Source organism: Indicator indicator, chromosome 6 (genome assembly GCF_027791375.1).
Source record: "Indicator indicator isolate 239-I01 chromosome 6, UM_Iind_1.1, whole genome shotgun sequence".
NCBI classification, from domain to species: domain Eukaryota; kingdom Metazoa; phylum Chordata; class Aves; order Piciformes; family Indicatoridae; genus Indicator; species Indicator indicator.
In genome coordinates this window covers 26,090,604-26,234,782 of record NC_072015.1, presented here as the reverse complement: position 1 = coordinate 26,234,782, position 144,179 = coordinate 26,090,604, and the positions used below count along the sequence as shown (strand labels likewise).

The 144,179-nt window shown below is 37.5% G+C and overlaps 1 protein-coding gene across 1 annotated transcript; it reads left to right on the top strand.

Annotated features, from left to right (window-relative positions):
• Window positions 1–36,877: 36,877 nt before the first annotated feature.
• CDH7 (cadherin 7) lies at window positions 36,878–110,194 on the top strand. Its single transcript, XM_054381734.1, has 11 exons — window positions 36,878–37,087; window positions 70,022–70,316; window positions 76,235–76,354; window positions 78,891–79,058; window positions 80,752–80,939; window positions 89,762–90,015; window positions 95,382–95,518; window positions 97,456–97,577; window positions 99,331–99,448; window positions 102,692–102,943; window positions 109,701–110,194. The coding sequence occupies exons 1-11, from the start codon at window positions 36,878–36,880 to the stop codon at window positions 110,192–110,194; spliced, it is 2,358 nt and encodes a 785-aa protein (XP_054237709.1).
• Window positions 110,195–144,179: the final 33,985 nt, after the last annotated feature.

Sequence of the window (144,179 nt, the reverse complement as noted above, 5' to 3'; positions counted from 1 at the left end):
AATTAGCTAGAGATCTACAGGCTTGGTATTTTTCTCAGAAAAAGAACACAATCCACAAAAGAAAGCAGGAAAAAAGCAATTATTTTTTTGTGAGCATAAACTATAAACTCTCAAATTTGCTACTTTGGACACTAGCTTCACTCTGAAGCTTACCCAGCCTTTTATAATTTAACAAGTAGCCCTGATAATCTGCTACATTGTGCACAATCACTGTGCCATTTCTAATTAAAATTGACAAACCCCCTGAAACTTCCCCTAGACAAATGTGGTGAGTTTAGAATAGCTTGAACTGGTTTAACTCTTTGGGACTGTGTTTTTAAACAGGCACTTTTTAGAAGAGAAGAAGCCATGTATAGAAAACTATAAAAAGTCTGTACAAATGCCCAGAAAAATCATCATAGACTTCTTGTGAGGCTGTGCAAACAAAACCTTTACCATATGAGAAAATATGGCGTAAGTATCATTTTCTTTCTAGGCATGTTAAAGATACTTTGTGCTTATGTGGAAGAGGAGTCTCTGAGAAAAAAATATTGTGTCATATATAGTGTGTTCAGGACTGCTTTCTGGAAGGCTGCTTGTCTGTTGAACTTCAGGCTCCCACTGAAAAATACACTCTGTGCTAGAGCTCTTATAAACGACCTACTTAATCTTGGTAGAGGCAGTGTTGGACCACTTAATGCAAAGGCGTTGTTTGATACCTCCTCTCTCTCAATGAAATGGTGTCCTTGTAGTGCAATAAAAGAGTGACTGAAGTGTGGCATACAACGATTCATGGATCAGGAAGCCAGAATCCTCCAGTTCTCATCTGTACATCATGGCACAGAATTAATACATCTCTCTTTTCTGTACCTAACTCTGATTAAAGCAGGTAGAGTAATTCAACATATTTATAGCAAAAAATATCTTTCTCTGCTTCCATGGGAGTAGCACAGGCTTTAATGACCAGTGCTTTGATGAAGGGAATGAAACAGTGGGGAAAATGTGGCTAAGGTATACATGTGCTGTATAGAGTCATGCAGGGTGTATGCTTTTTCCATATTTCAGGAGATGAATTTTGCTTGCAGCAATGCAGTCCATTTCTGGAAGGTACTGAGTAAATTCCTGAACTGGGAAGGGAGAAGTGGGGCAAGGGAGAGAATGGGTAAGAAATTGCACTAAAGTGCATATCTGCATATACGTTAGAAGACTTCTGGAAATTGATGTTGTTAACATCCTTACAGAATAGTGAGGTAGCTTTTGTAGAGACATTTCATTCTGGAAGGAAAGTACATTTTTATTGACAGTGGCTCTCTTTTGCTCTATGAATACAGAAGAGATGAGAGTGCAGCCCTAGTCTTGGCTAAGGCATTCAGCTATGTTGTAATAGACATACAATGCACATGCTCAGTAAGCATCTGGTTTATATCAAGAATGGAACTGTATGCTTTGCATGTATGTCTTGCAAGTAGGAGATTGGTTGAAATATATGTGTTTATATTCCTACCTCTAAAAAGAGTGTAAAAAAAGAACTAAAAGAATTGGCCAAAATGCTTGTGGTTTCTGAAAAGATTTACTTGTCTCTGAAAAGATTTACTGGTCTCTATTTTGTCCTCATGCCTTCAAAAATGACCATGAGGCCCAGGAAGAGAGTTCCTTTTTCTTGAGAATTTAATGACAGGGAAACTGGTTCAGGGTGAGGAAGATAGAGTTCTACATAAAAGTTGTGTGATTTAGAGAGAAGAAAATAATTAAAATGAGAAAAGAGTCCTTTATCTGTCTTTATTGCCCCTCTTTGTGTGTGTCTGTGTTGGCTTTTTTCTGTTACAAATGAGTGAAGGCAGGAATTTTGAGAAGAAAAAAAACCCCAACAACTTCTATTTATTACTTTAATTGAAACCAATTTTTCTAAGTTACTTGTAAAAAAAAAAAGATATAAAAGTCCATAAAAAGTTATGGACTCTTAGATTTCCTAGCACAATAAAAGGAGCCTATTTTTTTTTTTTAATCTATTCCTTTAGATTGAGTGATGCACCTGACCTAGCCTATGCTTCCCTCTTTCTGTCTTGTTGACGAGACACAAGTACAGCACGTATTTCCTGTCTGCCCTTTCCTTCTCTTTCCTCTCTCTTTGCAAATGCTTGGATTCATATATAGCATATTTTGGTTTCATGCATCTTCCTGCATGATGAAGCATCTGCCTGTGGTGCCAAAGATACTGGCAGTGCCTGTGTTTGCCCCAGAGCACATTACAGATGGCAGTGTCAGTGCGGATAATGATAGCCTAATATACTAGTGGTAGCAACAGGGGACAGATGCTGCTTTTGTTCAGTTTTCAGTGGCAGATCCACCCTGCACACTAGGGCCGAGAGGGGAAAACTCCATCGAAAACTAAGCAGAGCTGTCAATTTAGGCGGTGGCCACTGGGTGGGGCAAAAGCGTGCATCATTAAAGAAACCCAACACCACAATAATCAAGCACCAAAAAAACCCTAAAAACATGGGATTTGTCGGGAAAAAAAAAAAAACCAGGGCAATCAAAAGCATGACTCCTTAGACTGCCGAGGAGATTCTCAAATATGGGAAATAAGAGGGTTTTATACGTGAATCAACAGATATTTTTCATTACTTTTATTATTTCCACAATAATCTACATCAGATTACACAGGATACCATTTTAAGGCATTGTGTCTCTCAGGGTATGGATGTGAGTAAATCACACCCTATAATCTTTCATCATCCTCAGTGCTTCAGTGCTTTTACAGGGGGGATTTACACTCACACATAAAATAAACACTTAACCCCCTACTGCAGAACAGTAAAAGACCTTTATTTTTTTTCCTCCAAAGACTACATGCATCTAAATTACATGGATGTTTATCATTTGCCTTTGTGCAGCATAGTCAGATGAGGAAAGCGTTGCCAGATCATTGTGTTAAGTAGGAATTTAACTTTATCACTATTTTTAGAGTATAATGGTTTCACAAATTGTGTTTGTCCTATTTCTCAGTTTAATAGCTTGAGATCCTAAAAGAAAATTCACATTTTTAATGATTAACATGATTTTAGCGCAAACCAGTGTTTGGGTTTTTATTTTCCCTCTGTAGATGAAATGAGAGCATGGACCTTGAACTATATCTTAAATTATATCTTATCCATGTTTAGTGTATCAGAAACACAGGAGAAAAGTCAGCAGCTGAGTGAAAAAAAATCACCCTGTGCATTAACTTAACTTCTTGTATATCATTTTACCCATGATCAGATATGCAGACTGTTTTCTGTCACAATGTGATTGCACTTCTTGATGTCCTTGAAGAGATCTCTTCACATAGAACTGCTTTATGTTTTGTATTTACATAGAAACTATAATCATAGAATGTATAGAGTTGCAAGGCTCACAGGATGTTAGGGGTTGGAAGGGACGCCAAAGATTATTGAGTCTAAGCCCCCTGCCAGAAGGGTCCTTTAAAGATCATCTAGTCCAACTTCTTTGCTCAGTGTCTTGTCCAAGCTGATCTGGAATGTTTCCAGTGATGGGGCATCTATCACCTCTCTGGGCAACCTGTGTGAGTCTTTAACTACCCTCACAGCAAAGAACTACTTCCTTGCATTTCATCTAAGCCTACCATCTTTTAGTCTAAAACCATCACCCCTCGTCCTGTTACAACAAGCCCTGCTAAAAAGTCTGTCTCCATCTTTCTGATAAGCCCTTTAAGTACTGGAACACCACAGTAAGGTCTGCCCAGAGCCTACTCTTATCCAGGCTGAACACCAGCTCTCAGCCTGTCCTCATAGCAGATGGGTTCCAGCTCTCTGATAATTTTTGTGGCCTCCTCTGGGGTCAATTCAGCAGCTCCATGTCTTTCATGTGCCAAGGACTGGCACACTACTGGACACAGTACTCCAGAGCAGAGGAGCAGAGCAGAGGAGCAGAGCAAAGCTTCCTGGGCTGTGAGTGCACATTACCAGCTCATGTCCAGCTTTTTATCCATCAGTACCCCCAAGTGGTACTAATTTTCTATGGGAAGGAAAGCAGTTGGCCTGATTTCAGCAAATCCTTAAAAAAGAAAAATGTATGGAAGGTGAGAGGAAGTATTACAGACATTTCTAACAATTTTCCCCAGACTTATTCATAAGAATGGTCAAGAAACAAAAAATAAACAAAAGAATCCCCATTATATTTATAACACAACAAATGATCTGTGTGCAGTTGTCTGAGCACTAAATCCAAGACAGAGTATTGTCCTTTCTCTTTTGAGTGAGCCTTAAAAATGTATTCATTTCTTTTTCCTCTTCATCTTCCTCCTTCTTCATGACTGTACCCATCTCACATTTATGAACTCAGCAACTATTATCACTTGTGTCATAGGGTCAGTGGACAGGACAGCTTATATTACAGTATCATTTTCTAGAGGGAATAAAGAATGTCCTATCTTGTTTTTACCAGAATGACTAAAGCAAGGTGATAAAAGCCACTATACTTCCTCAGACATTCAACTCCATGTCTGGCACCATTTCTCACTGACCTCACAAGTAGCTCATTTCTACAAACATCCCAATTCTTCTGAGTAAAGCAGCTATCTGGCAACGCTTGTGAATCCTTCTGCCCCTGGAGAGGACAACTTTACCTCACTCTTTTTAGAGGGACTAACTGCCTGGACATATTTCTACTTGCAGTGCTTGGCCTACAAAATCGATTGCTGATTTCATCCCCTTCCCTGTTCATCAAGCATATCAATCAGCAAAAACAATTAGAACAGATGTTGCTATCTGTTAGTAACTTTTCCAGATGTTCTAATGTACACCACTTCCTTAATGCTTCTAGTCCATGGCTAGATCAACTTCATTCTCCACTGTTGCTGGATTTTCATTTTTCAAAATGTTAGAAACTAATGTGAGGGAAAGCCAGCACAGTCACAGATAACAGCGCTTGGACTGCATGGAGCACTCCAGAGGATAGATCTTCTCCCTGGAGACATTCAAGGTTCTGAGCAACCTGATATGGTTAAGAATGTCCCTGCTTACTGCTGGTGGGGTTCAACTAGATGACCTCTAGGGGCCCCTTCCAACCCAGTATATTCCAAGATTCTGAGATAACAGCACAGTAAACAGAACCTTATGTCTTAGAGAACCTTCTAACCATCCTGTTGTGGTGATGCTAGACGTAGACAGATAAAATGTTAATCTCAACAGTATAGGTAGCTTTACAGAAAGGACACTTATCAAAATGCAGAGAGACTACTCCTGGAAGGTCAAAGAAGTGTGTAATAAGGCTGAATATTGGATACCAAGCTCATAACTTCTGTCCCGTAACTCCAAGATCATCTCTCCACTTTCTGTTGCACTGCAAAGCTAAGATAATAATGCTTTTTAATAATGTCATTACTGATAGTACTTATTACTTAAAAGATTACCCAGTGTTGTAGTACAACTGCCAGTCAAATTGTGTCTGATCATAACAGAGCTGAATCTGTTTTGTGAAGCATTACAGAATCTGAAGCACTTCAAACACGTAGGTAAGCATGACTGTAGACAACAGAGTAGACTGAAACACAAGTTTAGAATTTTCCTCTAGGTAACTCTTTCTACCAATAGAGAACAAAGCAAAGTCTTTCAAATTAACTCAGTTTTGGGGACTAGTATTGGCCTGAGTGCACTCAAGGTATACTTATACAAATAGGTCTTGCAGTGTATCCTATTAGAAGTGTTGGAAGTTTGTGAGTTGTGATGTCCTTCTAAACTAGTTGTAGCCTTCCAGCCTACACAGTGAGTACACTGCAGGCTTCCATTTCAATTTATCCCTCCTGACTTCCCATCCTAGTCTTTGACCTCTGAAAAACTCTGGGTTTTTTTCATAATTATGTTGGGAATTCAAAGTGTGTTCCATAGTCAATAAACAATTTTCAATAACAACTTGAAATATTCATTTAGGGCCTAAAGTAAATGTAATAAAAATTGCATAGGAGTTAATTACCATAAAACAGCTAAATGTAAAATGAATTAAATAAATGAAAATAAAGTTCATGTTTTAATCAGCAAAGCCTTGTTGCTTAACAGCTCCTCCAGGCTTAATGTTCAGCTTAGTTTCTGGATCACACTCTTTCAAATTGCTCCACAGAGACATAAATCTGACTATAGCTACTGTATACTCTTGTGAGAGTGAGTACATGTGTACCCTTCTGAGTGAGGAATGTGAAATGCAGTGTGCTGGTGCATTGCATATGAATTAATCTTTCCTGTGGTAGGGAAAAAAAGCAAATGACATTGTAATATTTTCCTTTTAGAGAACACTGTCAAACATTTTCAACTTTCTTATCTCCAGGGTGATGCTGTATGAAAATAGACTAAATTTACTGACTTCACTGCAATTTTCCTGAATGGATACCAATATGTTTGAAATCTAATGCTAGCCATAAAGTTCCCTCCTTTGGAATGTCTTCACTGTAATGTTTCTCTTTCTTGAGATGAAATTAAAAGAAAACATTTTACAACCTGTTAATACATCAATCTAAGACAGAAATATTTCAAAATAATATTAAAACTTACACTTAAAACACATAACCAGAAAAAATTATCTGGGCTATGCTACATGCATTAGCCTGCCCAAACTTATCTGTTACACCTCATCATGCAGTCCTCTGAACACTGTGAATGCAATGACTGAAAATGCAGTTTGAGATTACAGAATCATAGAATTGCCCAGGCTGGAAAAGACCTTTAAGAATACAAAGTCCAAACATTAACCCAACACCACTAAGTCCATTGCTTAATCATGTCCCTTCGCACCACATGATTTTAAACTGGAGCAGGATAGATTTAAGTTAGACATAAGGAAGAAATTACTCTTCACAGTGAGAGTGGTGAAATACTGGAACAGCTTGTCCTGAGGTGTGGTGGAAGCCCCATCCCTGGAAACATTCAAGATCAGACTTCTTGTGGCCCTGTGAATCCTGATCTAGTTGGAAGTGTCCTTGCTCACTGTAGGAGGGTTGCACAAGATGACCTTTGAGGGTCCTTTCCAACCCAATGTAATCTGTGAATTGATGATGAAACATCCACACGTCTTTTAAATACCTCCAGGGATGATGATTCAACCACATCCCTGGGCAGCCTGTTTCAGGGCTTGACAATGTGCAGATTTTCTTCCTTAAACTCAAAGTTGTCTTTTCTCCCTTCAGTTTCTTACTGAAGTTCAGAAAAACTTGGCCACGACATCCTCTAAACAACAAAGTTGTTGTTTGACAAGCTACAATAACTAAGCAATAAATGTACTGGCTACCCACTTCTTGGATCTAAAGTGAGTGAGCTCAACTCCCAGTAGATATCCAACTGCCACACTGGGACTATGTCCTGGCAGCTGTGTTTCTGTATGGGAAGAGGAAGAGAGAAATGTTGGGTAGCATCAGCTGTAACACTGGGTCCAGGGTGTATCAGACAGGTATTTTCAAATGTGCTCAAAGGTATTTCTGAATTTTCCCAACAAAGGTAAAGAAACACAAGCAAACACCCTTTAAACATTGTTAACACCTGCATGGAAATCTGCTTGTATTTTCACCTAGTTTACACACACATATTAATAACCTACTTTATTCTTCAGTTTGTATTTCTGCTAAGGACTTCTATCATATATGTTATGTGAAGCTTTTTGTTTGTTTGTTTTTTCCTCAGATTTTCCCTGTGAGATCATAATGGTGTTATTCTGTATCATAAAGATTGTGAAACAAAAGTGTCAGGAAACTCTTTCTGAGCCTCAGGTGGAAACTTCCACACAAGTGACAAGTGTCTTTTTATTTCCTGAAGTCTATAAATTAATCTGCAGCTCAGAGCAAGCTAGTGGAAGAAAACAAAACAAAACAAAACAACACACAATTCTCTGAGGCAAAATGGTTCACATGGTCCTACTTAAGCAGCTAATTTCTGTCATGGAAGTTATATGCTTCAAGTGCAGCTAATTGAATTCTAGAAATTTTTATGCAGGAGCAATTACTGAATGAAATAATTGCTAATATTCATAATTAATATCGAGCACAATTTGTTGCTTTTCTTAAGCAATGCTGATTTCAAGTATCTCATTAAGTAACTGTAGATCACCATTAAAGAAGGTCCTTGAACAAACTTGTAGCCATCAGTATTGTACCTGAAAAAGCAAAGCTTGTGGAAAAAGGGCCAGCCATTCTTTTGCTGTTGATATGACTTAGTCACTCCAAGAGGGTTTCTGGGGTTAATCACATATTCAGCAGAAAAGATTTCTAAGGGAGAAACATAACAACGTGTTTGACAGTCAGGAGAAGACAACCCCTTAGGTACGTGCTTGACTCTAAAAAATGTTGCTAAGATACAAGCTTTTGATGACTGACATTTAATGTTTGAAATGCTTTACCTGGGACCCACTGCACATCAATATTTTACTGCTAGACCCACCTGGTAAAACTGATTTGATTTTGATGATGCAGAGGAAGGTTCTCAGCCTTCTTTAGACATGATTTGCTACAACTTGTCTGTGGTGAAACTTTCTAAAAGAATGAGAGCTAGTGTTTTCCTAAACTGGTTTAAAGGCATCACAAGATAGAGGAGCATCATGCAATGCATAAACAGCTATTGAAGCACAGGTGGACTTTCCTCACCTTATACCCAATGATGCAACATCAATTGTTCCCATGGAATCTCTTTTGATGGTATGGTCAAAACCAAGGCAAACAGCATTCTGCCCAATATTATATCTCCTCAGAAACTGATGTTTCTATTTATATTTCCCATGAGCAAAAGTAGTCCTGGTTAAGGCACCCAAGAAACTGTGGCAAAACTTGAAGTTTATTTCAGAACAGATTACGTGCACTTAGTGCATGTAGGTATCATGTAGGTATCAACCTGGGACCTATGTTTTGTGCAGTCTCTCTACTGTAGAGCTGAGATACAGAACATGCTGAAGAAGAAATAAAAAAAAAAAAGAAAAAAAGTGTCACTGCAAATTTGCCAGCAGAATGTCCCCAAATTGACACGAAAATAGAGGTCACAACAAAAGTGGAGGGCAAATCAGTTATTGAGCAATGTCTAAAGAAAACCAGAACCAGGTTAAATGCAGTTTATGCAATCCTTTTTAAAGAGGAGATTCAATAAATTTATGGAGCTGCTATCCTGATTCTCAGTTTCAAGCAAATGAGAGCCGAGTGGAGAATACATTTTCTTCATATCAATCTTAGCTGTTATGTCACAGGGAACTGACCCTGTGGATGGTTTGAAAGACACTTCTATCAGTCATTGGATCCTTCGGTAGCTGTGTTTCCTTACCTGGGATCTGTGCCCAGCACAACATTTTATGTTTGGAGAGATTGCTCATCAATTATAAGGACAAACATTCAGAGTGAAGTGGAGGATCTCTTCAGACAGGAGAGGCTCATGTACCAAAATATAACAAAATTTAAAGCATCCAGTGTTTACTTTTAGATGTTCTACAATTAAAAAGAGTATAGTATGATTTATTTGCAAAGCTGCTTCAATATACAAACTGCAGATCATTCATTCATTTGAGAAGCTATATGTGCAGAGTAATTAATGCATTTTCTTATCCACAGTGTATTCGAATTTAACCCTTTAACAATCATCTTCATAGGAGTTGTATTGATTCAGCAGCTACAGCAATTCTAAATAGTCTGGGTTTATTGATTTAACTTTTAATGGCCCAGCAGATCAGTTTGGTGCATTTTTTCCTCCAAACTAAGTGAGTCAACTTGAAAAGTGAATTTACATTTTGGTTTCTGATTACATCTCTACTGGTCAATGTTAGGTGAGCCAAGCAACCTCGTTTGTGATATCCTTACACTGCTCAATTTCAGAGCATATTTGCATTCCAGCAAATATTGATAGCAATGTTTATAACATATCTCCCAGATAAATAGAATACTTTAGGACCCAGAGACAGAATCACAGAATCATCGAATGTCAGCGGTGGGAAGGGACCTCAAAAGATCATCCAGTCCAACCTGCCCACCGGAACAGGATCACCCATACCAGATCACACAGGATCACAGATGGATCAGGGTGTTCTATTTTAATAAATGAAGTGTTTTCTGCATCTTTACAACCCTGAAAATCTTGTAGTGTTGATACTCTTATTGTCAACTAGCTCATTGGAGTATGGATGGCTTTGCTAGAGACAGAGTATATTCTTGTTTACAAGCCAGCTCAATGTTCCAAATAGTTAAAACTAGTTTTAGTAATGATGATCATTGCAGAAGAATTTCAGGTTTGTGCTATAATGCTCTTTCCAGCCAGCCATGAGGCTGGGAGATGTAATGTCTTCCCAGTTTACACTGATTATTATTTTATAACCAGGGAATTAAAATTTTACAGTGGATATTAAGGGGGCTTATTTCTACATAATAAAACAAACAAACAAACAAACCCCAAATAACAGCAAAACCAAAAACAAATAAAAAAAATCCCAACCAACCAAACGCAAACAAACAAAACCATAAAATATCCCCAAATGTTCAATCAGATTTTCTTCTGTTTCTTCTACTTTTTTTAATCTGCATTTTCAGTTCTTGTAAACAGAGATTTCTGTTGGCTATTTGTATACTGCATTAAAATATTCTTGTATCTGTTAAAAATACTACTAAGCATTTTTAATCATGGTTTCTGCATTCCACATGACAGCAAAACAGATGAGTGCACTGAATTGTTTTCTATAGATTTCGGTGCCTGATGGATGACAATGATTTTTAAAAGTATACAGGACATTTGATATCCAGTGGAATTCCTTCATGTCTCTAGCAAAGCAGTAACCTCATCAGACATCAGTTGTATAGGCTCTTTCTTCTATTCATTTGAGAAGAAATGCCCTTTTAAATGTATTTGCTTTTGAAGGGGCTTGTAGCAAGCAGTACAGGAATGCCCTTTGCCATAACCTCTCTAATTAGAGAACATGCTTGAGACAAAGCCATCCTCTGTGTTCCTGGTTATTTCTGAAGAATAAACGTAGTTTGTGTGCTATTTGTGAGCATTTCTATGTAAAGACAGATGTATTTACTGAATATCAAACAACTGCAAAAATATTGTTGATGTTCTTTAAGGCTGAATTTTTCATTAGCAGAAAATAAGAATTCAAGTTAAAATACTCTTGAAACATTTTGCACCTTCCTCTACTTCATACAAAAGAGATCTTAATCTATCTCTACAGCCGCTCAGAAATATTTCTTGGATAACCAAAACCAAATTCAGAATTCAAGTTCAGGAAAAGAAACTTGAAACTTATTTTAAATGTATTTAATTGGCTATGCAAGGTTTGGTGTCTCCTTTTCTTACATTTTAAGACTTTTAAGAGATTGTAGAATACTTTAACTATGACTTACGCCTGCTCCTTTTTTTGATAGGTTTTTCCTCTTCACATAATTTTTCTTTTTTTTTTTTTTTTGGTTTGCTTGTATGGTTTGGGGTTTTTTGTTTGTTTGTTTTAAGATAAGGACTGCTGTTAGACCCCATAATTGGACTACTGAGGATCTGTGTATCCCTCAGTTGTTCTACATTGGAGAAAACTGAATAAAATTAATTTTGTTACATCAGAGCAGCTGATATATTAATTAAGATCATATTTTATATGCCATGCATTCTAGTTTTTCTTTTGAATGAAGAATTTATTTATAAATTTGTGATTTGAAAAGACCTTCAAATGTACCAAGTAAGAGCACAAAAAATGGGTTGGAGGCTTCTAAATCACTTAAGCAGTTATATCACTTTTGTAACTGTCTCCAAATGGAAATGCATCATGATTATGCTTGAAGTCTAGACAAAGTGATTTACTCTGAACTGAAAATAACAGAAGTAGTCCCAAATTTCAAGTATTTTAAGAAGTGTGCTCTCTGAGGATGGTTTAGTTTCAAGTTATCCTACAGCCTGGATTTTGTATGATCCATTATTTGTTTTGAATAACAATAAAAATGTACCAGGTAAGCTATGGAGGGAAGTAAAAATATACTGAATGCAATTTAAAGTATTAATGAAACCTTCTGGAGTGGAAATGAGCTTATTCTTGTGTGTTTGGGTTTTTTTTGGTTTTGGTTTTTTGAGGGTTTTTTGGGTGATATTCAACCCAGTGGCATATCTTCAAGCTTAAGTAGCCTAAAGGAGTTGAGGAATATTACTTTATGGAACATTTTATCTCAGAGAGTCATCTGTATCTTAAATCTTCACTTTATGGCTAGTACATTTCTTCTTGTCTTCAGTGAGAATTTTCTCTGAATAAGTAGTGAAGGAACTATTCACATAAATATATATGTATATGCACACAGAGATACATAAACATACCTATATAAATATGGAACAGACAAATCTCAAAATATTATAAATGAAAAAGAAAAAGAAGAATAAAGAAACAAAATAAAAATAATATGAGTGTCATATTTTAGAACTAGTGAGAGTACCATTTCAGCTGCCAGGTAAGAACTGCATTTAAATTCCACAACAGTGAAGTACTTTTATTTCAAGATGTCAGTGATATTATTCCATCGAAAAGGCAGTTGAAGACATTAAATGAGGTTTTACAAGGAATTTTTAGCACTCTTTTTTTTTTCCTTGTTCAAGTGAAAGAGTTAAGAGTAATTCACAAGTGAAAAATAGTGTTCATGTATACTCTGATGAGTAAATCTTAATTAGCTCATGCTCATAAAGTGCTTGAGGAAGCACATGGTCACATAGAAGGAGACATATTTTTGCCATAATACCATGCAACTCCTCTAGCTATTTCTCATTTTCACAGTATATCATTTAAAACTGTTCAGTAATTGATATAGCCTTCTTTCTTGGCCAAATTTTGTGAAAGAGCTCATTACTGGATTGTTCTAGAAAGGTAAAGAGATGACATTATGTTCACATTATATACACTTAGAAATATTGCTGCAAAATTACCACTAGTCCTGTGATAGCCTCATTCTATTATTGCACAGTAACTGCAATAGGGATTCAGATCCAAAGTCTATCCGGAGCAGACTTCATGGGGAAGTGATGGAGTCAGATGCTTTAAAACCATGGAGCCTTTTGCGTAGTCACTCTACATCGTATGTCTGTCCCCACTTTTGACATTTTTGGTTGCAAGCAGAAATTCAACCCTAAGCATGAAGTACTTCAATGTCTCTGTAAAAAAAGGGAAAAAAAAAAAAAAAAAGAATTCTATTAGTGGATATCTTGTGTCCAGAAAGAAAAGTTCCCCAGGTAGAGGTGGATGAAGTTTTTGGTATTGTAAACAGCAGTAACTGATCAAACCAGTGGGCAGCCATTAATCTCATAATTAGGTGAAGGATGCTTAGAGAATAGCAAAGTGTGAAAGCAGACTCCACCTCTTAGTTGCTTTTCATTCCCTAAAACCATTATCATGTCCATTATCCATCATCTCATTTTCAGTCAACTAATTTACATCCTTGTTCTGATTTGACTTCCCTGATGTGTTATTGCACTATCTGGAGATTATAGCAGTGTTACTTTCTGTATGTGTTAATCCTCTCACTCATAAATAATTTCTTTATTCTGGGCTTAAAAGTAAACCAAGATCAAAACACTTCACAATCTTTTGGTCTGTGTTAATTTTGGATTTTTTTTTAATAGATCTTATAGATACTGTCCAAAGACTAAAAGGATACTGCATAAGTGGGAATGAGTGAAGTTTCTTATCTGTGAAAATATGACTGAAGTTGATACTCAACACTTATGATTCTTTTTTTTTTTTTTGACATTTCAGCTTACATTCACTGCATCTCTTATTTAAAAAAAAAAAAAGGGGGGGGGGGGGTACAGACAGAGGACAGTAGATTCCTATGCAATAGAAGGCTTTTTGCTTTCTAGAGAAGTTAGTTACCTTCAGCTCCTGACTTCATTAAGAGACTAGCTGCAGTCAGTGGCCTCAAGGGCCCAACAGAGTGAGGCTTGTGAACTCATCTGAGATAATGAGTTCTCGTGGGGGTGTGCTCTGCAGCCAGCACAGTGTTATGAGTATGATTCATCCCTTCACCATGGCCATATGCAAATCAGTGCCAGAACTTCTGAATACTAAATAATTATTACTGAAGGGAACCCCATGAAGTGTTAGGAACAGATGGAATGAGCCCAGTTTGCCCTAAATCGTTTCCACAGATCCACAGAGAATTGAACTAAAATCTCTGAATTGCTGTCCAGTCCTCTTGAAGGTCCCTGAATTGCCTGATATTATTAAGCTACCAAATGTAGGCATCTCAATGTATACGTTGATCACACAGGTGGCCATCCTGCATGCCAGCTACAACCAGTGACAACTGTGGCCTCCACAGAGAAAGAAAGTGCTTCAGAGCTGAACACTCTCCTTTGGTTTCCATCAACTTGCTTTGAGTAGAAAGAGAAAGACTGCTAATGTTGTAATTTCCTTATAATTTCCTTCTTCCAGGTAAATAGCCAAGGACCAAACCATAACTTGTGGTATCCTTCAAACCAGAACATCACTGTATACCCAGTCCCAGTGAAAAAGAAAAAAAGATTTGAGGTTGTGTTTTGATTTGTTTTTCCTTTAATTTCTAAGGACAGTGGAGAGCAATGAACGCATTTTGGTGCACATAAGGTTTGCTCTGGCACTGCTGTGTGAAGACACTTCAGGGTTGTGAGGTGGAATACATTCCTACTCCATTTTGAGTGTCCAAACTAGCTTTTAATCTATAACATGACTGCACATCATCCCCTCTCATTGCTTCATATTCTCAAAACAAGACATTTTTCAAAAGGCTTTTTAAATTCTTAATCAGTTTTATTGCCTACTTCTACTATGTATTTTGTTAACTATTCCAAGTAGTACTAACTCTATAATAATGTAAGAATCTCTGTAACAATAGGCTTTGTAGGGTTGTTTTTTTCCTTTCATGTTGTCCTCATCAAAGATTCTTACAAACCTTTGGTCAGTGATACCAGTTAGGAGCTGTACGCATATGGAAGAGCAGACTTAGCCCCATGCAGTTTTATTGCCTGTTGCTATGAGTAATGAAAGTGTCCAGAGTGCAATTAATGTGATATGGATAGTACCTTTATTAAAACATGGCATAACAATGTTATAACATGAATTCTCTCTAATGGTGAGGGTTTAAAAGTTTCTTTTCTTTAGTAGCCTATCTGCTTATATTTTAAGGGACAGAGTATTTGTGTTTAAGGCAATATTCTGTGATTTTGCTAGAGCCTATACACATGTATGTATATATATATGACTTTTTAACATAGCACCAAAAGATTCTATGCAGAAAGGATAAACACAAGCTATTGCACACTCAATATTATTTTATTTTTTTATGCAGATATTGTTTAGGAGCCTAAATGAATGAAGCTCCATTCATTTAGGAAGCATGAATTCAGTCCATTTCTGCTCCCTGGTGCTTGGCTTATTAAAATGCATATCACCTCAGACTGACAACTGGCAAATGCCCATACCCTTTCTACTGTTCTCCTCAACAGTGTTTGACACTGTCAGTCATACATTCTTGCTTACATGCTGTATAAATCTGGCAAGTGTAGGCAGAAGCATGCTAAAGTGACACTGATCTTTCTTGTCAGATTAATTCCAGAAGGACCCTTTTCCATCTCCAGAACTTGCCATTGAAGAACTTTGTAAGGTTCAGTTCTTCCCCCTTTCTCATTCAATATCTATATTTCAGGAAACTATGACCTGACAGAAGTTCTGCAAAATACCGACAAGGAGAATATGTATCCCACTAGGAGCATGACATAAAAACAGATAATACACCAGCAGATATGTGCAAATAACTTTTATATCGAGCTTCCTAAAGAGGTAGGTATAAAGTTTTTGAAGAAAACTTAAAGCATGAGTTTAATTTGCTTGCTTCTGCCCTCTTGTCCCTGTTTTCTTGTTTTGGTTGTTTTTTTTTTTTTTTTTCCTGCATCATTAGATACAGACTTGTCCTGTAAAGTTGATGAGGGAAACGTTCTGTATTAAATAAAAGACACTGGAAACTTCTCATTTCTATTACTTGATTCAGGTTGAATCATTGAACCTATCTATTTCACAGTGTAGGCTCACACACACAATGTCACCCTAGATGATAAGAGAGTATTCAGTAGCCCCAGGGGTAGGAAGTAAGGAAAGGAGGAATGTCACAACTGGCTTTGTTGCCAGTGGCACCAAAACACACAATCCCTCCCCCTGCCTGGTTGAAACAAATGGCAGTGAGTTTCAGACACAGCCCTTCAACAGTCATGCACTTCATATATCCAGTGAGTTAAAGAAGGCTTTAAGAAGCACTATGAAGGAGGTTTCATGACACACATGTATATTTACTTATTGTTTTAAGGAAAAGTGAATAACTCTCTTGAAAGTAAAATCTCTTCCTAGTCTTGTTTTGAAACTTTTCTACGAATATGTATCTGTTCTCCCCCCCATTTTCTATGTGGAAACAGGAGAAACTAGCAGGTTGAAATGCCAACAAAGGAAGATCAAGATATACCTCAGTTTTATATCTGTAATTCAAAGAGTTATGGGTTTTGTTTTGTGAAGTCATGTACTAGATATTCCAGCATATCCTTTGGACACTTCCTTTTCTATAGTCAATGGGCAGATTTTTACATGTCTTCTTCCTTAGCTTCAGTTTCTATATCTGCTAATTGAGTAAATGGTAAGGCCTTTTCCCTTTCTTCTCCAGCTTACTAAGCTACCTCATAGATAACTGTACTTCAAAGGCTACATGTTATACCAAGCCATTCCATCAAAATGCAGAGCCAGATCAAATGCGGTAATTCCTAATTTCCCCTGATCTTAAATCCGTGGTTTTATGAATTAACATAAACAGCTTTTTTTTTTTTTTTTTTTTGACCAGTGTGGTAAAATTACCTATATATCCATAGAGATTTTGCTTTCCTTTCAGAGGCATCAAAGGGTGCTTCCTTTTGAAGTGTAAGTGCTTGGTATCGTGGCTTAATGCAGTACTGTATTGTTTTGTTTGGCTTCAGCCTCAGAAAGCTGTTGGTCTGATCCTTCATACAGCAGAAAATACAATGATCTGATATCTGGGACTGAACCAAGTAATTGCAGGAGCTTGGCTGCACCAGGAAAAGGGGGAGGGTTATGCCTTCATCTTTCCCTGCTAATGCCTGCTGTGTGCTCTTATCTCATTTGCTAGATTAGAATTTAAAAAGAGGTAAGTACCAAATCTTTGTTGGGATGATTTTTTTTTTCCTTTCTGCCTTTCTTTCTTATTTATTTATTTATTTTCCCCTCTGGATAACTTATGTAGTAGCTTCCAATAACTGAAACATGTTGATAACATGGTAGGATATGGTGATGGTGATTATTTCTCTCTTAAATTGATCAAAAAATAGTTTGAAGAACTTGCAGACAGTGTTTCAAACTATATTGAAGAGGTAAGGGTACATAACTGACCTTGAATCACACTTACAGCAAGAGCAGTCTGCGAAGGGTTAAAGCAAAGTGATCTCAAGCCTGAGCTGTCAGTGTTACTATTTTAAATGTTCCTCAATTAAATAATTAGGTGTAACTTAATAAATGTTTGAACACCATTTTCTCCCCTCTTCTTTCAGTACAACTGTCTTGTAGTTGATGTCACTATGGCCTACTTTTCAGCAAGAGCATGTCTTAATATTGAGTGTATCAAATCTAATCCTACGGTTTATTGTGGGCAGCCCCAGTTGGTCCTGTTCTAAGGCTTTCCCTCCCTTTCTGGTGAAAAGCACTTGTACCGTGGCCCTGCTGGTGGCCTGAATCACCTCAATTTGTTCTAGCAATCAGAGGCAGCTGCTCCATGTGAAAGGAGTGTGGACCACTGAACAGAGCATTAGGACTGACCTCAGGCTGAATGCAAAAGGCTCAGCCTTTTCTGCGAAGCCAGTCGAGCATGTGCAAACAGATTTGCTGAAGTACAAAATGGTCCAGTGATTTAAAGCGAGTTTTCTTCTCTCTTTCTCTCTTTTTCCCTTTCAGGAATGAAACAGGCTAGAGGATAGCCTGGGTACAATCTTAGCAACATCTGTTGCCTTTCACTAGGGTCTTGGCCAAGGACAATATCTATTCAAAGAGGTACTGACATTTTATTGAATGGGAAGAAAGCCTTAAAGAGAGAAGCGTTTGGACATGTTTCCCAACACACAGTTGGGTATTTTATGGGTCAGAATGCTTTTGGAGAAATATTTTTCTCCCCTCTCTCTCTTTCCCTTTTCTGGTGAAAGTATCAGAAAACAAACCTTCAGCAAATTACAGAGCTCAACGGGCTCACGATACTGAAGAACAGTTAAATTTTTCCCTCGTTTGCTTTTATTCTCTGAACCAAAGGCTGTTTGACAACCGAAAACTTAACCACACTTAGTAAGAAGTGTGAAGGAATTTATGCTTAAGATTGTTTCACATTTGCTGCTTTCTAATTACTACAGGAATTTGTCTTTTAAAACAACTAACAATAGCAGTGGAGCAACTGCAGCATTTTAGCACTATTGCGATGACTGATAGTGTATGAAGATATATTTTGTAAAGTTATTTGTTGTGTTTGTTTTTCCTGTGTGCTCACCCTCCCTGCCATAAACATTAATTTCATCCAGCACTTAGGAAGAGGCAGTTACCTGTTTCCCTCTCTCTTTTTCCCTCACATAGCTTTTCACAGGCAATTTTGCTCTGTCCAACCATGACATGCCTTCATAAAAATGACAGATGAAGCAGCTGAGTAACTGGTGGATATGTTATCCTCTTGCAGGCATCTGATGCTTGAAAGGCACCTATTCTTTTGTTGGCCTTGAGACTGAGGATGTATATTGCACCCCATACATGTAACCACAGTAAATTAAATAAAAGCTGCTCAAAAGAGTTATAGTAGAGTTATTCGGTTTAAGTAAGTACTTTGTGTATAACAAAGCTTTATATAAGTGTACATTTTTAGACACAGAAGATAGTGTTAGAGTCCTCAAGAGGGAATTTTGCAGTGTCTCCAGTTTTACTGAATTTTGGTTGATTGGGCCATGACCACTAAGTCCAAAGCAACACAGAATCATAGAATCAATCGTAGAATCAATCATAGAATCATAGAATCATAGAATCATAGAATCATAGAATCATAGAATCATAAAATGGTCTGGGTTGGAAGGGACTGCCAAACATCATCTAGTCCAACCCCCTCTGCAGTCAGCAGGGGCATCCTCAACTAGATCAGGTTGCTCAGAACCCTGTCAAGCCTCACTCCAGGGATGGGGTCCCAACCACCTCTCTAGGCAACCTGTTCAAGTGTTCCACTACCCTCATGGTAAAGAACTTGTTCCTAACATCCAATCTAAATCTACTCTTCTCTAGTTTGAAGCCATTGCGTCTCATCCTATCACTACAGGCCTCTTCAAAGAGTTTCTAGTCTCTGATGTCTCCAAAGCCCAGACTGAAAGAAAAATACTAAAAGAGCAGAGGAGATTGAATGGCTTTAATTTCTGGTTCTAGGTCACTATACGACTGGCCTGCTAAGTGTGAGATGAAGAAGGTTTCAGAGAATTTCTATTCTCTTTCACCTGCTCTCAGCCCTTTTCTTTCTCTTATATGCACAGACATGGAGGAAAGAGGAAATGATTAGCCTTTGTTTATATTCTTGCAGCACAGTCATTGGTGTAGCACCTTGGGACATTCATCTTCATATCAATGTGCAAAGATTTCCAGCACCTGCTGTAGGAGTGGAACAAAGTACTATACTCCATACTTTGAGACAGTTTTCTAACCAACAACGTCTTAGGCCTTTCACGAAACTTACTCTTCTCTCATTGAGTCAAAAGATGTTTTTTCCCACTGATTTTAATGAATGCAGAGTCTAACCAAGAACAGGTAGAAGATGGATAGGATTAAGGGATTTATAAGGTTTTTAACATTTTAAGTACAAAAGTAATGTCTGAGTTGTCATTCCTAAGGAATTTAAAAAAATGATGGATACATTAGCTGGGTGGAAAATTGACATATCAAATTATGTCTCCTTCAGCACTGACACCAAGTAACTATGAGAGTGGGCAGTTCAAAATGATGAAGACAGTCATATTTTTTCTCTAGCTCACTTAGAAGATATTTCCATCTGCTTCCTATACAACTCCTTACATACCATTTCAGAGATCTTTCTCCATAAATATTCAGGCATAAGAATTTAGCATTTAAGTTAACGTTCAGACAAGAAAAGTTTGATTGCCTGAAGGTGAAAAAAGAAGGGTCACAAGCATGCTCTTTGCTTGTAGTGTTTCTTGTGTTCATAATGCTTAGATTGCACATTTCATAAACGTTTAGGGCTTGGGGGTTTCGAGGCTTTATTTTGTCTCAGTTTTGGTTTTGGTTTGCAGTTGTATTTTTTGAAAGAGAGAGAGAGAGTTTGTCTAATTATTGCTGTGGTCAGGGGAAGAAAAGATGCAGATAAATAAAATTTGCCTACTTAAACTGATCTGATGTGTTCATACAGGGAAGATTATGAACATCTTGAATACCAGTCATGATGCAGAAATATATGTAATTTGGGCCAATTATTCTGAAAAGTCATTTAAAATTGCAGATGTAATCTTTGATTTTGTTCATGCAAGTATTCAGGCTTGTATGGATAAGCTGCACTGGAACACTGAAATCTGGTTTGGGTTTAGAGGTCAGTGGTGGAGTTATTCATATCAGTTTCATACAGTTGATGCAAACTATAGACTCTGACCTGAAATGATGCATCCTGCCATGTATGGGCAGCTACTGATTTATTTGTGTCTCTATTGGCATTTTTCACAAGTAACTTAGCTGCAGATTTTCAGATGACTGCTACACAATAGCAGTTCCCTGAAGCATGCAAAACTCCCTGAAGTCAGTTGGACTTCCTATGTATAACTTTTCATAGGATCAGAAAAATGTTCTCAGTCTGGATTGCAATTCCTGTGAAAAATTGACCTTAGCTGTTCCACAGTGTGAATGCCCTGCAGAACTAAGCTTAATATCCAACAGAAACTTATCTAACCTAATTGTTTTCTACATATATCAGAAAAGAGTGTAGTGCAGATAATAAAAGTGGTGATGCTTCTTCTCCAGCAGAAAGATCATACTGGTATGAAACATTTATCCAGGACTCAAGGGTTTGTGGATTTATTTATTTATTATTTGAACCACTGTGCTGATAGAATTGCATAATAATAGAATCATAGAATGCTTTGGGTTGGAAAGGACCCTCGAAGGTAATTTAATCCAATCTCCTTACAATGAGCTGGGACATCTTCAACTAGATCATGTTGCTCAGAGCACCGTCCAACCCGACCAGTTTTCAGTGATGAGGCTCCTACTGCTTTTCTGGGCAACCTTAGCCAGTGTTTCACCACCCTCATCATAAAAAAAAATGTTTTTCTCTAGTCTAAATCTCTGTTTTAGTTCAAAACCATCACCCCTTGACCTGTTGCAACAGACCCTGGTAAAAAGATTTTTCTCATTGTTCTCTTAGGTCCTCTTTAAGTATAGAAAAGCTTCACTAAGGTCTCCCTGGAGTCTTCTCCTCCAGGATGAAAAATCCTGGCTCTCTCAGTCTTTCTTCATAGGAGAGCAACAAGAGATGCTCAATAAACCTATATGAGGTTTGTTACAGAGCTACTGTTCAACCTAGTACCACTGCAATGTTAGTGCAGGTCTAAGGATGCACAAGTAGTTGGCACTCAGCTTTCAGTCCTCAGAAACAGAATTTTCTTCTCCCCCTGCCCTGGGTACATTTTTTCTAGTATTTTTACTTGAATAATCTCATTGAATGAAATGGATAAAAGGCTCTTGGCAACCTGATCCCCCCTACTAACTGCAGAGGGTGTTGAACTAGATGCCCTTTGGAGGTCCCTTCCAACCCAGACCAATCTATGACTACGATTTTAAGAATAGGTATATGAGTTAAGAAATGAGATACTAAAAGACAATTAAAAGGGCTGAAGAATGACCTGATTAAATGTTCTTCATCCCTTTTAATTGTCTTTTAGTATCTCATTTCCTAACTCTTACACCTAATTCTTAAAATAAAAAAATAAATAATCAATCTAATTTAAAAAAAATAATTTTAATATTTTAATTCTCAGCACCATTCTTTGTCTGCTTCTGAGTTAGTGTTAGGTATTGTTTTGTTTTGTTTTTTTAATTTTTTTCTTCCCCCCTGTCCCCATTGGTAATCCATACTTCTTGCAGAGCACTCTGGGCACAACACTGCCATTTTTATCCTGCCATATTCAATCTCAGTGCTGGCCAGCTTGGTACATCCACTTACAATATGATGAATAACATCTGGAGCCTGGCCATGCAGTCTACATTCCGATCCTAGGGGGATTTTAAGCCTTGCTTGTACAAATAGCCTGTTCCTGTGTGGCCATAATGAAACCCTCCATTTCTCTTTTCAGTCTTCTGACAACCTACCTGCTGTTTGCCACCATCTTGTGAGAGTTTCAAAATTCTCTCCATGCAGCTGTTTATCAATCGATTTCTCCTTGTGCTGTTCTTACTGCTGGGTAACTAATAAATTACCCTTAATGGCAGAATCTCTTAATTTTGGAGCCTCTTTATGATTAAACAAGCCTGTTTTCTGTCTACAGATCTTAATGTTACAGATTACTTTCCTGCAACTCCCTCTATTGCCTTTCCCTGTTCTTCCTGACAACATAAACTCCATTTTTATCTGCATTCACATTTATTACCTTACGCAACCGTAACTTCTTATTACTTTCACAGTTACATTGCCTTAGATTAACTAGATTTACTTCTGAAACAGAATATCATTCTGGCAAACTATCAGTTACTAGGATCTTTCAGTGTCTGTGGGACAAATACGTCAGGAAAAGACTGTGCAAACTCAAGAGGGGATACAGAGAAACTACAGAGGAACAGGCTGAGACATGATGGTAGTGCTGAATTGTTAAGGTAACACTTTCTAAGTGGAGTGGTTGGTTGTTGATACATAGAGACCTCACAAACTGACCAACTGAACCACCATTAATGTTATTTGCTATAATTTAATTGATATTATTGTGTCTTTTTGCAGTCATATTTTTAGAGAATGTTCTTCAAAACATCTTCTACAGGAAGAAGTTGCTCAATTTTTAGGGGTTATTAGGAACGTTCCCCATAATTGGGGAAGGTACCCCATAATCTTGAGTAAAGAAAACTACTGGAATACAGATGGCAATGTGCTTGCTTCCAAAAATCTGTTTAAATAGGGTATTCAGCCATAACTGGGAGGACATGGAAAGGCAGAGACATCACTATGTTAACTGCCTTGTTAAAGGCAGTGTCTTCAATTTCAATAGGCCTTTTGTTTTTCCTTCTGCTATTTGTAGAAATGAGAACAAAGGAAGACTGAAGATAAGTAATGCTTGGGTTTAGATTCGAATCAGACCTAGTGTAAGCATAGAAATGGTCAATGATATAAAAAATAAGAAAGTCACATCAAAATTATGGCCACCCACAAGTAATAAAGTCCTTATCCAAGAGTCAGTTCTAAAGGCATTAGTACTCATACAGGACAACCGTGTGCAAATGGTGTAAGCAGTGTTTTTCTTTTAAAAAGATTTAAAAATACATACACGTTCTCTTATTTACCTCATAGAAGTCTAATATTCATACAAATCCTTAGAAAAATTTAGGAAAAGTTATTATTTTGTCCCTAGAGCGTAAGACATTCTCATCTTGAAGGAACTTTGAAAGTGGTTGTAGGGTGCACAATAGAAGTTATTTCTGCCCATACAGTGAGTTACCAGCATCCAGGTAGCCGTTACCAGAAACTGTTTTTCTTCAGAACATGTATTATGAGTGTAAAGGTAGATTTTCTTTGTTTTCTTTTTTTTTGTTTTGGTTAGAAGAGACCTTTAAGATTATTAAGTCCAACTGTGCCTAGCACTGCCAAGCCCACTATTAAACCATGCCCCGGAGCACCACATCTACATGACTTAAATACCTGGAAGGATGGTGACTCTACCACTTGCCTGGGCAGCCTATTCCAGGGCTTGAAAACCCTTTCAATGAGGAAATTCTGCCTAATACCCAACCTAATCCACCCCTGATGCAACTCTTGGCCTATTGCTTGTTACTTGGGAGAAGAGACTGACTTCCACCTCACTGCAACCTCTTCTCAGGTAGGTATAGGGAGTGAGAAGATCTCCTCTCAGCATCCTTTTCTCCAAGCTAAATAACCCCATTTCCCTCAGACACCCTTCATATGATTTGTGCTCTAGAAATGTTAATGTTGAGTTCTGGGAACTGACACAACTGTAACACTTCTCTATTTTCTGCCTCAGGTCAAAATCCTCCCTAAGCAGTGGCCATCAGAGCTCTCATTGTCTCAAATGCATTTGAGAACATGTTTTAGAACAGGTTTTGTGGTCCTTAACCTACCTATGGAACCACAGTAAAGAACAAACAGCAGCACAACTTGTTCTGTGAAGAGGTATCCTTGACATTTTTAGGAGTTGAAAGATGGAGAAGGTTCTAGTACCAATGCACCCTTTGATGCCTGCAGTCAGTCTTTAAAGGGCCTATGTTTAAAGTCTAGCATGATCCAATCTTTGTTCTTACACCCTGTAGACTTTCCTCCAGAAATGGAATGTCCATCCCTCTCAAGATAACTAAATACACTACAAAACACATTAGAAAGGAATACAGCAGCACAGCAAGTATGGATTACAGCCAAAATGATCCAGTCAATGTATTGGAATGGACTGACTCGTTGGCAAAAACACACAATCAAGACAGTCAAGAACAAATTGTATTAAAAAAGAAAATATATATACATTTGCTTATGTTACTAAAAATGGTAGATTGCCAAAACTGACTAAGAATAATTGCTTCTTTATATTTTACCCTGCCTGTGCAATGAAATTAAATTGGTCTGCTTAGTCACACTTTTTGCTTGGAGTCACTGAGCTGTTTAGCTCCCATGAAAGTCAAAGGGTTTAATACATTTTGTTCTGATATGACAGTATAAGCATTTAGAAAAAAAATAATCAGACAAAAATATCTTATCCTGTTTTCAATATAATAAAAACAAGTTCAAATGTTTTCACAGACATAGAGTTTAATGAAAGGTTTTACTTGAGAGAATAGAGATTTTGTTGGACATAAAGCACATCCTTGAGAGAGGTCTGTTAAATTAGTAAGAACATCTTGAAATAGTCTATGAAGGTCTACACATAAAACCTTCTTAACTGGGTGGTAATTGTCTAGTCCAGTTCTTCATTAGTAACGTCTGGATCAGAATCAAAATTAATGAGAAGTAATCCTTCCTTTCTAAAGTCCCTATTCTAAGCCTGAAGAGCAAATAAAAAGCTTGAAGATGTTAGGTAAAGTCTATGAAGCTTGCCACCCCATGTAGGTTGCGTTTGTGGGTGTTTGAGGGAGTGTGTTTGTATTCTTTTATTCCCAAACAGTGATTTTTAAATTTTTCTTACCCTTTTTAAGCAGTTCTATTTTCACCACTGAAGACAAAGCTACTGAATTAAATAGGAAAAGATAAGGTTTCTAAGTATTGGTTACATCTCAGAATGAATTTGAAAGGAGATAAAGCAGAGGTGTTTGTGATATTTAGTGATGAAAAAAAGATAATCTGTCCTTGAACCTTGTCCTCTAAGGATCAGTGCAAAGAGTCTTATTTTGATTAACTTGTGAAAGATGAATTGAGGATTGGGGGAAGGAGGACAAAGGGAAGAGGAATCCTTAATTACAATCTGAAGCAACTGTGTGCAATCATGTTTCAGGATTTTCTTGCCTGAATACATCTTATTAAGTTGCAACCATTCACTCAGACACTCCATAACTTGGAGAATGAAGATTGCTTCTAGTTGCTCTCTTCAAACCACTTCTTCAGTTCACAAATGCCATGGTGCTGAATTGCCTCTCCCTGATTAGAAGGGTGACATTGGAAATCACGTCTGAAAATGAAGCTAAAAGGCAAGAAGCACATAGCAGTTGCATATTGCATTTATTAAAACGCTCATGAATGTTTGTATTTGTGCATTCAAAGGCTACAAAAATAAGTTCAGAAATGTAAATTATTTTAAAAAATCCTTCACGATCTAAACTAATTATTTTACTGCTTTTTTTTCCTAACAAATGACTTTATCCTCACATTACTTTAGTACTGTTGACTCCACACTTCACTGTATAATGTGTAATAGGAATGAAAATTAATTATAAATGCACATTACTAGCTTGCTCATAGTATTTTGAGAATGCTTTTCTGGTAAAGTTATAAATTGAAAGATGTTGGCAAAGGCTCATTTCTTACAGTTGCCCTTGGTACAATCCATTGTTCTAAAAACAGCACGTGTTAAAAATATTTTTGTCCGTGGAAAATGTCAGTTCAGCAGCTCCACCAACACTTGGAACCTCTGCCTTTTTTTTTTTTTTTTCAAGGAGGCGTCCTGACTCCTGGCTGATCACGTTTCATATGTAGATCTGTGTCATTCTCCAGACCCAAAAGGCTTCGGCAGTGCTGAAATGAGGCAGAAAGTTTGTGCTGCTGCCACTTTCCCAGCCGGACCAAGTCCAAACAAAGCAGGTATTCAGTTCCCAAAGCGGCTTCCCCGGGCAACTCTGTGGTAGCTAGCTGTGCGTGGATGCTGCCAGGCACCAGCCCCAGCGTGACACTGCGCCTTCTCCTCCCACCGCTGCGCAGAGCTCCAACACGGGCACCGTCTCCACGCTCTGAAAGCACCTGATGTATTTATCCCCTGTATTTACTATTTTTTTTTTTTTTAGTGTTCTTCTCCCCGTCTCATACTGCTTCCTCGTGGTTTAAGCAGGGGTCTGGGAAGAGGGACAGCAGCACTAGGGAGATAGAGGGCAGCAAGGGTGCAGGGTTTTTACGTTTCTTGAGCAGGTCGGTGCCTTGCCCTAGGAAAGCCCTGTCGTGGCCCTGGGACCAGGGGAGGGCAACCCAGGCCGGCCAGCTCCCTGCCCTCCCCGGCTCCCAGCTACCCCACCGGCAGACGGACCGGGGGAGGTGGGGTGGCTTGCCCGTGGAAATAGGGGAGGATGCGGAGATTGGGAAGGGCAAAACGGTAAAGCAAGAACCCTGCAAGTTCGGATTAGTTTTGCGACTTTGCCTTCACGCCTCAGGAGCTCAACTGATCGCGGCTTCTATGGCAAGTTGGGAGGGGGCGGATTAAAAAATAAAATTATCCTAAACTCTGTCCTTTATCTCCTCGTTTCAAATGCAAATTGGGAGGTATATTGGCTCCCGCCCCTATCCCGGCTTCTGATTTTTATCCAAAGGACTCCATCTGTATATCCTGTCAAGGAGGAGAGGCGGGGGAGGGGGGTGAGTGGGGCCGGGCAGGCTGCTTGCTCCCTGGATCCCTTTTCAATAGCAGCCGCTGGGTCTTCAGGAGGTACAAAGAGTCCTGGTGCCTATCCTTAGCACGCCCTCGGACGGAGCTGGCAGCCGGAGCAGTGATATCCCCTGCCCAGAGCAGCATCCCCACCTCCTTTGCCTTCTTCCCTCCCTCCCTCCTCCTTTTCTCCCTCCTCTTCCTCCTCCTCCCGCAGCCACGATCCGCACCCAGTTAGAGCTGGGCTTGGCACCGGCACCCACTTCTCCCACCGTGTGCCCAGCAGCCGGCCGTGCAGTGCCGCCGAGGAGGAGGAGCGGAGCAGCGCCGGCGATCCTGCCTCCGCGGCTGCGGGCGGGTGCGCGGGTGGGCTCGCAGTTTTCGTGCCAGGCGGGCGCAGCCCGGCCCCCGCCTGGGAGCATCCCGCCAGCACTTCGGCGCGGAGACACAGTCGGCCTTTAGGATTAAAACACTCAGCGCTCCGGGCAGCCCGGGGAGAGGGGCAGCAGGTAAGTGCCGGCTGCACCTGAGCCTTCCGTTGCTTTCTTCTCCCGCCTCCCCTCCCGTGCAGGTAGAGTGAGAACGGAGGAGTTGTAGGAAGGCGGTGTTGTGTGCGGTGCGTTTCCCGCTTTCTCCGACCCCAGTTGCCCCTAAACTGGTCCTGCTGGGCTGCGATGCTGCGTCTTGGGGGCGGCGGGGACGGGAAGGGGCCGGCGGGGCGGCCCGGGCAGCGCGGCCGGGAGAGGCGGCACCAGAGGCAGGGAACCCGTGGGGTGGAAGAGAACTGATGCTGTCCGCGGGTGTGCACCTTCTGAGGAATAAGAGAACAATAGCATCTCTGACTCTTTGGAGAAGTCTCTCGGAGAAGCGGGGAGGTGGAGTGGGGGAAGGGAGCACCATAGACTTCTGCAAAATACTGGCAGCACTAAGTCCTGACTATCTCGGTCCTGTCTGCTACGCCAAAACCGCTGATTACTTAGAGTCCGGCACCGATGATACAGAGCAAAAGATTACCGAGGTCAGGAAATTTCCCCAGTTATTTCCCGGAGCTTTCCTCTTTTTATGTCAATGATGTTCTAGAGTTTGCAAATGTTGAAATGATGGGAGCTTATTCCTTTGATTAGTATGCAGTTGGTAAGACTAGCTCTGCAGTGCTTGGCTGTTTGATACTGACTCTTCCCCCTCTGCCCCGTCCCCTTCATCTATCCATGCATCCACACAGGAGCATGTCCTGATTTCCTCAGCAAGGTTATGTGCACCATTAGCAAGTGGTTTGTGATCTGGATCGTCAGACTTCTCGTGGCTAAAAGGAAGGGGGGAAAAATAGCCCTTTTTGTGATAAGATTTACCCTTCATATTCGTGCTTTCAAAGGGTGAGGTATTTCAGGTGAGTCAGGATTCTGCAAACGATGTCATCCACTTGAAATCAGGGGATTTAGACAGGGATAGGAGATGAAGACTTGTGAGGCACCCTGATTCTGGAACCTGAAATGTTGATACTTTAATCTTTTCCCATTTCAAGGATAAAATCTTGTGTTCTGATAGATAACTTCTCAAGTCAGAGCAGAGACTTGAAAGGGCAGTGTATACTTTAGTGTCTCCCTAACAAGACATACTGCCTTGCCATTTTTCAGTTAGAACATAGGTGATTGTACAGCTTTGCAGAAAATAAATTGCTTTTCCAGGACAAATAAGTAAATACATAATGGAGCCAAACTCTTGAGATTGCTGGTTTCTGAAACAGTCTCTCCCTGGCAGTGATGTGTGACTTGACTTTTCCATCCTTATTACACTTACTAATTGTTCCTCTGTTGCATTATTTGGAGTTTGCAGGGAATTGTTACTGGTCAATGCCAGGCACTTACCTGTTTCTGAAAAAGACAGGTTTACATAGTCTCATGTGATGACTGATTTGGATGGGTAATAACACAAAACTTGCTCTAGCAAATTAAGTTTGCTTAGCCTAATTAATATAGCTTCTGAAGTTCCAACAGGTCAACAGATGAAGATCAGATGGGAAATGATTTACTTTTAGCGACATAATAAGTTTTAAAGAAGCAAAAATGAAGTGAGGATGTTTAGAAATAATACAACAGTGCCTCAATTAGAGCTGATTCAGTGCAATGGGTGTCTTATCATCTTTGGAGGGGGAAAGAACAAAAACTGCACTAAACAAAAGCCAAAGAACTATCTAGGGACCAAATGTGACATCCTGTTTAAAGTCCTTGTACATCTTTTCTAGCTCTCCAGCTTGCAACTATCAGGGGATCTAATCTAGGCACACTTCTTTTTTAGGGTCACGAAGAAAGGCTAAGTAAGATTTAAAAAACAATTGTGATAAAATCCACAACAAGGGGAGAAGAGCAAGGAGCTAAAAGCTCATTCTAACAACTTTTAATACTAAGTTTGTGAAATATCTTTGGTTCTATTACTTAATATAGGTTAAAAACTGCCTGGAATATTAGGGAAATATTAAAAGTAATTATCTGAGCTATCACTGCATGTTAGAAGTCTGTGTCAGTTAGTGTGGATAAAAACATAAACATCAGTATTTTCTTGCAGAGGAAATACTTGATTTTTCTTGAAAAAAAACAACATTAAAGATTGCAGATTTAATCAGAGGACACTTCACCCTTATAATGGGAGACTTTACTGTAATTAAAGGCTGATGTAGGTCATTAGAATTGTGTTAAGAGTCAGATGACAGCCTCACAAGTCTCTTAAGTCTTCATTCATTGATTTAGCAGCAAAGCACTCCTGATTATTTGCTATGGGTTTAATAGCAAAGCATTCTTATCTTTCTGTATAAAAGGGTTGCTGTGAAGCATTTGTGTAGCTGCAGATTATCCATGAATTAACTGATTAGAAAAATGGATACAGCATCCATGTAGATTTTCATCTATCCTTCTCATGGATAATTGTGCATGTGTTGTGTCCATATCTTTCTGTTTCTTCAGCAAAGACTTTACTGAAGAAAAACAACAATTAATGCAAACCCTTAGGCTGTTCTACTCTAAGTTAAGTTCCTACTTCGCTGTAAACCTGGTTAAGCCTTTCCTCAAAGGTATTCAATTCCCAAATTGATTCCAATGTGTAATAAAAACAGATAATATGTTTAACTTCAAATGGGTCACAGGTGAATATATTTCTTGGGAGCCTGGCTAGTAAGTTTCTGTGTACGTTTTTGGGTATTGGCTTCAATATTTGGTGTGTGCAGTGGTTTTTCAATGAAGGCCTTTCATGAGCCATTCTGTTTCATTTAGTTTATCATACCATTTTTTTTTCCCTTTATGAAGTATGCTTTCATGCTACTACTGGGCATTGTTTTCTTGTGGCAATAAAAATCATTAAATTCTAGCTGAGGAAGGCAGCATAAAACAGATGATGGCTACTTCGGTTCTTCCTGTCAAACAGGGCTTAGCTGTAAGCAGTAATGCAGGAGTGCCTCCTCTGGGAATTCGGAGGATCTGCAGGAAAGTCATCCCTGGGTATTATATGAAGTTCTTCAGCTTAAATGAGGCTGCAGAAATTGAGCTTGTGGAAATTTAAATATTGGACTTGATCAGTCACAGTCATACAAATACTGCTGGCATTTCTTTTCAATACCTGATCAAATTAGCATAATCCTTTTCAGCAGCTTGGATCTCTAAAATGTACCATAGCAAGGTGAAGAAAAAAAAAACAACCAACAAACCAAAACACAACTCAGAACTTTCACATGGAGAAAGTGATACTAAAAAATAAAATTTATATATAAACCAAATCTTTTGTTATTTTTTCTTGGGGAAAATAAAGAAACATATCAACAACCCAAACATCTTAGTACTCTAGCTACACACAATCTTATGTTCAACTGCAGAGCAGTATGAAAGACCAAAAGCTGTTGCCTGGTTTTCTTTCTGCATTTTTTGAAGCCCTATCATTTATTGAAGTGTGCCTAGTGTTTTCCTGTTGTCTCATCAGGTTCTTTCACCTGACTCAGAGGGTATTTGAGCTGGTTTAGTGTAACAGTGCCATATGTTTGGAGAAGTGATAGTTTTTTTTGCTTGGTAACCAGATGCAGGCTGCAGGATGTGCACTACATTTACAGCTCTCCCATGTGAATATTTAGGCCAGTTAGCAGCAGGAGGTTGTGGTCTGTAGTTGTAATGTCATCTGGCACTGGGAGTTAATAGGTTTCATTGCACTGCCCTGACTCACAGAGCTTCCTTCCATGGAAGGGCCCCCACCTCAATTGCTCCAAGGCACCCTCAATTTTTTTTCCTTTTTTTCCCTTAACTTAAATTTTTTCCTTGAAAAAAAGTGATAACCTGACTTTGCAACCTACAGCAATTAGATATATAATCTTCTCTAAACCCTTTTGTCTCAAGGATCAGAGCTCCTGTGCTGGTGAAAGAGTCTCCCAAGATATTTAGGATGTTTGACATAGAGGAGCTGCAGGTTCATAAAAAAAAGGAAATTTTTTCTGTCACAGAAAATGACACCCTTTCCCACAAGCACTGTAAAACTCAATGTCAATATATAAATATTTCAGTGAGGGTAGTTCAGATGTCAGGGGGCTCACCTGCTGATTCTACTACGGTTAAGGGATTCAAGATCCAGTGGCAACAGTTATTCAACCTCACAATTATGTCAACACACAGGGGTTTATTTTATTGAATGACTTAAAGTAAAGAAAAAAGCCCCAGATGTGGGAGAACTGTGCACTAGTGGCCAAATTAAAGCAAAATTTACTGGCAGGTGTTGTCTGGGTTGGACTTTTAGGGACATCGAGGTCCAGGTTAAAACAGTGAATTTTTCAATGGTATCAAAAATTGAAGCTATCTGATGAAAGAATAGTAATTAGGGTGGAGAGAAAAGGCAACAGGAGTGGAAAACTCTTCAGCCGCACCTTCAACGAATGTCCTGACCTGACAGCTAGTTTTCACAGACAAGAAATGTACCCCAGAGTGGCTGAGTTTTAAAAAGAAGCAGGTTTTGTATTTTCACTTCTTCCTGAAGAATTTAGCACACTGGAAACAATTTACGACCATATATGGTGAAGGACAAAAATCCCTGTTGGGTTGAAGAACTTGACAGGGAAATGATATGGTTCATAGGTGAAGCTTCCACTGTGACACTGGGTAGTGACATGCGAGTGGAAGCCTGAAAGAATTTGCACTTCAGCTGCAGAGGTTAGGTGGTACCAAGATCATCTTGAAAGCCTTCTGCAGGCGGCCCTAGAAGGTGGAAGAAATGTCAGGGATGGGAAAAAAGGCCTTCGTGATGATACCTAGGAGACAGAAGACATTTCTCCCATGTTTACTGAGGCTCATGGCTACACACAAACAGTGAGAGCCAGTCTTCATGTGCTGTTTTAGAAATTATGGAGTGAAGCAAAATATTCAGAGAGATTTTCAGTGGGTGTAAATTACCCTTAATTGCTTGCAGTGTGGAGAACTATTTCTTAAAGCTGAGGATCTTCTTCATGATCTGAATGTTTTCAATAAATCAAGATTGCTTCCCAGAGAGAGTGTATAGCAGTGTCTTTTTGACACGAGCAGATTGTTTGGGCAAAGTAGAGTAGTAACATTTTACAGATTAGCAGTATTCACCAGAATATTTCTGCTACTAGATAGTTCCTTAAATATACTTCAATTTCTCCATAGCAGATGGGAGAAGATATAAGTTTTATGGCATATATTGAATAAGGATGCTATTATTTTTTTTCAAATGTACATTCTCCACTTTGATATTTTCTATATCAAGCAACTATTTAAGAACAGAAATATGAGAGACTAGATATCTAGTGAATATTTTTCATGTTGATGGTTTGATTTGGTTTGGGTTTTGTTTGTTTGATGTGTTTGTTTGTTTGTTTTTTATAGTTACTTACATAGACAGGATGTTACTGCTCTGGTGAGACAAACTACATGCATAGTCCAAATCCCAAAACCTACTCTTTGAATTACACATCAGTTCTTATACTTGTTCATATTTGTGATTGTCAGGACTATATACAAAGTAAACCGGCAATACCAGCTTAGTTGTGAAAGGTAGAGCCTAGTCCTTTAAGTACACCAGAGAACAAATTGATATTATTTTTAAAGCCTAAGTGACTTTTTATATAGGCAAAGTGTGAGTGAGGAGATGTGATTGCATTTTATCCCTATATGGGGAGAAGAGTAGAATTTTGGAGATTCAGAAACAGGGTGTAAAAGTGCACTCATGTCCAAGGGTAACTAATGACATCAATTTCAAGTGCAAATATTTCTCAGTTCTGTGTCTTGTTCTCTTCTCTGAGGCGTGTTTGTGCAGAAAGTGATACCACTTCATAAAAGAGCATCTTTAAACCCAAAATAGAAAATGGTTGCAGGTCAGTTTCACCTTCACTTCATATCCATGCCTGTAAATGAATATGACAGACAAAGCACTGGAATCAGAGCACTGATTCCCTCTATTGCTGTCAGTGTTACTCATAACCACTGCTGCAAATGTAACCCTGAATATTGAAATTGTGCCTGATGAAGAAAAAAATAAGGCAACAGCACCTTCTCAGTTTTATGAACGCTCTGAAGTTGCTTTGTGTGGACTTGTGAACTTCCTACTTAAAAGCTTCATACAAGTGATATTGAAGTGTTAGTTATGCTTGGACAGAAATACTATTTTCTTTTAAAATCTGTTTCAATATCCATATCATTTAACATATTATTTAATAAATGATCATCCCAAAACAGAAAAGATTTTGAAGTATCAGACACTTTTACTTCTGCTTTGAGAAGTATCACACTCAAAGGGCAATGTGCTGAAAAAAATACAAATAAAATCCTAAAAAAAAAAAAAGGCTGTAAGAGAATTAGGAAGACTTCTGAAGAAAAAGAGAGGGAGAGAAGATTGTTTTTGAGCAGAAAGTGCTGCCATACAGTTGAATAAAAATAATTGGCATTCTGGAGACTGTGTGGTGAAAGTATTTGAGAACGAGTAAACGACAACATTTTTTTTTTCCCAGAGGGTGTGAGTATTCTGCTTTTCATCAGATTGTGCTGTCTAGCATATGGACTGTTTTTCAGTTGGTATTTTGGGTGTGTTTTTCAATTCTGTGCTGTGGTGTGTGGCTGGGAGACCATGTCAGCCCATATGGTGGCTTTCATACTTTTCCTGCAGGTGTAAAAGAAAGGATATAAGAGAACACGGTTGAAGATAAAAGGTTAGAGCACTTCTAGGTTTGAAATGTCTGTTCAGAGCAAGAACAAGACATTTCAAACTGCTTGGAGGAAAGACTCTAACATATTGTAAACGTTTTACTGACATTTCTTAAGAAAATCCATTTTGTATTTTTATCTCTGTTAAATAACAATCTGCTGCCTCTTTGAAATAAACTGACAGTTTATCAATATCAGATGTCTTTAACCTGATGTAACTTAGAAACAGAGAGGGAAAGTAACGGGTGCATAAAGCACCTCTACTACAAACAACGTTTGGCTGATTTGAACTGAGTAGTAGGAAGTGAAGGTATCACTGAGGAAGCACAGCTACTCTCCTTAGCACTCACGGCAGCCCATGAGTAATCACTGTGTCATATGGTCATGATTTTACCAAAGAGCCAGATCAAAACTGAGCTGTAGCTAGTTGAGATGGATCATTTTAAAGTCTCCCTGCTGGTGAGGATGACATTTGCATGTTAATCCTGCTGCGAAAAGAATCTTGGTCCATGTCGGAGAGATGCCTTTTCTAACTGCCACATCATGTTTTGGAAATTAGGGTCTTTAGGTAAGATGTTGCCTATTCTGTCTGTTTTGCCTGTGGGAACACACTCAATTTTCACATGTGGAAGCTTTCAAATTGCTGCTGCTTAGCAAACACGTTCAATGGGTTTGTGGTTTATCCCACCAGTCTCTAAGCAAAGCCTTGCTGGTGCAGGGCAGTACCACAGAAGGGATTACTATATAAAGGCTTTAAATACATTCTGTAATCAGAAGAGCTTTTTATTTGTTTCATGTTTCTGCCCTCTAGGTATCTTTGGCAGCCCATTGCATAGAAGTTTTGTAGCTAAAAGAGCCTGACATACTGAAAAGGGATAGCAGAGATCACATTTCACTCAGTTTTAATAGCAGTGGGTAGGGATGTAATGATAATCTATCTAGAGCATTTGATGTGTATGTGATGTAATGCTTAGCCTTTTTAGGTTAATTAAATGTAAAAGGATGAAATCTTTCTTCTATGGCTTCCTAAGTAGCAAGTAAGAGGTTCGTGCCAAATTAATGGTTTATTACCTGGTTTGGTTTCACCTTGCTTTTCACCTTGTGTTTGACACTTCTTAAACTCTTCTCACCTGCCTCATAGGCAACTCAGATAAGAAGGATGCCTATTTTGGAGGGAGCTACCTGAGCTTAATGCAGGTGATGCTCCTGAAAGGCAAAACTACATTTGGTTCTAACTGACAGATCTTATACTTTTAAATCATTATGCTAAGTACATAATTTTTCTTGGCCAGAGAAGGTTGACAATTGCAAGAAGCAGAAAAAAGACTTATTTAGGTATTGAAGGTATTGGGATTTTGTATGTTAATTTATTTTGTAGTGAGTTCTAGCAGTTATTAAATGAAAAAGCTTCTAAAATAAAACCAGACAAGTTCACAAAAAAAGAAAAAAATACTACGTGTATTAGTGCTGAAAAATCAATTGTCATTAAATGAAGGTTTCACTGAAAACACAAAAGTTCATTATCCTCTGATATTTCTGAACACATTTATGTATAAATATGTAAACTAATGTTACATGCTTCTTACTGTGCCTGACATTTGCTTTAGGAATGTAGTAAAAATGAGTGGGGAGACTCCAAAGGCTTTTTTAGTAGGTCGGATTCAAATCAGAACAAATCATAACATCTGGTGTACTGTGACTAAGAATAAATCAAATTGCTCCAATTCATCTTATACTCCTTTATTTTACTTTTGGAGTTAGCTGGAAGAGAGTTGAACTAGCATATGTCCTTGCCATTAATATAGCTTCCTGCCTGTAGCTGGTTTGCAATTATATCATGGTAATGGCAAGTGAAGCAGACTGTAACAGACAGAGGAGGAGAAAAATCAAACCAAATCACTGTGAGCACTTGTTTTGATTATTTTAAAAAGGCTTTTTTTTTTTTTTTTTTTTTTTTTAAACTGGAGTGACCAATGTTTTAAGAGGACAATCTTGGGAAAAGTTTATAGCAATAAACACAGAGGTGTCAACAGTAGTGATGTTATCCAGCTCTCAGAGAATTACTGTGTAAACTGAACTGTGTTGATGATGAGTGAAATCATAAAGAAACATTTTGGATGCATTATGTGAAAGCTCAGAAGAACATCCATTTTTTAAAGCAAAAAAAAAAAAAGTATATAAATTCTCACAACAGTTCTTGTCTTTTTTTCTTTTTTTTTCTGGATAGGTACCTATTATACCATAACTTTGGAGGTGATTCAGCAGTGGTGACTTCTTCCAATCAGCCACAAATTATTCTCACTGGACTTCCAGTTGACACCGTGCTGTGGAGGTTAGAGCTACTGAGACAACTGGAATTGTGCCTGCTCTCGTCAAGGTTTTTTTCACACAGGAGAAAAAAAGAAAGAAAGAAACAAAACACACACAAAAAAGATGAAGTTGGGCAAAGTGGAGTTCTGCCATTTTCTGCAGATATTAGCTCTTTTCCTGTGTCTTTCTGGGATGAATCAAGCAGAGATCTCGAGGTCCAGGTCAAAGCCCTACTTTCAATCAGGGAGGACGAGAACCAAGCGCAGCTGGGTGTGGAATCAATTCTTTGTGCTGGAAGAATACATGGGTACAGACCCACTCTATGTAGGAAAGGTAGGGAATTTAACAAACTTTGGAGGGTGCAGATGTTTGTTTTCTAATGTGTTTATATGATGCAACCTGAAAACTGCAGTTCTGTCTACATTGCTGGTGTAAGCCAGGGTGGGACAACATTTTGTAGTTTGAAAACCAAAACTTTTTAGCTCTTCAAAGCAGCAAGAATTTTCTTTAAGAGCTATATATATTAGCTATGCTTCTTTAAAGGAATATGGTAATGTGAGTGTTTTTCCAGTGTTGACACAAAGAAAATATTTTATTACTAAATATGTTATTACTAATATTAGATGTTCTTTTTTTTTATATTGGGATAGAGAAAAATAAATGATGAATATTCTTTTAGAAGAGTTATCAGGCAGTCCCAGGAAACAGAAGTTCTGTGTTGTGTTGTTTGCTCCCTAAAGATCAGCACTACTGAAGGCAAGAGAGAAAGAATCAGGCATCTGGGGGTGTGACAAGTGAAAAAAGGAGGGCATGTCTGCCTTACTGCTTTGCTTTGACGTTGCCTGGCTGGCAGATTGGCACCTCGGGGGCCTCACTGCCCTCCATGCATAACAGAGCCTTGTAGCTTTACCTTCCCTCTGATGGGCACCAGGCCAGTGCAGAGCAAGCCTTTGCAGCAGGGCATGCCCAATGGCTGCTTCTGCATACCATCGCTGCACGTGGAGTGCACTGAGCACAACTGGGAATCTGGGCTGTGGCTCATTCGTTGCCTTCTTCTGGTGGGTAATATGCTTCCTTCAGAAGTTCTGAAGGAAAAAAGAACCTAGAGAAAAAGAAAAAAAAAAACAAACCACAAAAAAACCCAGCAATAAACCCTCCTGTATTTCTATGCAACATTTATGTGTAATCATCTTATTGAGAGAAAGCCCCAGTTTCCTATGCAATATCTGAACCAATACCTAGAATTTCTCATTAAAATAAAAGAAATGCATAGAAAACAAGGGAGTGACAGCTTTGGGTAAAATGGCATGCTTACAGAAAAGGAGATGAAGTAATCTGAAATCCAGCCCCTCACACATGCAAGTGCAATGAATTCCAGCTTACTTAATTCGTCCTACTGAGACAAAAGCCTTCATGTTTGTGTTAACACAGTTAAGCACTTAGGGTTTAATCATGCCAACTGAACAATCAAGTTAAATGGGGAGCTGTTCTCGTGATTACAGCTATGGTAGTGTTTAGGTGCTTTTCTGAAAGCTGGGACCTTGCACAACTGAGCCCTTAAGAAAGACATGCTAGAATCACAAACGCCATCTCTTATGACAGTAGTCCTGAAAGTTTTTGTTAAGTTTTAGGTTGTGTAGCAGTTTCCATTCCAATGCCATGCAGCTGCTGCTTGGCGTAGTAAGTTTTGTCATTTAGGCAAATTTGTTCTCAGGTTGGAGCTTCTTTTTTGCCTCTGGAAGTGGCATATTTGGCATTCTTGCTGGGTGATTAAAAAGGCAAGTGTGGCTTACAAATTCATGTTCCTCTCCTGGAAAAGAAGTGTCTTTAAATACTCGACTGAAGACTGCTTTTGATCTGTAGCAATTTTCATATTCATTTGCTTGCTATAGTATGGCCAAAGATGCTGTGGTAGTGCTGGAGTACATGATATTTGCATGTATGTGGTTATTTTTAGCTTCACAGTCTGCTCTTTACTGTCCTTTAGAGGAGTCCTAGCATTCATAAGCAGATCTCTTCTGAAAAGCAAACCTTTTTTTTTTTTTTTCTGAAACAGTCTGTGCCCAGTCTGCTTTTGCATCAGCAGTATGAATTGTTGGCTCAAGAACTCACATTTGTACCAGCAATTCATTTTGTAGGAAAAGCAGATAAAAATTTGCACTTGCAAAAGGAAGCCTCTGTTCCTGGAAACAGAGTCCTTGCTGAGCATCTTATATGATAAGAAGTGCCAAGTTCCTAACCTCCTCACTGGAGAAGCTCTTTACTATGTGCTGCCTGAGGTGCAATCATGACCGAAGCCACATTCCCACGCAGGGGAGCAGAGAGGTGAAGAAGTGATTTTCTTTCTGTATGTTAACATAATATATGTAGCGTCACTCTGAAGTTAGCAGCAGTCACCTTCCTCCTCCTCTGCTCCCCTTAAAAATATTGCCCTTCTTGTTTTAAATCCTTTCAGGCAGATAGGGACTGAGAAGACAGAGATTTGGATAGGAGAGCTGGAACTTTTTTTCCTTCTGTTTTTTCATTCTTTTTTTTTTTCCCCTTTGGTGAAGAAACTACAGCAAGGAAAGAGCTGGCATAACTCACTTATCTCATCAAGTGAAGTGGAAGCAGCAGCCAGACTCTGCCTCATGTTCTGCAGAGTGCTCTGCTCCTGGGGAGGTCACTCCTGTACTGCTTTACCTTCACGATGCTTTGCAGGGTGCCAATCTAACTGCACATCCAGGAACCAGAAACCTTCCTCTGGATTTTAAAGGCTGTGAGACAAAAGTGCTTCAGAAACACTCAGGCAAATGGAGTTGCAAGAGGGAATATTTTTCTCCCTGCCACTATTCAATTTTACAAAGCCCCAGGCGATTGTGTTTGGAAGGCAGCATTTGAAGAAAATGAGGGTTACACAGCAAACCATTCAGGAGTCATAAAATACACCAATGTTACTTCCATGTTCAGCCTTAACTCTGTCCTCCTGGGTGTGTGCATTCTGATACTTTACGTGCTCATGCAGGGTAAAATCCCATTCCTTTTAAATAATATCTGAGGATTACACCTCAGTAAGGAGTGCTTTTCACTTAAAATGATTTTTCAGTGTTTTCATGTGTGTTTAACAAGAAAATAGATCCGTATCTGAGGTATACTGCACCCTTCCTGGTATCCTTGGCCTCCATTTATTGGTAGAATGTTTTTTCTGTTTGCTGGTTGTTTTTTATTTTAAATGTATTTCTTTTCTGAAGGCAGTGGGGGGCCTGGACACAGCTCTGGAGGAGTTTCATTAGTTTTACACTACTAGGAGTCAGAGGTGAATGAAGGTTTTTTTGCACACACACACACACACACACCCCTTTTTTTTAAATATGGGTCTTTCCTCTCTGTGATATGGATTTTAATCATCTGGAATTCAATCCTGAGTGCCTTTTGGGAGGTGCTTAACATGTAATCAGTTTGTGGACTGAACCATATACACCATGTACAATTTTTTTCTGTCCATCAGTGGAGCATATGCTGTGTTCTCTTAAAGGGCTGAAGCATTTAACTACTTAGCACATTCATAGATTCATAGAGTAGATTGGGTTGGAAGGCACCTTAAAGATCATCTAGTTCCAACTCCCCTGCCATGGGCAAGGACATCCTCCTGCTCAGACAGGCACCATTATCTTCCAGACATGCCATGCAGGTGATGATGCAGTGACTGTGATGCTAATTAAACTACAAGCATAGGTGGCTTCTGTTTGCCAGAAAATGTTTACTATTGCTTGGTACCATGTTTTGTGAAATGCCTTACTCTGTATTTTCCATATAAATGACTTTAATGGAATCTATTTGGGCATAAAAATAATAGTAAAGAACATTTTACAGTGATTCAATGCATAAATACCTAAAATTAGGAAAGAGTGTATGTTATTATACTGAATGTTTGAAAAGCTGTGTACAATCTTGTAATTAAAGTCTAAATGTCTACATACTGGCAAAAAGAGGTGCAGTTAAAGTAGAATTTTAAATATTTGTTGATATCTTTTTGTTGTTCATTTTATTACATAACTATCAGACTTACAGAGTTTGCTTTGGGTTGAGTGGTTTTTGTTTTGTTTTGCTTTGTTTTGTTTTTGTCATTGTTGCTGTTTGGTTTAATTTTGGTTTTATTTCATTTTAAGTGTTCTGCTGCAAGAGTCACAGCCTCCTCAAAAGTATTATAATGCCACAAAGTCTCAGTCAGTAATCTTTTCATTTTTATTATTAGAAAAATAAAATAATCAAAAGAAACCACAAATAAACCTGCAGCACTGAAACAAGGCTATGATCTCTACATGAGATGCTGATTGATGATCAGCTTCACTGTTTTCTTATGGATCCAAACCAAAGCTCCTTTTCCAATGGCTCTAAATGTAGCTGCTGTTAAAAACAGGGGCAGTTTCAAGCTCTTTACTGACTTCAACTCTTTTTGTTTTCCTCTGAAACCTCCCTAAGATATGAAGGAATGAAAATAGAAAGAGGATGATAAAGTCTTGATTGACCACAAACCCAAGAGGTTGACATCTGACTCTAAGAGGCTCACTGATACCTCTCAAAAATAACACTTGCAACTTCTAAGGTGCCTTACATGTCATTGTTATTTATGATGTGTGGGGAAGGAAAACATAATTCCTAATCTGCATTTTCTAGATGGTAAAATCAAGGGGAAAAAAAAGGTTAAAGGAGTTAAGCATGTGATGTGTTAGAGCTCACAGTCATTACTTTCCTGTTCAATTTTTACCTGCTTCTTTATTTTTCTTATAACAAGTTTCAGATAAAAAGGCTTGTTGTATTCAATTTTCTAATATTTTCTGGATTGCTACAGTATAAGTGAAGCATTAAAGGGGAAAAAAAAAAAAAGAAAAGCAAAAAGCAGTGAACTTAAACATGTTTTAAAGTGCATTTGGAGGTTTCTGCCAAGGCAGGACGGGGAAAGGACCTTTTTCGAGCAGCAAAATAACAGCAAGTGCACATCATTGTCATCAAAGAGAGTGAGTTGTTCAATTTTGGAGAAAAGGAGGCTGGACAGGGGAGGATACTGGGTTTTTGTGGTTGGTTTTTTTTTATTTTCATGGGTGTTGGTGAAAGTGTCAGTAGGGTGAGAGAATCATTCATGGGATATTTATCTGTGGTGTGATCTTATATCAAGCCAAACAGAAGTAGTCAGAAGTAGAGCTCTTTTTCTAGATCATCACCTGACACTTTCAGATGCAGCTGATGTTTTTTTTTTTAACTGATTTGCATAATAAGTGTCTTTACTAAAAGACTTTAAAGTGGTGAGTACTGCAGAAGGGCTGGCTGCTCTGTCAAACACATATCATTATGCAAGAGTATCAGCTGCTGAGAAACTGGGTGAGCTTCATCTTTGATGAAAGAACTGAGGATCTCTGAATATAAATCAGATTTATGAATAGTCCTCAGCACAAGAAAGACATGAACCTTGTAGGATTAGGTCCAGACAAAGGCCACAAAAACGATGAGAGGGCTGGAGCACCTCTCCTATAAGAACATGCTGAGAGAGTTGAGATTGCTCAACTTGGAGAAGAGAAGGCTCTGGGGAGACCTTATTGCAGCTTTTCAGTACTTTAAGAGGGCCTCTTCAGTACTTAAAGATGGGGACAGACTTTTTAGCAGGCCTTGTTGCAACAGGACAAGGAGGAGTAGTTGTAAACTATAAAAAGGCTTGATGTAGACTAAATATAAGAAATAATTTTTTTAATATGAAGGAGATGAAGCACTGGCCCAGATTGCCCAGAGAGGTGGTGGAAGGACCATGCCTGGAAACATTCAAGATCAGGTTTTGTGGAGCTCTGAGCAACCTCATTTAGTGAAGATGTCTCTGCTTCCTGCAGCGGGGTTGGACTAGATGATCTTTAAAGGTCCCTTTCAGTTCAAAACATTCTGTGGTTCTATGATTCTATGGTACTATGATTCCATGAAATTAGCCCAAATAGTTTTTAGTCTCTCTAGAAACTATACAACAGGAGTTTTGGCAAGTGGAGAGGAGGTAGGGTGAAATCACAAAGGCTAAATGCAGGTAGAAGATTCTGCCTCATTTGCAGATAACAGAGCTAGGGGTGGGTCAGGTAGAATTCCCTGAAGGGTTGTGCTTCTCCTGCTGCCTCAGGAGTCAACCCATGGGGACCTGCCCTCTGCATATCCTCAACCTGAGGTCTCACCGCTTTGAGCATCCTGCACAAGATAAATGTTTGTGCCTGCTTTGCAAATAAGCTCCCAGCTGAGAGTAGCTACAGCTCTTCACAGATTTCTTGTTTGTTTGTTTTGGTTTGTTCTCCTTTTCTTCTTCTTCCTTTTTTTTTTTTTTCCCAAGTACTTTTGGGGAAAAAAATCAAGAAACAAACATAGCAAACCGAAACCAACTTTTCTTCATCTGTATTTGTGGACATATTGTGGAAAACAGAGATGGCACAATAACCTAGAGAGAAACTTCTGCTCTCTACATTTTTTGCTCCTTTTCTATTTATGTTATCTTTACTTTTAGCATAATTTTTGAATCACTGTTGTTTTATATGCTTCCAAAAGGCCATTCATGAAGGTGAAAAAGGAAATCTGCTATATTTCTGATATTTATCCACCTCAGGAACTCTTTGTTGTTTTGTGCTATGAAAATTGATAACAGTTGCCCTTTGAAGAAAAAGGGGTTGTGTTATTCCTGTCAATGTTTTTTTACCATAAGTGCTGCAAATGAAAGAAATGAATAGACAAAATAGTCAAGTCCTGCTTTACTTGCTTTGTGGATTGAGTAGGTTTAGGTGAAGGGATGCTTCAACTGTTCAGCAGAGAAGTAGAAGTCATCCTTGGAATCTTTCAAGGTCAGGTTGGACAGGACTCTGAGGAACCTGATGTAGTTGACCTGTCCCTGCTCACTACAAGGGAGTTGGACTAGATGAATTCTAGAGGTCCCTTCCCAGACCAAATATTCTATGATTCTCAGCTTGTACTACACAGTCACTAGCAGTCTCTTCTTTTTACTGGGCAGTCACTGTGGGCTTTGTGTTTTTCCATCCTTTATTTGGATTACCCTGAATAACAGAAAGCTGACTGACAATCTGAATGTTTCCTACTTAACATGCAGGGCTAAAGCATCTCTGGGGAAAACAGTGAGATTAAAGCACATTGGAAGAATTATCCAAAAGGATAACCTAAAATCTACTGGTTTTTATCTGGTTGATTTCATTAGCCTGCACAGCTATAGTGTAATTTCCTCTTTCCCTCTTTATAGGAAGTCATCCTCTCACATAGCTGAACGAATACCGAAATGGGTTTTATGCTGGGGATTTAAAGCGATGACAATTTCACATGCTCCAGCACTAAAAGACAATTTGTGTGTAATTTCATTATTAGAAGCCATAATAGAGTCAAGAGACTTATGGTTGGAAACTGAACCAGAACATGCAGCTTTCTGATCTCTCAGTATAATATAGAACATTGATCCTTAACATGTGGCATTACAGAAGAGGAAGGTTAGTGAAGGTGATGACAGCATCTGTAAATTAAGTATCCCTCATCGCAGCTTCTTATTCAATGTCACAGCCATTCTATTTATGTAATCCTGTTACACCAGTTCTGTATTGCACTAGACTAATAGGTTCTACCTGCAGTGCTTTGCTTTGGATTTCTTTTGGACATTATTTAAAACTAGGTTTTATGGGTCTCTGACAAAATAGAAAAGCAAGAGTAAAAGCTAATTTTGCAGTGATACGTAGATGCAAGTTTCTTGTGTGCTTGGCTGCTTAGCAGAAAAAGCCTTCATTTCATGACAGCATGAGGCTTACAGTTTTGATGGCAGTCAAGCTCATACTTCCTCAGCTACCTTTTTTAAACCATGTTCTAATGTTCTTTCTTTCTGCTGAGCTTGTTCTCAGTCCTCATTTGATGTTGTTGGCTGTCATTTGACATTCAGTTTTACCTCCATCCTCTACTCTCACAGTTGTGTATTAATGAGGATGGAAATACAACTTCCTAAAACTAGAGTTACCAAAAAAAGTGGGTATTTTCTTTTTTTGTTTGTTTGTATATTTGTTTGTTTTCCAAGGGCTAAGAAAGTCCATTTCTGAAAAAAAAAATCATAAAATCATGGAATACTTTGACTTTTAAGGGACCTTTACAGGTCATTGAGTTCAACCTCCTGAAGAGAGCAAGGACACCTTGCAGATTTGCACCCTCAGCAAATTTGCAGATGATATCAAGCTGAGCAGTGTGGTTGATAAGGCTGAAGGATGGGCTGCCATTCAGAGAGACCTGGACAGGCTGGGAGATGTTGGCTGAGCAGAATCTCATGAGGTTCAATACGGTAAAAATGCAAGGTCCTGCACCTAGGTCAGGACAATCCCCAATATCGATACAGGCTGGGGGATGATGAGATTGAGAGCAGCCTTGTAGAAAAGGATGGGGGGTACTGGTGCATGAGAAGCTGTACAATGAACACTTGCAACCCAGCAGGCCAATGGCATCTTGGGCTTCATCAAAAGAAGCACGGCCAGTAGGCTGAGAGAGGTGATTCTGAATTGAGGCTGTTCAGCCAGAAGAGGCAAAGGCTCTGCAGAGACCTTAGAACTACATTTTCATATCTGAAGGGGACCTCCAGGAAGGCTGGGGAAGGACTGTTTAGAACGTCTTGTAGTGATAGGACTAGGGGCAATGGTTTGAAACTGGTGCAGGGTAGAATTAGGTTGGATGTAAGGAAGAATTTCTTTACAATGAGTGGTAAAATACTGGAACAGGCTGCCCAGGGAATTGGTTGCGGCCCTGTCCCTGGGACGTTAAAGATCAGAGTTGATGTGGCTCTGGGCAGCCTGTTCTAGTTGCAGGTGTCCCTGCTGACTGCAGTGAGGTTGGACAAGATAACCTTAGAGGGTCCCTTTCAACGTAATGAAATCTGTGACTCTAATATACCAGGTTGCTGAGAGCTCCATGTAGGGAACTTGAATATTTCTGGGAATGGGACATCTTTTACCTCTCTGGCCACCATGTAACTAGGCATAGTGCAAGCAAATACAATCCCTGCCCTCAGGCCATGTTCTCATAAGACAAGAAGCAATAGTACATTAAGAAGCAACAAAAGAATCCAGAGAAATATGGAAACATTAGTCAACATCCCCAAAACAGCTTGAGAACAATAGCTTACTACAAAGACAGATTATTATTTGTTCTGAAAGTGAGAATCATGCAACATTTTTAAACACTACAGATAACAGAGAGTTCTTTCCTGCATTTATTTACCATCCTTCATAGAAGACAAGTTAGTTGAAATTCATTAGTGCAGATCTGTTTGATATCTATGTTAGTAAGAAGCTACTTTTTTTCAGACCAGTGAAGATAAAGGATATTTTTTTCCACTGCTTTCAAAAGATCAAACTTCATATGCTTCAAAGTTTTACAACATCTTGTAGCCTGGTATCACACTGTCTTTTCCACATTGTTTTATTTTTCTGATATCTGTACTGTTAGACATAATTGTCTCTCTTCAGACTCATTGGATATTCATTCCATGTATTTAGTATTTTCCATGTGTCACAGTCTAAATGCACTGCCAGGACTATTGCTGCCTTCTCACAATTCTGCTAAATCTCTTCTTTATTCCGCACTATTGATTTTATTTATTTATTCTATTGATTTTATTTTTTTTTCATTATTTTTTAAATTTGTTTGTGGTGTGGATTTTTTTATATGCATTACCCTTCATTTCTCAGTTTCTTGTCTTTTTGTTCTTTTTAATACCCTCTACATAAAATAATACACATGTACAGATGTCATTCTTTCAGTGCTAATCTTTACCAGTTGAGTGTTCTGACAGTATATTATTTAGAGATCCAGGAAAAAAAAAATCAGAGAATGGTTCCCTCATATGCAATAATTTGGCTTCTGCATAAATATGCTGGTGATATGTCCTGTAAAATCTCTGCAGTGCAAACTGTTTTCTTTCAGCGTTATGCATTTCCCTGCAAGGGGTGACTGAGCTAAGTGTTAATGGTGAATTGCTGTAAGAGGAAAGAAGTTGTGGCCTTCCAGTATCTGAAGGGGGCCTACAAGAAAGCTGGTGAGGGACTTTTTAGGGTGTCAAGTAATGACAGGACTAGAGGGAACGGAGCAAAACTAGAAGTGGGTAGATTCAGATTGGATGTTAGGAAGAAGCTCTTCACCATTACAGTGGTGAGACACTGGAACAGGTTGCCCAGGGAGGTGGTGGAAGCCTCATCCCTGGATGTATTTCAGGCCAGGCTGGACGTGGCTCTGAGCAACCTGCTCTAAGTGTGAGGTGTCCCTGCCCATGGCAGGTGGGTTGCATCTAGGTGATCCTTGAGGTCCCTTCCAACCCTGATTCTAAGGGAATACACGAGGTTGCTCACTTCTCTCATAATAACTATTAGCTACCTTATGCTACCATAGAATCATAGAATCAGTCAGGGTTGGAAGGGACCACAAGGATCATCTAGTTCCAAGCCCTGTGCCATGGGCAGGGACACCTCACACTAGATCAGGCTGGCCAGAGCCTCATCCAGCCTGGCCTTCAACACCTCCAGGGATGGGGCCCCAACATCTTCTCTGTCACTTCCACACTGGAAGAGACACTTACTGTCACATAAATGAGAGATAAGCGTCTCTTAGAAAAAGCAGCAGCATTTATTCTGTTAGGCGAAGCCTAGTTCTGTCTCACTGTCCAAGCCATGATATGATATGCTAGTCCATGAGCAGAAGTTTGAGGAGATCATAATACTTCATCTCTCATAGTCTCAAGGCTGTAAGAAGGAGGATCAGCCAGTTAAAAATAGAAGGGCTTGTTTACATGATACTAAAAACATGTTGTCAACACCTATCTATAGATCACTTGGCCTCAGTCTATATTTGGGAACCACCTTAACCTTCCCAGGCTAAGTATAAAGTTAGCCAAAGGAGAAACTCTTTTGACAACAAAAGAACACACCATGAAAACATGATGCTAACCAAAAGAATAATAAAAAAGCTCATAAAATTATACAATATATTTAGGATGAATTCTTGCACAGGTTTCTGACTCAGCTAAAAATAATTGCTAATATTATTTGTTCCTTCCATGTTCCAGTATTTGCTGGGGCTTCAGCCATTTGCTGTTGTAAAAGCAATACTGTTATTTAAGTGGGTGTAAAGCATGCAGTATGGCAGTAGAAGTCTATAAATAATAAACACTATAGTGAAGAATAAATATTATTTTATCTTTCAGATAAGTAGGAATACCAATATAATTATAGCTCTTTTGTATATCGTAGTTTATGTGCAATTATTCATGTACCAGAAAATACAAAATATGCTTTACAGGCTCACTCTCAGGCTATCTTTCTCAGATTGCTCTCCTGGGAGAAGAAGGTAGTTCTAACCAATCTAGAAGGAAGAAGTTGTTTGTTTTTTGTTTTTTTTTTTTTTTTTTTTTTTAATAAGTGTTATTTATTAAGTTGTGCTGTTCATAAAGCAGTTGAAGATTTAAGCCACAATCTTGAGATCAGTTTTATCGATCCTAGTAGACCGTTTGAGAATATTAATTTTGGAATACAACTCTTTGGCTATTTTACAAACTGGATTTTTGGACTGATATTTTTATTCTCTAGGTTAGTGAAAGAAAGACACTGAGGAATGATTGATGGCAGGTAGCAACATATTCCACCTTTTGACAGTCAAAAAATAGTGTTTTCCTTTCATTTAGTGTTCTTAGAGCACTGCATTATGGCGTGCTGTACAGGTGAATAGGGGATATGTTGAGAACAGCTAGGGGTGGTCTGATGGAATGTTCTACCTACATCACAGGAAATTCTTTGAGTGGAAAGAAACAAATTTAATGTCTTTTTCTATGTGATATAATGAGATTTTGCTGCATGAATTCCACAAAATGTTACCATAGTAATACTGTCCCTTTTAGTTTTCCTTTCTCTGTAAATCATGAGGAATTACCTTGAGGACTATAGAGACATGTAATTTTGTTGCTGTGAAGTGTGTGTGAAAAGAATTGAGTCCCCACAATTATTTTCCATTTGAAATGCTTCCAAAATATAGAAAATCTTATACTTGGATCCATGCGTAAGGATGATAAGATGCTTAAACATTTTATACCGAGGTACCAAATTGTAACCTTGCTGACTAGGCAATCAAGCAATTCATTTGCCTTACAAGGTAGGCAGGTGCTGGTATTGGGCAGAATTTAGCTTGTTATTTAACGATGAAAAGTTTTCAGACACAGCTGGAAAAAGCAGATGGTCATTTCTTAAGTTTCCATAATCGTGGTATAAGTGCAATGCCATAAATTAGCAAAACACTTAACTTGTCTTTCTGCTATAATTTACACATTTCTATGGGCAGAATAGGCGTTTGGGAAAGTTATTGGCATAGTTTATGTTTCTTTTTTAACTTGCAGGGCTATAATAGCGCTGGTGAGGCTCTAATACTGGGCTTGGTTTTTGGCCCCTCACTACAAGAAAAAACATTAAGTTGCTGGAGCGTGGTCAGAGAAGGACAACAAAGCTAGTGAAGGCTTGAGAGAACAGGTTTTAGGAGTAACTGAAGGAACTGGGGTTGTTTAGTCTGGAGAAGAGGAGCCTGAGGGGAGACCTCATTGCTCTCTACAACTACCTGAAAAGAGGTCGTAGTGAGGCAGGGAGTCGATCTCTTCTCTCTAGTATCAGGTGGTAGAATGAGAGGAAATGGCCTGAAATTGTGTCAGAGGAGGTTTATATTAGATATTAGTAAAAAATTCTTTACTGTGAAAGATTGGTCAGGCATTGGAACAGACTGCCCAGGGAGGTGGTCTGTTTTTTCACTGTGAGGGGGACAGAACACTGGAACAGGCTGCCATGGCGGGGTGTGGAGTCTCCTTCTCTGGAGATATTCAAAACCTGCCTGATGTGTTCCTGTGTGGTCTGGTATAGGTGATCCTGATCTGGCAGGGGGGTTGGAATAGATGATCGTTCAAGGTCCCTTCCAACACCTAACATTCTGTGATTCTGTGGTAGAGTCACCATGCCTGGAGATGTTAAAAAAACATGTGGGCATGGCACTTGAGGACATGGTTTAATGGCCATGGTGGTGTTAGGTTGATGGTTGGACTCCATGATCTTAGAGATCTTTTCCAACAGAAATAATTCTATGATTCTACAGAGCTTATGTTAAAAACTGTTAGATAATTCCTTTTGTTCCTGGATGTTGGCAATCTTCATGCATATGTAGACTATTGTCCTCCCCACCCATCTTTTAGCTTTTACCACTGAACTCTAGTTTAGCTAGGCAATATATATTTCACACATTTAAGAAGTTTTCCTCATTGGTCAGCATTACAGTCCTGTGTTTATCTTTACTGTTTTTTTGTTTATTCCCTTTTTTTTTTTTTTTTGAAATGTCTTCCTGACAATAAAAAGCCATGAACACAAACACTTTGTTGTATTTTCAGTTACAAAGGAAGTAAGCCAAGTGAAACTGTGATTTCCTGACTCATTGTATGATCCAAATTGCACACTTCATTTTGGTTTCTTTCTTTACAAGCTCACACCTACTACTGCTCTGAGGATCTTAAAGCCTTATTGCTTTTCTACTTCATTCTTTCTGCTGAATGAAGTGTACTCGAAGAGTGTGTATCAATCCCTCTTGAAAAACTTGGGGAGTAAAGGAAATACTAGCTTATCAAAAAGTTGATTCTGTTTATCTGTATGTATGATCAACTGAATGAAGCCATGTCACAGGAAATTTTATGGAGGAAACCAACAGAAAGTGGAATGATAGCAGTGATGGAGCATAAATGTGTGAATATGTGCACAACATAAGGGAAATGTTTGAGGTAGCTTACCTTGAGGAATACTCCCACTTGTACTGACATATTTAGTTAATTCATAGAATCACAGAATGGTTTAAATTGGGTAAGACTGTTAACCTAGAGCTGTCCACCACTAAAACATGTCCTTAAGCACCACATCCACAGATTTATTACATACTTCTAGGGATGGTGACTCTACCACTTCCTTGGGCAGCCTGTTCTAATGCTTCACAACGCTCTTGCTGAAGAAAGCCTTACTAAGTTCCAATCTAAACATCCCCTGGTGCAGCTTGAGGGAGTTTCATTTTGTCCCATTTCTTGTTAATTCATAGAAATGACCAACACCCACCTTTAAGTTTATCTTAAGACTGAAAGAAAATGTAAAGATTCTAGTTTTAACAATTCTAGTACAGGAAAAATAAGATTGAAAAAGTTCAGGAGAAGAAAAAGCATCCCAAAGAGTAAGTGTGAGGATGCATAGACCACGACCAAGCAACTTGCTATGTTTCTCTTATCCCAGAGCCTGGTGTAAAGATGAAAAAAGAACCACACCAAAGCAAATCATATCAAAGCAAACAACAAAAAGGTCGATTCATATTAAGGTGTAGCAATCATATGTACAGGTCCTGATTCTCTTTGCTAAGGATGCTATACACATCTATAGGTGGTTTACATTGGTATAAGTCACATCACTCCCCCACACAGCGTTTCTAGAAAGAAAGCCTTGTAGGTACCAATGGCAGCTGACTTTGTTATATTAACACAGATGGGAAAGGAGGGCAGCTAGCCAGAGATCCATTAACACCCAGGTTTGAGAAACGTGCAGGAGACTAGGGTCTGTAAACTACTGGATGTAGTGGAAAGGGGAAAAAAAACCCTAAACATTATTTGTAACCAAAAGAGGAAGATGAATTGTGCAAAAAGGTAATCTGTTACACAAGACAGCAGCAAAACCCAAATATCATCAATATGAAATCTAGCAGAAAAGTGATTTCATGTTTCTTTTCTGGGAATAGGAAAGCTAAGGATAGAAAATGAGAGATGCAAGTATTTCGCATAAAACATTACTGGAGAGGGCTAGAGAATTTGGAATTTGGTCAAAAATAGCCTAAAATATGAGCAACATGGCAACAAAAACGCAGGCTAAGAAAAAAGCCTTCCCTTTATAGAAATTCTACAAATTATTGAGTCAGGATAGAGTGTGGATAACCAGAAAAGCAACACACAGAGCTGGAGGAGTCTAAGCACGTCTGAGCTCTCAGCAGATGGATGGAAGGATGTGAATATATGCAGCTGTCAGGGCAGCAACTGGGCCATGTACAGACTGTTTCCAAATTAAGAGCTGAAAATCAAAAGGATTAATGCTTTCGTTTACCACTAAGGAAGGCAGCTCTTGTCTTATCAAGTAAATTTGTGTTTAGAGTGAAGGGGATGAAATGACAGTCATGGATTTTCAAGGTATTTTAGAACCTCAGTAGACACCTTTCCTTCTAGATTGTGACTACGACATTCATCATTTCATTCAGCTGTATTTCCTTCTATCTATTTGCAGAGAGAATATCTATTTTCTATCTACAAGAGATTTTTTTTTAACCTGCAGATTAATTTCAATATCCTGTCAAAATTAGATTTTGTATCATACTTTGTAAGCCACAGTATCACATTCAACAGTTTCCCTTCATCTGTTATTTTAATAAGTACAAATGGGTAGGAGATTCAGGGCCTTTCTGTTAGTCTGATGGCAAAATCATCTGTCTGGAAAACTCCTTTGGCCAATTTTAGTTCCAGTAGCAGAAAATTAAATCGATGACTAGTTCTTATGTGAGATGATACAGACCAAGGGCTCGGCTCAGGTGTTATTCTTGTCCACCAAGCAGGCAATTAAGTTATGAGGAAGACAGAAAGATTAAGACATCCGCTTTGATGACAGATCCCTCTGATACCCTTAGAGATATAAGGGTCTGTACATGCAGACTAAAAAAGTCAAGTAATTTACCTTTGTTTCTGGAATAACTTTATCTACTGTCTTAGCTAGAGTGGCCCACCTTCCAGTTTTAACCATTTCATATATACTTCAAGCTATGTTTAAACTGCAAATATAAATTTGGAATATAGTTTTGAACTGCAGCAGGATCAGCTAAAAGGTTGTGGATCAGATTAAATTCTCCAGAAAATTACTTTGTAAGATAATTAGCAAGCTACAGGGAAAACATGCTGCAGTTTGACCATCAAGGTCAGAAGAGTTAAGTTTATTATAGTGAGCAGAGTGATGAGAAATACAGCAAATTTTCCTAGAGTCAAAGAATCTTGCACCTGTAAATAACCTTTACTGATAACAGAACTTTGAGAGAACCAGTATGAGTGCTATTGGAGAGAGTAACGGGGTGAAACTAGATCTTTTCTCCCCATAGTTACTTAGATTTTTTTGGAAAAAAGATCATTGCATTTGATGCTTTCCTAATTTATTCTCAAAATCAAAGTACACTTTCGTTGTTTTGGTGGAAACAGAAGTAAGAAAATAAAATGCAATGGATTTTCAAAAACTCTAAAATCTTGAAATACTATTTAATATTGTTTTGTAGAGGACAACATTATTTTCTGAATGATGTTTTGGAATCACAGGATCATAGAATTGTCAGGATTGGAAAGGACCTCAAGGATCATCTAGTTCCAACCCCCCTGCCATGGGCAGGGACACCTCACACTACAGCAGGTTGCTCAGAGCCACATCCAGCCTGGCCTAAAAAACATCCAGGGACGGGGCTGCCACCACCTCCCTGGGCAACCTGTTCCAGTATCTTACCACCCTCATGGTGAAGAACTTCTTCCTAACATCCAATCTGAATCTACCTGCTTCTAGTTTTGCTCCATTCCCCCTAGTCCTGTCATTACTTGACACCCTAAAAAGTCCCTCCCCAGCTTTCTTGTGCGCCCCCTACAGATACTGGAAGGCCACAATATGGTCTGCTCAGAGCCTTCTCTTCATACAACCCCAACTCTCTCAGCCTGTCTCCATAGGAGAGGTGCTCCAGCCCTCTGATCATCCTCATGGCCCTTCTATGGACACATTCCAGCACATCTAGATCTTTCTTGTCATGGGGACTACAGAACTGGACACAGTACTCAAGGTAGAGTCTCAACAGAGAGGACTAGAGGGGGAGAATCACCTCCTTTAACCTGCTGTCTCTTGATGTGAGTAAGAGTTGTCCTGTTCTTTATGCTCCTGAAGTCGTGTGTCTCATTAATCAATAGTCCCTTCCTGAATTTTTATTGTAAGGTTGAGCTCAAGGAAAACATTCCATACTGTTACTTTTTTTTTTTTTTTTTTTTTTTTTTTTTACTTCAGCTGAAGATTCAAATGCCTTCAGGGTGGAGTGTGTGGGACTGTGGGAAGAAGCAGCAGGTTGTCACATGTAAAAGGCAGCCTAAGGCCATGAGTCTTCCTACTGACCAAGTCAAAACCCTGCGTGTTTTCAGTAAATGTAGTGGTCTAATATGTGCCTGGTTGTTTACAGACAAGCAGCAAATTTGTTCTTAAAAGTGACTGCATAAAGTTAGACTTTGTTACTCAATAGATGAATTCTATGTGTGAGTCATACCTGCCTGTTCTGGAGTTAGCTTCCTCTCTATTTTTTATTGTTTTTAGTCCTGCTGAGCTAAGGCAGCTGAGAGACAGCAAACTGCATCCTATTATTTCTTGAGTGCCATCTACGCATGTGTTTGCTATGTTCCACTGACTTACACCTGCACAACTCAGTTGTGAGCAGTGGAACCACACATTTCTACAATGAGAACAGAATCTGAAGATAGCAGGGGTTTTACTTACTTATGTAACCAGAGGCATGCTTCATGTCCTGAAAAGAAAAAGTTTGTCTTCACAAGGCTGAGACAAGGTTACAATACGAACAGCTTAGATGTGAGTTGTCCAATAAGCCTATTTGAAATGCAAGTCATTGTTGGTTTTATACTACCACCTTTCAGCATGCAGCACTTTAATAAAAAGTATGTTTACTGCCTTAATGCCTTTTTTATGATCAAATTGGTTTACTTGGTTAATTCAGTTTGTTCTTTGCTAGTTAACATTGAATGTGCTAGATCTGTAATTGAACGACTACTATCCATCCATTGGTACTGCTGGTTTTGTGTGTGCAGGAGTACCAGAACATAACTCTTACTGAACTTCTTTGCTTTCTCATTGATAAAAATTGAAGAGTTTAATGGTGCATTCTGCTTCTATTATTCTCTTATATATCCATTGCATTTGCCTTCCTACCTCATCAATGTTTATAAATATGTAAAGGGTGAGTGCCAAGAGGATGGAGCCAGGCTCTTCTCAGTGATGTCCAATGACAAAGCAAGAGGCAATGGGTGGAAGCTGAGGCATAGAAAGTTCCATGGAAACATGAGGAGAATTTTTTTCACTGTGAGGGTGACAGAACACTGGAACAGGCTGCCATGGGTGGGTTGTAGAATCTCCCTTTCTGGAGATATTTAAAACCTGCCTGGATGCATTCCTGTATGATCTGTTCTAGGTGATCCTGCTGTGGCATAGGGGTTGGACTGGATGATTTTTCGAGATCTCTTCCAACCCCTAGCAGTCTGTGATTCTGTGATTCTAGTCTTCCACCTGTTTTAAAAATAGGTACAGAACAGACTGAAGGATATTCCTTATCTTGCACTGTCATGAGCAATGAACACCAGTGTTTGATCACTTCTGTGAACAGCATGTTCATGTGCTAAAGCACAAATTAAAAATTCCCCAGACTATCTTTTTTGTCTCCTCATAAATTGTATTGAGCAAATGTGAATAGGAATTAATGGAGAAAACAAAAGAGGAAGAAGTAACAAACAGGAACACAGGAAAAAAAATAAGACAATACAAGCCATTCACAAACTCCCAGAAGAGTAGAAGATCTTTGGGACCATTAGGAGGAAAAATGATTCACCAGTTAGGCATGAGAGGAACAGAGCTAGTGAAGAAACAGAGAGTTGTTGAAGTAGTATATGAACTAGAGGTAGGCGAATTACAAATGAAATTGTTATGCAGAATTTCCTATTCACTTCAGAAAGTTTGATTTCATTGACATTTGAAATTTATACATCCTTGTTCTCCATCAGTTGGACTGATCTGCTTGTGACTTTTCTTTGCAGAAGCTTTTACTTATTTCTGTTTTCACAAGCTGGATTTCATCTGTCCATAAGTAACATAACTTTTTACTAAACTGTCATTGTATTTAAACAACAATTTACACAATTTTGAAGGGAAACAGCATAAATATGAGATTTGTTTCATATACTGAAACAGTTACTATTTAAGAAATTTAAAACCATATCTTCCTTTTAAAATATATTAAAAAATTGCAGTGTCTATTATTAAATTATATAGCTTAGAACTTTATGAATAGATATATAATTAATTATTTGCTTTCTGTTAAAAATGTAGGAGCAGATCCTCAATGAATGGAAATTACTCTTTCCTTCCTGTGCTCATTTACACAAGGCTGTACAAAACATCCCTCAGGGTGGATATTTAGCACAATTTGTTAAATTAAGTCATCATTTTAATGGACCACACAGGAGGTGTGAGACCAAAGTGAAAATGGCTTTGAGTATAAAGTTCTGCACATTACAATCAGTGACAGAAGGCCTATCAATGAGACAGTAATCCTGTAAAAATAGAGAAAGATCAGAATGTTTGTTGAATTAGAATTGCTTTAATATGGATGTGTGTAAGGGGATAGCAAAGGAGCTGGAAACTTTCCATCTGCTTTGTATACAAAATGATTAGATTGTGATCACTTAGTCCAAGAGGATAGAAACGATGCACAATTCTGCCAGGATGAGACATGCAAATTGGATCAATTAAGCTTTGAGAGTGCTCAGACAATCTGGTAGAGAAGTTTACATGCTGTGTCAAGTGAAACTTAGCAAAGATCAGTCTTGAATGCTGGGGGCAAGTATTACAGAGATTTGAATTCCAATCTCCAAGAGTAATTCATTGTTTTCAGATTAGGTTATAAACCCAATCAGATACTACAATAAAATAGAAACTATAATAGAAGATCTCTTTAGGACATCTCTTTAGTAACAGTCATCTGAGTTGAAACATTTGAGGTAGATGACAGTAAGTTCAGATGACAGATCTTGTTTCGAGTTAATGGAATATGCAGTACTAATAGCTCCTGTACCTTCACATTGACCACAATGCTTCAGAAGCAAGGAATGTCCTCAGAAGGAACTCATTGTGTGTTCTATTTCTATTGAGCTGGAGCTCACACTGAAGGTGAACAATGTGGAAATGATCATTAGATAAGGGTGCTGCAATTTCATCAGGGACCATTTAAGAATTTGAGTTATGTACCCTAAGCAACATATTTTACAGAAGTGAAAGGACCCATTTTTTGAGATAACCAGAGTGATTCTCACTGTATGTGAAGTACTGGAACCTTCAGAAATTAGTTTCTGAAGGAAGACTTTGAACATTTTCAGTAGACTCCAGATGGTTTTCAGAATTAGAAACAGGTCTGCACAGTTAGAATTTTAATGTAGATTCAGCGAATATGTATGACCAATGTAAAATGACACCTGCTGTATCAGTATTTTCTCATCATTTGTTTATCAGACACATAAATTGATTGTCTTGCCAGAATTTAATGGCAGTAAGAAACACAGCCAGAATGTGTTCTGGTGAAAACATGAATAGCAAGCAAAAAAAGTACTGTCAACAACAGCATTGCACATGGCAAAGAAAAAGCTTATTTTGAAAAATGAGTGAATATCAATTTTCACAGAATCACAGAGTATTAGGGGCTCGAAGGGACCTCAAAAGATCATTGAGTCCAACCCCCATTGTCAGAGCAGGATCACCTAGGGCAGATCACACAGGAACTCATCCAGGTGAGTTTTGAATATCTCCAGAGAGGGAGACTCCACAATCCCCCTGGGCAGCCTGTTCCAGTGTTCTGTCACCCTCACAGTGAAAAAAAAATTTCCTCATGTTTCCATGGAACTTTCTATGCCTCCATTTCCACCCGTTGCCCCATGTCCTGTCACTGGACATCACCAAGCAAAGTCTGACTCCATCATCTTGGCACTCACCCTTTACATATTTATAAACATTAATGAAGTCACCCCTCAGTCTTCTCCATACTTTTCCACAAATATCTTCTCTCATCATTTGAAATGCCAAAATATGAATTAAGGAAAGAAGGTGTAATATTGCACAGGAATTTGTTGAGAGTGCCTTCATTAAATATCATACTCACTAGAATGGGAAAACGCACCAGGAGAGCTCTGCCCTTTCCATACAGCTGTTAAAATCCTTCTGAGCTGGATGGCTTTACAATTAACCTAGTATTGTTCATGTTAAGACAGTTTGTTATGGTTTTCAAATACTAATGCATTATCCACCCCCTCCAATGTTTTCGGAAAACCAGCACAAAACATGGGCATTAAAAGCATTTCTTTCCCAGACTTTAATCCCATGGGGAAAAAAAAATGCCTATCAAAATCTGAATTACTATCTTGAGATCAGTCTGGCTCTATCTGAAAGTTCTATCTGAAAGCCCTGGCAGGCCAGCAAATTGAAATGGTTTTTATAAAATAATAATAATTAAAAAAAATATGTCAGGAAGAAATTTAACCTTTAAAGTATTTATTCACAAAGGATCAGTTTAAACGATCTGAACAGTTTAAGGCAGACTCTCAAGTGTCCACATTTACTGCACATACCCTGCTTCAGCTCGTTCTGAATACTGCACAGCTACAGTGTGAATATATGTAACAGAATCACTTAAGCTTTCAATTCTGCTTCTTACAATTAGTCTATGTGATGCATATTGCTGTTCATTAAAGCACCCTTCCTTTGCACAGGGATTAAGGCTCTATTTCAGAAAGGCGCTTAGGCATATGCTTAGTACCAACTTTCAGGAGCGTTAAGCAAGTCTTGGCGTGCTGTGTATGGATAAGGATGATTTCCTAACTCAGGGAATTCTAAACCAGAGATTTAATATCATGTAGCACGGGGTTAAATTTCCCTGCACTTCAGAGTAGGTTTTGAGCAATGGGCTGTTAATCAACTAGCCAGTATATACAGATGGATGGACAGGTATTATAGAAACACTTCTGGGCAAAAATCATTGTGATAAATTATCTTCATAAAAATACATAAGAGTAGAGGAGGGAAAAGAAAGGAAAAGAAATAAAAAATTGTCCTATAGCTACTGGAAAAAAAGGAACAACTGATTTGTCACTCAGTGTTTTATCTTTACTGAACTGCAGTGTTAGTAATTGGTCACAGTAATTAATAGAAAGAACTACAGAAATGTTAGGGTACTTAATCAAGCCAGGCTGAAAGAGATTCTAAATGAAATGTAAACACATTGACAGCAGTAACTTGTGTTTTAAGGTAATAAATTAACCGTTCTTCTGCTCTTTGGAAGTGAACTCATTTCAAGACACAAGAAAAGTGTCCACAAAAAGATGTCTAATGCTGACTTTATCTAGCCATGCCTTGGTTTTTCACGTGATATTGTCATCTCAGCAATGACTGCAATGCTTTGCCATGTAGTTTCATTGCTTCCCTTTTCACAAGAAATAATTGAAATATTAAAATGCTATAGTAAAATTTCACATTCAAAATTCTCTGTTCTCCCTTTATTTGCTTAACCCACTGTCAACTAAGCAGTTTTAACTCTCTCCCCATCATACCTTCCTAAGGGCTAATTGTGTGATATGAGCATTATGTCAAACTCTTAATTTTGCCTTTTAAGTCTAGGAGTAGTCCCGTTGATCTTAGTGGGAATACTTATGGGATTAGTTTCATGGAAATTCTTTGAGAAGTATCTAGGTGATGTGAAACATTGTGTGTCATGTAACCAATACGATGATAGGAAGAAATGCCAATTTCAAATTGGAGACAAAACTTCCACAGGGAAGTCAGCATTAAGTCTTATCCAAACATATAAAACTTTATAAAGAAAGATAACAGGAATTTAACTTTTAAGAAGCAAAACATAGTAGCAAACCTGATGCTCTGACCTGTATTTTATCATTTATACTTGTTAAAAATAGAGATGGAGACCAACATGGTCATTCTGCTTTAACATCTATTTTATTTAACAAGTGCTGAACTGGTTTTAGGGCATTATAGGTTAGTGTGGCTGGGACTCAGTTAATGACTTTTTTTTCTGTATTGTAAATATTTCATCATTAAAATGATCATCCATGGTCCAGCACTTCATAAGCTTCTAGAGACATGGTTAGTCACAGTAATTACTTTAACTGCTCTCCAATTGCATATTTTACTGTTAACTTCTAGTCTGTCAGGGTTTCATCACTTCCCACTAACATGCAAGGTAAGATTATAAGTGGATTTTGAGTAGCATTAAACTTTCAAGAGCAAATGAAATTTGAGGAATTAAAACAACTTAAAACCAAACCAAAAACAACAACAAAAAAAGCTCTACACCCTCTGGGTATCTATTTCTTTGCACTAACATTCTTGGCAAGTCGGTTCCTATGAGAAAAATCATTATCAAGCAAGCACTGCTGCAAGCTATTTTGGATAGTTGAAGCAGAAACAGGATAATCACTCTAAACTATAGATCAGTAGTTTGACATACAAGAGACAATATGGGAGGTCTAATTTCCACTCAGACACATTCACTATAAGTACATATCTTATCTCAGAAAATACTTTAGTACTAAATGTCTTTCTGTTTGTAAATTTGATATTATTGATGTGATAGTCAAACCAGAAATGGATACGAATGTTTTTCCTGCTCAGTGCTATTACAGTTCTTTAGTTTACAGAGGTAGCTATGAAAAAAATAGATCCTATAATATGGTCTCATTTTTTTGTGGTTGAAAACCCAGGCCTGAATTGTCATGGCTAAATAGAAAAAGCAACATGGGAGGAACAATTTTCTTATCTGCATGTTTGTATTCTTTTTTGCTATTTCTATTTTTGAGAATAGGGAAAAAATAATTTAAAAAAATTAATCTTGCAGTACTGCAGGTATATAAATTCTGCCACTGCCTTTCTTGTTTCTTCCTTCCCTCTCTCCTCTGCCATAAGACAACGTACACTCATGTACTCTCTGGTCATCAAAATAAATTAATTAATAGATAAGTGGATAAATGAATAAAATTTTAAGTTCATAATTAATTAATAAAAGGATTAACATGTACATTGGTATGAGAATAGTCACATGTCACTGTAAATATATATGTATTTATGCATATATAATTACATCTATTTCACTCAAGAGAAGTCTATGCTCCAGAAACAGTTCTTTACAGTATATATATATTGACACTGTGGAAGAAGAGATTGTTTCATCTATAGTGGGGAAGTGATTTGAGAAGAATAATGAGTGAAGTTTTTTGGAGGCTCCGTTTCTGCAAGCTGCTACATGTGCTTAAGCTTTTCAAGCACATGGACATCTGCTGGCAAAGAGAGATTCTTGTGTGACTTGTATTTGGTATTGATTTGCCATGATACATTTTTTAAGCCTGGTCACTTTCACAGAAGGTATTTGTAGGGAATACAGGGAGGGAGCATCCTGACACATTTTTACGACACTGCTGAAATAGTGTAGTGTCTTTATGACACTTTTGTTTTACAGTTTCAGAGATTTTTGTTCACAAAATGACTCAAATCACTGGGCCAGTAAATACACTGGTTCAGTACATAACAGGAACTAGTATGGCTCATTATGGATCATGTGAATATACTATCGGTATGTATGGAAGAACATTTATTCCCTTTCCTGGAGAATAAATAAATACAGAGTCACAAATGCAGTCAGTAAGAATAAACATCCAGGAATTTGCAAATAAAATTTCACTCCAGTGGCATTTGCACATGATTTAATTGCATAAATAAGGTTTGAGTCATTAGTTTCTTTAATCAAAAATTAAATCTATTTGGATTAAAAACAGAAGCAGTTTTCATATGGTAAATCAGCTAGCAAATCCACTAATATATGGCTTGGTTTGTCAGTGATGCAGTTTTGTTACTGAAATGCTCAGAATGAGTACTCCAAGGAATAAACACTGAGGAGCAGAGAGTGGTTTGGAGAGAAACACCCCAAAAAACAAACCAACAACCCAAAACAGGTCTGGAAGGATTCTGATGTGCATATTGTTTACAGACACTGTTGTCTGTTTCTTTAAGTTCAAGCAGGATAATATCAGCAAAGCTTGAAGTGCATCTGTGTATGGTGGAAAGCAGGTCTCTTTTTTTCCCCATCCCTGCTCTGCAGGTGCTATGTTGCCTGCAGGCTCTTGGTGGTGCTGCAACACAGTAGTGCTCTCCCCCCACCCCCAACCAATATTATGCAATTAGTACGTGATGATGCACAGTACACAGATGGTTTTTACCTCCCAAAGCTGCCAAACTGTCTTCTTAAGAGTGTGAATGACAAACAGTCGTTTTGGAGAGTGACATGTCATGATGATGGCCCATTAAAACTCCTCAAGAACACTCAGCCAGCTACATATGCCCACTCAGCTCCATCTACAGCAGCAGCTGCTTCAGAGTTCCTCCTGTAGCTGCACTAAACTTAATGGGCTGGCTGCACAATTCCCTGTCCCCACAGGGCGTTTTGTGTTCTTGTTAGTTCTTGTTAAGGGTGGAAGAAGACACAGGTTTGTGAGTGCTGCATCTGCAGAGGTTGGAAAAGAAGAGGGCAGATTAAGGAGATGTAAATGTGTGTGTGTGCAAATGCATGTATGTTTACTTGCACACACTTACATGTATGGATATATTGATAACATACATGCCATCTACTGTCTATATAGAGCTAAATTATAAGAATACAGGGAGAGAGAACACAATTGACACAACTGAACATTAAGATTAAAAAATGTCATAAAAATATGACATGGTTGCTGTTATCACATCCAGTTTTCAGTATATTCCTATTAATTATTCAGCTCACTAGCCTTTAGATGACAGTATGTCTTATTCCTAGAGGAACATTTCATCTGAACTTTGTCTTCCACTTAGAAGCCTTGAGGGTTTACTTAGATATTAAGTAGAATGTTATGAAGTATAAATTTTAGAATTTTGGTACTTCTATTTTGAATTTTGTTTGAACAATAACCATCAAGGAACTAAAGAAGTTTCACTGTTTTCTTTCTCATTTCACCTTCCTTTTGCAAAAGGTTAGTGAAATTAAATATTCATTTCACTTTCTGAGGCTGAGGCTGATAAGGTTATTATCCTCCTGGAGCACTGATCAGCCACTTGAGAGTATAAGGGCTATATATCTTTCACTTAACTCTTCCATCAACATTTCTGAACCTTTTACTAGGGAAGCAAAACAGGGAAGGAGGTGATAGTAAAACCTAACTGCTTATTCCAAGTTTGGTCATGAGAGAGAATAAGTTTGAGTCAGCTAACAAAAAAATCTTACTATTTTAATTTCTTTTGCACAGAAACCTAACATTCTGTAACATTAAAAACAAACTTGAGAAACTTGCAATCAGGGACTAGGCTAAAGTTCCCCCTTCAAACTGTAACTCTATATTAATAGCGGAAATAAGGATTTATTCTTTTTTAAATAATGTTTAGTTACTTTGCAACAAGCTGACACTATAGCTACTCTCCCTGCCTGTCAATCATCTATCTTATGTTTGTTTCTTGGGTTCCAGCATTTTAAAATCAATGACAATTTCAACTGTAGACTTTTTTTTTTTCCTCCAGAGTAGTTTCTCTTTGCAAACTTGGAGAAGTAGTAATAGTGAAATGACATCTGCCTAGATTCAGGTTATTAGACTTTATAAGTCCTGTTGCATTAAACAGGATATAAAAGAAAGATACTGGTAAATTATATGGCTTTATTCTCAATTATTGTTCTTGGCTAACACTCATCAGTCACTGAATATCACAGAATCACAGAATGTTAGAGGTTGGAAGGGACCTCCAGAGATCATCGAGTCCAACCCCCTTGCCAAAGCAGGATCATCTAGGGTAGTTTGCACAGGAATGCATCCAGGCAGGTTTTGAAAGTCTCTAGAGAGGGAGACTCCACAACCTCTCTGGGCAGCCTGTTCCAGCGCTCAGTCACCCTCACTGATACAAAGTTTTTCCTCATGTTGAGGTGAAACCTTCTATGTTCAAATTTATATCCATTGTTCCTTGTCATGTTACTATGCACCATCAAAAAAAGATTGGCCCCTTCCACTTGACACACACCCCAGCTCCAGTTACTGCTTCAGCCTTTTCTTTCATTTGTATTTTGTATTGTTTTTTTCTTGCTGTTTCCTTCCATTTCAACTAGTCATTCTTCCTGATGCCTTTCTTCTTTTGCATTTTTCTTGCCCTATCTCCTCTGCCTAATCACATTCTTTTAAGGTCTTTCATCAGTCTTTCCCATTCCAGTTCTCTCCTGGTTCTTCAGACCAGTCCATGTTCTCATTCAGTTTGAGGGCTTTGGTTTGTGGATCTATCTATCTATCTATCTATCTATCTATCTATCTATCTATCTATCTATCTATCTATCTACCTACCTACCTACCTATCTATCTATCCATCTATCTATTTTTGAAACTCTTATTTCCTCTCTTCCCTCTTTACCTTTCTTATTTAAATTATCTCTTAGCTTTCTTAATCATGCACCTGCATGAATACCTTGATTGTGGATGGAGCTTTGCTCTCACTGGCTTTACATACACTGTTGAATATTAAGTTCTCAGAGGTGAATATACACCAAATGACGTATAATTTGCCTGCAGGAGAGCTATTAAGGACAAGCTCTTGGACGACACAGTTGGTAATCACAGGGGGATGTGCCCTCGTTTTAACCTGAGTGTGAAACGTGCTCATGTGAAAAGAAACCTCTCATAATCTAATTGTCATTTCGGTGGTCCAGGATAGATGTATTGACCTGTGGCCATTCACAAGATTCTAGCATTACATATAGAAAGACAAAAGAGCATTCAGCAACAGTCTGAGTTCAAGCAGTCTATAAGGACACTGCTGGCTGTGAAGAGGCATCAGGAATGTCCTTGACCTCAGGTATCGCAGCAGTTTGTAGGTCTTTGGTCAACTCTGAGCACTCTAGAAACAATTTCGGGAGCTTTAAATCAACACAGAACAGAAGTCTTGTCGAGGCTGACTGGGTTTTGAGCAAGCCTGTCACCAGCTGCTTGTTTTAGATAAATATAATGTGGTTCTGTGGTCTGTAACATGGGACCTTGTTGTATCCCCACATGACTATCTCTACACTTGCCTGACAAGGAGAAAGACTGAAGGCAACAAAACAGTGCATGAAATTATTAGTAAGTCAAAGGGGCAAATCATGCCTCTGTGGCACAATCGTCTATGCTGGTTCCCTACCATACTGACAGCATTGCTGAGACAAGGAAACTCTGGCAGAATTACAAGTGTATCCCTTCTTTTCAAACTCTAATTAAAAATGTTAGGAGTTCTGGGTAGAGCCATTTATATTGTCTTGATCTCTTGTCCTCAGTATTATCTGTTATGCTGAAAGCACAGAACACAGACCAGCATATATCTTTCTGAGCTCAGGCTTGTACTACAGTTTTACATAAATTAATAAAGCCAAAAGCAAACAAAACCCCTTCAGGAGCTCCTTTATCACTTTCTCAATGTTTCTTAAAAAAAAAAAAAAAAGGCTTTTATAAGAAAATCATTACCTGCTGAATAATACTTTCAGTAGTGCTTGGGTGTGAAGTCAATTATATGAATCACAAGCCTTGACATCAATAAAACTTTGAGAAATCTGTTTTTGTCTCACATGACTTCTGTAATGAGACTGAAAAGGAAATTTAAAAAGTTATCTTAAGCTACTGATATTGATATATGGTTAGAGTTTATAAGAATCAAGAGTTTCATAACTCCCTCTGAAGACAATTTTCTCAGTAACTGATGTGCTTGTGAGGCCCTTAAACATTGCAGGAATGAGGTATGTGTGCACTCTGTGTTTTACTTAAATGCAAACTCCATTGTCTAGGCTGAATTTTAAATGTTAGTTATTGTTTTCATTGAAATTGTTTCAAATAAGCAACACTCAGCCCTTAGTTATCCTAATAACACATCTTTTAGCCATGATAGTCTGAGGGGAAAAGTGATTTCTAAACTTTCTAGGGGCAACCACAGAAAATACTGAATCTAAGAACAGAAGCATTAAGAACATGGCTGTCATGATGAGCAAGAATTAATAGAAACAGTCAAATTAATTCTTTGTTTCAAATCACATACTCTGTTTCATCTTCTGGCAATTATATGTTTAATCCACATATACCTGATAAGTTTCCTTTTTAAGTACTCCCAGAAAGCAGAGGGGGCATGTTGTATATGAAGACAAGACTATCTTCCTTCTACAGTCAGTTCTCAGTTGTTGTAATAGTAAGTTGTGATTATTAGGTGGACAAGAAGACTGCTCCTGGTTTGCTGTTCTTTCTTCCTTTTGTCTTTTTTTTTTTTTTTTTTTGCTTTCTATTCCCTCCTTACTTCTAGCGAGAAGGCAGTTTTTCTAGTTACTTTCATAGCAAGAAAGGAAAAGGGTGAGGCAAGGTAACTCCTACTTGAGAAAACTTTTCAGTCGTTCTGCAAATGGTTCCAGGGAGCTATGGAGCTAGTTTCTTTTGAAGCATCTCATGCTTGCTCTTTCTGTCTCTTTCTCACCATTAACTCTGATCCTGGTGGTGCTGGCAGCTCCTCCTGTTCTCCCTGTGCTTTTCTTCTTCACCCAGAATCTCTAAGCTCTGCAATGAAGTGTTAGCGACATTCCTACAGGGAGGAACAACTGCAAAGATAGGTATTTGGGGAAGAAAAAACAGAGAAGAAAGGAATATGAACATTGCACCTGCTTTAAGGCAGCCTGAACTGAAAATCAGAGAAACATCAAACCTCTCATTCAGACCTCAGGCAGATCAGTGGTGGCAATTGTTGCTTTCAGTGCAATGCAGTATCTCTGCTTACTGATAAAAGTAAATCTCCTTCTCTATTGAAAATACTGCATTAATGGCAGTATTATGGAAAATATTTTAATGGCAATTTACCATTGCTTTGTTCTCTTGTACTTCTAAGTTGTCCCAGACTGACACCAAAATATACATAAAAATGCTGAAAATTTTGTTTAGAGTGCTTAACAGAATTCATTGAGCTATAGTGCCAAAGATAAACTCTATCTTGAGCTACATCACATCCTAGAGTTAAGTAAGTAGAGAATGGTGCTTTACTAAGTTGGGCATAGGCAAACATTTTTTAAAGGCTTAATAGAACAAAGTTTTAATCAAAAAGACAAAGAATTTTGTTATCCCATAGCCTCAACCTTGGAGTAACAAAGGTCATTCTTATTAATCCATGCAGTAGCAGTTTTCTTCCAAGGCACCATTCCAAAAAAGTGGCTTCTGTTCATTATTTCACTTCAGGGCACCAGTCAGCATAGCATAACCCATGAGAAGATTTATGAACCTCAGAGTGGGACTCCTTAAAAACAATGTGCTAATTAGCAAGCCACTGAGTTAGCAAATGGGAAATGCTGAAGCTACAGAATTTCTTCTTTCTTTGGGATGTGAAAGCCTTACTCAGTGCATCTTTGAGGATTTACACTTCTGGCCTCTCCTGTGAAGGTCTCTTCTTTCAAAACACTGCTGGAGAGTTATTCAGGATAGGGCTGGATCTAAATACAGGATGAAAGGGAAGCTGTGCAGTCCTGCAGCATGAAACCCAGGTGTGAGCACTACACTCTGGTGTGCTGATGGGCTTTGCTTCACCTTTATGAGTGAGCTGCTATGTTGCTCTCAGCAAGCTGAGACAGTGAATCCCTCCCCTTCTCTGTCTAAAGAGATCTGCTTGCACATCTCTAACCCTCAGAAAACTGTTCTGCCTGATAAACAACTAGCTGTGCTAGTGTCATCTGCTTTTCTCTCATCCATCACACCCTTAAGTATGCCACAAAATATAGAATAACAATTTACAGGGAGAATGGGAGAGTCTCAACTACCATTACAGGGTGAATGGGAGGGTCTCAGCCACCACAGAAAGGCCAGTGCCCTGCTGTAGTATGCGATATGGAGAAAACTGAATCACTTCAAGAAGAAAAAGCATCAAATCTTTCTGTCACATAACTTCAGTTCTTGGGTAATATGATGCTCAGCATTTCGGTCTAGACTGTAGGATCGTGGCTGTGGAGGGGCACCCACGCAATGCCTCCGCAGCACACAGGAGTCATATGCACCCTGAAGTATGTCTTAGAAAAAGAAAAGAGGAAAAAAAAGTAAACCGAAATGAAACACAAGCCAGACAGATTCTTACTTACACAGAACGCTGCTCCTTTATAGGTGAGATGAGTACTTCACCCAGACACATTTGAAAAAGCAGCCAGAACTTCAACTGTCAGATCAGTGAGATGAACAGAAGTATGGTTTATTGAATAAACCCCCAGTCATTAGGGCTGAGGAATATGCAATGCTGAGGATCTTGAAAGAGCCTGCATATGCAATACATTTTACCTTGATCTGCTCACAGTGTCAGCATTGACTATTCCTGAGTGTGCTGAGAAGTAGGACTTTAAAGGTTCAAGAAACTCCACCAGAGAGATATCTGTGTGGTTTCAGTATCTCAGGAGTTAGGTAGCAGCAGAATGAAGGAGGACAAACAATATTTTGAAATTAAATAGGTATTCTGTTATAGACACACTAATTCTGTTTTTTCATCCTGTCCAAAGCTCAGACTTCATTTCTGTCTTAAAAAGGAGAGGGAGTGTGTTGTAATTGCACAAGTATGACATATCCAGACAGGGAAATAATAATAAAAACAGGAAGCATTTTATCCAGGTGCAAAATTTAAAACTAATCACTATTGTTTCCCTGCTGAAATAGGAAAAGGTTTTGCAGCTGTGCTGCTATGCCTGTGATAACAATTTTCTGCATGTATTCTCTATGTGATGACTATCTCAGTGATAGTCTTAGGTGAGAGAAAAAAACTACACATGCTAGTAATTAGGCAATGATGATGATGATGACAGTACGGTTACCTCCAAACTCAACACAACATGAAGTTAGGACAGGTACAAAGAGACATAAAAAATCAAAGCATTTTTTAAATTTTCCTCAGTTATTGACAAGTAATTATCCACTGTTTAACAAAAAAGCACTTTGAATTTTACTGATGTTGGTAGATTCATAGAATGGTTTACAGATTAATGATTCATAGAATGTTCTCTTCACTCATACCATATTAAATATACTGTGTGTGGTACTTTAATGTGATATCCAGATCTATCACACTGCTGATACAAGTTTAAAAAGCACATGAGGATTGTTTGAATCAGTGCTCTGTAACAGGAAGATGAGACTCAGCAGAGCTAAAGAACCTATGCAACTGGTGGTTACTTTAAATAGCTCTGCAACTTTAAATAGCTTGCATGATGAGAAGGAAAGTTTCCTTTTATAAATCTGTCTTGCAGTTCTAATGGAAGATGTATTATTTTGACCAACTGCTGTACATTTCTTCTGTACTTAATAAAAGTAGTCCTAGGGAAACTACACTTGACTTTGATGCTGTGTAATTTAGATGGTAGCAGGACACTTTTCAGTTTTTCTCAGACTCTGCATTTTTCTGAACTTAAGTAATGAAAAAGAAGAAATGGAAGTGAAGTTCCCAGCCTGTTTGAGCAATCTATCAACCAAACCATTTTAATTCAATGTGTTACTGCTCTATACAGCAAATGCTGAGGAAATCAGTATGTCATTCCCCATACATGCATAGGAGCAAACATATGTGGACATTAAGATTCTAGTGCCATTTGTTTGAATTCTCACCCTTCACTAGGATAATACGCTGAAATCAACAATGTTGTTATAATCAGGTAGGAGTAAGCCATGGTGAGGAACTTTTTAGGATGTTAGGTAGTGATAGGACTAGGGAGGAAAACTAGAAGTGGGTAGATTCAGATTAGATGTTAGGATGAGATGTTAGATTAGATGTTAGTGGTGAGACACTGGAAGAGGTTGTGCAGGGAGGTGGTAGAAGCCTTATCCCTGGAGGTTTTTAAATCCAGGCTGGATGTGGCTCTGAGCAGCGTGATGTAGTGTGAGGTATCCCTGTCCATGGCAGGGGATTCGAACTGGATGATCCTTGATGATCCTTCCAACCCTAACAATTCTATGATTATATGGTTCTATAATCATGTGCATGCATGTGTGTAGCTGTGTAAAAAATCTGGTATAAGAAGACTGTAGAACAATATCAAATGCATTTGAAAACAGGATTGTGTGCAGGAATGAATGAAATTATCTCTCCCAAAAGAGCAATCTGACAGAATTTAATGGTATCTCACATGCCACATGTGATAAACATTTAGCTTATCTTTGCAAGAACAATAAAATTTCAAGCACTACTGTTTGACACAAGAACGATTTTTTTTACATATCTCCATGCCACTGACTCTCTTGTAAGTTAATCTCATTTCTCATCAATTTTTCACCAGCTTCACTCTGATGTTGATAAAGGAGATGGTTCCATCAAATACATCTTGTCAGGCGAAGGGGCAAGTTCCATTTTCATTATTGATGAGAACACAGGGGATATTCATGCTACAAAGAGGCTGGATCGAGAAGAGCAGGCCTACTACACGCTCCGAGCACAAGCCCTAGATAGGCTGACTAATAAACCCGTGGAACCAGAGTCTGAATTCGTCATTAAGATTCAGGACATCAATGACAATGAACCGAAATTTCTGGATGGGCCTTACACTGCTGGCGTTCCCGAGATGTCTCCTGTGGGTAAGTGCAAAACACAGCACTGTTGTTGTGGGAAATCGCTCCTATTGCCTTTCTAAAAGTTTCATTATTCTTTACTGTACCACACTAAGTTACTTAATTATCTATGAGGCACCTGCAACAGTTAGATATTTTGAGACTTAACTGGAAATAACATGCTAGATTAAGTCTTTGCCCTTTCAGAAATGTTCTGAAACTCAAATAGCTATGTAGGGATTCAGATAAGCATTTTATTGGTGTATTTCTCATTCCATTGCCCAGAGGCTTTGTTTTATAATTCTCATTAATAAGTTTCACACCTATGCTGTGGTCCTCATAGGTGATAATATATCATTTTGTTCAGATAAAATCAGTTCTTAACAAATTCTTCCAATTCCTGCTAGTGGATATCATAATGTTTTTGGTAAGTGTCGCATATATCAATAACAGTTTACTGTGTCTTTTCTAATACTGAAGCCCATCTCCCTGAGGAATGTATGCAAGCAGCATGGACTAGGGGAGAACTTGAGATGGTTTCAAAATTCCAGTGGAATCAGAGGTTTTCAGAGTCTTTAGACTCTATGCTGGAAAAGAAGGAAATGTTATTTTTTTTCCTGAGTTTGACTTAAAGAATTTCGACATCAAATTCTTTACCTCTTCATTCCAAAGAGTCCAAATTCTTCTCTGTTGTCATGTGCTACTGTTCCTTTGAAGGCTGACTGATTCACACTAGATAGGATTTTGGCCTGGAGATACTCTGGCAAATTTTATTTTAACCTGAAATTATAAACTCAAGCATGAAGCTAAAAAAAGCAGAACAACTTACTGTACTTCAGTGGAAATATGCATATGGAATGTCTCACTTCAGGTTGAGAGAGCTATATGGTGATTCCAATTAGGATTTTCTTTTCTTGACTGATTTTAAGCTATCAAAATGTCATATTCTTACAGTAAGTCTACCCATATAGAATTTGATGTCATTTCCTCCACACCATCTCCTACGATTTTGGACATTAAACAATGCCTTTAAATTATAGTTAGAGAGAGGAAAAGAATCTCCCTGCCTAAGTGTCTTGCAGCAATCATTACTCAACATCGCTTTTGTAGTTGAAACTCATCCTAGGGGCCAAGACGAGATGAGTAAAACATTGTTAATGAGTTGTCTATTTGTTTATTTTACCAAGCAGTCAGCATAGACACTATTTCTCATTCTATACTTGGCACTTGTTCATTTTCACTCTATGTAGATGGCTGAAGAGGCAATTGTAGTCTTGGAAAGAAAGATGGACAACTTTTGAGGAGTATCAAGGAGGAGAGGAAGCAGTGATACATTGCTGAGAACTTTGTACTACTGAACTATGAAAAAAAACCCAGAGATCATTTAAGCATTATATAAAGCTTTTATTTTATTCTATATTATTTTTTTCTCCGTTTGTATGAACCCCAGATGTTTCTAGCCATTTCAATCAGAAATAATAAATGTGGCAAGAAAGATAGTGGTTGTGTTTGGTAAAAAAGTCAAGTTGTTGATATGTCTGGAGAGTAGAGGAGGTTAAACAATGCTGGTATTGGTATTTTTATCCCCAGTTCCCTTGTCTATAAGCTAAACAGGTCAGTGTCTCAAATCAACTATTTTTCTGTCAACATCACAGAAACATTCTTAATACTGTTTTATCTATAATTTTAAAACTCTTTGCTTTAAATATAACAAAGCTATATATTTTAAGTAAGGGACTTTTAAAAATAAAAACTTAACTTTCAGATAAGTCATATCTTTGAGGGATTTACAAACCATCCAGATATTTACCCTATCTACAATCATCAATATAATTGGGCCTGACCCAAATATAATTTGAATCTGACCCGAAGCCATTTCAAATAACAAAAAAGATTGGCTTCAATTAGCCTTAGATAATGTCCTAAAATATTTGTCAAATAAAATTCAGACTCATTACTTGCATAACCACCCTTTGGGTTAAGGTTTATATTTCACTCAGCTTTACAGTTAATTTGGGTTTATAATCCTGTGATCTCTTTCATTTTGTTTAATATCTAATTAAAAATCCTTGTCATGGATATAATTTCTAACAAAATAGGAGAGAGATACTTTGTTTCTCCTTAATATTTTACGAATGTTCTAGGTGATTAATTAAAAGTTGTGTTATATGAATAAACTATGAGTGGACATGACTACGTAAAACAAGTGCCACACAGGCATTTCAATGTAATCCTTAATTCAGTACCAGTGCAGTATTTAACAGTTGTGTGATACAAACCATGAAGATGTTTAAAATGCGTAGCTTCAAGAAGTTCATGAAGATGGAATCATCCTTAGTCCACACAATTCCCAGAGAGTACACAAATCTCAGTTAATAATTTTGCACATTTTTCCACCTAAATTGAATATATATTTGTACTAGAAATTGTGCAGGAGAAAAATTCTTGTGTTCATTTATGTGTTGAAGACTCAACAACATAATCAAAAAGCAGCTCATTTTGAAAAATAGTCCTTATGTTCTCCACTGCATACAGTGCACTGCCTACAGATTGATCCCCAATGTATTTTTGGAACAAATGCAGCATGGGTGAGAGCTAGAGCCATGGATTTTTGTGTGTAGGTAAACCTCATATATCTGTAGTAGCTGTCCATAATGTCAATATGTCCATATATATAACCAGACAAAGCAAACCCATGCAAAAGGGAAATGTGGCTACAATTCAACAGGTTTGTGTAGTTTCAATTTCATCTACTTTTAAAAACAAGTTTTGCCTTTGATCATTTCACCAATGTTAAAAAACAAAGTCATACAAGAATTCCTCATGCAAAGTCATTCAAAAGACTAGGCAAGTTAATAGACTGCTTTGAAAAAAAAAAAAAAAAAAGAAAACCAAACCCAAACCCAACAAATCTCTGTGAAGAAGTTTCTAAACCAATAAACTCAGAGATTTAAGAAGAAGCCCTTTGAAGAGTCTCCAGCTCAAAATAAAATTGATCAACAAGTTCACCTTTATCTGACCCTGTCAAAGAAAACACTGATCTCTGCAACATGTTAGAAACATTGATGAATCTAGACTTGGGTAAATTAAAATACATATAATAATGTTCTAATTTCAAGGTTCTTTCTGCAAAATCTCCTAATCTTGAATGCACGTATGACAGCTGATTACCTGTGCTGTGAGGTAAAGCAAAGTGTTGAGGAGAAAAGACTTAATTTCAGTGCAGGAACACAAAGTCTCCTTTTGTAAGAAAATGCAGTTGGAGCTTTGATGAAGCTACTCATTTTTCCTCAATGTACAGATTTCTTGAGTATCCACAGAGCTTTATTGGTTTGTTTGGGATTTTTTTAAAGTAAAATAAGCATATGAATTTGACATCAATCCATTTCAAGACATCTTAGTGTCTTTGATGGAATCCTTTTCCTCAAGAGAAATCTGTTTCCTCTGGGAAAATCTCTGGAAAACTCCACATACTGTTCTTTCTGTACATTATGCTTCCTTGGACTGATTTCCTACATGTAGAAATTTGCACAGAGTTAACATACCTTATGTTAGCTTGCATGTTCTTTATAAAAAAATATATTGTGAAGTTTTCTCCCTCTCAGCATGGGACTTCTGGCAGCTCAATGTGTTTTGTGTGCAAGTGGGAAAGAAACAACGCCAATGGCAGTTGTTTTAAAAGATCTTTCTCCCATGACATCTGAAAGAAGCTGATCAGCACAAAGGGCCTAGAAAAGTATCATGACTTTTTAGTTTCTGTTTGCACTCAAACTGCATGAGTATAGAAATATTTGGTGTTAGAATTTCTACATAAAAAAAATCCCTCACTTTCTAAAGGATCTGTGCTTTAAGAGAGAGACAATTAGATTCAGACACTGACTTTATTCATCTCATGGATTGTAGAGGGTTTGTTTGCTACATCAATAGATTTTTACAGCAAAAAAAGCACTTCTAATCTTGTAGGATTTTAAAATGTCTGTGTTGAGGTGGCAGAGCTTGTAATTTCTTTGATCTTGTATTGGCCTGGAGTCCTTGAAAGTGGCAAGAGCAAGGAGTAAAGACATAACTGTGTGTGTGGTTTATAAGCACTTCTGCCAATATTTGCAGACATTGTAAGATTCATTGGCAGGGCTTATGGACTTTGTAGATATGGTAAGCCTGGCTTTCACAAAGAACACAGGATGTCAAACAGTCATTGTGTTACCCTTGTACTCCAAAGCTAGAGAGACTTTGGCAAGTTTAAAATAGGGCCGTGTATGAAATTACATTATAGAGGAACCTGTAAAATCAGTCTGACATACTGAATCAAAGCTCTGTGTTACATGTGAACAGAAAGTGGATGCACTTTAAGTCCCATAAATGATGGATTAACTACCAATATCTTTTTTTTAAACTTCCCATCAACTTAACTACTTGCATGTGAGATTTGGGGTTGAGAATAACCTTTTTCCTGTCTAAAAATATCAGGCAGTCCATGTGAGAGAAAAATTGCATTTAAAATAGAGTTATAATCATAATACTTTGTCATGGATACTTCAGGAATAGAGATCAAGAAAGTGGGCGAGCTAGGCCATGACTTAAGTGAATAAAGCTATCTTATGATTCTGGTCAGAAACCATTCAAGTAGGTCCCATCCTTTAATCTTTACCATTTTATGGAGCACTGCACTTAATCCTCTCTCTGTCCAAACCTTTGGTTTGGTCGCATGGCCCATTTATGATCCTCTACTTAACTGAGAATTGGAAAGCTGAGGAAAATGAATGTTCAACGTACTGTATCTGACATGAAGAGTTTCAGAGCTGTCTCCCACCCTTTTCCTGAAAAAAATCCTAATAGAACTGACCAGAATACAATTTATGTTAATTTCAACCTCAATACTTGCTGTTTCAGTTTTTTTTTTTTTCTTTTTCTTAAGGAGTGGTTTCCAAACTTGCTGCTTTCATTTTCACACATCAAAAATGTGTTCATTCCAAAAGTGAACATTCTTTTTAACAAATGCTTTTATCTAATCATGTGTCTAAATCCAGTTTATGAAGGAACCCGATTCTCTGTTGAAGACCTTTACTGTGCGTCTGCCAAACTGCTACAATATTTATTTCCAACCTAAGCTCCAAATGGGGTCCTAGGCTGTTGAATAGAAAATATCCATGTTCCAGACAATCTGCCAGTGAGAACAAAATAGTCCTTTCTGGCTATCAAAGGGTGGTGACCAGGACAAGGCCTTGGGTTCCAAATGTTGTTTATTCTGCTTTCAGCATACATCATAGATTCTGTCATACAGAACACGAACAAATAGGAACTGATGTGGAGAGTATATAAAATAGGAACTGTATGCAGAAGGAGATCTTCACAAAATACACCCTCCTTGCTAGCCAATTAGACATTTCACTTTCTTCTTTCTGTCAACATATTTTCTGCTCAAGAAATATTTTAGCAGCAGATTGTTACCTCAACTGATACTGAATTATTGAAGATTGTTTAAGGAAATGAATACTTTTAAAAGGCATTTAGAGGTAGCTCTTATCAGTTTTTCTCCACATTGAAACAGAAACTCTTGAGCCATCTCTTTATGAAAGGGTAAATAATATTATAGGCTAGAATTATTTGTTTATCTACATATGTGTTCAATTATCAAGACATATAATGTTTTTATATGCATGTATATTTGACCTTCATTGTGATTTTAGCATGCAATTTTCTCTTCAAGGAGAAATTATTGCAATATTTCATACTTAAGTATATTTCAGATATCGCCATCATTTAAGAACTATTGCTCACATAGAGTCCACCAGACAAAGGCAGAGACAGCAAGAGAGGAGTGAGATGGTTTTTATTTTAGTGAGTCAAAGGCAGAAAAGCCACCTCAGACTTTTCCACTATGCTGAATATGTGTACTTCAGATTTTTTGATCTTTCATGTACAACAGTCCCTGAAACATTTTGCAGGTACCTCTGTGGTTCAAGTGACAGCCACTGACGCAGATGATCCTACATATGGCAACAGTGCTCGAGTGGTTTACAGCATACTGCAAGGGCAGCCTTACTTTTCTGTGGAGCCAAAAACAGGTAACTTTCCACAAATTCTCTGCAGTAAAGCTGAGAAGAAAAAGAAAATGTGCATTAAAACTTGCTAGAAAGTTACTAATGAGGTCCCTTGGTTAATTTAATTCATTTGGATTTTGTTGATCTTTTAATCTCTTATTCTTCAGAATAGATTATAAAAACCACACATGTGAGCTGTGTGATAAGACATTGCTGGAATGGAGATTTTTATCTTCTTTTCAATCTACTTACTCCCTGGTCTCCTACTTTTTGTCATCTCTTCTGATCAATGGAAAATTCAAGATGCTGTGAACTAGTTGTTTTCTTTTTTTTTTTTTTTTTTTTTTTTTTTGCAGATATTTGTTTCAGAACTATCTAAATGCCACAAAGCCAGACATCCTTAAGTAAAGATTTATGTCATGATTATCTCTCCATTCTACTTTTCAAACTGATGCTTTTGATGCTTTGTGTAAGAAATGAGTCTTTTTTTTTAGTTTGAAGAAAGCACTTCCTGTCCTTATCTGATATAACATTTTGCTGCCACCTTCAAAACCAACTACTGGTGGAATTTTTTTTTTATTATTATTTTCATGAAATTTTGGGAATATTTTAAACCACAACGGAATGCAACCTTTAATCCTATGTCATTTTAACAAGCACCATGCATTCTACTGTATCATTTCACAGAGTGGGAAAACTAAGTTTCTACTCTTCTCAGTTCAGTTTTGCATCTGAGCCTTCGCTTGTACCAACATGCAGAAGAGATATAGTCTTCATTTCAGAGATGGACAAGTTGAGACAAAAAAGAAACAATATTTTTACCCTATTTATCATAAAAAATGCAGAACTGAAACCCAATGCTATGAACTTTTGGTCAACAACTCTATTTTGCAGAAATAAGAACTGTCATTCTATTCATATTGCAACAAGTCCATCCTCAGCAGGAATATATAGCACTTTTTTTCCCCAAATAAGTGTGATTTATAGTGGTTTTCTCTCTGTCTCTCTGGGTATATGTACAATGTATATTGTCATAATGACTTAATGACTACAGAGAGCCCTTGAACAATAACATGATATCTTTTGCTAAATCAAAATCTTTAAGGACTCAGCCTGAAATGTTTGCCTACGTTTTCACTTTGATGTGATACTCAGATTTCCTGCATGGATGATAATTAACTTCCAAACGATTGATTAACCTTGTTTTGATTAACTATGAGAGAAAAACAAGCAGGCCAGAGAAAAAAAGCAACGTAGAAAGAATAACACATGAAATTGTATATTAATGGTATTTTAATGTGTCTTGTAAAATGGGTGAAATAGTGCCAGAGAGCCTGTTTGCGAAAATAAAAGTTTCAACCCAGAGATGATTAATGGCAAGTCCTGCATTCATAAGGGAAGAAAGAAATAAAACTCTTAACTAAACATCCAACAAATATCAGAAGAAGAGATATGTATCCCAATGTGCCTCTCCTTTATTTAGTTTGTTTATGTTTCCTTTGCTGCTGACACTAAGTGCTGGTGGAGTAAATGACTGCCTCTCTGGAAATCAGAGTTAGAGGCTTTACTGTGCACTGAGCATGAAATATTCATAAAGTCATCACATTTCAAGCAGGCATCTTTATTTTCTGATCTATATCAACAGAACTGAAAGAATGAAATGTGGAGCTTCCTTCTGGTTTTCATGTCAAATGAATTAGTTACAAATTCTTGGTAATTTCATGTATACATGGAGTGTAGCACAATATCAGTATTAGTAAGAATTGATATGATAAATGACAATTCAAAATATTGTGAAAGGAATCTTGACCTTTGAATCTTAAAGCAGAATATTCTGTTCTTCCCAATTAAACGAGTGGGAAATCAAAAAAAGATGATATCTTCTAGGGAAGGGAGTGTTACCCAAGACATTCTGAAGTCTGTAACTCAGGGGGAAAATATTTGGAAAAAAACAGTCATGGATGACATTCCTCAAAGGATCTACTACTAAACAAAAAGTGGTGGGTTCTGGTGACTGTTTCTGTGCTGGTTTTGATCTGGAACAGCTCCGTCTGGAGGACAGAATGCATTTTATCCCAAATGAGTAAATAAAAACACTCACACAGAATCAGAAGTTTAATAGAAATAATATTTTAAAAAGTAAATATAGTACAAAACGCACCAATGTAATCAGAATTGGCCCTGGCCTAGCCCCAAACTAGGCTTCAATTAGGCCCTGAACTACTATGTCAGTTCAGCTCCAATTCAAAACCAGTCACAGTATCACAGTATATCAGAGGCTGGAAGGGACCTCAAGAGATCATCGGGTCCAACCCCCCTGCCAGAGCAGGATCACTTAGGGTTGTCCACACAGGACTGCATCCAGATGGGTTTTGAAAGTCTCCAGAGAAGGAGCCTCCACAACCCTCCTGGGTAGCCTGTTCCAGTGCTCTGTCATATTAGTGTTGAAATTAATTTGTTGTGGCAAACATTGTTCTGCTGCTGCCTTTGACAGGCAAGCTCAGTTCTCATGATAATGTTTTTGCTTGTGCAACCACTGACATATCTTATCCTACTGCAGGTGTTATTAAGACTGCCCTTCCAAATATGGATAGAGAAGCCAAGGACCAATACCTACTGGTTATTCAAGCAAAGGACATGGTTGGGCAGAACGGAGGATTATCAGGGACTACATCGGTAACTGTCACACTGACTGATGTCAATGACAACCCACCCCGCTTTCCACGGAGTAAGTTCTCTTGTGAAAACATGGACTGCAGTATTATTTCTAAACATTTTCTTTACAAGTCATGTGTTTTATAAACAAGGAGTCAAACTGCTCGGCTTTGATGAGAAGTACTTTGAGAAGTGTTGACAGAAAGATATATCATCATCATGGATGTTAGCAACAGGTTCTTGGATGTTAGGAACAGGTTCTTGGATGTTAGGAGCAGTTCTTTACCATGAGGGTAGTGGGACACTGGAACAGGTTGCTCAGGGAAGTGGTTGGGGTCCCATCACTGGAGATATTCAAAGTGAGGCTCAACAGGGCTCTGGGCCACATGATCTGATTGAGGATGTCCCTGCTGACTGCAGAGGGGTTGGGCTGGATGACCTTTGGAGATCCCTTCCAAACCAAACCATTCTATGATTCACAGCAATAGTAGTACATTGGAAGCATCTTTTTTCTTTATGTAATGTGTTTCAGATCAGCTCAAATGAAGTACAGCAGGTGAATTTGTTAATGTGTTTTATTTCCTTTCTATGAATAAACAAACAAACAAACAAAATAAAAGGGAGATACCTTAATAGACCTTGTAATACACCATAATAATACCAAGTGACCTTCACTTTTAACTTCACTCTTAATCTTTTATATTCCTTTGACATTAGCAGGATTTCTTTTGTGCATACAGTGTTTCCTAAAGAGTTAATCAGAGAAGAGCTGGAAAGTCATCTTACTTCTATTTATTTTCTTCAGCCAAGGTGGTTCTTACCCTCAGTGAAGAAAGGAGTACACAGCTGTATGCTCAAACCTGAAGAACTCAGTTCATTAATTGCATTCTGCCTGGGGTGTGTTTGTTTGTTTTTAAAAACAAAAAAAAAAAGTCTTTTCTAACTAGAATAAGACTAATATGAAGAATATATTCACATTCACTCCAGCCTCACCACCAATAAGATAAAAAATAGATTTGTACATAACAGATTTCCTGTTATTTCAAGCCACCAACTGCTTGAAATAATAATAGATTAACTGAAGTTATTTTTGAAGGTGATGGTGTTATTGGCTACAGACTGCACTCAGATACCCTTTTGACAGCAGATATATCATTTTCTACTTGAATGAAAAAGCTGGAATTTTCAGGAATGCAGATGGTGAACTTACTGTTAAAGAAATGAATATATATCTGTTTCTAGTCACAGTTAGATTGAAAACTGTCTAACCAAGGGACACAGCTATAAAAGAACTAGAAATTATATGCACCATATTTCACTTGCTTATTGGTTTTTTACCTCTTTTGAGGAAAACAAAGTAAAATATTTTCTGCATTGGAACTCTGTAGCATGCATTCACCTCATGATATGTACTTATATTTTGAATTGGTTTTGCATCATTGCCTTGTATTTGTCTTATCCTAGGAAGAAATTATGCCCATAGTACTTAAAGAAAAGTCCATCACATGCTCCTCATGATTTGCATTTATGTTTTGAATTGTTTTATATTTTTACCTTGTATTTCTCTTATCCTAGGAAGAAATTATGCCCACAATACTTAAAGAGTCTATCATATAGAAAACCTAACAAAGAAAGGGCAATTCCATTTTAAATTGAGTATATTCTAGTAACCTGAGTAAACATTCAAGGGCATTATTTAAGGGTAGATTTTAGGAAGACCTTGCAGTCCCAGAAGATTTAATTAATCAGATTTTTTAATTTCCCAGGGTCATATCAGTACAATGTTCCGGAGTCTTTGCCAGTGGCTTCTGTGGTGGCCAGAATAAAAGCTGCAGATGCAGATATGGGGACTAACGCTGAAATGGAATATAAGATTGTGGATGGTGATGGTCTGGGAGTATTCAAAATTTCTGTTGACAAAGACACTCAGGAGGGAATCATAACAATTCAGAAGGTAAGCCTGATTTTTCTCACTAAGTCAGTTTGGATCTATGCAAGATAAGGGCAGGTAATGAGAGTAAAAGCTTTTGTTTCTAAGAGCTTTATTATCTGTAAAAATGCCCACTGGCGTTTTTCATCTTGACTTCAGTGTGTGCTTGTGTGATTTCCAGCTTTTAAGTGCCTTAGACTGAAATTTCTGATGGTTTGCGTTTTTGTGGCAATAACTGTATCATTTTGATGAGGGTCTTTTTAAAGCTCCTGCATTCAGAAATTTGGATGGAAAGACAAAATTTAATCTCATCTGTCCTTAAATTAAAATACGAAAATATACTTTACTATAAAAATATAAACCTGAAATACAAAATCTAATCGGTTTTGGCTTATGTTAAAATTATGTATCTGTAAGAATAGTTCCTTTACAATGTAATATATTATTAAAAAAAATCATTTGAAGAAATGAACACATTTAAAGACTTGTTTTATTCTTGGTTTTATATATATATACAGTTAGAAAATTGACATGTTGCAATTGAAAAAAAAAAAAAAAACGTTGATCTGAAAATATTAAAACTGAGCTTTCTTACCTTGCTGCAATGCATTTTTAAAGAGTATTCTTTTACAAACTAAAAGTGTGCTGAAATATTTTGCAAGAAAATCTAAATTTTGAAGACAGGAAAAAAAAAAACAACTCTAACACCTTAGACAGAAATATCTCATAAAAATTCGCACTCTTAACGTGTGAATGCTTGGCAATGACAATACTGGATCTATGGCCTTAACTCTGCTAAGCACTTCAATATCCTCTAAGATGTGAGACTGATTTGGCATTTTAGATTGTGTGTAAGTATGTCTCTGAACAAAATCCTGTGTTTGTGGTTAATATGATTCCCTAGAAGATTTATTTTTTTTCCCTATACATTCTTTAATCTCTGTGAACTTCACCTACCAGTTGTGAAGTTTTGGGTTTGGGTTTTGTTTTTTGTTTTTAGTTTGTTGGGGTTTTTTCCTCCCTTCTCTGATGCATCAATTCCTTTCTAAGGCAACATAAAACTTCAGTAATGTTTCTCTTTTGAAAGAATTTAATGCTGTTTGATTTTGCAAAGCTAATTCTGTGATGCCTTGAACACCTGCTGAGAGCTGGTAAGCATACATAGATGTTACAATAAAGAGAGGATGTTCAGCTCCTTTGAAAGATCAGGCTTTAATATGTGTAATGTGAATCATCTTTTTTCAAGGCAAGAAACATCCTTGTATGACTTCTTGAAAACTGTACTAATTCCTGCTTAGCATGTTTGAAGCACAAGCAATGAAAAGTTAGTCGTCTCTTTATTCAGCAGTCAAATTCAATGTGGTTCATTCAGTTTTCTCAGCAAAGATCTGGAGGAAATATGCCTGTCCTGGAGGGTGAGCATTTATCATTGTCGCAGTGAGCAACAATGAATCAGTTGGAAGCTTCAGTGATCTAATTTGAGAAACGATAAGTTAATTTTAATTTTTAATATGCTCTTGTAGTCATTGTGTTTGTTATTGGGATATCCTGATTCCAGTGTTGTACAGTAGACCAAATAATTTTCATTTGCTATTTCTGTAATCACTTTAGCTAGGGAGCTGTACTGGTCTCAGACTAGATATAAGGAAGAAATTCTTTCCAGTGAGGGTGGTGAAACATTGGCACAGGTTGCCCAGAGGGTTGGTAGAAGCTTCCTCCCTGGAAATATACTCTGGATGTCCTTAGCTCTCCTTTCAGACTCCAGGGAATTTGATGACTCGCCCAATGCTGAAAGACCTTCCCTATCAACCTGCAGAGAACTTTGTCTAGGAGGGGAGAAAGGAAGCAAAGAGCTCAAGTACAGGCTAACAGGCATGAACACCTTTTGGTTCTCTAGAGAAAAAGTATATAGACCCGTGTATGCAGGTTAAATGTTTCGACCACTGAACCCTATCTGCCAAATCAATGTGGAGCTGGGCAGAGGTTGTACCTGCATGATAATATGTGCTTGTTAATAAAGAATCAGAGAAGAATTTGAGTGTGTAGCCTGTAATCATAGAATATTTTATGTTGGAAAAGATCTTTAAGATCATTGAGTCCACCTGTTAACACAGCACTGCCAAATCCACCACTAAACCATGTCCCTCATCACCATGTGTACACATCTTTTACATACCTCCAGGGACAGTGAGTTCACCACTTCACTTGGCAGCCTGTTCCAATTCTTAACGACTCTTCTTCCTAAATATTTTACTATCTGGGCACGTGACCTTCTGTACACCTCTGAGTGCAATTAGCTCTCTTGTTTTTAAGCCCCTGAAATCATCTGAGGCACTGAGAAACGGTTCAGCCTTCAAATGCATGCCCATCTTTTCAAACTCATTTGTATTTATATGCTCAGATGACATGTCTGTATACACATCAAGCAGTAAAATGCCAAGGCAAAGACTCTTGAAAAGACATGCTTTGGTTCTAAATGCAAATGCATGCTTCAGCTTTGCATACTTCAGCTGCAATTGTACATACAAATCAGCAGGCTAGGCATGAAAATCAACACCAAGATGTCTGAGCAGCTGAGAGTGTTGCTCCATTCATTCCTCTGCTGGGTGTTAATACAGAAGGTTTGGCACCTGATTATTTGTGCTCCACACACAGACTGAGAATTTTACATTCTGTTTTGAGACCATTTGATAAATTGATTTCCTTGCTAAGACCCGAGGCATTTTTTTGTAACATGCAAAGAGCATCAAGTGAAAAAAAAAAAAGGAGAAAAAAGAAAAACGTTGTTGTATAAAGAAAATGAGAGAAGAGAGGATTAAAAGTTCAGTGAGTAAAGCAGGATTTTTTGTATGCTCCAAGTGGAGGGAATAGGAAAGGTGCTTAAGGATGATTTAAAAAAAGGGTAAATAAATAATTTGTTTTTTTTAAAAAACCAAAGTTGTTAAGAATCATATTAGAAAGTGAAAAGCGCTGCACACCTCTGTGTTTTTTAAGATTACTTGTGTATAATGGACTTGACTAATACGTAGATTGATTTGAGAGCTGGCAAAATTGGTGAATGGGTTTTACTCAGTGGTATTCATCAAAATATGGAGTGTATTCTTCCCTTATTTATGTCTCTTCTGCCTTGCTAAACCCTGATATCTCTTTGGCTTGCTTGGCTTATTCAGGATGTATTTTCTCTAAATAGTTTAAGAACACTGTTATTTTTCAAAGAGTAACAGTAGCTCTGCTCATAGTTTTAATAGCTATGACAAGACTGGAGATTGCAAGATCCTGAAGTTGCTCATGCTGTTGTTGTCTAGTGCCTAATGTCAGTATAGAGCAGCTACTAAACCAAACCTCAGTAACATTCTGACAATTCTTTATAGTAACTCCCTTGACCGTACAGAATCAGAGTAGGGAGGAACACATTATCTGTGCTACCATCCACACGGCCTTTATCCCTCCAAAGAGTAAGGGGTGGGATTGCACTACTTCATACCCCACAGCCAAGGAGCATGCATGCTCTACCACTGAAAAATGTTTTTTTGCTATAAGGTTTTTCACATACTTGTGATATTTTAGACACATAGAATTATTTATGTTGGAAAAGTCCCTTAAGATCTTCAAGTCCAAATATTAACCTGACACTGCAAGTCCACAACTAAACCGTGTCCATAAGCACCTGCCATGGCATAACTTGAGGCTGTTGTCTCTTGTCCTATCACATAACTTGGGAAAAGAGACTGACATCCACCATACCATGCCTTAGGTCCACCCACCACCCCCTTGTGCTTCCCCAGCCCAGTGACTAGGCCCATGATCTCCTTTACCTCATTTATATTTCTTACAAGTACTTGACAAGTTTATCCTAGTTCATTCTGTGACTCAGTTCTCCATCTGCAGAGTAAGATCAATTCCTTTCTGTGGCATCATTTGTAATTTACATTCTTCTATCAATGCTCTGCTAGTAAGGATGGACTTAGATCATTTGCATAGCTACATTTCACAGTGCTGATGGTGGTTGGAAGAAAACTGTAATTTTAGTGAATAGATTGAATTTTTTTAAAATGTGTTGGGTTTATCTCTGCAGTGACAACCTTAGAACTGAAGAAATGTCTATGGAAGTGAATGATGATTCAATTATTTAATACCATAAATTCTGAAGTGTCCATGCAAACCTGCATGTGTCGAACTTCAAACTGAATTCATGTCAACTCTTCACAGAATCTTGATTGCAGTGCACATGAATGGAATCTTGGCTTCACTTCCTATGCAAATACCTACACAAGAGTGCATTGTTCACGGCTAGAAACAGTGTACTGAAAAAGGCATCCTAGAAGTACAGATTTCACATTATTCACAAAGTTCCAGGCTATAGTTAGACCTCAGTGATAATAATGACTTAGTAGTAAAACATCTTAAGATAAAAACCTGATAAATGATCTGTATCCACCTACACCTTTGTCAAATATTTGATGCTTCAAGTAGTAATGTAATTTAGTAATAAAAAGGGCTGCAAGGTATATTTTTATTATATGCATAAATATGTGACTCTCTGGTAGGTTATGAGATCTGATTCAAGACACTTTGAAGTCTATGGAGAGATTTCAGTGGATCTAAGTGTAAAAATAAAGCCCAAAGACTATGGAGAGTTGGCTGTTGTGTCTTACGGTAGCAAGTGACAAGTATTAAGATTTCCCATGGTAGAGTTCTTGCTAACTTTACCTTCTTTTTACCCCTCCAATATACAGCCTTATTACAAATATCACCAACTAATGTGAATGTTAGAAGGGAAAACTGTGAAAATAGTTCTATAAAGTACTTTCTCTCAGAAATTAACTGCTAAGAGATTATTCTAAACCCCAAATTCTAAGAGTAACACTGGCAATTATAAAAATGGGGGGGTTGTGCATAAGCTTTTGAGTGAAAAGCTATCTTTCTATTGCTCTTAACATTTCACTTTTTTTTCTTTTCACATAGAAAATTTTCTTTCAATTCTATGCTGAAGTTTACAATGTAAGAACTTGAGACTTCCATGGTTCCTTTGAGAGATAATGTGCATTTGTTTGATGTACTGGAGTTTTCAATATAAAGCCTCAACTGAGCTTAAAGAAAATGATTTTCCCCTCTGAAAAGTACATTATTATAAAGTTACCATACAATAAAAAATGAACTTTGCAAAAGTGGGCTACCTGTGAAGGATAATTACATATCAAGCCTCTGTAATATAGATGACTTGTTCTGTAATTTCCTTCAGATAGGTTAAAATTCTTATCCTTTAAAATAAAAAAAAAAAAAGGAAAAAAGAAGAAAAAAAACCACAAACTGCCAAATGAGAGAAAGATGAATGAATCCTGTGGAGGATCTAATCAGATAATTCTAATGCATAGATATTAATGGAGCTGTCAAGTTCTATTCACTGTACTGAAGGACTGATATTGCATGGACATTGTCCATTTAACCTTCAGCACTGATGTAGTGATTTGTAGTCTGTTGTCTTGGTATCCCATTATTGGAATCAAGTGCATTTGTTATAGCAGGAAATAATGAAGGTATGATCTGAAGGCCTGTTAAACAATGTTCTCTGTTTAAAAGACATCAGTGATAATTAGATGAGAAGAAACAAATAATGGAAGTCTTATTTTCAGTCTTTCATTAGCTTCCACAGTATGTAATGTCTTCATTATATTACCTACAAATTGTTGAAACATTTTCACCAGGTCAAGAAATCTTGCATACTAACTATATTTTAAAGATTTAGTTAATTTTCTCAGGTTATATTTTGCCTCAAAACCTGGTACTTTTGCATTCACCATAGGGTCTGAGGAGGTTTAGCTCATGAGAACAGACTGAGGATGATGACTGAACCTTTTGTAGACATTGTAGCACCTCACAGGATACAGACTCTGCTACAAATAACTGAAATAAAACAATATTCCTGCCCCTGTGTAACACAATACCATTTGATGTCATCAAATTCCTTTGCTAATCCATACCTACCCTCTTCTAAACACCAACTGCTCTCCACTGTATATGTAAATGCATTAGATTTCTAATTTTTTTTTTTTAAATTCCATTGACAATGACCTTTATAGCTGTAGGAAACTATAAGCAGCATTGGGTACCAGAAAATACCTGAGAGAAATCTAGGGCAGGATTCTTGTTTCTGAAAGCAGATGTTATTGAGAACCCCTTAGTATTGACTCATGAAAACCAGGCATTCACAAGAAGACCAGATGATTTCTTCCCTAGAAAAATTTTGCTACACTCACAGCAAGGACCATATGGTGATTTTCTCAGATGTTCACGGCTGTTACAGGAGGTGAAACTCATTAATAATTAGAACTATTCAGAATATACATCTACATCATTGTTAGCTCTACAATCCTTCTCTGTGAGGAAATGTCTTTCTAATGAAAGTGGGGTTTGTGTATTCCCTACTAGTCTGATACTCCTGTAATCCAGTCAAATAAAGAACTATCTCTGTCTATATTACAAGAGTGAAATATGATTTCAAAGTGTGTGCCAGCCTTTGTCATAAACCTTCACATAGAAAAAATTATTTAATATATTAAAATTCTAATTTAGCCTTCTTTAGGCAGTACAAAAACGTGGGGATATCTTAAAAAAATAAAGTTCTTAACTATTGTGTTTAATCTAGTCAAATTAAAATGGATATAATTTGTCTACATATATTGTACACCTTCTTAAATCAGAGTTTTCATAACTTATTTTTCTTAGGACAACTGTGGTATTCATATTAATACAACATAAGAAGCTATTTTATCTACAGTCTCACAATGTATTTCCATGTGTTTGACTAAGTATTGCTGTAATCATAAATAATCCAATTTCAACAGATATCACTAATTATTCTGACTGAATTAGCCTTCCCTTTTCTGCTACTTATTTTTTTGTATATTCTGACTGAAAATATTCTATTTGCTAAAGTCTTGTTTTGGTCTGGGTTTTGTTTGTTTGCTGTTTTGTTGTTGTTGTTTTCTTTCATTTAGTTTTTTTTAGTCCAACAAATCTCAGTCTTTTTTCTTTGACATTCTTGAGGTTACCATTTCCTCAGCTGATATGATGCTTTTATTGGAAAATGGCAAGTCTTGAGATATTTATGTGTTTGTTTGCCTACTTACCTTGCTGCTAATCTGGTCACATTAGTCACTTAACTGTTATCAGCATACAATATAATTTCTGAGACATGTTTCATCATTCTAACACCCCACTACATTTACATTGTGGCTGTGAAGTTTGTTTCATAGCACACGTATTGTACTTTAAATACAAAACCACAATTGAAATTAAAAATTATTAAAGGTGCTTTAGTAAAAAATATTAAAGATGCATTAGTACAAATACTGACCAACTGTATGTAGATGGCCTGTGTTTTATGGCCTCTCTTGGGAGAGATTTGGGTAGGACAGCTCTGATTCAGTGCAAGAAGCAAGCGCTTGCATAACAGAAGGATCAAATAGGAAGCTATTTGAAGAAGTCTTGTGCTGCCACATAGAGTTTATAGAAGTTCAGTGCCTTTCTGAGCATGATACAATTTATTTTTCAGTTTTATATCCCGAGTGTTTACAGCTGTATTGTAATGTCAGCATAATCACTGACTTTAAGATGCTCATTTGGGACTTATCCTACTGTATCAAGATGGAGAACTTAGACCCTTGCATTTGTAGGTCAACAGATGTGCATTTCACCTCTGCTGCTCCTCTGAGCCAGTACAGGAATGTTTTGCAGATGCTGTCAGATTATTTTGCTAGCACATCTCACGTCTCTATGATGTACTCAGAAGCAGAACTATGGAAAACCTTTTTAAATCTGTTTTATACACTTGGAATTATAGCTTGAAAAACTAGTTGAGTAACCAGAATGCAGTATCAGAAATATTTGGGACTTAGTGCTGTTCTTAATGCTTAACCTTGGAATTGCTGGGCATTTGGTGTGAGCCGAAGGACTGCAGATAAAGGGTAAATGGTGCTAACATTAGCATGGTGATTTCGTTCAATAATTGCCAGTGAGACCAGATTTTTCATTTTGCATCCAAAATACTGTTCTTTACTAGACAGCCCTCCAGATCACTATGACTTATCATTTGTGGGGGGCAATTTTTAATGCTAATGAAGTATTCATTAGGATTACTAATATTCATTAGGAAATCAAAAGGAAGATGGACTTTCACTAAAGAAAATTAGAGAAAAAATGAAGGTGAAAAATAATAATGTGCCTTTTGTTTAATAAGTTAAATGAATTAGAACAATCTCCACATTACATTTCAGTATGAAATATTTTCATATAACAATGTATTTAAACTGATTGCCACATTTTCTACAGAAACATTGAGTAATAATTGAATTGTCAGTCTCAATTGTATGCAAACAACCCCACAAAACTTCTCAGTTTTCTGAATGAGATTTTTGAACAGTGAAGATTGTATCAAGATCTTATATCTGGGTAGTATGGCATATTATATCTTACATTACCTTAGATAAAATATGAATAAAGCAGAAAAAATATTTGTTCACAATGATGAACTAATAAGAGACAGTTTGATCCTCACAGATGTTAGAGAAAGTTTTGCCATTAATTCAGTGTTCTTGTTCCATTGAGAGGGTACAACTGTCTTTACTCTTAGATTCATTGGGGAGTATTCACTAATGAGAGACTGCAAATAGTGTTTTAAGCAAAAAAAAAAAAAAAAAGAGCTGTCAACTATGTTCTGCCAATCAAACGTGCTAGTTGGATACAAATGGCAAAGTTTATTTTGTACCTACTGACAGTTGCAAGTGAAACAGTTTTACCACAGCATTACTGCATAATAAAACTTCTAAATAACTTTACTTCCATAGGAGTTGGATTTTGAAGCTAAGACAAGCTATACCCTGAGGATAGAAGCAGCTAATATGCATGTTGACCCTCGCTTCCTGAGCCTGGGACCCTTCAGTGATATGACAACAGTGAAGATAATTGTAGAGGATGTTGATGAGCCACCTGTGTTTACTTCGCGATTATACTCCATGGTGGTGTCTGAAGCGGCAAAGGTTGGCACTATCATTGGAACTGTAGCAGCCCACGATCCAGATGCCTCAAACAGTCCTGTCAGGTAATTCTGTCTTAGTTGTTTATTTAATTAACTTCCATATTGAAGTTGTTTATTTTGTTGTGGGAGGGTCTTTGGTTACACTGAAAGCAATTAGAATCATAGAATCATCTAAGCTGGAAAAGATCGTTGAGTCCAACTATTAACCCCACTCTACCAAATCCACCACTAAGCCAGATCCTGAAGCACCACATGTACATGGCTTTTAAACACATCCATGGATGGTGACTCAACCACCTCCCTCGGCAGCTTGTTCAAATGCCTGACAACACTTTCAGGCTTAATTCTTCCCTTGGTGCAGCCTGAGTTCATTCCTTCTTGTTCTATCACTAGTTCCATGGGAGAAGATTTAGTTTGCCTTTTTTTCCCTTGTAGAGAGAGACTCAGATATTCTAATATTTTGCACATTTTGACTTTAGTATTCCTGAACTACAGAACCTGTAGAAAATAAAAAAAAAAAAAAAAAAAAAAGAAAGTTCAGTAAAACAAATAAGAGAAGATACAATTTCAGGATTCCAAAAGGAAAAATAATCTTCAATATATTATTTGTATTTATTTATCTCTAAGTTTAGGAAGAGTCTGCTATCATCTACAACAAGTTATGGTCTCTTAAACCAATCAGGACCAAAGAACAAATATATGTGTGTATATATATATATATACAGTGTCTGTATGCATAATGATTCATATTCTTTGTTCACTGTCTACAGGGATGTAATAGCACATAGAATCTTGCATGATAAACCAGAGAGGTCTCGATATACAAAAAATATTTGAAAAAATCCTTTATGTTGGAGAAATGGATGGGATAAGACAGGTCCTGCCCTACTCATTATGGTTAAAGGCAATAATTTTCTGGATTTTGTAAATTCTGATGAAGCCAAACATTTTCCATTCAGATATGAAGACATATGAACACTAGAAACATGAAAACTGTGAAAGCCCTCTTTCTTTGTCTTCCATGTGTGATGAAACTGCAACTCTTTCACAATCTGACATCCGCATCATAAAGAAACCATAAAAACCCATCAAGAATCTATCTTACCTTTGCTTGTATCTAAGGTCGAAGCTCAAGGACAAACACCACCTAAGTTAAAACAGTTACTTGTTACTTTTCTTATGCAGAGTAGTAATATTGATTGTGAAAGGAACAGGAAAACTTCTAGAGGGTAATACTTAATGACTCAGGAGTTATGTGAACTTAAACATCTGCAGGAGGAGGAACACATACACAGTTAAAAATTATTACTAAGTTTCATTTGTTATTTTTGTTCATTTAGGGCATATATAGAAAAGAACTTCACAGAACTTGTTTTGATATCAACTTTTGTGGTGATGTTCTGGTTTTACTTTCATGCTATGAGAATGAATTTTCATCATCATAGATTGTCAGGCTGAGAGGGACCCCAAGGATCATCCGATACAACCCTTCTAGGTGATAGTGTGGTTGAAATGAGCTGGCCCAGCACACTGTCAAGATGAGGTTTACCAATATGGGGGAATCCACTGCTTCCCTTGGGAGATCATTTCAATGTCCAACAGTTCTCATGGACAAAAGTTTTCTTTTGGATTCCCAAGGGAATCTCCCCAGCAATAACTTGTTCCCATCACCCCTTGTCTTTCCTGTGTGACTCCTAAAAAGGGAGTCTCCATCCTCCTGGTAGCCATCCTATATGTACTGGTTCATGGTAATAAGGTCTCCCCTAAGCCTTCTCTTCTCAAGGCTAAAAAAGCCTTTATTTTATGAAATTACTGTAACAAAGAATTGAATAAAACTTGCTGAAAACATTCACTTTTACCGTGAGCCCTGTGGCTGGCCTGTGAAACCTGCAGAGTTCCACTGTCTGAGATCTACACAATCAAGGGCAGATCTAGCTCTACCATTTCTAAAGCAGCAATCTTAAATTGTAAAAGACCCTGAATGTTTCACTCCTAGAGGTGGCATAAATGTTATCTCTCTTTCTTTCTTTCTTTCTATATTTGCAACTTATTTAAAATATACCTGATTCCTATCAGGTATAAACAACTCCTGGATGGATAGTTGGCATGGATTTACTTGTGAAATTTATCTTTGCTGAGCTCTCTCTTTGCTGTAGCAGTGTTTCTGGCACTGCTGTTAGCATCTGGTGTATGATATTTGGTTTAGAAGAATCATGTAAAGTAGAAATAAATCCAGTTCCATAAATGCAGTTTATGCTCAGAATGCTTTTGACTCCTGTATAAACATAAGGATGAGTTTATTTGCCTTGATCTGTTTAAGTTTTACAATTCCAACATGAAAAGTAGTTTTATTATTTGCTGAACTAACATCTTAGAGATTTCTTCTTCTTCAAAACTTGGGAATCGAGAGAGGCAAAAGAAAAATAGTGAGAGTTATCTGAATGCTTGTGAGCCTGCTATGTACATTGTTGGTGGGACTGACAGATCTTATAATTTAAAGCTGTCCTGCATCTGCTATGATAGACATCAGAGCCAGATTCACCTAAAATTGGAATGTGTTAAGGAGGATTAATGTATAATACTTTTCATGATCTATTTAAGAAGTTTAAATTATTAACCTATAAATAAGTATTCCAAATTCCAAACATTAGACCGTAGTGATGCTGATTAAAAATTAGTTTTGTTACAATTAATAAAATGTTGAAATCACAAGATCAAACATAATTAAAACCTTGAGAATACTTGGAGGGGGAGGGGAGAAGTAATAAATATTTTAAAAATAAGAGGTTATCTTTTATGGACCAGAGAACTATTGATGTTTGAAGTAGCTTAAATAAAGGATTTAAAACTCCTGCAGCTCAAAGATTTTTGAGCATTAAAGGCTGCAAGGAATTAAAGGATTTAAAGTATTTAAAATATTTTTTTAATTTATTTTTTTTTTTTAGAATTTGAACATGGATGTAACATTTGCAAATAAGTTAAGAGGAATTCCTTGTTTCCTACTCATAAAAATTATTTTTATTCTTGTTTCATAAGAATCTGTTGTCCAATTTATGTAACTTGTTTGCTTTACTTCTCCCCTTTCTCCCTTCCTTCCAAAGTCTTTCCTTCTTTCCAAATTCCTTCTTCCTGCCTGCCTCCCTCTATCTCTGTTTCCCTCTTTCTGTTTCTTTCTTGAATTTATTTACTCTTCCTCTGTCTTTCAGACCTCTCTTCCTTCTCTTTCTTCCTTTCTTCCTTTCTTTCTTTCTTCCTTCCTTTCTTTCTTCCTTCCTTTCTTCCTTCCTTTCTTTCTTTCTTTCTTTCCTTCTTTCTTTCTTTCTTTCTTTCTTTCTTTCTTTCTTTCTTTCTTTCTTTCTTTCTTTCTTTCTTCTTTCTTTCTTTCTTTCTTTCTTCTTTCTTTCTTTCTTTCTTTCTTTCTTTCTTTCTTTCTTTCTTTCTTCTTTCTTTCTTTCTTTTTCTTTCTTTCTTTCTTTCTTTCTTTCTTTCTTCTTTCTTTCTTTCTTTCTTCTTTCTTTCTTTCTTTCTTTCTTTCTTTCTTCTTTCTTTCTTTCTTTCTTTCTTTCTTTCTTCCTTATTCTTCTTTCTTTCTTCCTTTCTTTCTTCCTTTATTTCTTCCTTTCTTTCTTCCTTTCTTTCTTCCTTTCTTTCTTCCTTTCTTTCTTTCTTCCTTTCTTTCTTTCTTCCTTTCTTATATTTTTGTTTAAAGAAAGGTCTCTGGCTCTTCAAATTGAATAGTGATGGTGTTAATAATTGGGAAGTATATGTGCTAGCAGGAGATTGAATCCCAGCTGCAGGGCCTGCCAAGACTGACTACATAACAGAGGTGACAGGCATTGTCTCACAAGGGAACGTGCCAGCCACAGAATAGCTGAAGAGCACTGCTGACCAAATATATGCTGGTATGAAATAAAGATATGAACTACAGTTAACATATAATAAGGAAGGAAAAAAGATAAGGCCTCAATCCATGGAAACTGCTGTTACTGTTATTGTTGCAACCCTTTTCTTTCCCTCACTGTGACATAATACAGTAAAAAAATAAAATAAATCTAATTATGTAACAAGTATCTGCCTAAGATTTTGCAGCCAAGAGGGATAGATCAAAATACCATGATACAACGAAGTAGATGATATATTACAACACAGAACAAACAAATAGGGTCAGAAGATCATTGTATCTGATAGTTCCATTTTTTAACTCTCTTCCATAGCTCTTCCTTTCCACATTGTCCAAAGAATTTATATAATGTTATATGAAGAATCTTGTATATTATCGGTGTGATAGTAATTGCAGTGATTACATTGGTATTATTTGGACATTTTAATTCATCCTGAGAAGTACTCTGGAGTAAATATATTTGCTCTAAAGGAGAGTTCAAGAATATGACCCAATATTAGATCAAATGTCAAGAATATTCCAGTTGTAAGTCTAAATCTGCCTAATCAACTGTCCCCTTCTCTTAAAAAGGTTGCAAGCAAAACACCCACAGGCATTCTGACCTTTTCTCTTGTGCTATTTTCTGTTTGGTAAGGAGCTTATTTCCTCTTCCTAAAACAATTTGGAGATAAAGTATATGTTAAGCCAAAGAGTTAAGGGCATGAATCTGTGTTTGTCTAATGACAGTAAAACATCAGGAGCTGACAGCGATGACATGCAATCTCTTGACCTACTCTGCATTTTACTTCTTTTTTTCCCTGCCCCTGCAGCCCTGGATGAGTCATGGGCTCTTCTGCCCCTGATAGAAAGCTGTGTGCTTTGACTGCCAGTCCCCACAGGAGCAGCACCTGACTGGTGCAACCATGGAGTGAATTTCCAACCTGTGTTGCTATTCCATGAATAAATGAAAATTTCTATTACCCTAGAGGAAGAAAGAAAAGAGAGAGGATGAACTCACTTAAGAGGAATCTGAGGGAATGGAGCCCATCCATCAGCACCAGTTGCTCTGTATCTCTTTCACATTTGCATACTGCTCTTCTTCAATCAACACCCCAGAGAAACAGGACAAAACAAAGCTCAAAATGGGGAAACAGTGGAAACACTCCAGAGGACCTTATAGCTGCCTTCCAGTACCTGAAGAGATCCTACAGGAAGGTTGAAGAGGGAGTTTTCATAAAGGAGTTCATCAATAGGACAAGGAGGAATGGTTTTAAGCTGAGTAGGTTTAGACTGTTGAGATTCTGGAGTAGGCTTCCCAGGAAGGTTGCAGATGACTCCTCCCTAGGGGAGTTCAAAGCAAGGTTGGAAGAGGCCTTGAGCATCTGAATCTCTTTGAGAGGTGTCCCTGCCCATAGTGGGGAGGTCAGAGTAGATGATCACTAAGGTCCCTTCCAGCCTAAGCCATTCTATGATTCTAATAAGAAATTGGAATATTTTTGCAAACTCTAATTAAACACAAATCAAAAGTTTTCTTTCATCCTTCACCTAGGTACTCAATAGATCGAAACACAGACCTAGAGAGGTATTTCAACATTGATGCCAACAGTGGAGTCATCACAACTGCCAAATCTTTGGACAGGGAAACTAATGCTGTTCATAATATCACAGTTTTGGCTATGGAGAGTCGTAAGTAAAAATTTAAAGATCTTATTGTCTGTATATGTGCAAAACTTCAGGCTTGGTTGTGATCAGCTCTGTTGAGAGAAAAAAATGACAGTTTCAAATCATAGCAGATAAAAATATCTTCTTATTTATGTAATAAAAAAATAAGGGTATACAACAGATTAAGTATTTGTCCTTTCCTTTGCCTCACACTTTATGTACTCTTTTCACTTCTGAAAAACAAGTACAAAGAAAGATGAAATATGTTAAGTCAGCAGTCTCCAACCAAGTATCATTAGAGGAAAAGTGATACAGATAGAGGAAAGCAGTTAAGCTGATGGCACTCAGAGCTGATTGCTGTTGGTCTGCCACACAGATCTTAAAAGGTATAAAAGAAAGGGGATGAGAATGTTTGTGTGGTTTTAGTTTCCTGACTGTAGAAGATATTTTGTACTTGTTATCTTTTCTAGTGTAAGATGGAAAGTGTTGATGAATCGAACTCTTTAAGCACATACAAAAAGAATTCTGTTAATGCAAGTTTAAACATAAACTTCTTCAGCTTTGAAGCTATTCTGTGGAAAAATAGATATTTTTGCCTTTATATTTGAAGAATTTATTTCTTCCAACTCCATCCTTACTATTACTCTGTTGGGCTGTGATAATAAGTATTATCTGTTCTTTGGCTTGCTATTTTAAAAATCCTTACTTCTCGTTTTCAGTAAGGTTAATTTAATGTTTAACCTGAAAGCTAACATTCATCATTTAATGTCTGAATGAATTTATCTCATATTCTCAGGAGTAGAGTTTCAGCCTAGGAAGCCAGCACAGGAACCAAAAATTTTCCTGGGTCAGAACAAATCTGACAAGATAGCCAAGGGACATAGCTGACATGAGTGAGAATCTAGGCACACAAGTAGTACTTCACAATGCTTTAATTTTTGTTCATATCCTGCTGGTTTTTGATAATCTTAGGCCAGTAGATGAAAAAGTTGGTGTCAAGATTTGTTATTCTTCTGGTATTTCGGATGTGGATTAAGAAAAAGAGAAATCAAAACATAACCCCACTTTGTCATCTACATTTGGATGCATTACTTTAAATACTTGTAAGATTTACTAAAGTATGGTTGCAATATCCTATAAAAAAGAAACATATTTGAAGGTTTTTCATTCTGCCTTGCTCTTTCACTAATATCACCACTTGTGGTAAAAAAAAAAAATAAAAAAATGCAATCCCTCTTTCCCATGGTCCAAAACAGAACTGTTACTAGCAAAGCAAGTTTTGCACACGTTGATGTCCTATATGCTGACTACAAAGATACCTACTATTTGAGATTAACTGATGACATTGAATCCTGAATAGATTAAAATTTTAGCTAGAGATGTGCATCAGTTTAAGTATATGACTCAATGTTAAGGTATTCCATATGTAATGAAAGTGTTGAAATACTTAGTTGTGTGTACGCTTTAAAAGCTTTGGGATTTGTCTGGGCATACAGCTTCCTCTTTTTTTTTTTTTTTGTCTGCTATACATACTGATAGAATTATTTTTGTTTTAACTTCTTTATGACCTGACCAATCTGAATTTAAAAAAGAAAAAATATTTGACTTATAATAACCATGCTGTTCTCAATATGAATATTGTTATCAGCTGTACTCCCTGGAGATGGATTTATATCAGCTTGCTCTTATCCTTACATACAATGTGATGCAGTGCTGTGATTAGTGAGTTAGATTTTCAGCTTATCCCTGAGAGTAAAACTTTAGTTTAGTTGAAGTGGCTGAAAAATATAGATATTGTTTCCACTAGGTCTGGAAGATCAAGCCAAGGCCTTCCCTTACCTTTCTAGGAGGGACTGCAATTGATTTAACATGTATATGCAAAAGAAGAATGCAAATGAAAAATGCGTTGACCCAAAGAAAGGAGCTCTTCTTGATTGTTGTGTTGGCTTCTTTTTGTACAGAGAATCCAGCACAGATTGGGAGAGGCTATGTAGCCATCACCATCCTTGACATCAACGACAATGCCCCTGAGTTTGCCATGGAGTATGAGACAACTGTCTGTGAAAATGCTCAACCCGGTCAGGTACGGCTTGAGAGCTTTTAAATGTTTGCTTTATCAGATAAGCATTCAGTCCTTACAAAAGCCTGTCAGTTTTAAGATAAAATATAATAATCTTACAGTAGTAAAATTGATTCTTTGATATGCAGCACGAACAAATATTAAACCACAACATCTTCACCATACCTTTGAAGAGAACAACTCAGGTGTAAAAAATACTTATGAAGATACTGTTAAAATCTCTGACTTTCTTATTGATAGAATCATAGAACCACAGAACGTTTTGGGTTGGAAGGGACATTTAAAGGTCATCTAGTCCAACCCTACTTCAGGAAGCAGGGACATTTTCAACTAGATGTTGTTCAGAGCCCTGTCCAACCTGACCTGGAATATTTCTAGGGATGGGGCATCTACCACCTCTCTGAGCAAACTTGGGCCAGGGTTTCATGACCCTCAGTATAAAAAATGTCTTCATTCTATTTAGTTTAAATCTCCCCTCTTTTAGTTTAAAGCCATTATCCTCATTCTATCACAACTCAGACATCTACAAAGTTGCTGTCCATCTTTTTTATAGCCCCCCTGTGACTACTGAAGCATCTCTTCTTCAGGATGAACAACCTCAAACTGACGCATTTTGCTAAACTCATCTAATTTTGAATACTATTAAGAATGGATACTTCTTCCTAATTTTACAGGGAAGTTGGAAACCATAGCACAGTGGTTATTCTGAAACTAAAGGATTATCATTCCTAAAATGAGTACACACTTCTATTTCACTTAGGAAGGATAGGCTGTATGGCTACAGTTTCACAAGGCAGATGTATTCCTACCATATTCCCCAGAGTCTGTAACTCCCCAGATGTCTTCCAATTATTCCTAGGCTCAACTAAATGTATGTGGCACTGTTTATCCTTATTGTCTCCCATATTTGCACTTTACCTCTCTACTTTGTAAAGCTTAAAAAAAAAAAATTTCTTTTTCTCCTTGTCTCTCCTCTGTCCCAGAATTCTAGCATGTGTTTCACCCACATAGATCCTACATATTCCCTGGAAGATTGCGCACTTTTGTGTCTTTTCCCACAATATTGTCCTTCCTGTGACAGATGTTGTTTATTGCAAATTTCAAAATCACAGCATCATTTAAATCCTTAACAGGAAACACTGTGATTCTTAGCTTGTGTTCATGAGAAACATGGAACATACAGGCTCTTATTGAAGTATAAGTTTGTTTTCCCTGTGATCTAATCAGAACTGTTAGCTCTGATTAGTCATTCTTCATGGATTTTAAGAAATGGGGATCCTTTCTTTAGTGGTAGATTTTCACAGAATCTTAGAAAACTTGAGAAAATAATATAACAATAAAAAAGATATCATAGAAAACAATTATATACTTATGACTTGTGTGATTTTTTTTCTCTTTCCATTATATGAAAAATACATACCTGACCGAAAATGTTCAAAAGCATAATCATCTCCTTGTGAAGGTTTAAAACTTTGCAGCCACTGGTAATGTATATCCAGAAGATACACTTCTACTGGAATGAAGTTTATACTCCAACTCTGGTGAATGACAGGGCATAGCTTTTTCAGAGGCCTAGCAGATCCTTGCTTTTGGCCAATAAAGTTGGTAGGGGGAAATAAAGGATTGGGTCATGTTCTAGTTCTCATAGTGTGTGTACATGCTTAGGAGATTAGAAAAATAGAGAGGTTGTATAATGTGCATGTATTTGTGCTTCTTACCATTCCAGCTAATAAAGCCCCAATATATCTCAAAACAGGTTATCCAGAAAATCAGTGCAATTGATAAAGATGACCCACCAAATGGCCACCAGTTCTACTTCAGTTTAACAGCAGAGGCAGCAAATAACCACAATTTTACACTGCAGGACAACAAAGGTAAGGATATTCTGTTTAGGTAAATATTCACCACTACACCTTTCATTTTGAACATATTTTGCTGACCTGCATAAAATTCTATTCTGGTACAGGCATAAATTAAACTGTAATCAGTCTAGCAAATAATTTCATCTGTAGATTATTTGTTAAGGGAATTAAGCTGTTGTTTGAATCATTGGCAGCCTTGAGCCAAACAGCAATTTTAAATTTTTTTTTCCATTATTTTTTTCCCCTCCAGAAGTCGTTCTTCTTACATTTTTTCCCTTGTATTTATAGGTTGTTATCTAAATTAGATGTTACCTTGGAGCAGTGACTGAAAAATGCCCAGGAATTCATGTTTTATTAACATAACTCAGGGCATAAAAAATGAGTGCATGGTAAATCTAGAGATTTTATTTTGGGGTTTTTTGTTTTGTTTTGTTTTGTTTTCAGAAAAACATCTCTTTTCAGTAAGTATACTACCTATTGAAGAATGCCTTCATGTTGTGGGTCAAGGGATATCAAGAGTTAATTGGTATAACCACAAAGAAAAGTCCTCCAAATGTTAGTGAGTGCCAGGGGGACAGGCAGTTTGTCCCAGGTTATTGTCATCTGTTATTCTATTCCATTTTCCTGTATTTCTCTATTTAAGGGGGTGTACAGCCAAAGCTAACTCTCTTCTCTCCATTTTGGGACATGTGTGTGTCTTACCTTTATGGTTTGTGGGGGAGAAGCTTTCTCCTGGCCTTTGCTTGCAGCTATGCCACTGGGCCTGTTGAAGTCTGCGGTAGGTCTGCGTCTAGAGGGGAGGGGGGAAGTTTGGCTGCTCTTGGGACTGAGGATGAATGGGGTTGAGGCTCTGGAAGATTTTGGCCTGATATGTCAGGTGAAGAACTGAGCCTAATTTGCAAATGTATTCCTTTTACCCGAATGCCTTTTGTATATATTTGTAAATAGAATTTCCATTTAAACTTCCAATCCAGCGTGGAACATTTTTTTTTTTGTTTACTCCTTGGGATGAGGTAAAATATGTTTTCTGTCCTTTTGTCCTGGGCATCTTGTGGCTCAACACTAGGACACTTCAACAATGGAAGCTGCCTGTAATATTGACACAGACTTCTTATGATTATTTCCCCAAAGACTGATACAAAGACTCCCAACTGACATCACGTTTTGATTAGTGAATGTATCTTAGTAACACACTTGTAATTAGCGCTCTCGTTAGTTGCACTGTATAGTGCAGCAGCTGGGCATGTATCAGTCAGTTTAGCTATTAGGTGAAGCAAACAGATCTAAATAGGCACCATGGTACACTTGCATTGCTCTTTTATGAGTCTGGTACCAAACCAGAGCTACAAAGACATCCTTATTAATAAAATAAGAAAAACAGACATATGGTGGGCTAAAGGATGATGCTTGACAGTATCAGACAGACTTTGAACAACGTTCACTAAGTATAACATGTGGCATAATAAAGTTCTCTCACATAGCTATTTATTGCCTTACTCTGCATCTAGTTACTGACATACTTTTTTTCACAAGAGCAGCCTGCAATTTGAAACTGAAGGCAGTAATAGTAATAATGATCAAAATAATAAAAACTCAGTAGAATAAGACTGTGTTCAGAAATCTGAACTTGGTTACAAGCACTGTAAAGTATTTAATGAAAAGAAAAGCCCTCTCGCAGAGAACTTATCATTTGGAAAAAATAATTCATAGTTTCATAGAATGATTTGGGTTGGAGACCCTGAAAATCATCTACTTTCAACCTCACTGGCATTGCCAGGGACACCCTCCAGTAGACCAGATTGCTCAAGGCCTCATTGCTCAAACTGGCCTTGAACACGTCCAGGGAGGGGGCATCAACGACCTCCCTTTGGCAACCTGTTCCAATGTCCCACCACCTTCATTGTAAATGATAATAATAGATTTTTGCAATGCCAGTAGAACCAATGAAGTTACAAGACACATCAGCAACTGACTCTTTGATATTAATAAGTTGTATGCATATGCCATATGATGCTCTATGAAGAATCACAGAATGTTAGGGGCTGGAAGGGACCTTGAAGGATCATCCAGTCCAGCTCCCCTGCCAGAGCAGGATCACCTATACCAAATCACACAGCAACACATCCTCCTAGACGGGGAGACTCTACAACCCCCCTCGGCAGCCTGTTCCAGTGTTCTGTCACCTTTACAGTGAAGAAAATTTTTCCTCATGATTATATAGAACTTTCCTATGCCTCAATGCCCATCCATTGCCCCTTGTCCTGTCACTGGACATCACTGAGAAGAGCTTGACTCCATCCTCTTGGTGCTCACCCTTTACATATTTATAAACATGAATGAGGTCACCCTTTAGTCTCCTTTTGTCTAAGCTAAAGACACCCAGCTCCCACAGTCTCTCCTTGAAAGAGGTGCTTGCGTGTTTTGCCAGATAGGTTGTAATATATGATGCAATAAGATAACTTTACAGGACTACTGATATGTCTGTCTCTAAAAAGAAAGACATAAATAGGTAGACAGACAAACCAATTGATCGACCTTTTTTATACATTCTAAGATATGCAACTCCCTACCTCTCAGGAGCTGTCAACCTGTATTGAACACAACAAGTTTTGCACATATGCCTTAGAACATGTGGACTTCTTAATCACCCAACTTGGGGCAACATCAAATCACGTATTTTAGATGTTATATTAGTCATCTTGACTCTCACATGAGACTGAAAACAAGCACTTGTCTTTGTTACAATTATCTATTCTATATTGGGCACCAACTATTTGTTTTATTTTTCATTCAAAAAATATTTAGTTGGTCTTCAGAAATTATTCTTCTATCATCGCATTCATTTCTTCCACCAATACAGCACCTATATTTGTATATAATTGAAATGAATCCTTTGAAATTAGACCTGAAAGAGCTATAGAAATAATCTGATCACTGAAGAGTAATTTTTATTTTATTTTATTTTTTTTTTAAATATCTCAACTTCAACTATGCATCAAGAGTTTGGACCTGTAGGCTTAACTAAAACCAAAGATGCTCCTGGAATTTTGAGACAGTCTTCTGTGGAAAACAAAAATATATCATTTCTCAGCTGGTCCTGCCTATGCTGTTTCAAAAATACATTTCCAGCAAAAATAAAATTGTTGAAATAATGTAAATACGCCTATAAGTTAAGTGGAAGACTCTATTATTTATAGGCTTGTGTTTTAGACAGATCACATGTTATATACTTATTTTTTCTATCCCTTTATCTAGATAACACTGCAACAGTATTAACCAGAAGAAATGGGTTCCGAAGACAGGAACAATCTGTTTTCTACTTGCCAATATTCATTGTGGACAGTGGATCACCTTCACTTAGTAGCACTAATACCCTCACCATCAGAGTCTGTGATTGTGATGCAGATGGTATTGCTCAGACATGCAATGCAGAAGCATATATCTTGCCTGCAGGACTTAGCACTGGAGCCCTGATAGCAATATTGGCTTGTGTCTTGACACTGCTAGGTAAGACTTCTTCCTGTTACCCTTATATAGCAGTATATATGATTCTATGATTCTATCATTCTGTGACTTGCTGGAGAGAGTACAACAAAGGGCTACAAAGATGATGAGATGACCAGAAAAGCTCTCTAAGAGAACTGGGTGTTTTTAATCTGGAGAAGAGAAGACTGAGGGGGAATCTCATCAATGCTGATCAGTACTTCAGGAATGGGTGTCAGGGGGATGAGGCCAGGCATTTTTCAGTGGTACCCAGTGACAGGACAAGGGGTAATGGGCACAAATTGGAACACGAGAAGTTCCAACATGAGAAAGACCTTTTTTTAATTTAAGGGTGCTGGAGCCCTGGAGCAGGCTTCCAAGAGAGGTGGTAGAGTCTCCATCTCTAGAGAGATTCCAAACCCACTTGGATGTGTTTCCGTGTGACCTTCTCTAGATGACCCTGCCTTGGCAGGGGCATTGGACTCAGTGATCACCAGAGTGATCACCTTCCAACCCCTACCATTTTGTAATTCTGTATTTATCTAATATAATCCTTAACACCACTTCACCCCACTTTCTGTAAACAGGAACACTAACATTCCAAACAGAATAGCACTTTTTATCATGAGACACGCAAAATCTTTAGGTAGGGATTTTCAAATTCAGATACTTTGTTTCTATGTTAAGCTGCCTCCAGACAAATATATGAAATAATAGTAAAATAAACCAAAGATCATTGCATTAAATGTAAGTTAAGAGATAGGCAACCTCTTTCAGTTTATGGAAGTATTTGGCTTAGCATACTCACCGTACAACCAGTAACTGTGTGTCTCCTTTCCAGAGATATAATTATTTTTAAACATTTATTGAATTGTCCAGAACAAAAGACATTCAGAAAACACAAGAGGTGTAATTTACTGATGGGACTTATACATCCTCTACAGAATGATCTTTTGTTACCTCTTCAACTGGTTGCACAGTTGGATTTTATATTGTGCAGTGAGTCTGCAACTAGATAAAAGACAGTGGAAGACAGTGGAACTGTGTAAACATGCTCGTTTGGGTAGCATTTCTCATTTCATGCCTTAAACAAAATGCCTACATGATATTATTAAAGGTACACATTGAGGAATAAAGATAAAGGGTCATCCTGCTTTGGCAGGTGAGCCAATGCAGTCTTCCTAATTGTGAGAAAGTTCACATATTAACAAGGGTACCAACTCAGGAAACAAACATTTTCTTGAATGTTAAAAACTGAGAGATTTTTCTGTTCCCTGTCTGTCCATATCAGCCTAAGGGACAGGAGAAAACCATGGTCTCCTCAGGTTGATGTAATCCCAGTGGTGATTTATCTGTCACTGTTTCCCAAGTGATTTGAAGAAATCAAGAAATTTGTCCAAACTTCTGTTCATGGCAGTATATCAACACCTGGATTATTCATTTTATTGGCTTTGAATCACCTCACAGTAAACAATTAGAAGGATCTGTCCCTTCTCCTACAACATTTCTAAAGTGCTCAAAAAAAGAGATCCTTTTACAGAGTAAGAAAAATCACTACCTCTTCAATGAATCCAACTAGCTTGCTTAGTAGCTATGTACAGGAGGTGGCTTTTCCAGAATATTCCATATTTGTACCAAAACCAGGTTGTTTAAAACTCACTCAACAGATGATTAGGCCTTTAGGATTTAAGGAGAAATGGAAGGGATTGTCAAAAGTTTTAATAAATATTTTTCAAACTTTTTTTTTTTCCTAGTAGCATTTCTAGGCCATTTATAAACCCTGATTGAACTTTATTGGGGCATGGAGCTACATGATAAAGTTTAAAAATACAAACAAAAACTTTCTCATATCAACTGGCATTGGCATCAGTGGGAAAAACAAAACAAAACAAAACAAAACCAAAACAAACAGATTTCAAACTTTTGTCCAGTGTACTTAAGTAGAAATGTTCTGTAATAATAGCAATTGACTTCATCCCAAATTGAAATCTCATTGTTTCTATTATATATAAAAAGGGAGTTTCTGAAAATGGCATAAGAAACTGTTATAAACTATAATCCAACCTGGCCTAGGCATAAGTCCTTCTTAAATAGGAGCCATATGTCTTAGAGAAGAGCACTAAATGGAGACACAGCATGCTACCAGGCAATAACTTGCTTACTCTATTCAAGCACACCAGTGTTCAAATAGAATCAACAAATCAAGAAACCTGATATTTCATTTTGGTCTTCTTTAGACTGTGCCAAACAAACATTTTTGTAAAGAATTGAGGATAAGCTCTCTGGATACAGTGTTTGAATAACAGGCTGTGTACTAAAGAAGAATCTTGCCTATGACCAATAGTTTTACTTGTCCAAGAATTGGATTTCTTAATGCCTCACCACTGTTTATCTAAATAGGCACTTGTATGTGCTGTCATCCCTTCCAATCTAATCTGTTTCTTTTGGGTGCAATTCAGATCTGCAGGCACAGTTCAGACTGTTTCTATGCTAGCCCTGGATTTGAGTCCTATATTTTTGTACTGTATCCTGCTGCTGTTTTGTGTTGAGCCAGGTGCCAGTCCACACAAGGAAGAGTTGTATAAACATTACTGTTTCTCAGTGAAATCATGGTCAAGTATTGTTGATTGTCTGGTTCCAGAACTTTTCTTCTATCATTTGTTCCTAGAAGACATTTTTCTGGGATCAGCTGAATGGCGTTATTGCTAGGAATTTACTTTCTACTTTCTCTTTATTTTTCTTCTCCTGAGAAAAATTCCTTAAGATCCACTATCACATTAAAAACAGACCTCAACTACTGGCAAGTGGTTCCAGGTCTGGAAACAAGGGCTTTTTGTCTAGAGTTTAGCAGCAAAAAGAGGAGACAGGCTACAGGATCAAAATTTTTCCTGACCAAAGATTAGCAGGCACTGCAAATCCAGTCACATTCATCAATGTCATCTCAATGTCAACGCCGGTTTTAAAGCAGAGGAGGAATAGGAGCTGAATAAATGTCATGGATACAGGCATTCTGGCACTACAATCCTGAATTCTCAATAAGCTCTTATCTCTTAAAGTTAGTTTGATGTACTTTGATATTTGTCCTGGTCCCATACATCGCTTTCACTAATAAATAACTATTCATCTTGACTGAGACTGAGATTGTCACAGGGGATTTATCTGTGCTCTTATTTTTACTTGGGAATAGAATCAGTTTTAGATAGGAACAGTGTTTTCACCAAGAAGAATGTTACTAAATCATATAAATTCATTCTAATTGCATATAACATGATCCATACTATTTTTTCCAACCTAAATTTAGTCATAAGTTAAAAATATTTTGCCAAAATATTTTTTCCTCCTTATATTGACTGCTGGTGAGTAAATTCTACATTTTATTCCACAAGAAAGTTCCAGTGCTGTTAATTACTCAAAACAGCTTTATAATTATTCATTCCTCACTGAAGCTAAGCTTCAAAGAAAAAAAAAAAACAAACAAACCAAAACCACAAACTTTAAAAAAGTGCTTGCAATTTATAGAATAAAAACAATTGAAAAGCCAGTTCATATTTATTTTAGAGTGTACATAATTTTTAGAGAAGTAAGCACAATTTTTTTTAACTTTTTTATGTGGTAATTTAATTCAACGTAATTTTTTTTCAGTTAGCATCTCATAGGCACAATATTTGCTTCTGTAAAAAGTGTTAAGCATAAAATGTGTACATAAAATGGCAGAAAAAAAATATTCACCTGTAAATAATTCAGTCATATTTGAGAGGTTAAAGATTTTCTTTGTATTAAAACAATAGATTAGATTGACATAACACTTTTTATGATTTTTTCTTCCATATTTCTGAGTATAATGTATTAGTAACATCTATTTTCATAGAAACACTAAAGAAAGCCTTGTATTAATGTGGACCTGATGGAGCAGGTCTAGAGGACAGCCAGGAAAATGATCAGGGGGTTGGAGCACCTCTGCTATGAGGACAGGTTGAGGGATCTGGGGTTGTTCAGCCTGCAGAAGAGAAGGCTCCAGGAAGACCTAATAGAGACCTTCCAGTAACTGAAGGGGGCCTACAAGAAGGATGGAGAGGGACTGTTTACAAAGGCCTGCAGACAGGGCAAGGGACAATGGCTCCAAACTAGAGAAGAGTAGGTTTAGATTGGATATTAGGAATAAGTTCTTTACCATGAGGATAGTTGCACATACTGGAACAGGTTGTTGGCAGAGGTGGTTGAGGCCCCATCCCTGAAGATATTCAAGATGAGGCTTGACAGGACTCTGGGCAACCTGATCTAGTTGAGGATGCCTCTGCTGACTGGAGAATGGGTTAAAGTAGATGACTTTTTGAGTTCCCTTCCAACTCAGACCATTCTATGATTCCATGTTTCTATGTTTTATGGATTAAAAACACATTGTCTTCGTAATACCTGCAATGAAGCTAAAGCTTTCTTCTGTTAGAGATTAAACTTTTTCTTAGCTGTTGAAATAGATAGAAATTAGCTATCCAATAAAGTCATCTATATGCTGCAATATTTAAGTTTTAGAAAGTCTCCTTATTTCTTGTGGCTTCAAGTAGGTGTGAGAAGTGTATAAGGAATAGTGTATAAAACGTTTGTTATATCTCCATTTTGATTGTACCTTTAGGCAGACCTGCCTGCTAAGTTCTGTATTTTTCACTTATTAGCAGGTATTTAACCTCCAAAAGTAAGTATGTTAAGAAACAGAGTGGTGTGAAAATGCATTTACGCTTGAGTAAAGGAAATGATTAGCTGTTTACTTATATGGTAATAAAGATTGTGGCAATACACGTTGAAGACAATGAAAAAGTTATGTCAATAGCAATCTTGGCTTAAATGTGTATTTGTATTGTTAGCAAACTAATTTGTCTTTAAAATATCATTTATATTAAGGCAAAACATTAAGAGTTGAGTGCAACTGTTGTCTCTGTGATGACAATTTTGTGTTCTCTTCTGTAAAATTTACAGCTCAATTTGTATTGCACAAATATCAAAATGTTTTGAAGTTTCACAAGAGCCACTTTAAAGGTCAGCATCTTATATTGTTGAGATGCTTATGTAAATATTGTCCACAGCAAAATGTCCCACACTAGTGGCTTCTGAAGTCTATACATAAAGCATGAACCAGGCAGATGCCAGGGGCAAAAAAGTGAGAGAATGATGCTGATTCTGCAGTAATAGAGTGTCACAATGCATCTGTTAGTAGATGGATCATTAGATGTGTGCCCAGTAGCTACTGAAAAAAAAGGGGAAAACTATTGCCTAATGTATTTGTCAAAAACTTCAGAAAAAATATTGGACCTGTTCCAGATTTATTTTCAGACATACATGGCTCCAAAGGAAAACAAAAAGATTTGCAGAGTCTGCCTCTAGAATCATCTTATGCTTTAGCCAGTTCTTACTAGTACCATAACCAACTGCAGGCATATGATACAAGTTTTCTGCATGTACAGCCTCTGAATGACTGGTTTATTCTAACCAAGTGATCAGGACATTAAATCATCCCTCACAATGACTGGATTGATATTGATTTTTAAAATTCTTCCATGAAGAGAAAGGTTTTCAAGAATGGCAGTCCTACATCATACAATTTATGGAGGCCACTTTTTAGACTACCCAGAGAAGCTCATGATTCATTTTATCCGTATCAGCTTTTTCTTTTCCACACATTTCTAAAGCATTTGGTTGCCTTATATAATTACTGTAAAAAAAGGTTGTAAATCTTAGACACATGAATGCATGGAATCACATATTCTTAAGATTAAAAATAAACCAAATCAGAAGAGATTAATTGAATGTGGGATGACACTTTTCAATGTACTGTTATTTTTACAGTCATAGAGATGCCTGCTATTTCCTAGGAGTATCATTAACTCAGCAAATGTTATCCAGATGCTACAATATAGTATTAATCATTTTTCTAAGAGGATGAATCATGCTCCATCATGTCCCACAGATGTGTGCAGTGTTCGTATTACTGCTTCCATATTTTGTATGTCAGCAACGATGTTTCTCTGCCAAAACAGTATTTGAACAAGAGGAGCCTTAAGTTAGTTTCTCCCAGTTATTTTAGCTTGCACTGCAGTTTAGTATTAGCTTTCAAGCTGAAAGAAACTTTAACAATTAAAACTTTTAAAATAATCACATTTCTAGCAGTGACTGATCCAATAAACTTCAGCCCTAGCAGTTCTCATTAGAAGTGATTCATAAATCTCAAGTACAGTACTTTATAGAAAGTGAGGTCTTATACACAGATATTTTTAAACCATGAACTAAGATGGTTTTGTTTTACAGAACGCTTAACCATTCAGAGTTCTCCAATCTACATTTTTTTTTTCAGGAGAGATTGGCAATAATTTAATTTGATCACTTCCCAAACCATGATTGTTAAATTCTATTTAGTTGTTTTATAAATGTTCTTTTATCACTAGGGCAATTAATAGTTCAGGAAAAGCTCCCCTTTTTTTGACAATTTTATTTCATGGCTGTGAGATTGCAATAGTCAGACCAAATCAGTCCTAAAAATTATGTTTAGTGGAATAAAAAAAATTAGAGATGAAAACAGTAATCGAGAATGGGTTTGGAAATAGGTTCTTTAACATCTGAAAGCTTATGGTTTAAAAGCTGTTTGAGAACCTGTTAGCTTTTAAATCTAACTGTACAAATTGCCTGCTATTTCCTGGGATTTTTGCCATGAAAATTAATGAGTGCTTTCACCACTAGGAAAAAGATGAAGAAACTTTAGCATTGCTAAAACTACAGTCTTTCTGTGTTCCAGTTCTTGTCTTGCTGATTGTCACCATGAGGCGGCGGAAAAAAGAGCCCCTGATTTTTGATGAAGAGCGAGATATCAGAGAGAACATTGTCAGGTATGATGATGAGGGTGGTGGAGAAGAAGACACTGAGGCTTTTGACATGGCTGCCTTGAGAAACCTCAACATCATCCGAGATACCAAGACCAGAAGGGATGTGACGCCTGAGATTCAGTTCTTGAGCAGACCAACTTTTAAAAGCATCCCTGATAATGTCATTTTTAGGGAATTTATCTGGGAAAGACTAAAAGAAGCTGATGTGGACCCCTGCGCGCCACCCTATGACTCCCTGCAGACGTATGCGTTCGAGGGGAATGGCTCGGTGGCGGAGTCGCTCAGCTCTTTAGATTCCATCAGCTCAAACTCTGACCAGAACTATGATTACCTCAGTGACTGGGGCCCTCGCTTCAAAAGGCTTGCAGATATGTATGGCACTGGACCGGACTGCTTGTACTCATAGCCTTGGAACCTTTCTCTGACAATGCACTGAAGAATAGTGAAATAGAAAACTCAACCTTACAAACTGAAGGAAGTTGTAAATATTTCTCCATTTTTAACCTTGTAGGGTTTTTTTTTGCCTTGGTGGAACATATCTTCATTAGACTTGTCCTAAGGACTGCACTGACCACACAGAATACGAGCATTTGGTGGCATTTTTTGATAAAATAAAATGCTCAGCCACGTTCAAATAGATAGCAACTCTCAGATACCTGCAGTGGCAACTCAAAGAGTATGTTATGCACTGTGACCTCAATGAGCCAAGACGCTCTGTGGATGCCTTCACAGTATTGCTACATCTGAAACACAGAGTCTCTGGTATCAGATATGTGAAAGAAGAACCAAATTTACAAATTTATCATTCAATACAACATTAGAATATAGAGTATTTAGAGCTGAAAGTTTGTTGGTTCTTTTTAACAGATTTTCTTTACAGTGATACATGCAACTTGCTAGGCCAAGAGAGGAAGGACAGACAACAAACAAAAGCCCAGCAGATCATTTTGTTTGCGTCTCCCTGTTTGTTCTCAGAGCTGTTTAACTATAAACCTCTGTAATTTTCTGGGTAGTTCTATGAAACATTACTGCTTGTGCTAAGAAATTCCACAATGTTTGTCATCAGCTCACTGAAGCAGGTTACAAACCACATAAAATGGGAAATATGGAGGAATATTCCTCTGGTTGGAAAGTTTTGTGATGCTCGTGTAGGTATAGAAAAGACGTTGCTATCTATTTGCTATTTTTTATTATCTCTTCTGATTTGTACAGGAGAATTTATCCTTTTTTATTATTATTTGACATAAAGTGTTATATTTATTTTGGAGCTCCAATCTCCGCTAAATTCAGGTCCATTTTACTGCCTTGTGGTATTAGACTTGTCAGAACGTGCTGATTTTTCTCCAGTCTTGGATAAATGTAGGAAACGAAGCATGAATATGGAGAAATTACAGTAAAGCAATCTCGCCCACCACTCATCTCTCAGAAAGAAGAGCAGCTCCAAGATCATGTATTTGTTCTTCTGAACTATTACATAGTCTGAGACATTGAAATAAAAGGGTTGTACACTGAATTTTTTGGAAAGAAGACTACAGAGGTAGCTGAGAGTGTCTTTAATGCAAGATTTCATTTTCAATGTTAAACGTGCTATATGCTTCAAAGACTGTAAACACCTTCCTTTCCTCCTTGCCCTTCTCTTTCACTGATGATCAATCACAGTAAAAGACTCTTTTCAATTTCTTTCTTACCTTAAGCAATGTAATGCTATTAACTCCAGAAATCATCTTCAGGCCCTGCTGCACATAAGTTTGTTGTTTTTTTTTTTTACCACACAGGTGTTAACTCACTACACATAATTTCTACATTGGTTCAGGAGTGCCAAAACAGGACAACTGCTGTTAGTTGAAATACTGTATGATTTTGAAGTAGGATTTCTTAGAATAAGACAATTTTTTAATGATTCTGACAATATTTATACTTCATCTTTCATGGTTTATTACTAGATAATAAGACATATATTCGACTAAAATAGTGTTTTAAAGTATTATTTCAGATTGCTTTGGTTTAGATAATCTGTAGATGAGTTCCTGGGTTAGACTCTGCTCCTGCAAAACTTCTTTGCTTGTACCTAACTTGAAATGACTTGACTTGCCTGCAGTTACTGAGGCACACAGAATTGTTTGCAGGACTGTGTGAACAGAAGGTACTCCACAGAGGATGATGCTCACTCTAAAAATTATTCTTTTGGGAAGAAGAATCCAAAATCCTAATGCATGGGTGACACCAGGCTGGGAGGCTGGAAATCATCATTAAGGCTTTGTAATTTTTGCAGCCCAGCACTATCAATTAACTATGTGAAAGTGGCCTTCAGCTTCATCAGAGAAAACTAACTAATTTTAGTCATCTGCAACAAATTTAATTTGAGTTACATTTTGGTAGACAATCATTGTTTCATAATTCAGTAGATTTGCTTCTAGCTGTATTAAATATATATATATAGGTATATATATATATATATATATATGACAGATTTTGTAATGGAACTGAAAGATATCTCCCATGACTTTTAGTCATACATGTAAGATTTTCAATAAAAAAATTTAAAAAACCAAACAAAAAAAGAAAATTAACAATGTCTATGTAGTTTAATGAGAGCGAGATATGCTGCAGGAGTTAAGCAGGTGTTAAATCATCTAGGTGCTGAGAGACCAGTATTTTATAAATCTCCTTGTTGTTTGTGGGAAGGTGATTCATGCCTCTGGATTAAGATGCCAAGAATGCTGATTTTAGCACAAAATACTCAAGGAACACTTAAATGTGGTTCAGAGTAAACAGCATAATTCCCTTGCTTTTCCACTTTCTATATCTGTAAGAAAAAACAAAACCTCCCTTGCTATGAAACTATGTTAAGATTGGGGTTTTTTGGTGTGTTTTCTGTGGAAAGAAACATGCTTCACTGCCGTGAGTACTCTTGCATACATACATCAGTTTCATCAAGGGCCCAGCTGAAGTTCCTCTGTGCAAACACACATAGTATGGGCAGCAAACAAGAGGAGTTAGACATATGCATACTTGTAGGGCTCTGATTTGTTTGGCATCACAGAGACACGGTGCGATGGCTTCTAGAAGTGGAGTGTTGGAATGAAACAAATGTTTTAGAAAGGACACACAGGGGAGAGAAAGAGTGGGTGTCAGCCCCTATCTCAATGACCAGATGGAGTGCATGGAGCCCTGCCTGTATATGGACAAGGAGCTGACTGGGTCAGGATGAAAGGAAGGGGAGGGACAGGTGATGTTACAGCAAGGGCCTGCTACAGTCCATGCAATCAGGGATACTAAATGGGTGAGAGCCATTACAGACAGAGAGGAAAAGCATCGTGTTCACAAATCCTGATCCTCATAGGTGACTTCAACTACTCTGATATCTGTTGAAGGGAAAGCACAAGGCATAAGCAATCCAGGAATCTCCTGGAATGTGTTGATGATAACTTCCCTCTCCAAATGACAGAGCACAAAATGAGCAGAGGTGCTATACTGGACCTTGTTGTCACCACAAGAAGTGGCTGCTGGGGAATGTGAAGCTCAAGGGCAACTTTGACTAATGTGACCATGAAACGTGAAGTTCAAGATCCTTAGCATAGCAAGGAGGGCACACAGAAAGCTCACTACCCTGGACTTTAGGAAAGCAGACTTTGGTTTCTTCAGGGACCTATCTGCTTGTTATAGAACCATGAACGGGTTTCCCTGGAGGCAAGAGAGGCTGAAGAAACTGATTATTATTCAGGGATGACCTCCTCCAAGGTCAGGAGCAATTCATCCTGAAATAGGGGAAGTCAGACAAAAATGTCAGGAAGTATGCATGAATAAACAGAGAACCTGGACTTACTCAAATACAAAAAGGAATCAAGGACAAGTGGTCTGGGAGGAACACAGAGAAACTGTTTGAGCAGCCAGGGACCAGGTTAGAAAAGCTAAAATCCTGAAAGATGGCCAGTGACATTAAGGGCAGCAAAAGCTGCTCCTATACCTAGGTCAGTGATAAATGGAAGGCTGGGGAAAGGAGGGACACTCTCCAGAAAGATGTGGGGGCCCTGGTTACCCAGGATATGGAGAAGGCTGAAATACTTAAAGATTTTTTGCCTCAGGTTTCACAGTCAAGTGCTCCAGCCACACCACCTGAGTTTCAGAAGACAATGACAAGGATTGTAAAAATGAAGAGCCACCCACGTTAGGAAAAGATCAGGTTCAGGGCAATCTAAGACACCTGAAGGTATTCAAGTCCATGGGACCTGATGAGACACATCCACAGATCCCAAGGGAATTAGTATCCATCATATTTCAGAATGGATTTCTGCAGTCCAGTGAAGTTCCTAGTGATGGGAAAAGAGGAAACTTAACCTGCATTTTTTAAAAGGGAAAAAGGAAGATTTGAGGAATTACAGGTCCATCATTCTCACCTCTGTACCTCATAAGATCATGGAGCAGATCCTCCAGGAAATTATGCTAAGGCACATGGTAAATAAGAAGGTAATTGGTGACAGTCAGCATGTTCCTGCAGTCAAATTGGCAATAGTCAAATTGTGCCTGACAAATTTGGTGGCCTTCTACAATGGAGTTACAGCATTGATGGATAAGGGGAAAAGAAGTAATGTCATCTACCTGGACTTGTGGAAAGCATTTGACACTCTTACACAACATCCTTGTCTCTAAGTTGGAGAGATGTGGGTTTGATGGATGGAACACTTGTTTGGTAGTAGGTAAGGAAATGGCTGGACAGCCTCACTCAAAGAGCTGAAGTCAACAGCTTCATGTTCGAGTGGAGAACAGTGATGAATAGCATTCCTCAGGGGTCACTACTGAGACCAGTGCTGTTTAAAATCATCAACAAGATGGGCAGTGTAATCAAGCACACCCTCAGCAAGTTTGCCAACACCAAGCTGTGTGGTGTAGTCAACACTCTGGAGGGAAGGGATATCATCCAGAGGAACTTTGACAGGCTAGAGAGGTGGATCTGTGTGAACTGTATTGTGTACTGCATCAAAACAAGCATGTTCAACCTGGAAGAAAAAAGCTCCAGGAAGACCTTATGGCAGCCTTTCAGTACTTAAATACTGAAGAGGGACTTTCTACAACTGAAAGACAGTAAATTTATATTTGATGTAAGGAAGAATCTCTTTACTGTGTGAGTGATGAGGCACTGGAAGAGATGTTTTGGATGAACCCTTCCTGGAAGTGTTCCATGGCCAGGCTGGATGTGGTTTTGAGCAGCCTGGTCTAGTAGAAGGTGTCCTTGCCCATGTGATAGAGTGATCTTTAAGGTCTTTTTCAACCCAAATCATTCTATGTTACATTTTCCATGGCACAGTTTTAAAATCAAGTAAATTTGTTGTTATTTTCTATATATCTGTCTACTGATTATATTGTTGCAGTAAGAGAGAAAGATGGAAATCCCTTATTTTTGGCGAAAGATGTTACTGTTCTATATACATGTTAAGCATAATACACACACTAAGAAATGCTCTCCATAAGATACCATGATTATAGGTTTTCATAGCTTGGAATCTGATTAAAATGCTTTCTTTGAGTGTTATTTACTTTGCTTAGCCCAAAATCATAAAGTGTATTCTACTGACTAAATAATGTAAAATACAAGAAATGTTTTATCTGTCCTGGAAAGGTTATGAAATTACTTAAGCAGTCTAACTAGAAAGGCCTTTTAAAAAAGCTTCCATTCTAATTTATTTATTTAACTTTCTGAAGAGCACCAGTATCTAACTAAAGGACACAATTCCTCCTTAAAATGTTTGTCAAACATTACAACCACTCCTGTCTTATGGTGAAATCACAGAATCACAGAATGCTAGGGGTTGGAAGGCACTTCAAAAGATTATTTGGTCCAACCTCTTTCCTTCCACAAATATTGCAAAGAAGTAGGCTTATGTTAAATTGGGATTTCCAAGTGCTTTGAAAATCATATGGGCTTTACTATTAAAAATATCCTTGTAAAGTTAACCTATTTGAAGAAGGCTTAAGGCAAGTCCAGTAAAATCTGCCCAATTCAACAGGGTTAAACTGATGAATTTTTTTTTTTTCACTCACATATTTCATTCAACAGAATAAACAAGGTACTTGCTGTACTATATTATATCCCTGCTAAGACATAGTGGGGTCCTGTTTTGGTGTCCCCAGCATAAGAAGGACACTGAAGTGCTGGAGTGGGTCCAGAGGAGGGCCACAGAGATGCTCAGAGGGCCAGAGCACCTCCACTATGGGGACAGGCTGAGAGTGTGGGGACTGTTCAGTCTTGAGAAAAGAAGGCTCTGGAAAGACCTTATAGAACCCTTCCAGTACCTGAAAGGGGCCTGCAAGAAAGCTGGGAAAGGACTTTTTACAAGGGCTTGTAGTGGTAGGATGAGAAGGAATGGATCAAAACTTGAGAAGGGCAGGTGTAGAATAGATATTAGAAATAAATTTTGACAGTAAGGGTTGTGAGACACTGGAACAGGGGTGGTCATGGATTGCCCCCTTCCTGGAGGTGTTCAAGGCCAGGTTAGATGAGGCCTTGAGCAACTTGGACTACTGGAGGGTGTCCCTAGGGGGGACCAACCAACCAAAACCCAAAAAACTTTATTTTCACTTGTTCTCTTTGTTGTTTTGAAGGAGGAAGGATTTATAGGAATCTCCACTTAATGTTAAGATCTTTCCCCATTTCTTTTATCCTATTTACTGGTCAGGTGGCGGCATGCATTAAGGCCAAGACATTTCTCATCCTTTTTGATTTTTAGAGATTTATGATGAAAGCACATTATGTAATGTAAAATGGTGGCATATTTTTTCTGGATAAATACTCTTATATGATCTAAAGAAAAGTAGCAATCTGTCATTCTGAAAAAGAAATAACTATATTAAAAAATGTACAATTACACTGAGTTTTAAGACCATGAAAGACTTGAGAGACAAACAAAATTACTTGTATGAAATCTAGTACTGAATTCTTGATTGTAACCTGTAATGTGGCTGAATTTATTTTCCTATATGTAGATTTTTTTTTCTCTACATTAGAATCTGAGTAGACTAATACTGGTTGCAGATATTCACCTCATTACTGAGAGTTAGATGGGGTCAAGCAAATTGGCCTGGAACTGCAACATGAAATTGGAAGATTGACAGAGGAAAGTTTACAATATAACCAGAGGTCTGCAGCTTGCAGTCTTAACTATGACATCACTAATTTTCCCAGACATATATCTACATTTCCCAGATGTATCCTGACACATTTACAACCCAGCACCATTTCTTCCACACCAATAATCCTTCCAGTGCTCATCCTCAATTCAGTTAAACACATGTTGTATTGCTTACTGGAAAGTTATTTATGGTTATCTACCTCAAACTTTGTTCTTTGAACTTGGTGAACCACAGCACAGGGCAGGAATGATCTAGTTCCTAGATGAATGGAATGATAAAAATTTCGACAGAGGAATGCTATACTTTGCTTTCTAACTATAGTTTATCATTTCTCATAAAAGAGAAAGGAAAAACAGAAAAATCTTTCAATGTGGTACACAAAATTGGTAAAAACTCAGACCACACAATTGCAGAAAGAAATATATTGGTTGAAAAAAAAAAAATCTTGATTGACCTAAACATTATGTGACACAAGATTGTAATGGAATCTTTATTGTATCTAATCAAACACAATGACAGCAGGAAACAACATAAGAAGGTCTTGTAAATCAGAAGAAAAATCTGATTTGAAGCTGCAGTAGTGCATCGTGCACGTTTCTTTTCTTATATGTGAATATATTTCCAAAAATTATATGTGTATTTAAACATTACACTCATGCACACACTATTGATTTTAAAATATTTTATTTAACCAGAGAGTATCTGAAAACAAAACAAAACAAAAACAACCCTACTCTCAAAAAATCCCTATTAATATTGATGTAGAAAAATGTACTTAGGCAAAATTACAGCAGATTAATTATTTTATTCATACTTTGACCCAAAACCAAAAGCCATTAGAAGTGTTTTAAGGACTCATATTTCCACACTGTTTTAAAGCCATGGATTATTTTTTAATAAAATGGTATCAGACTGGAAATCCTATTCCTAGAAATGGTGTTAAGATTAAATTGAGTTTAATATTTGGTTGCTTAACTAGGTTGATAAACCTATTGTGCATCATAACAGCTAGCTGAATGCTGAACCTGAGCTAGAAAAAGACTCAAAGATTTTATTTTCTCCTTCTACTCTCCACTATTTCTGACAAAGTCAGAATTTCTTTTCATTACACATCAAAGCAAAATCACATTGAATATTAAGTTAGACACTGGAGGGAATTAGATCTTGGTCTCCCTCCTCACAAAACTAAAACTATTTGCTAATTCATTCTATTGAATTATTTCTGTCTTGATTCTTAGGTCCTGCTACCCAAGACCTGTGAAGTTGTTGATTGTTTGATTTTTTTTTCTGTGTGTGTGTTCTGGTTGTTGATTTTTTGTTTGGGTTATTATTTTGTTTTTGTTGTTGGATCATTGCTTTGTTTTCCCGAATATTTTAGTTTATATCTAAAATTGGTATTCTTGGTGAAAAGCTTACATTTGGATGAATGTAAGCATTTGGAAAACGTGGTTTTTGTGTTGTTGTTTTTGTTTGGTTTGGTTTTGGGTTTTGTTTGCGAGTTCATTTTTTTTTTTTTGAGCCAGGTATATCTTGACTTTTTTTCCACTTTTCACTTCAAACTGATCTTTTCTGTTCTGTTAATGCCACAAAAGGACATCCTGAGATATTCCTTGTCTTTGATGTCAAGAAACTATGGAGGAAAAGCTAAATATAGCATCAACAGACTGCAGTGAAACAAATCTGTCACTTTATCTAAACACCAGCTCACAAGCACTACAGTTAAGCTGCCATTAGCACTGTTCAAATCATGACAACTTTAAAATATACAGTCAGATTCTGGCCCTCCCAGCAATGACTTTTACATGTTTAGCACGATCAGCTTCTAAGAATCATCAAAGCTTAACTCAATTTCATCATTATTATGTAGCACATATCATAGTTCTATTGCACAAAAAAGAAGAAGGAAAAGTTACAAAGTTAAACACCATGGGTACCAGATTCCTCTTATGTGCACTTTAATGCAGTGTTTTAATTATTGCTCTGCCTTAGTTCTCCCTAATACATTGATAGTTTTTCCTATCATTGAGACTAACTGCTCATCAATTAGGATAAGTGCGATATCCAGCCAGACATGCAAGCCACATTAGACTATTCAGGTCTGACAAGAATGGTCAGTCTGAATTTCAATGTGCTTTTATTTCCTTAATGGTTAAAGCATCCTTTATTATTACCACGCTGCTGAAAATCTATGGAGAAAGAAGTGTTTGCTGATGCACCTAAAATATGCTAGAGGAAATCCTGATCGTGTTGAAGTACTTGGCAGATCTCCCTATGGCTTTCAAGAGGTGATAAGATTTATACCTTGTTAGGGATGACTGATAAATGACCACATACAGCCAGACACTGTTGCATTGGGCCAAATATCTTTTTGTTATTGATAATCTCTTCTGACTTTCCCTTTCTAAAAGTTGTAATCTACATTGCTTAATAGTAATGCAAGTAGCTTAACAGGATGTTTTTAGTGGCATAAACTACATGCTACCAGCATAGTACTTACGACTTTGCTGTAACAGAGAGTACCTTTGCTCACTAAGATAACTTGTGTACATTTGTGTGCTAAAGACAATGTTGCAAAAGGTTTACACTTGATAAAGTACCTCTTCAAGATTCCTGACTGAAAAGCAAAACAAAACAAAACATAACACAAAACTCTTTCTGCCTCAAATTAAAACCACATGGAATTTCCAGGCTGTGAAAATCAAGTTATTATACCTTTCAATAGACTGTGTGACCTCCTGTAGCTTCACTGAATTCCATGATGGTAGATGCAATCCAAATGAGTCACAATCTTCCTGTTCTGGGATCTCTTCTCTTACTGTTTTTTGAGATTTGATTAACCTAGATAGAGGCTGGAGCAACAAAATGACAGAATAAGAGTACCAAGGTTTTCCTGGTATTTTCAGTGCTTCACACATGACCTAATGATGTGAAAAATAGCATTTTACCAGGTGCTACAAGAATACAATTTCCTCTGAGCTAATAATGTTTCCATCCTGCAGAACAATATCTTTCAGCAGACTATAATACTTTGGCTGGTTTCATCTTCTTATTCAAATATAAAAAAGGAACTGTTAGGGAGAGAGATTAAATGTCTATGTAATAAGCTTAAAAAGGAGTTTGCTATTCCTTAAAACATTGTTTTCCTAGTTTATGTGTGACAACCACATGAATGGAGCTCTCATAGGACATACAAGCAGTTGGTGCAGTTACTGTTCCTTTAAAATAGGTTAGTGAAAAGATGAACATTTTGTCTCCCTCACTTTCTATCCTCAGCTGTCACAATGATGTAGTATTTTTCTACTACTCACATCTAGAAATTGAAGGTGAACGTCAAAGATTGGGAATTAGTAAAAAGATTTAATAATTTCCTACTCTATATGTCCTTAACAAACTAGCTTTGAGGTAAAACTAAGATTTACCTTGTAAATTATTATATGACAACAAAACAAAGTAATGTGGAAAATTGATACCTGGAGCTGACCATGAGGTATAGACAAATACATTATGTGTGACATTTTTTTGCTGTGGCTTATCATAGGTCAATACAGTTTGTGGGAGCTCTAAGATTAATGTAGACCATCTTGGCTCATGCACATGGCACTTTCATGAAGGGATTTTTATTCAAATGGCCATTGTGAAATATGAGGTTACTTCAGCATTCAAAAGCCACAGTTTATTGGAAATAAACAGATGTAGCTAACAATCCAGGCTTCTGGTCCTTGTGGGAACAGGTAGTTATATACAAAGATAGGAAGGGGAAGCTTTTAGAAGTTGACACCTGTAGTGATTATATGTCTAAATCCAACTGACTATAACTAAAAGCAAGACAGAAGCAAAAGCTGCAACAGTATGCATTCTAACCAGTGCCACTTATTAATTATTGCCATATGTATCAAGTTTGGAGTAACTTTAGTTGGGTTTTCATGTGCTGCAAAAGCCTCAAGTTTAGAAATTGAAAAGATTTCTGCTGTCCACTGCTGAATTTGCATTCTTGAAGAGGTAAAGCAAATATGTACCAGAGCTGTGCCTAACTGGCAGTCTGTTGTCACCTACAATATTGTTAAGACTGATTGTGTGAAGACACCATTCTGAATGGCAATGTCTTGCTATTTCATTCTTCATTCTTTCCTGTATACATCTCCTGCTCATCTCTTTCTCTACTGTTTTTTTTCCTAAAGGAACACTTTAGTTGTTTGTTTGTTTGTTTAATTCTGTTTGATGCTTCATGCAATAGGTCACAGATGATGATCAGATCTAACCAGAACAGCTATACACTGTTCCTCTTGCTATCAATAATAATGATGCTGCCAAGATAAGACATCATTGGTCTTGGAATCAGAGTATCAAGTTATCTGCCCAGATTTGTCACTGCTCTGCTTTGTTGTATTTATTGATTCATCTTTGCCATCCATTGATATAAAGGCCCAATGAGGAACAGTGTGTTTTCAATATTTTAGAGAATTAAAATAATATGGTAACATATACCTAATTAGAGTTTGGTTGTTTGTTTTCTCTGTGAAATTGAAAATATGAAATATCCTTGTCAATCAAATTCAGTCCTGGAATAAGTCTGGAGTGAATTATGCCTGAGCCAATGTCAGCAGCAATGTGATTTCAGTGTTGTATACAGGATGGCAGGGGAGCATCAAATGACAAAGGGGCATTCCTTTGGCATGAAGACAATTATACAAATGCAATGTGTTGGTCATACCAGCAGACTGGTATTTGGAGAAAAACGTGCAAATAAAGACTGCCAATACTTTCCTTTCATACATCTTGCATTCCACAAACTTCCAAAGAAAGGGAGATTAAATTAATTTGCTTATTCATTCTGTCTTTGAAGTAATTGTTCTTACAAATCCATAATAACACAGTGGCATACAAATATATTAGAGGGCAAATATATTTTGTTCTGAGGTAAAAAAAAAAAAAAATCTTCACATCCTTCAACAAGTAGATAAATACAAACCCTTAAGTGATGGTTTAATATAGAAGAAGCTATATATGCAAGTAATGAGAAAAGGTTTAGAGAATGTTACATTCTCCTCAATTAATTTACTTCAGCAGCTGAAGCTTCTAAAATCCATTCCAATGGATATAAACTACAGTACAGGATGTTCCACCTCAACATAAGGAGGAACTTCTTTATGGTGAGGGTCACAGAGCACTGGAACAGGCTCCTCAGAGAGGTTGTGGAGTCTGCTTCTCTGGAGACTTTCAAGACCTATCTGGATTCATTCCTGTGCAACCTGTGCTAGATTCTATGGTCCTGCTCTGGCAGGGAAGTTGGACTTGATCACTGGAGGTCCCTAACAACCCCTTACATCCTGTCATTCTGTGATCCTGTGATTCCTAAAGCAAAACATGTATCTTTGCAAACATATAGTTTAACTAATATGAGATTAATAAACACAAATTTTATTGACCTGGAAGCTATATCTGAGTAGGGTAAATTCATTAATTCATTCCTTCTTGCCGTTTAATCATAAAAAAGCCCCAATATTTTTGCAAATTTAAAAATCTGTCCTGCCTTTGGAAAGGAGAAATTAAAGACTCCCTCACTAGCAAATTGTATTGGAAAAGCAATGTATGGGAAAAGCTAATGGTCCCGAACAGACTACCTCATTGAATAATATCTCTAAAGTTTACCTGCACTATGAATTAGGAATCTGCTCTGTTAGAAAACCAAAGTGGAGGAAGTTCAGGTAAGCTATCATCAGCTTTAGTAACAAAATATATTTTTGCTTTATCACTTTACCTCTGTAATTTCATAGTGGATGGAAATGATATAAACCCACCGATACAGAAAAAATGATACATAATTCATTTCAAAGGTGATTATAGTGTCCAGAAATATTCTGTGTGAAACAGTTTATCAAGATTCAGACCAATAAAGTTGGGCTGCTCAATGAATTAAAAAGAATGCCAATACTGATACCAAAATTATTTTCTAAAGTAAATGAGATCTCACAGAACACCTGTTCCACCATTTGCTCTCAACATGTTTAAATGAGGAAAAGTCAAGAAGCTATAAGAGTTCAAAAAGCTTAAAGAGGATTTTTTGTAACTGCAGCAGCTCAGAATTTGTGTGATATACTAACTATAATTTTGTACTAGAGCAGCAATGAATTGGCCCAGAGAACAGTGTCTTCCAGTAAATGAGTCCAGGTTCACATCTTCAGAGGTATTTAGGCATATGATCAATGTCAGCTAAAAATCTCTAAAAGGTAGGATCAGAATAATTCCCTCATTTTCTAAATTCCCTGGAGATCAGACATCTGGGCACGACACCTTTTAGACAGTGAAATTGTGACAGGACTATTTACCTTACCAAAACTAGTTATAAGATAAAGGTCATGTAAAACTTTCTCCTGTTTATGTTTTGTTATTATAGTGAAAAAGATCATACCAGTCTTTTATCTTCTTTAGATACATTAACAACAAGTAGGAACAGAAAGAGAGTACAGGCCCATGATTAAACAGGAGAGGTGAACTAGCCTCCAACAGCTCTGAAAAGGCAGAGGTCCTCATTACCTTCTTCACCTCTGTCTTTACCAATGCTGTTAGATCCCAGGCTGTGGGAACAAAAATCCAGGCTGATGCAGACACAGACCCACCTTCAGTGAAGGAAGTGTCAACTATTACAGGAAGTTGATCTGTACAGAGATAATCCCAGATGCCATCCACCCAAGGATGCTAAGAGACCTGCCTGATATTCTCACAAGGCTACTCTCCATAATCTTCAAGAAGTCATGGAGATCAGGAGGCATCCCTGAAGACTGGAAGAAGGTAAATGTCACCTCTCTCTACAAGAAGGATTCCAAATAAGACCCAGGTAATTATAGAGTCATTAGTCTCACTTCAATCCCTGGGAAAGTCATGGAACAAATCCTCCTGTGGATGGTCAAAAGTCAGCTGAAGCACATAACTGGGAAAAGCAAACATGGATTCGCCAGGGGCAAATTGTGCCTGACAAGCCTGATCACCTTCAAAGTAGCTTCAAAGTGACAAAGTAGCTCACTTGGTTCATACAGGGCAAGCAGCTGAGATTGTCTACCAGGACTTCTAAAAGTCTTTTGACACAGTTCCCTATGACTTCCTCCTATGGAAACTGACATACTGTGGCCTAAACAGGTGGTCTGTGTGGTGGGTGGGGAACTGGATGACAGGGACCTACCCAGAGGGTGGTAGTAAGTAGTTCCTTCTCAGACTGGCAGGCAGTCACAAGTGGGGTCCCCCAGGGATTGATAACGCACCCAGGGCTGTTTAATATCTTTGTACATGATATGGATGTTGGGATCAAGAGCACCCTGATGAAGTTTGCAGTTGACACCAAAATGAATGGGGAGGTTGACACTTCAGAAGGAAGAACCACCCTCTAGGAAGACTTGGACAGACTAAATGAGTACTTTAGCAAGAACCTTATAAATTGCAACAGGGAGAAGCGTAGGGTCTTGCACCAGGGAACACATAACCCAGGAGTGCAGCTGTGTGGAAGGGGACCTGGGGGTGTTAGCCCCTAAAAAGCTCAGCATGAGTGGACAACGTGCTTCAGCATCAAAGAAAGGCAATAGGATGCTTGGCAATGTCAACAGGGTCATTATCAGGAGAGTAAAGGAGCCATTGTCCAACTCTGCTGAGCTCCTATTAGGTCATACTTGGAGTCCTGCTTGCAGTTTTGGTCCTCACTATATGAAAAAGATGAGGATAGGCTGGAAAGTGTTCAGAAAAGGGCCACAAGAATGATCAGAGGACTGACAGACCTGCCATATGAGGAAAGGCTGAGAGAACTAGGTTTGGTCAGCCTTGAGAAGAGAAGGCTTAGGGGAGACCTTATTACCATGGACCAGGTACATAAAGGTTGGCTACAAGGAGGATAGAGACTCCCTTTTTACAAGGAGTCACATGAAAAAGACAAGGGGCAATGGGTATGAATTAGTCCTGATTAGACTGAGGAAGAAACTTTTTCTCTATGAGAACAGTTAGACATTGGAATAATCTCCCAAGGAAAATAATTGATCCCCTCTGCATTGGACAGTTTTAATACTCTGCTTGAGAGGGTGCTGGGCCATTTCATTTAAAAACTCGCCTGGAAAGGTTGGACCAGATGATCCTTGGAGTCCTGGAATTCTGTGATTCTCTGATTTTGTGATCTAAAAACAACCAAAGCATTGCATGAAATTTTATCCATATAGTTCACACTAAAACTAAAGAAAGCCTTTAGAAAGCCTTTAGAAAGCCTTCTTGATTTTAACTAGGAATCTTGCATAATTTACAATAAAGTCTTTTACTGTTTTGAATTATTTTTCAGTCACTGTGATTCTTTCTCTACCTACTGCAGGAAGAACCATGGAATAGGTCAATAATATAGTTTCTCTTCCTACTGTTTTTTCAGGGGGGTTGTGATTTTTGTGCTTGTTTGTTTGTTTGTTTGTTTTAATAGAATCATCTTTTGACTCTTAATGTGAGCTGAAGTGTAAAATCAGGATATCTTGTGTTTAGAATAATAACAAGGTAACTCATCTTAGGATAATACTGTAAGAGCTTCTGAATCCTCCTGTTGTTTTTTTATTATTATTTTTTATGTTTTGTTGGTTTGTTTTTTCATTTTTTTCTTTTTCTCTAAATAAGATCCTAAATGACAAGGCGGAGAGCAAACGCAGAAGTTTTTACAATTCATGGATCTAGAGACGTGTTATTTACAGTGAACAGGCAGAAAACTGAGTATTTGCAAGATGACATATTAGACTAATACGATGCAACTTTTAACCATCTTAGAAACAGGATATCTTATTTATAAGGGAATCTATTCATCAGAGAGTTGTTGAGTATGAATTATTACAATTAGTGCACTTCAGAAAATGTTATTCAGCAAAGGAGACTACAAATGTAAATTGTAGACTTAAGCAAATAATTGTGACCTCCTCCTAGCACTATAGATATTAGCATACAACTTGAAGGCCAACTACTAGTGGTAGTCCATCAGTATGATGTAGTTTAGCCATGTTGGCAGCTTGAAAACTAGATTATTAATCACATAATTTACAGACTACTGTTACTCCTTACTTTTTTTTTTTTTTTTTACTTATCTTCTCTGTATTCCCATTCACTTCTTTCCTCTTTTGATAATCTGTTTCATTATAAAATCTCTCAGTCTATAAAAGGTTAGAATGTGCCAGTTACTCTATTTGGGTTGCAAAATTAGATTGCAACAATACCTTTTATAACCAGTGCTTCTGGTGGTACTGTCTTCTAGGTCCACCTAGGACAAAATTCTCTACCAGTTTTTACATGTGGTCAGGATTTTCCTATTTCTTATGAAAGTCATGAAAAAGACATTTTCAGTCTATGAATTCTAAAAGAAAAAAAGGAGGAAAAAAATGAAGAAACTATGCTACTGCATAAGAGTAAGAAAAGACTTCACATCTCAAGAAGTTAATATGAATTAGGAAGAACCTGTACCTATATGAGTTGGGAGTGGAAATGAGATACTATTCGATAACATTTGAATAGTGTTACTTTCAACTGGTTATTGGGGTCCCTATGTCAAAAAATTGTGTTTTGAAACTAGGTCATAGAGCATAAGTCTTCACATAACTGCTGACCATTAATTCAACATCTGTGTTTGCAGTAAAGACAAAAAAAAGCACTGAATAAACACACTGAAATACCCTCTCTCCATCTGATTTCAGAGTGTTCCCTTCAGGTCATTTTTTGTAGTTACACTGGTGAAGAACACTTGTGCTAGCCATCACAGAGCAAGATCAAGAAAGCTTCAGATGTTAATGGACTGTTAAGTCAGCATTTTAATGCACATTAGAAAAAGCATTTTATAGCATTAGAAACAAAAGAAAGAAAACAGTTGACTAAGCAAAGATAATTCAAGTTAAGGTCAGTCATAAAACTTTTCTGGTATTTAATCCACTGCCATGCTCAACTTACAAAACTCCTAGCAGTTATGTTAAAACCAGGTCAAAAGTAATCATTAAACCAGATATACATTTAGATAGAATTTAAATATGTTTTTTGATTAAGTATCTTTAGCTTATATGAAACTGCAGATATTCACTGTGTAATAATCTCAGTAAAATTCTGGAAGTATGTAAGTAACATTATTATAAAATGCTAACATTTTTTGTTGTTTTTTACTCTCTATTCCCCAAACCACTTGGAGACCAATCATGAGCTACTGTACAGGCACACAAGTGGCTCAAGTGCCTACAAGGTATTTCTTGCCTAGATATTCAAGTGATCAGCACCCATCAAATTAGTAGTGAAGACAACACTGCAGACTGGCTGGCAGAAAAGATTGGAAAGCTATTTTAGTTTGCTATTCAACGCCCTTACCAAGATAGTTTCATGTAAAAAATCCTGACATTCTTCCAGGAATCTAAGACAGGGTCAATGCCCTTGATGTTCTCAGATATATTTCTGTACATTTTTGTAGCTTTTGATCTGATGTTGAAATACTGAAATCTTCAATTTGTTGAAAGAAAACAGTTTTGTGACTTGTGAGACATTCAGATAAAGTTTTTTGGTGCCTATCCATGTAGATTTTCTGTAATATATAAATGGTGAGCATCAGGATCTATTGCTATAGCTATTTATTTAATTATCTATCTATTTATCTGTCTGTCTATTTTTCTGCAAGCTCTATTTTGTTGCTTGTATTTATTTGGAAGTTAAAGCAAATTCTATTTCTTTATTTACTTGTGTTTATGAGTCTAAGCAAGCTTTATTTCCTTATTTATTTGCATTTATTTATGAGTTTAGGCTGTATTATTGACCATTTTTCTAACCTGATAACAGAAGTAATGCTACCTTTGGTATAATTTTTGTTCTTCGAGGCTTTAAAGCAGCCTGCACTGTCTGTGTCACTGAGTTCACATAAATTTGATTTGAGAGGAGATGAAAGTCAAGTGATATTTTAAAATTTAGGATTGATATTTCAAACAAAATTGTAGCTGTTTGAGTGTCATAAGCACTGCATGGGTATATACCTACGAAATCATTGGGTTTAGTTAAGAAAATTTGATTAATCTTTTTTCCTCTTTACTTATGTTTACATCACCTTTCCCAATTTCTGTCATTTCTGGCTGAATCTCTGAAGAGACCTGTTATCATTGCCCTACTGGATGTCACTCAAGACCACTTTTCCAGTAGTTAATTGGGAAAAGACAGCTCACCCTGACAGGCTCTACCTCATGATATTTGCACAGAGGAGTCCTTATCACTGAGTTATCATGATGGATGTTGCTCTATATACCATTGTATAGAAAAAATAGCAAGAAATTCAAAAGGCATCTCCAGTATTTTTCTGTGCAATATTCCAGAAGAGAAATAGAGGAAAAAGTAAAGAGCTTTTGTTAGAGAAGAAAAAGAAAACAAAACAAACCGTACATTGATTGATTCAGATTAAGGAAAGGGAAAGTCATACTTTTAATACTGAGGAGGAAATATAAGATTTTCATCATTTCAGTCTGCATTTTTATTGTTTCTACATGAAAAACAAAACAAAACCAAATGTAGATCATTATGGGAACAGACATATTTTTGCTTCGTAATCTTTGTTTTTTCTACTTTTTTCTTTGCTCTATCATGATAAGAATGTAGCAGAAAATTGTGGGTTATATTTTCTCAATTCTTTTGTTGCCTGTTTTAAAACAGTGCTTAATAATTTGTATATAACAACTCCACAAAGTACATATTTTGGGAATAAATATCATCCATGTATAGAAAGCAGAAGGCCTTATAATATTAGATCCAGTGACAGCTGAATCATGCTACCTTTAAATCAGTAACACATTTGTGCCTACTAATTAGGGAAAAGTCAGTGAGGAATGAGAATAATAACCAGAGTGATAAAACTTCACATGGATATTATATGTTGTGTGTGAAGAATTCAAAGAGTTTTTCAAGCTTAGTATCATTTAGCCAAGTGTTAGAGGTTTGTTTACCCAGAAGCAGCTAAGAATCAGAGCACAGGCAATTTAAGAGACTTACCCAAGGCCACACAACAATTCAATTCCAGTAACAAAAATATGATTCCATAATTTGTCTCCTTTTTTTCTATCTAGACCTCATTCCTGCCAAGTACCTGTCTTTTAGACAAATACCCTTGTTCTCAATGGTGAAGTGAAATGAGAGGAAATGAAGTCACCTTGTGTGATTTTATTAGCTGGCCTGTCTTGATGAAATATTGAATGCTCTAAAGATGGTTCATAGAATTTATCTTTCTAGCTCTAAATATGTTAATAATATTTTTTTTTTTTTTCTGTTTCTCTTGTAGAAATTCTGGCTGTAACAGAAATGTGGCAGTGTCACCAGGCGTGCATCCCGACACCTCCATCTTTTTGCAACTGGGTGGATTTAGGAGTGAAAAGGCAGATGTGGTAGCAAAGGACTTACAGCATTAACAGCTTAAATGAAAAGTAAATGGCATATCAGAGAGAAATGTGAAGGAAGTGAAACACCTTCTATCTAAATATACACATGCAGTCGCAGCTGTTTCCGAGGAAACACAGTGTGCCTTTCTGAAAAGTAATTCCCAAAAGCAGGTGTAACTTTCAAGGGATGAGTCAGTGCAGAAAGACATTCAGACCCATAACATTTCCAACACCAGCAGTTAGTTATTTTAGGTGATTTCTTTTTTTCCTTGTCACAGTGTATAATCACTAGCAAAAGTTGGCCAGGAAAATAAGTGCCAGTCTTCTGGCAGTCTCTGTCTCTGCTTCTTATAGAGATCTCTGCTTCTGTATGACAGTAAAAACAAGAACAAAAATAAGTTGATAAGAAAGTCAGGAGGAGAAAGAAAGAGTATTTGATTAAGGCTTCACTACCTGGCAGAACAGCTGTCTATAAATCTTTTGAGCATCTTTTACCTTTGCAAAACTGGGCACTAGCCTGTGTATGATGCTCTGTAGGCAGGGAACAAAATTCTCTCTGGCCTGAAGCCTGGATAATTTCTTACAGCTTTTCAGAGTGCATGTAAAATAACACTATTCTGATTATACTTCTATTTCTTTTCACCACAAGACAATGATTACCTTAGGCAGGGTGGAATCAGACCAAGAAAACCAGGGAAGAGGATTCTTTCCTTATGATCGATATTTAAGCAAGAAAATACAGAATAATAATGAATGCATGCATTTTCATGAGCTTTCACCTTTTTCCCCCCAGTGTTTGCAATAGCATTAATCAATTTTTAATTATGAATTCAGGCAGATGTTAAAATATTCAAACTGTATAACATTTTCCAATGGATTACCAATGCATTCAAATCCACTTAAAATTACTTTTTTTTTTTTTCTGAACACCTGCAAAAACTGTTACTTAATCATCTCTGCAGAAGATCTATTTAAATCTATGCACAGATTTTTGAAAGCTAGATTACTGCTGCACTACTTTTGGGTGCTATAATGTACCTCTTAGTACTTTGCTCAGAGTGCTAGTGGACTAAAGCATCTAACAATGCACAAAAAGAATATGAAACATCTACCTGTTAATCTTTCATAGCCTATGAGTGTATCTTGATACATCTTACTCAATTTGCCATGTGCTCTAAGGGGGGCTTACAGCGAAGGGCTACAGATTTGCTATTTTAAAAGCTTTTGAGGGCTTGGTATTGCATGAGGTCCCACAAAAGCTTTTACAAGATGTGATTAACCATTTTATTTCTCATTTATACTTACATTTTTCATTCAAAGATTGAAAAGAAAAGTCTACAGTCAAGGGAGATGTCACTGGCTTCCTTTCAGCACTATAATGGAGCATAATTGTCTGTCATTCATGTTCTTCTCCCCCCACACACACACTCTTATTCATACGTAGCAGTAACTGTAGTCCAGATGTAACTGCAGAGATTGTAGAATATCCATGTTCTGCTTTTTGTTTTGTTTTGGGGTTTTTTTTGAGAAATGGTAATATATTTATGTGATTTTTTTTACTATTACATCAGCATTTTAGGTAAGAAGATGATGATGCCATTCAAAGAAGCCTTGAAATTTTGGAAGAAGTATGGCAAGACACAGATGAGATGAACAAGTTAATATCCATAAGACCATAAAAATGGTTGAAGTTCATACTGAAAGGCTGGTAATCAAAAGTGAAAAAGTAAATATCATTACACCTGTCAAGGAGAGGATGTGCTGAAACGTTCTCAAAAGACTTTCCCAATCTTGACATGGGCATTGCACTTCCAAATATCAAGGCAGTTGGTACGTCCTTGTCTACTCAGATAAAAGTTTGAAATGGAAAGTGCTTTCACATCTCTAGGCAGATATGTTCTTCTTGCCTTTTATTCCAGTCAGACTTTTTTTTCCCCCCAAAACAATCTGTCTGTCATTGTACAAAGATACTACACTTCAGAGATTTCATATTCTTTGGTAATGATCAGTTTTACTAGTCAGAGAACCATGGACCATTACGAGTTCACTCATATTCCTCAGCTGTCACATCTAACCAGACTGTAAGGCTTTCCGATTTGCACGGTTTGCTTACGGACTAGGTAAAAACCACACTATTGCATTTTGAGAAATGACTTTAATCTATTAGTTGACAAGAGTGAAGCAAACAGCAACAAAGGAAATTGGTTCTGCAGCTTTCATTTGTAAGGAACTGCAGTAAAACAATTTAGATTGGTGTGAAAGGAGAATGAACAGAGTTTTTAGGTTATAGGAACAATGAAAAGAAAAGCAGAAGAAAGCAGGTCTGTAAGAATAGCATGTGCAGATAACATGTAGATTATTAGGTGGTCACCAAGACCATCTACACATCTACATGATGATTCTCGAAACATCCATGTCAATAGACAAGTAATAGAATAAATTCTGAAGACTGAGAGGTTGGACAGGATGGAGATACTAATCTCTAAAAAGCCCAACAGACACATGCAAAACTAACACATAATCACCAATCTAATAAAAATATAGGAAATGATGAGGAGCTGATATTCCTTGGGATATCAGCCTGGGACCAATTGCTATTGTACGCGCACCTTGGTGACTGCATGTTGGAGAGGCTGCTAAGACACAAAGGTTTTGGTGTATGTAAGATTGTGAGTGTGAGCACGAGTGTTAACCAGTTACATTAGTTGTATTTGTTTTGTATTATTTAGGGTTTTTTACTAAAACAATCTTTTCCTGCTCTAAGTTATGCTATGTTTTTGCTACTGTTATGACATTACTTCCTACCTTTTCTATTTGTATTTTGTTCTTCTAATTTCCTATTTTACTTCTGCTTGAGCTAAAACCAAAACAAAGCAAACAAAAACCCTCAAACACAGCAAATAACCGATGAAGATGCAGTTCTTAAACATTTGTCTCAGATAGCAATTTCCAGCCATAGTGGTTTAGAAGAAAGAACAACAAAAACTGAAGTAGAGCCAGAAGAGCCAGAACAAGATCAGAAAAAGTCTCGCTTAACAGTCATTAAATAAGATGCCTTCTGTCAAGAGGATCTACTTCATTCTGGCTTTTGATACTTCATAGATCTTGTAGGACTCTTTTGAAAATCAGTCTGTGGAATCCAGTAGAGGTTCAGTGGCTCATCTGACTTGGTGGTTACTTGACTTCTCCATCTGTCTAGTTCACAAATAATTGGAAATATATCAAGGACACAGAAAAGAAAAGGAAAATATATTTCTTGGTAATAAAAGCAGAAAAGGAGCTAGAATTAAATGCAACTGCAATGGTTTTCACAGTCTGAAGCGGACAACAAAAGCTATTCTTCCAGTTAGCTTTTGAGGATGTGTTTCTAAAGGGAAGTACATGGAAAAGAAGCAAATTCTGATATTAAGAATAATTGTATCAGATCGTGAAGGATATTCTCAACAAAGTGATAACTGACCTCGTTAAGTATCACAGCATGCTGAAGAGAGCAGAAAAAAAGGCACCAGTCCTGTGTTAGTTCTGGAAGTCCAAAGCAAGAGGAAATAAAAGGAAATAATTCAATTAAACACTTTTTTTCTTTTTTCTTTTATAAACTCTACCACAATTTTGATAGGTCAGGTAGTTCCAAGCTCTACCAGCTATAAAAGAAATGTGTTCATTAATGTCTCACATTTCATTAAGAAGTGACACTTTGGAATGCCAGCCACCAGCTGCCTATGAGTCCAGATAATTTCAACGTAATTAGGGTCTTCTGAATTTTAGTTCAGTTTAGCTATTTGTCACTGTATAGTTAGAGTTCTTCCATACTATACTGCCCATTCATTTCAACAGCACTGGTATTTGATTGCTCAATTAAAAAGAGGGAAGGAGGAAAGAAACAGGGAGACAGAAGGGCAGGAAACAAGCATGCAAGTTATAACTGAGAGGAAGCTTCCATTCTGGTGGGGAAAACACTTTTGTTTGAAGTTTCAGCTTTTTGCTTAGACATTTCAGTGATTATATTCTGAAGAATGTCCATGGTTTGATCCAAAGGCAGAGAATAAGTCACACTGACTCCAGTTGCCTTGGAACATGCCATTGACAACCAGCTATATGCACCAGGCACAGATTTAGATAGGATGTCCTGAAGGGCTTTTTTTAATCCATGTAGAGTAAAAAAGCAAATGAACAAAAGAAGACGTACAAGTCTGAAATACAGCTTTGTAGCCAACAAAACAAGAGCAGCTGTGCTTATTACTACTGCACAACAGTGATAATTACTAAATTTCTGTATTTATAGAAAACTGTTGCCTCATAAATATCCAGCTGTGCTTTTGTCAAAGGACAGTATGCGACTGTTTTCTATAAATATGGGCATTTGGTAGGAGCGCTTTGTAACTGTTAGAATGCAGGATTAAGCTATAGGAATGCTGAGTAATCTATCTACCTATCTATCTATCTACTTATTTATTTATTGGACAGGAAATTATCCAAGGGACAGCAATGTGTCCATGTGGGTAAGAGGGCCAATGGCATCCAAAGTACATCCAGAAGGTTCTTTTCCCTCTCTACTCTGACCTACTGAGACCACACCTGAAATACTGTGGCCAGTTTTGGGCTTCCCAATACAAAAGAGACAAGGATCTTCTGGAGAGAGTTTAAAGGAGAGCTACAAGCACAGTGAAGGGTCTTCAACATCTCTCTTATGAAGAAAGAGAACTGAGGCTGTTTATTCTTGGCAAGAGAAGGCTGAAAGAGGATCATATGTCTATAAATATCTGAGGGGTGGGTGTCAAAATGTTGGTGCCAGTCTCTTTCGGTGATGCCCAGTGATAGGACAAGGAACAATGGGTACAATCCAGAACACAGGAGATTGCACCTCAACATGAGGAGAAACTTCTTTATGGTGATGGTGCTGGAGCCCTGGAACAGGTTGCCCAAAGAGGTTGTGGAGTCTCCTTCTCTGAAGAATTTCAAGACTCACCTGGTTGCACTCTTGTGCAGCCTACCTTAGGTTCCTGCTTTGGCAGGGGGTGTTGGAATAGATGATATCTAGAGGTTGCTTCCAACCGCTAACATTTTGTGATTCTGAGATTCTGTGTGATATCATTACAATACAGAAAACCACTGCCTTTCAGGAAAATCAATAGGACTCATTGCCATTTTCAGTGAACCCAGCACTGATCAGTTAGCAATTTTTGACCATAAGGGCTATACGAGGTTGGGGGACAGGGTGGGAAGGGGGTAAGGGGAAGGCTTAAGTAGTACATCCTGACAGGAAACAAGCAGGTTAACAAAGTTTTTGATCATGGTAGCTGATGTGCATAGTCAACAACTGTGCTGGCTCTAATGCTGGAAACACTGGCATCAAGAAATCTATTAGAAGTGTGGAGCTATACAGGTAGAATAATACAGACACATCGATTCAGATGAGATAGGTGGAACATTTCAATTATTTATCTGCAAACAACCACAGCAGCAGCAAAACCCTGACATGACATAAGATGGTTAACTTTGAAGGTGGAATAGATCTTACAGTCACCAAGGTACCTCAGAGGCAGAAGGCAAGTTGTCAGTAATTAACGGCTTGTGGATGCAAGGAAAAAGCAGGGTGTCAGCATTTACACAGTGAAGGGTAGGAGGGTACGTGGGACCAATCTAGCTGACAACTGCAGGGAGTTTTGCAAATGTTTGCAAGTGGCTTCTTAAGAAACATTCATCTGAAAATGACTATACCTATAAATGGATTATGGTATCTAAAACGCCACATGCCTTTTATTGTCACTTCTTGCTGCTGGTCTTCTTCCATCTTGTCTAATAAGATTTACTTAAAAAAATATTTGTGCTGTTTTAATAACAGCAGCAGCAACCAAGGAGAAGAAAAACAACCAATCCCCTATTTATACCAGACAAAACTCTTCCTTTTTATTAGTCTGAATGATTCTAAAGGTTGTTTTTGTGTAGTGCATGATGTGTAGCTGCAGTGACTATATATAACATAAGCACACAAAACTGGCAAGGTGGATTTCAGTCCACTGCTGATGAGCTGGCTCCTTCCCTCCCTGAAATAAACTGCTAAGCTTTCAAATGCTCTCCTGCTTCCATGTAGTCATTTGACTAAAACAGATTTTAAGCTTTTCACCTGTTAAAGCTCCTCTATTTTTTTTTTCAAATAGCACTGAGAGGAATCCAGAGTAATAAAAAGCTGGCCAAAGTCCCAGTGACATCCAGAGAGGAGGAAGGGGAGAGCTCAGGAAACTAAACTGCTGTTCAAAATGTCAGCAATTAAAATTAATTGAAAATAATTAAGTAACTCTCATCTTCTTGTTCCTCTTCAGTGTTTATCTAATTTTGATATCACTACTATAGTAAATTCATGCACAGACTGAAAATAAGCTGGAAGTGACCTGCAGTTTCATTCCTGACTCTGCAGGAACTCTATGGGGGCCAGAGGCCTTTTGTGGCAGGACCTAGCAGCCAGGACCCATCCCACCACCCCACCACGAGCAGGGCAGACAGAAAGGCAGCCCTAGCCCTGGGCATCTGGCCAGGCTGAGTTGAGACATGGGCCCATGGATGAACCTATGTGGAGCCCAAGGCAGGGCTGAGGGGACATGGATGACATGAGGCCAGTCCAAGGAGTCCTCATAGGGCATTTATGTCTCTCTTCAGACGGACAATACATCCTTGGTCCTGCCAGATCTGAGACCCAGGTCCCAGTAGGGCCCAGCTGAATGGTGCTGCTGTGATCATTTCAAGGAGAGCTACGTCTGTACAGAATTGTGGACTAGGTGATCTCTAGAAGTCCCTTCCACCGTTCTGTGATTCTGTGATTCAGCAGAAGGCAAGGCTAGCTGAGCTTCAGAGTTTCCTTTGAACATGAAGCTGTCTATGCTTCTATGAATTATAATTTGATAAGGACAGGCCTCTGTTCAGTACTGAATTTAGTGCTCACTCTCAAAATCCTGTGACCTTTGTTATTTTTAAATTCCTCCCTGAAATTTTACTGCACTTTGTCATATCATTGTTTTTTTTTTCCTAAAAAGTATCAAAGGGATAGAAAGAGCTGAGAGTGTAATAATTAGTACATTTACCCCTTTTTTCTTCTTCTGATTTCCTCTAACTGTATTACCTGTACATTTTGTCATACTTCTTCCATTGACCCTAACACTGCCATAGCTTTCCTGTGAGCAGTTGCCTTTTTTTCATCAGTTACAGCTGGCAGGAACATCTGTCATTCACAAAATCTTTCATAAAGAATTATCCTTTGGGAAACTAACTGACATCCCAACAATTTCCTTAACAAGCTATTGATTTGCTTGTGCTTTTCTATCCACATCAGACAGAGAAGCTTCATACTTTTGAAGATACTGTAACTAGGAAGGCAATGCAGCAGGTATTTTTTGAACCATGTTTCCCCTTTCATCCCTTCCTTTTCATGTTTCATGAGCTTTCCAGCTACTTTTTAACACTATCTTTGCCAAGCAATCAAGTCTCCCTCACATGAATAAACCCCTAAAACCCCTAGAGATCCTGAAAGAACATTACTGGCCTATACCTTTGGGACACACCAACAAATCACAGTTTAGTGTTACTATCTAAACCTTTTTAAAACTAAAGAAAATTTGCTGCAAAATTAGATTAGGAGGAAATAAAGACATTTAACAGTCCAGGTTGAATTTTTTAACTGGAATTCTACCTTATTTACTGTTGCGTCTGTCCTCCAGGTAGGCAGCACCATTAGAAAATCACTATTCATTCAATATATCTACAATGCTCTAAGTACCTGTTAATGAAATTAAAGCATTTGTATTTGACTACAGACCTGTTATATTTCCTTAGATTTCTAATATTACAAAACACTTTCTTTCCAAAGGAGAAGAAGATGCCAAAGATATGTATTTGCTTGACAGCACCTCACAGTTCTCATGCTCACAGTCACTGAACCAGAATTGAAGGGTTTCTGGATAAGGCTCATATGACTATGCAATGAAATGAGCACTATGCAAATAGTTAAATACTGATGTCCTGTAAAAGTGAAATGTGAGGTAGATAAATGTTCTGATTAGGAAGCATCAGCTTTTAATACAGTAATAAAGTTTCCTGCCTCTGGGTGTTGTAGTAAATTCTGGCAAGGGATGTGTTTGTATCTATTGATTAAAAACAGCTGCAGAAAGTATTAAGAGTGGTAGATTTGGAGCAGAGAATTTTACAGATTTTCCATCAAATCTCCCCTACTTAGCAACTGTTCAGATTAACTTTTCAAAATAATTTTCAAAAGATATTTTGAAAAGAGTGGGTAATAATTATAAGCCAAGAGAAATCCATATTTGTGATTAGATCCCTCCTTTATTCGACCTCCAGACTCATAACCTTACTTAGCATCTTCCCATTCTGTATCACTTGCACTACCTATTTCTGGTCAGAAATGGCAAATTCTCTGTTTCAGTGTCCCTACAAAGAGACAGAAAAAAGAATAATCAAAATCCTTTCATTGTTAAGTATTTAATTGACTTTATATGGGCATTTTAAAAACAATCTATACATACAGTAATAGAAAAAAGGCAACTTCTTATCTCCAGGTGCACAATGGGATCTATAACTATTAAAAAAGGAATCACAGATAAGAGGAGACCTTAGGAAATAGATTCTCTGATCACTTCATTCTACTTCCAAATGGGTTTCTTAGTTATTTGTCTTTCAATCACACACAGCTCCAGCAGATACTCTCTTCCTAGTTCTACTAGATCTGCTCATTCATATTAAATAACAAGTTACATCCATGTAAAAACTGAGATTGTTCTCAATCATGTCTGCAGGTCCCTTTGATTAACTAGATTTTTAAAACCCATCAACAAGACTGTGAAGTGTATAAACAGTATAGGTCAAGAGTTTATGATCTCCAAAGGCAAAAGCAAAAAACCAACCAAACAAACAAAAAACCCAACAACAACAACAACAACAAAAGAAACACCCAAAAAGCAAACCAAACCAAAACAAGCCAGAATTATTGAATGAAACAGAAAACAAATGAAAACTAGAATTCAACGTAAATCCTTGGCAGTTTAGTGAGAGATTTTCCAAAATTATTTAATTCTGTATTGTTAAAATATTTATTGTAAAAAGAATCAAGAGGGGAAAATGGAGATTAAAAAAAAATTACTATAATATTTATCAGAACATTGTTAGAGAGAAATAAAAAGACCATGTGAGCTCTTCCTCAGAACCCCAGATTTGGAAGCTGATGACTAGAATACAAAACGAATGAACACAAAATGTTCATCTCTGAAGGACACAAGATAATCCAACATGAAGCCAGTGAATAAGAGGTGATAATAAACTGCCTCTGGGGCTGCTGACTGCATATATTATATATACTTACTGACTGAAGGAACAGCAACAACTTTTCTGTCATAGGTACAAACTGAAGCATGGAAGTTGATCACAGGATGTAGGAGTTGGAAGGGACCTCCAGAGATTATCGAGTATGACCCCTCTGCCAGAGCAGGACCATAGAATCTAGCACAGGTCACACAGGAATGCATCCAGATAGGTCTTGAAAGTCTCCAGAGATGTAGAATCTACAACCTTTCTGGGGAGCCTGTTCTAGGGCTCTGTGACCCTCACAATAATGAAGTTCCTCCTCATGTTGAGGTGGAACCTCCTGTGCTGTAGTTTATATCCATTACCCCTTGTCCTACCACAGGGTGCAACTGAACAAAGCCTGTCCGCTTCTTCTCGACGCCCAGCCCTCAGATATTTATAAACATTTATTAAATCCCCTCTCAATCTTCTCTTCTCCAGACTGAAAAGCCCCATGTCTCTCAGCTTCTCCTCAGAGAGCTCCAGTCCCTTGATCATCCTCATAGCCCTCCGCTGGACCCTCTCAAGTACAGCTCTGTCCCTCTTGAGCTGGGGAGCCCAAAACTGGATGCAATATTTCAGATGAGTTCTCACCAGGGCAGAGTAGAGGGGGAGGAGAACCTCCCTTGATCTGCTGGACACACCCCTCTTACTGCACCCCAGGATCACATTGCCTTCTTGGCCACAAGGGCACAATCCTGACACAGTCTCAGGTAAGACATTTCTTACTAGTCTGGCCTTTCATGCCTTTCTCATAAACAAGAGCATCGTCAATAAAAGTGCCCCAACTTAAAAGCTCAACAAACTTCCCAGTAGAAATCAGAGAAAAATGAAACAACACTATGGCAACAGCTGAAATCTTTTGTGATTTTTGTTCAGAAAATCTTCATCTTTATGCCAATTGTTGATGTAGACTTTGCAATTTCCACATGTATCACAACCTCTTTCCCACTTAATTTTTTAAAGCTTAAGTCTTAAATGTGTGGCTTACTAGGTATACAGCTTCCCCTAAATATACAAGTACTTCTTAATGGTTGCTTAAAGATACATAGAAATGCAGTAATCTGAATTCATACTATAGGTTCTCTGACACAGTATGAGATTAGTGCCCAGTCTTAGGCCTTCAAATTACAATGAAGCGTGTTGTCTCTTCCTCACCAGAACTAGGTGTATTTGTGCATAAAGGGCTTTAAGAACTGAGCTTCCTCAACACCTCTTCACAGCAGATATTTAGACCCTTTTATTACATAGGGTGCATCAAGAAAAATCTGAGATGAATCAAGAAAAGTGTATCCAGCAAGTCTAGGGGGGTTATTCTCCCCCTCTACTCTGCCCTAGTGAGACCACACCTGGAATACTGTGTCCAGTTTTGGGCTCCTCAGTTTAAGAGAGACAGGGATCTGCTGAAAGAGTCCAGTGGAGAGCCACGAGGATGATTAGAGGATCTGAGCATCTCTGCTGTGAAGGGAGACTGAGAGATATGGGGCTGTTTAGTCTGGAGAAGACTGAGAGGGGATATGATCAATGTCTCTAAATACCTGAGGGGTGGGTGTCAAGTAGAGGGGGCCAATCTCTTTTCAGTGGACAACAAGGAACAATGGATACAAACTTGAACATAGAAGGTTTCCCCTCAACATGAGGAGAAACTTTACAGTGAAGCTGATGGAGCACTGGAACAGGCTGCCCAGAGAGGTTGTGAAGTCTCCTTCTCTGGAGACTATCAAAAGCCACCTGGATCCTTTCCTGTGTAGACTACCCTAGGTAATCCTGCTTTGGCAGAGGGGTTGGACTCAATGATCTCTGGAGGTCTCTTCCAACCTCTAATGTTCTATGATTCCAGGATATCTCAAGCTGTCTATTTCTTCACAGCTCCTCCTTCCTTTGACTATCTTTGGTGATATCCTCTAAACCTGCTACATCCCTTCTTACTTAGCCCCTGTTGATTTTAACTCCCCTGCCATGTTCTAATTTAACATGTTCACTTAATTGGAATAGTCACCTGTCTTTGTCATTAAGAGGCACCCTGTGTAAAAGATACTGAAGTCCAAAGATCAGCATATCAAAAAAGTTAATGGCAAATGATATGATGCGTTTCAGTGTTACTTCGGAACTTCATTAAAATTTAGTAGCTATTATTGATCTTTTTAAGACCCTGACTTCCATTGAATCATCTGATTTTGTCCTTGTAGTTTCATTAATAATTCAAAAACTTTTGTTTCAAACACCTCATGTCAGCATCTCTGTCAGCATCATGCTAATAATTTTAACTTCACCTGAATATGAAAGGAGGGATATCAGTACAGACAGAAAGAATGAATCCTGAATTCTAGCTTTGTAGTAGTGATCAGTCAAAGGAAATTTATTTTCCACTGAGTGATATAAGCAGGTTAAATAGATATATATATTTTTTTTACTGATATATATATTTTTATTGTATGCAAAATAGTATCTTATGTTTGTACCTCAGAGAACATTCACACAAAGTTTATCTATAAAATGTGAACAACAGATCATGCCATGGAAATATCTCATAGTGGTGTACTGCCTACTAGTTAGCATTATATTGTCAAAGGCTGTCACTCAAATAATGAGAAACAGTGGTGGAGGGGGAGAGAGACAGATGAAAGGAGGGAGCTAGAGGCTGTGTGTCAGTCTTCATGTTCTGATTCTGGTATTAGTCAGACTCAAGTTAGAAAAGGAATGATTGTATTGAAGAGAGGAATATAAGTATATATCTCTGCAGAGATGCAATCCATAACTCTCATATTCTCTCTGTGAAAAAGGTTTTTTAACAGATACATAAATAATATTTTAATAATCAAATTGGTTTCCATAGAATTAGCAGACTCCACTAACCTTTTGTCTTTCTTTACACACTACAAATGGAAAACACTTTAGATTTAAGTAATATCTAAAATATACTTTTGAATGCACAAGCCACATCTTCTAAGATAAAAAAAATAGAAAAATATAAGCAAAAAAAATTTTGCTTCATATTGTAAGTGGCTCTTATTCAACAAATTTGAATCTTTTTCTGATCTTTATTTTCTTCAAAAACATAATTTTAACACTTATTGTTGCTCTTCAGAAACACCTGGTTTACCCTGCTTTGTCAGTTACAGAAAAATAATATTCACCCACATATTTATTTTTTTCTGTTTGTAGAACATGAAAAAAACCCCAGATTTCCTGAAAAAGTACTATCATAGTGAATACTCATGTAATATTGCTTAGATTCATAAATACAACACAAAAAAAGTAAAAATCCACTTTTGGAAAATCTCAGGTAAAGAATAAATATTTCCACATACTTGGGTTAATCTGCTGGACCAAACTTTGGCTTTCTGAAGATTTTTCTATGTTCTAAGAACTTTCTTTTTTTTTTTTCATTATTGTCACTATTACAGTCATCAAAACTTATTAAAATTGTAGTTTATATAAGAAATTTCAACAAAGCAATGAGAAGCAGAATGTTATTGTTAGTTACAGGGGAAAAGACCTAATAGCAGTCTTCCAGTACCTGAAGGGGGCTTACAAGAAGGAGAGGGACAGTCTGTGCACAAAGGCCTGCAGTGACAGGATGAGGAGCAATGGCTTTAAGATGGAGAAGAGCAGAGGTAGGTTGGATCTTAGGAACAACTTCTTTACTATGAGGGTGGTGGAACACTGGAACAGATTGCCCAGGGAGGTGGATGAGGCCCCTTCCCTGGAGATATTCAAGGTGAGGCTTAAGGAGGCCCTGGGCAACCTGATCTAGTTGGGGATGTCCCTGATGACTGTGGGGACGTTGGACTGGATGACCTTTGGAGGTCCCTTCCAGCCCAGACCATTTTATGATTCTGTGATTTTACGATTCTATGTCTAAGCTGGCAAAAGTAAGGCACTCAAAGCCTTAGATATAATTTGAAGATATTACAATACTAGACACATGGATTTTTTTTTTACTTTTTTTTTAATATTAGACCTTGATTCTTCTGTCTTTTCTATAAATTCTATAAATTTGGCAGAAACAGAACTAAGAACATTTTATGAGAGTATTTATGATTTCGTCACAGAAGGTTTTACTGCAATAGAGGTATGATTCTAACTAGTATATTTGTTGGAAACTATTCCAGCAAAATTCCATTTTTTTTTTCTTTTGACAAGTAAAGAACCAAGAGAACTTTAAAAATTGAAAATTCTATGGCCTTCAATCTTTCATCACAATTTAATACTCGGCAAATTAGTTACAAAGATCACAGATTTATTTATTGTTAGTTACAGCATTTTCTTCTATTTCATCTAGGTTAAAATAAAGAACTGGGGTGGAGATGTAGTTATTTTTTATGATATCACTTATACCATGGGCATAATTTTAAGGTCAGAGTAACTGATTGGATCTTGTGATTATTACTCACAGACAAAGTCAAATATGTATGGAACATTCCTATCTATCTTTCTACTGCATTTAGCTGTGTTGTGGAATTAAATTCATGTGTTTGTGTACTTTCTCTTCTGCACTATTCTTTGTAGAGTGAAATTAAAACCTCTTGCTTGATAAAAAGCAAGGAGCTGGTTTTATACTCATTATCTTGTCTCAGCTGAAATAGTACTGTTGAAAAGTGTTTTCCCTTGCCTCCTCCTTGCAAATTAGGTTTGCAAAAATATAATGCCAAAAACAGTTTGGGAAAATAAGATTCCATAGCATAGCTGGGAAGCCAGCTTCTAGCATGCTGACTTTTTATCTTACAATCATATTGAATACATTTTTAAGCCCTTTGTTTTCTAGGCAGTGCCATCTTTTGCAGAGCACACCATTGGTATGCCTTATTAATACATCACTTGCATGACAGATTCAATGGCACGCTGAAGCAAAAGCTCAACAGAGCAAGCAGCACACCGATGATTTATTGCTGTAACATATCATCGGAACGAGGCACGCTAATAATATATGATTAAAAAAACACCTACAGGGGTATTGTTCAGGAGTGGATTCAATTCAGGCACCAGAATGAACTTAGAACTTGTAAACCATTAAATCAAACCCTCAAACCATTGTCATTAATGTAACAGCATTTGCATTTTTGCAAAGGTATCTCCTAGATGCCTTGTCCCTTCGGTATGAACCCTGAAGCTCTGTGGACTTGCAAGGTGTCAGCTTAATAGTGCAATCTCTCTGGCTTGTCTTGGCATAAAACAATGGTTTCACTATTCTCCAGGCTCTAGATTCACTCCCTTCTCTGTTGTGGCTAACAGAGGCATAAGAATATGTCCCATAATGCACTGGAAATGTCCTTCTGAGAGGTGCTCTCAGACAGAATGTCCTGAAATATGATGTAGTCAGAAAGAACTCCGGTGTTTATTTACACGAGTTACAAGGTCAAAGCAAAGTCAATGGCATGCTTTCAGAAATGAGAATTGGATGCCACAGAGAATGCATTACATAAAGATTGTCTACTAAATATATTCTTGCTATTGGAAAGCTTTGCTATAGAGAAGGATCAAATAAGATTGTAAGAACATCTTCTAAGAAAATTAACAGCTACAATTCGT

Bases quoted from the DNA above. Each gene is read 5' to 3' on its own strand.
- CDH7 (XM_054381734.1), top strand. From the start codon at position 36,878: ATGAAGTTGGGCAAAGTGGAGTTCTGCCATTTTCTGCAGATATTAGCT. The intron at 37,088-70,021 runs GTAGGGAATTTA...ATTTTTCACCAG, and splicing joins ACCCACTCTATGTAGGAAAG to CTTCACTCTGATGTTGATAA. The intron at 102,944-109,700 runs GTAAGACTTCTT...TCTGTGTTCCAG, and splicing joins TTGTGTCTTGACACTGCTAG to TTCTTGTCTTGCTGATTGTC.